A 144,179-nucleotide genomic window follows, 5' to 3' on the forward strand; every position below is an offset into this window, starting at 1 on the left:
TGTGAACATCCAGCAGTTGTGCATTTGTGATGTATCCACTGTGTAAATAGGGAAAGCAAATGTTAGTAACAATATTGTTGTATTTGGTTAAATGTATACAAAATATGTGTAACAAAAATCAATACAATTTCAATACAATTTATTTCTTTGATGAAAGAATGTTCTTTCAACCTTAAAAAATAACTAAACACATCAACAGAAAGATTAAAGTCAAATACTCTTGAATTGAAGAGTTCAGTAGTAAAAACTCCTGTGTTGCTATGTCTTATGTTGCTATATCTACAATTGGGAACATAAAAATATCCAAATCTTTACAAGTGAAATTGCACCTGCAAAACTGCAAATGAAACTGTTTTTCCACACTATTGGCCTCTTCTCCGGCAATTTCGAAGTGTACCTATTTTTTGCACATTAAATGCTATCTTTGTTGTGTCAGGCTAGACACTGGGCCAACCAACATCAGTTGATTCTCTTTTGTTTAGTTTCAACGGGAGTCGTTTAAAGGTAAAACAGCAGAACTGCCATTTTGCATTTTGAATACAGCTTTAATTAACACTCGTGACGTTGCCTGAAATCACATAACGTGCAGTTGTCACTTTTGCAAGGGAATCATAAGTGAGACATCTCACATACCTACTGTCCTAGTAGGACATTCAGCTGGCGTACAGTGCAGTGTAGTTTTTTTCCATCTTCATTGTTTTGTGTTTGCTTTCCAAGACTAACTTTGTTTGAATGAACAAAATTAGTTTTCAAGTAGACTCCCAATATGACCTACAGGGTACTCGATGTACTTGTTGATGTAAGGAGTACAATGAGGTGAAATATATATTTCCTTGTCTCTCTTAGTGAGTTTGTGGCATAAGTGCAGCTGCCAGAAATCGAGACATTGAAAGATCTGACAGATCATCAAAAATAAAAAAAATTTCACCTGCAAAACTGCAAATGAAACTGTTTTTCCAAACTAATATATACCCGAATGAGAAATAGGCGGTAGGGTGTCGCAATAAAGTAATTAATAATATAACAATGCTCTTGTGCTGATGAAAAAATTGCCCTTTGTTACCTTTATTTGAGGAAAATATTCTGGAATGCACTAAAGCAGTGCTTGCAAGTTGATTGTTAACTATGTCGTCTGTTACTATGAACAATGTTTCCTCGGAATAGGTGGTAGGGGTTGCAATAAAATCATTAATAATGTGACAAAGCTCTTGTGCTGACGATAAAGAGTCTGCTGTGATCTGACCCATGTCATTTAATCCTATGTTTACTATACTGAATTGTGGTTGTTTTAATTACCCGAGTATGTATACATTCTATATTTCCTTGTCTCTCTTAACATTTAGCGGCATAGTGCAGCTCCCATAAAAAGAGTCTCTTGGATTAATCGTAAGCATTGAAAGATCTTTTTTCCCATTTTCTAACTTTGTTTGAATGAACAAAATTAGTTTCCAAGTAGACTACCAATTTGACCTACAGGGTACTTGATATACTTGTTGACAAGGGAGGGTACAATGAGGTGAAATATATATTCTATATTTCCTTGTCTCTCTATAGCGGCATAGTGCAGCTGTCAGAAATCGAGAAAGATCTGACAGATCATCAAAAAGGTGAAAACAGTCTACCTCTTTTTTCACATTAAATTAAATGCTATCTTTGTTGTGTCAGCCTAGATTGTATTTCAACAAACCATTCTCTTTTGTTTAGTTATTTTCTGGAGTCGTTTAAAGGTAAAACAGCAGAACTGCCATATTGCATTCTGAATGCAACTCCAACACTTGTGACGTTGCCTGATATCACATAACTTGCAGTTGTCACTTTTGCAAGGTTATCATAAGTGGGACATCTTGCACTACATGGGCTGTTGAAATCCATGTTCTAGTAGGACATTCAGCTGGTGGGTACGTTGTACAGTGCAGTGCAGTTGGGAGTATTCAAAATAAAGATTTATGAAGATTAAGTATGTTTGTAAACCAACCTACCTTTAGCCACATGCCAGATATCAAAGTAATGAGTTATTTGACTTATACTTTTGAATTAAAGCATGCCGGTCCATCAATAAAGTCAACTACAGTAAGCAACAACTTCAAAGAAATCATACAGTAACAATCTTACCTGAACAAGTTCCATAGCCTAGATCTTTTTTTCTTTCCAGGTCTAACAAAGTATAGCTTCCATATTTCCCATTGTGCATCACCACCTAATGTCATGCCTTTCTGTCACATAAATTTGTAATAGACGGTAATAAAAAATTGTTGAAGGAGGGTGTGTCTTTCATATGTTTTCACACCCCAAAAGCATAACCATTTTAATGGTATTGCTCAATACGTTCCTCTTCAAGATCTACAGGGATTGGTGTAATTATTCCATCTGTTTGAAGTTTCAATTCTATTTCCTTCTGGTTAAATGTGTACAAAGTAAACAAAAATCGACATGACGAAAAACTTGCTTGGCTGTGATTTTCAGTTGTACTCTACAGTGCAGTGTAGTTATAGTTTTGTCTGTTTCGTGTTTGCTTTCCAAGAGAGTTTCATAGTCCCCTTCGCACCTCAACCCCTAAGGCTGGTCATCTCTTCATCAAGAGTCAGCCTATCCAGAAAAACTCTGAGCATTCGGACTGCAGCTTCCCTGGTTGTGTGGCTCTGCGTGCATTTAATTCTTTCAGCCAGGCGTGGTTTGCATAATATGCCTCTTGCAGACATTCGGGGGTGTTTGATTTGAAAGACCAACTTCAATATCTTGTTTGAATTTCTCCATGTTTATTTGTTTTAAATTGTGATTTTTTTCTCACAATTTTTTGTAATGCTGGTTTTTTAAGATCCAGATTGCACATTACTGCAAAATGGTCAGAAAAACCTGGATGAACATATATCATAGATATAAATGAATCTACATTATCACGAATAATGGTAAGGTCAAGACAATGACCACTGTGTGTGTAGGCTCACTGACATGTTGCAAAAGGCTGAATGATAATAGAAGAGATTTAAATTTATTATCATGTGAATTATTCGCATTATCCTTATGAATGTTAAAATCTCCACAACAAATTATTTCAGATGAGTAAAAAAGGTACTCGTGTATTACCGCATGGTCAGGAAATGTTAACAATATTGAATATTTTAGACTTTGATGAAATCTGAACATGAATGACTACAAATGAAGAGAATGATATTATCATATTTACAATTATATTAATTTTATAAAGAATTCCAACACCACCTCCAATTTTATCAACTCTAGGGACATTTTTAAAACTATACCCTAATGTTGTTAAATTACTAATCACAAAAACATCAATCGATTTTAACCAGGTTTCTGATACTGCTACACAATATCTATACTGATCCAAAACAAAATCACAGAACTCATCACATTTATTTTTCGTAATGATCGAGCATTTAGTATACACAAGTTTAATTTTGAAGAATGTGAACTTCTGGTGCAGTGTTGTTTTACAAACTGTTTCGAGGTACTTGCTCCGCTCTTGATATATTTGGTTTCTGTGGGTTTTATTGGTTGAAACTGATGTTCCAACGAACGGTTTGCTTCCGTTTGTCAGCGATACAGATTTGCCTGACGAAAAACCGTCCAGGTACACACACAGATTTATCACAATTTATATGCTTCTGGCAAAAGACCCAACTCAAATTTTATTGAGGTGAATTCCGTCAGCAGAAAATGACATAACTGTTGTCAATCTTTTATTATTTGTATCATTAATTCGTTAAAACAGGCTCTTTTTTCCGATGAATTATTGAGGATATTGTCAACTTCTACTATATATATACTAGTTTACTCGATACCATTGGTACAGTATATAAATTATGAACAGATGTAATTTATGTTACGATGTTGCATTTTAATACACCGTTATTATCCATGCCGGGTATCTATTCATAGCACTGGATGCTAGGCATGTTGCGTCCAAGAATACTAAAGATGGAGTAAACCAATTAGGTCAGCTGCTGTTGATTCCTTGTTTTAATGTACGCAGCTCTCACAACATACAGAAATTAAAAGAGTAAAATTAATGTTTTAAAGTACTTCCTTTAATATGCACCATCCACAATGATGTCAACATTTGCAAAGTAATTCCAAAACAAAGTAAAATCCCAGAGATATCCAATAGTAATAAAGTGTAAATAATAAACTGTAGAGCTAGAGCTGGTAAAAGAAAATAATGGCTGCTGTGCACTTGCACAGACCTGTACCCTTGCACAGGCAAACAACAACTGAACAGAACAAAAGAAAATTAGGACAAAGGAAAACAAAGGAGAAACAGCACACTGTGCACACTTGGCAAATAATATGTAAATGAGAATGCAAATAAGAAAGTAACAGAATAAATGAATATTCATAGGGCAGAAACTTCTATTATAATAGGAACTAAAGTAATATAAAATAAATACATGCACTCTGCAGTAACAATAACTATACAATTGTAGTGATTTGATATTTTAATATCTCCAAAAATGGTTAGTTATTATTACAACCCTATACAATAATATCTTCAGAAGGCCCTCACTGATTAGTTGACCATTGTCATCTAGCATCATTTCTTTACATGCGCGCAACATTTCTCTAAAAAATTCTTGTCTCGGGCCCCCCTAAATCTTTAGCTCTCTCGCCCAAAAACTCAACTTCCAGTGGAACTGTTAAGTCAGGGTCAGGCGCCATAAGTTCGACAACTCCGTCAGCGAAAAGCGTGTTCCTAGAGGGAAATGTGTTTTTAAGTATGATTTTCTCAAATAATGAACCTGGTCGGTATGTAGTTTTTATTTGTCGTAATAATGACCGTGCGATAAACATTGGAAATGTGTCGCCTTCCATGGTTTCAGCATCGGTTGTGAGGTCGAGTGGGTGACCACGCATCACATTCTTCTGAAACGTTCTCAGAATTTCTACAAGATTATTTCCTTTAAACAATAAAAAAAAATAAATAATTAGCAGCAAGTCGTTATTTTCATTAAAGAAAAGACTAAAAACTTAAATTATTTTAAGTTAGCTGATATTAAATGTTAGTTTCTCAGTTTTATCCACTTTTCTTAATTGTTATTATTATTATTAAAGGATGGCAAAGTTTAGTAAACTTCTAATTTGACTCCTAATTTAGTTGTGTTCTATTATTGTTTATGCGTACACTATTATTATCTTGTTTGCATTATAAACACTATTATTATCTTGTTTGCATTATAAACACTATTATTTTAATATTTTGCATAAACGTTATTTGAATTGAATTGAAATAACTTGCATTGTATTCAGCGTTTTTCTGACGGCTTTGTGAACATGAGTTTGCAAGGGTTTAAATGTTGGTCTGCCTTTGGAACATCCCTAAATAACAACAGATAGTGTTATATTACAAAAATTGAAATTTAAAATTGTTTGCGCCAAATGGTGAAGATACGTCTGTGAGCCGGGCTAGGCACACTGACAGAGCATAGTGAGTCAACCAGTATCGGATTTCAAATAATAAATACGTTGCGCTGTAGTAACTTCCTTACAATTGAAGTGGGAATGTTATAGGAAAAACCCCTCCAGTCTCTTCTAGCAAGCACAATTTACGCATTATTATTAGTATCATGCGTGTATAGGCTTATTTGTGAAGTACTGTACAAATTTGAACGATGATATAATAACGCATTACCTATTACAATTTCTAAGAATGGTTGTTATCGTCCAAAATAATACCTTGTGGGTCATATTTAAAAACGACAACTACAATATAGGTTACGATTTAGATGGTAAAACAATATTTTAGACTACTGTATTAAAATTATTCCCAGTAACTTTTATGAGAACTCTTCAATACTTCACTAGCTGTTTTAAATTAAATACTATAGGCACATAATCAATAAATCAATAAATACAAATCAACAAAAATTATCTTTACCTTACTCTTCATTCTTTTCTTCTCACTAAGTTCTTTGACACTAGCATAGTGTTTTGTTGAATCAACATTTCCCTGTTGAATCCACTGAAATTCAACAGCGGTAAAAAATGGCTATTGAATCACAGGCAAATTTGTGTTGCAGAAAAAAGGATGTGTCAAAGTTATTACTGGTTTTCATTATGACATCGATACTTTAGGTATTGCTAAATATACTTGAAAAATTGCTTGATAGCGTTTTGTTCTTTTCTTGATAAAAATCTTGAGGATGTGCATTTAATTTAAATTATTAAACCATATTTAGGGATTAAAAATGAAGGAACAACATACCGGTCGATGGTATCAAGGGAACTGTGTGATTAATTGATGTTGATTCATGATCTTCATCAAATTGGCACCATAAAATGCCAGTATCCGGACCACAATCCTGATCACAAGGTGTCAATTTTTCCATTGTAACGCTAATGACAAGAATTACACTTGGAGCATTTCTTAAATCAAAATTAACAATTATTAAATACTTCAATGATGACCATAGTGTTCATAGATTTATATATAAATGTCATTTGATAATGTTTGATTAATAATAGAGAAACATAATCTGTATCTATAATATATATCTATAATATACTCATAGCACTAATAACAAGTTGCCACTATATGTACTACCAATTGGTTGTTGGTCTATGGCCTCTGTTCTTATCTATTGAAGCAACCAGAACATCTTGACAGTATGCTTTTGCAAACTCCAATAATGCCTGATTCACAGACATAGAAGGAAATGCTGAAATGCTGAAATAGAAGAGGCCTCGAACTGGAGGCCACTTCAGGAAATAGCTCTCTGCATATTTCTTTGATTACATTGTACTTTTCTTATGGCACAACAACCCGATTCTTTGCTATCTCGTCTAAAATGTTACAGTAGTGTGACATACAGTATTTCTTTGGCCGTACTCGATTATGTTGGAGGAAATAAGCATAAGAGCAAACAAAGCCTTTACCACAGGGTGTAATTCACTATTTTGAATCAGTATTACGACTGTACTAATGTGTTGACCGGGCCCGGAATTATGGTAGTGCTAGTATACCATGTAGTTTAGCCTCAAAGCGATACCACGTAGCTGGAGTAGTTTGGAGAAATACATTAGAGATTCATGAGACTTGGTGTGTGATGATTTAGCAAAATAATCTCTGTGAAAGACAAAATTGTTGAATTGGGGAATATTATTCCTATACTTAACTACCAATAATGTTATACTGGGAATTGGCGTAGCTGGATTTCTTAACCTTACCCCAGAAACTATTGTAGTCCTTATCGTCAAAAGACTTGGCCATCGAGTCCGCCCTTAGCATTTCTTCGTTGGATTTACACTTTCTGAGGGCATTTTTGAAATTAAATCTAGTGATTTTCATGTGTTCATAGATGTGGCCATATCTGGGTTTACCCAACCCACGCCACTTCAAAAATGCTCCCCGGGCATGTTTATGAAATCCAGCTACTCGGTTATTCCACCCAGGGACAACATTGACTTTTTGATTTTTAGTCGACTTAAAACACCACTTTCAGACACTCAATAATATTGTCATATAAATCACTAATATCATCATGTCAGTTACTATAATATCACCTTTTCGTCTTGGTTTGTGCACATTATTTTCCTTTAATTGGGGACACACGCACATAGTAAATCCTTTGCAGCTTTAATGTCATTTAAAGTGAAATTTGCAACAGTGATAGCGTGAAGACGGGCAAACGTCATTGAACCCATGTTATTAACGAGAAAGCACAACAATTCATTAATTAAAACATCACCTGGTTGGTGAATAGTAGTTTCACTTTAATACAGAAGATAGTAGATCACTGGTACTAGTTGATGGCACGTCAATGTCATTAGTTAATTCCATCTGGCTACCCAAGGTAGTACTTTAACGCCGCAGCTGGATGACGTCATAGCGAGTAGCACACCTGTGAAGCCCTAAGGCAAGCACACTTCAATAAAGTTATCATAAAGTGACCTTGTCAAGTTCATGGAATCCTTGTCTGATTGTTCCAGATACGTTGCCATTTTATCACTCGTCATGCAGCCATATAACTACAAATATTAAAACCATGTTTAAAGCCGGCCAAAATGGATGTGTACATACCTTGTGGGGAACCTGTTAAGTAAGACGTTAGGTTGTTCAGTCTAATTGGGGTTGGTAGCGAGAAAGGATGGTGGTTGCCTAATTTTGTTAGGTTTTTGGAAACAAATTGTTGGGTGGTTTCCCCTGCAAATGTCGCAAGTATGTTTGAGGGTACAGGGTTTCTTTCTACAATCCTTTCCGTCGTTCCAGTTCCAACAGACTCCCCGGTTTCGCGTGTTTCGAAAGGAACTCTGAAATTTACTTTGAAAACGTTTGGTTTGGGACGTGTCAGTACGTAAATAATTATAGCATTTTACGAGGAGTTCCGTATTCAAGAGCCCCCATTCTAGTGGACGAGATTGTCTCGCTTTTCGAAAGTTCAAGTCGTATCTTCGCCAGGCCCCTACCGGACCCGACGTATAAATATCTAGAATGTTAGCTATATACTTAAGCATAGGTTGGCATGCTTCTTTCTCTTTCAATATATATATGGATACATAAATATGCATCGCTTTCACCCAATCTAAAAATTCAAGCGGTTGTTGTTGTTGGGGTGGTTCATGGTGAAGCTGTATGTTGCCATTGCCTACCGACATGCCCGTTACTGTAGCTTGTTCTTTATAACTAGGAAGTAGTGAACGCAGTTCAATAAATGTATCATTCCATATTTTATTTTTGATGGCTGCGCTGATACCTGCCCCAAGGGGGATGGCCTCTGATATATGGATATTGGGTTGAGCCAAAAGCTCCTCACCTGGAATTTGGTGGATAAATTCAGGTACTGGTGTCGTTGACACGATGTCCTTGGATACTGCGTGGCTGTCCTGAGGTTCTTTTTGACTCTCCACTTGTTGTAAGGCGTGCAGTTCTTTTGCCAGTTTGGCATAGTCAAGCGACGTCGCTACCTGCGGTACCTTCTTTTTCTGTGCGTTTTTTTCCGTTTTTGAATTTTTTGACGTTGTTTTTGGCATATTGTTTCTGGACGCCTACTGGACTCCTGTAGCCCCAGCATAAAAGAAAAAGTGTTTAAAATGATAGGTTAATGTGAGGAATTTTCCTGAGCACATCAGATACCTATTACTGGTACCTTACAAAGGCTTGCTTAATTTAAATAGAATCGCCAAGCATTGCATGTGCAATGAAATTAGAAATACGAGGAGACCAAATATAGCTCAGAAATATAGGTCAGATATAGTGTTGGTGTAAACCACCCAACATAAGTAAAAGTCGTGCAATTCTTTAAAAACGAATGCACTGTTATGAGTCATTGAGCTAGCAAAACTGTCCCTCGGGCGTAAAGCAAAGTAGCAGCAAAAGTTTCAAATAGTAAGGTATCTTCCGGTATATGTCCCTGGACCAAAACATAGCCGGAAATAAAAATGTTTCTACTTAGGCCCCTATATGAGAGCAAAACGAATCGTAGAAAATAAAATGCTCAAAATGAGAGCAAAAATAACCTCAAAGGCAGGGTGAAAAACTCTGCCAATAGTAGCTCGATGTAAAAATGGTTGGCCTATATAAGAGAACAGTAATTTTGCCTAAGGCCGCCGTCATGAGCAAAAAGAAATAAAAGTGAGGTTAAAATGATCCAGGTATTAAATGTATAACATTTACGTATTGTAACTTGGCCTATAATTGGCACATAAAACGTAAATAATAGAGTTTTACTTTGACAGTAAAAGAAAAATGTAAGTTGGAGACATGTGTGTTGCACACCATCCCGTCGACTTAGTATAAACGATGATACAAGACAGTCGTCTTAAAGCCTAATCTTAAATAAATTATGTTATACTGGCCATAAAAGTTTTGTTCCATATATTAGGGCGTTCCGCACACTTCTAATGAATCGCTTCATTCCTGATAATTTGTGGACATGATCAGCAGTGCTTAAATGCACACCATCTCTTCCCACGTGAGTAAAGTCCGCCTTAAAACCGCGATGCCTCCAAAAAATCACTTTAGGATGGTCAGCGAAAAGCGATTCTAAAATATTATTCACTTTCTTTATCGTTGTGTTGAACGTGGGTACAGAGTTTTTCGGTAACCTACGGATGAGCTCTCCTATTATCACTAATTTGACATCTGCCCCCAGCAATAAAAAGTCAATGAATGCCTGATAGTGTCGTATGAAGGTTGAAATATTACATGTTCCTATGTCATTTTCTCCTATCTGAATGTATACTATGTCGAACGATGTACGGCCCTTGAATAAAGAGGGTAGGTTCCGTACTCTGGCACCGCCTTTGGATTTAAAGTCCAGTAAATATGAATTATTTAGGCGCAAATGTTTGTCATCAGGAGAATTACTCACGTGTTCAGCCAAACGCCGAATAAAAGAGTGTCCGAGTATGCATACTTCGTGACGAACAGGTATCAGTTCCATGATACTTAAAAATCGCAATTAAACGTTGTAATACATACCCGATAAATACCCTATAAGAGGTAAAACAGCTAGTTCACGATACAATACCACTTCGTTAAAAGAAGTTAAAATTATTAAAATTAAAATTATTTTATACAGCAAACTTAATAAATGCGATGTTTGTCCGGAGACGGTTATGAAGCGAATGTCGTGCTTCAGAATTAAACCACACGCCTAGAATTTAATGAGTTTACCAGTCATACTTTGAATACCATTCTACCCTGAAGATATCATAAATCGGTAGCTTCATGGTCATCCCATCTAAACAGCTTACATAAAGTCATGGGAAACTGACCGATAAACTATACCTAGAGTGAAACCCATTGACACAAACGATTCTTCCTTTGGTATTTTTACTCGGAAGAAATTATTGCTTGCATCAGGTATAGGTGTAGACACAGATTTATCATCACCATTTGTATGATTTATATGCTTCTGGCAAAAGACCCAACTCCAATTTTATTTCCTTGAACCGGAGGCCACTTCTGGAAATAGCTCTCTGCATATTTCTTTGATTATATTGTACTTTTCTTATATTCTGTCAGATTTGGCACAGCAACATGAACTTTCAGCATACAGTATTTCTTTGGCCGTACTCGATTATGTTGGAGGAAATAAGCATAAGAGCAAACAAAGCCTTTACCACAGGGTGTAATTCACTATTTTGAATCAGTATTACGACTGTACTAATGTGTTGACTGGGCCAGGAATGATGGTAGTGCTAGTATACCATGTAGTTTGCCTCAAGGCAATACCACGTAGCTGCAGTAGTTTGGAGACATTAGAGATTTCATGAGACTTGGTGTGTGATGATTCAGCAAAATAATCTGTACTGTGAAAGACAAAATTAGTGAATTGGGGAATAATATGCCTATACTTCAAATAATAGTGGTTCGTCGTCAATAACAACGTCGGCCCTGTCTTCTTCACTGTACTTTTCCATATTACTTTTGTACGCTGATCGGTGGAGTCCATGTAGTTCCTTTCCAGCTCTAAATGGTTCTGGGAATTGTTGTGAAGTCTTGATAATCGATTCAACTGTGGCAACTGCTAACTTGTTTCCGATTCAACTGTGGCGACTGCTAACTTGTTTCCTAGTTTTGTTTTGTTGAGATTTACTGAAATTGAAAATGTCCTTTCAAAAGTTGCAGTACTCTGTGGAAGATTCTTTATAACACTCTTCTTCAGCGATACAGATTTGCCTGACGAAAAACCTTACAGGTACAGGTACACACACAGATTTATCATCACAATTTATATGCTTCTGGCAAAAGACCCAACTCAAATATTTTTGAGGTGAATTCCGTCAGCAGAAAATGACACAACTGTTGTCAATCTTTTATTATTTGTATCATTAATTCGTTAACAGGCTCTTTTTTCCGATGAAGTATTGAGGATATTGTCAACTTCTACTATATATTTACTAGTTTACTCGATACTATTGGTAGAGTTATATATCATAAATACAAAGAATACCTGGTTACTTCATAGTATGCCTACTATTATTACACGACAAATTTGTTTCATATGCTAGCAGAGCATTCGCCCTTTACTACACTCATCAAGTGTTCTCCAAGTAGTGAGGGAGTAGGGCCATTTTGTAAGAGACAGAACCCTACGAAATAATAAAAGAGGATAAAAAATTATGAACAGATGTAATTTATGTTACGATGTTGCATTTTAATACACCGTTATTATCCATGCCGGGTATCTATTCATAGCACTGGATGCTAGGTATATTGCGTCCAAGAATACCAAAGATGGAGTAAACTAATTATAACTATACAATTGTAGTGATTTGATATTTTAATATCTCCAAAAATGGTTAGTTATTATTACAACCCTATAAAATAATAATAATATCTTCGGAAGGCCCTCACTGATTAGTTGACCATTGTCATCTAGCATCATTTCTTTACATGCGCGCAACATTTCTCTCAAAAATTCTTGTCTCTGGCCCCCCTAAATCTTTAGCTCTCTCGCCCAAAAACTCAACTTCCAGTGGAACTGTTAAGTCAGGGTCAGGCGCCATAAGTTCGACAACTCCGTCAGCGAAAAGCGTGTTCCTAGAGGGAAATGTGTTTTTAAGTATGATTTTCTCAAATAATGAACCTTGTCGGTATGTAGTTTTTATTTGTCGTAATTGTAATTACCGTGCGATAAACATTGGAAATGTGTTGCCTTCCATGGTTTCAGCATCGGTTGTGAGGTCGAGTGGGTGACCACGCATCACATTCTTCTGAAACGTTCTCAGAATTTCCACAGGATTATTTCCTTTAAACAATAAAAAAAACTTAAATAATTAGCAGCAAGTCGTTATTTTCATTAAAGAAAAGACTAAAAACTTAAATTATTTTAAGTTAGCTGATATTAAATGTTAGTTTCTCAGTTTTATCCACTTTTCTTAATTGTTATTATTATTATTAAAGGATGGCAAAGTTTAGTAAACTTCTAATTTGACTCCTAATTTAGTTGTGTTCTATTATTGTTTATGCGTACACTATTATTATCTTGTTTGCATTATAAACACTATTATTTTAATATTTTGCATAAACGCTATTTGAATTGAATTGAAATAACTTGCGTTGTATTCAGCGTTTTTCTGACGGCTTTGTGAACATGAGTTTGCAAGGGTTTAAATGTTGGTCTGCCTTTGGAACATCCCTAAATAACAACAGATGGTGTTATATTACAAAAATTGAAATTTAAATTGTTTGCGCCAAATGGTGAAGATACTGTGAGCCGGGCTAGGCACACTGACAGAGCATAGTGAGTCAACCAGTATCGGATTTCAAATAATAAATACGTTGCGCTGTAGTAACTTCCTTACAATTGAAGTGGGAATGTTATAGGAAAAACCCCTCCAGTCTCTTCTAGCAAGCACAATTTACGCATTATTATTAGTATCATGCGTGTATAGGCTTATTTGTGAAGTACTGTACAAATTTGAACGATGATATAATAACGCATTACCTATTACAATTTCTAAGAATGGTTGTTATCGTCCAAAATAATACCTTGTGGGTCATATTTAAAAACGACAACTACAATATAGGTTACGATTTAGATGGTAAAACAATATTTTAGACTACTGTATTAAAATTATTCCCAGTAACTTTTATGAGAACTCTTCAATACTTCACTAGCTGTTTTAAATTAAATACTATAGGCACATAATCAATAAATCAATAAATACAAATCAACAAAAATTATCTTTACCTTACTCTTCATTCTTTTCTTCTCACTAAGTTCTTTGACACTAGCATAGTGTTTTGTTGAATCAACATTTCCCTGTTGAATCCACTGAAATTCAACAGCGGTAAAAAATGGCTATTGAATCACAGGCAAATTTGTGTTGCAGAAAAAAGGATGTGTCAAAGTTATTACTGGTTTTCATTATGACATCGATACTTTAGGTATTGCTAAATATACTTGAAAAATTGCTTGATAGCGTTTTGTTCTTTTCTTGATAAAAATCTTGAGGATGTGCATTTAATTTAAATTATTAAACCATATTTAGGGATTAAAAATGAAGGAACAACATACCGGTCGATGGTATCAAGGGAACTGTGTGATTAATTGATGTTGATTCATGATCTTCATCAAATTGGCACCATAAAATGCCAGTATCCGGACCACAATCCTGATCACAAGGTGTCAATTTTTCCATTGTAACGCTAATGACAAGAATTACACTGGGAGCATTTCTTAAATCAAAATTAACAATTATTAAATACTTCAATGATGACCATAGTGTTCATAGATTATATAAATGTCATTTGATAATGTTTGATTAATAATAGAGAAACATAATCTGTATCTATAATATATATCTATAATATACTCATAGCACTAATAACAAGTTGCCACTATATATGTTGTTGGTCTATGGCCTCTGTTCTTATCTATTGAAGCAACCAGAACATCTTGACGGTATGCTTTTGCAAACTCCAATAATGCCTGATTCACAGACATAGGAGGAAATGCTGAAATGCTGAAATAGAAGAGGCCTCGAACTGGAGGCCACTTCTGGAAATAGCTCTCTGCATATTTCTTTGATTACATTGTACTTTTCTTATGGCACAGCAACTTGATTCTTTGCTATCTCGTCTAAAATGTTACAGTAGTGTGACATACAGTATTTCTTAGGCCGTACTCGATTATGTTGGAGGAAATAAGCATAAGAGCAAACAAAGCCTTTACCACAGGGTGTAATTCACTATTTTGAATCAGTATTACGACTGTACTAATGTGTTGACCGGGCCCGGAATGATGGTAGTGCTAGTATACCATGTAGTTTAGCCTCAAGGCAATACCATGTAGCTGGAGTAGTTTGGAGAAATACATTAGAGATTCATGAGACTTGGTGTGTGATGATTTAGCAAAATAATCTCTACTGTGAAAGACAAAATTGTTGAATTGGGGAATATTATGCCTATACTTCAAATAATGGTGGTTCGTCATCAATAGCAACGTCGGCCCTGTCTTCTTCACTGTACTTTTCCCTATAAATTTTGTACGCTGATCGGTGGAGTCCATGTAGTTCCTTTTCGGCTATAATTGGTTCTGGGAATTGTTGTGAAGTCTTGATAATCGATTCAACTGTGGCAACTGCTAACTTGTTTTCTAGTTTTGTTTTGTTGAGAGTTACCTCAATGTTCTTTCAAAAGTTGCAGTACTCTGTGGAAGAGAAGGCACATAAATGTGCCTAGTTCTTTATAACACTCTTCTCCGGCAACTGCTGCCCACCATTTTGTTATGTTCTAAGGCAATCTTTCGAAAATATTCCTTTCTGCAAGAAAGGGCTGCCACTGTCAATTATTCTCGGATTTGAAAATTCTAGAATCTTTGAGCTAAGGCATTCCCAGTTGCTGATGGGGAATACCTTGTTATAATGCTTTTGAGCAGATCCACTGAAGGTTTACTAGTACAGAATCATCAAATTTGATTCTTTTCAGAATCTGATTGACAGCCTTAATGAAAAACTGCCTACAACGAAAAAGATTCCCGCTCATCGTCCCAACAGTAACCTGAGCATCTTCACCTGTATACCTCAGCGATGTCATTGTAATACTCTTTCAAAAAGTTTAAACATAATGACTTGACAATCCGACGGACCTCTGGCAACAGTCTATGAGATAAAATATATATGTTTTTAGTATAAATCTACTTTTCACATTTTATTTTTTTATCGCAATCACAAATTATGCTAATTTGTTTACTATTTAATCATAATGTACGTGAGCATAGAAGTAATTAATCAATTATTTTGATTTGATTGAAACAGCGTTAAAACAGATTTTGTAATGATAAAATTATACATTAAATGAGAGTGAATTCATGGTTTATTCTTTATTATTGGATCATCAGGAACTTTGTTCAATATTATACAAATAACTTAGTGACATTTAATAACACAAATAAGATTTGTACGCCTACCTGTGTAATTTGAAATCATCAGGCTGGAGCATCCGATTAAGGTTTGTGAAGTCAGGCAAAATATAATCTAAGAATTTCAGAGTACCTCTGATGTATATATTTTTGCTGCAGCTGGAATCCTGATATTAACCGGCAGATGTGCCTACTTATCAAAGTACTCTACCAGGGCAGGCCACTGCTCCATCAACCGCCTCACACACTGTGACAGTGACAACCATGTTGGACTGTGGCAAGAGTCCAAACTCCTTTTGGAATTCTTCAAACTTTTGTTGTCTACAAGAAATACTCATTGTAATCACAATTTTGAATTAATGATTTATGTATTGTTTAATAATTTACAGGGGGAAAACTTTTTTTTTCTTTTTAGATCTTTTCTCTTAGACCTCAAAATAGTTTTATTATCTTTTTCAAATTCATACGTAATGACTTTAGGACAATGTCGACATAATACAGAGTGTCGGACAGGAACTTCACATTTTGAAAATACAGATTTATGATTTCTACTGGTTTCATAAATGTTCAAATTTTATTTTATAGTTATCAATTCTGACCTCTTAGAAGATGTTCTGAAATAATTATATATATCATGAACAAGCTGCTCTGCTGATTTACTTAACAACTGGCAAGCGTGACTTGCCACCAGGTGAAACGTGTGGCAAAAGCATTTTAGGACAACGATTTTTTCTTCACTCTGGTTAGCACCGAGTCAATTCCCCTTTGCATCAAATTTTCACCATCGCTGGCATATCCTACAACAGAACTCCATGATAGATTATCGTCACACAAGGCCTGATTCAAAAAATAGAAAATTCCCTGCACTTTTCCATCTGCCAGACCAACTTTAATCAGTCGGTAAAATGTGGTATTTCTTTCGTAAAATCGAAAATTAACACAATAGGTTTGTTCAGCAGTTATGTCTGTGGCTTTATCGCAAAGTATTGAAAATCCTAAATGGAAAATAACAATAAAAAGTGATCAATACAGTTAATAGGCTTTTTAAATGCATAAGGTACAGTACAAAGAATACAAGTCTACAAGATACAAGATACAAGATAACTTTATTGTCAAAATTGTTAACAATTTCGAGATATGTTTTGTACCTGAGTAGAATAAATAATACGATGTGATAACTATATAAATAAATACAAATGATACAAGACTATCTTGAAAAGTTTTTGTTAAATAAATTGCATGCTATGTAAATTGGTGAAAATCTGAAACGGTTTGTGGATATTTTTTCCTGTGTCAGTCTAACCCTTCCTGATCTACTTATAATGATGTCTGAAATGTAATGGGTGGGATGGGTCTTGCATAATTGTGTCAAATTTCTTAAGTATGAATGTATTAAACATTTCATCTAAAGATTTCACTTCTACACCGATAACTCTGCTGGCCTTGTTTACTAATCTCTGAATTTGACTTTTACTGTTTACATTGATATGAGAAAACCAAACAATAATACAATAAGAAATGATTAATTGAACAACAGAGGAATAAAACATTTGAATGAGATGAGAACTAACATTAAACCGTTTCATTTTGTATATAAAGTACATTCTCTTATTAGCCTTGGTACGGAATTCTTTAGTGTTGCTCTCCCAATTATTATCAATTATTAATCCCAAGTACTTATGACTTTCTACTATTTCAACAATTTCATTATCGATTTCAATATTTACATGATTAGTTTTATTTTTCCTTCTAAAATCGACAATAACCTCTTTAGTTTTTTTGGCATTTAGTTCAAGACAATTTTGTTTACACCAGACTACAAAATGTTCAACATATTCATTAAACAGGGATGTATTATTTGAAATTAAACCAACTAGGCAAGTATCATCTGCAAACTTAACATTAAATGATTTACTTGGGTCAATATCACTATAAAAATCAGAATATAATGAAAAAAGTAAGGGTGAGAGAACGCATCCCTGTGGTGCACTTGTATTACAAGTTAACTGCTTAGATACGCTACCCCTAAACTTAACAATCTGTGTTCTTTCATTTAAGAAATCAGAAATCCAGAGATTTAATCGTGGATTTATTCCTAACTTTAATAATTTATCTGTAAGTAAATGAGGCTGAATTGTATTGAACGCTGCAGAAAAATCTAAAAATAATATTCTAGCATAGTTATTTGGATATTCAAGATGACCATACACCTTTTGCGTGAGCGTCATAACTGCGTCAACTACGCCCCTTTTTTCCCTTAATTTTTTCTTCTCCAAGAGGTTGATACGGAAGTGAGATTTTACTCGGGATAGATAAAGCACTATGTATTGTTTGGCCTTTAATATTATATGCTGCAATCCCTGTAGGAGCTAATTTCAATATTGACAAATCATCAGGATTTTCCATAATTTTTCCAAGAATATGTGTCGCTTCATTATAAATACAATTTACCAAATTACTTTTCCCTGTACCAGCGCCTCCAGTTATGAAAGTGTAAAATAGTTCAGGTTTTTTACCATTAAGTTTGTCTAAACACCATTGTCTTGTCTTATAAAATATATGTTGTAGTTTTTCATTTAAAGATCGAATCATTTTGTTCAATTCTGGCCTTGGAATATTAGATGAATTAGACTCTATTTAATAGATGTATGGCTTTTTTGAAGTCCAAAATCTGGAATAAAAAATTAATTTCACGTCTACATTTGGCTTTAGGTTGTCTAACCTTTCTTTTTCGCTTTCAGGACATAATAGGCTCCATACATCTTCCTGTGGTCCAAATTTTGATAAAAACTCTTTTGCTTCTTCAACATCATCAGCACTTTTTTCATATTGTTTCATGTTTCCATTAACTATGGAATTTACAGTTTGCAATTTACAGCCGCATAATTTCACACATCCTTTCTCATAAAATTGTTCATCTTTTCGAAATGGTAGAAATAACTGAAGTATACTAAAAAAATATTTCTCAGGTGCTGCATCCATTGGAAATCGAGGGTATCTTATTATAGCATTGATATAATTCTTGTTCTTTTTTCGATGAATCCCAACTGTTTTTTTAATTGAAATACATTCTTTTTTTGTTTATTTCCTTTCATTTCTGATGAACTCAATATTCTATATTCTGAAAAAAATTTTGCAAGGCACATTTATTAAATTCAAATCTTATTTGGCAACTATGCGTTTCGAACCACCACCTGATTGTTGTTGTATTCCGTTTGTTACTTTTGTATTTTTCAAAACATCACACATATGCTTACCACTGTCGTCAATTATTGTTTGTGAATTTCCCAATACATACGTTTTATCATTTTCTTTGTTGAATTCTCTGTAAGTATTTGTATTCATATTCAATTCCATTTTGTTATTATTTCATCTTTCATAGAAATCTTTTACACCTTTGCCAATATATTTTACACCTCGTTCTATACTTAAACCATTTAAAACGCGCTTTCTCCTTTTCTTATTTCCTCTATTTTTACTTTTACTTTTTTTCTGTTGTCGGTTCTTTTCTTTGATTTTACCCTTATCCAATCACTACCAAGTAAATCTTCACTTCCTGTTTGTTGACATTTTTTTAATTTGGCATTATTACGTTTTTCCTTATTTTTCGTTAATTCTGGAAAGTCTGCAGTGACAGATTCATCAGGTTCTAGAATCGTATATCTATTGAAATGACAGGGAATACATATTTTACCCAATATGTTATCAACAAAATTACTATACCCACGCATTGAACAAATCCAAATTACTCTGGAATCACATAGTTTGTCTTCAAAAACATCTCTTACACATTTCACTTGAAAATATTGACTACAACAGTCACATGTTATGCAATTGTCGTCTGCTTTCACTTCAATACTATATAAATCGCATGTATCATCAAACTCTGAAGTGACCTCTGTACCATAAGATAATATGTTTATGATATCATCAATTATTTCTTTAAATTCCGTTGTATCTTTGATAACTTCACAATCAACATTACATGTATCATCATTTTCCAGTTTTATAGTGCTCATGTCTTTGACAATCTTAGATAAACAACATTGGTCAAGTAGGTCCAAGATTTCATCAATGACTGTTTCAAATTCTGCCTATCTATAATACCACTATCAACATTACCAGCTGTATTTTGACATTATTGTACTCTTTATTTGTATTTTCTTTATTATTCTTAAAAAAGCACCATAACATTAAGAAGAACATTAAAAACATCATACCAATAATAAAGGTTATTAATTGTGTCCATTATGTATGGACAATCAAATCCAGAAATTGTTTTCAAATTCTATACAATTGATGTATTCTACTTCGTAATTACTTTATACAAATATGTTTTTTTTCCTGCTAAACTTATATTTATCTTTCCAAATTGTGTTTCGAGACAACTAATGTTTATATTCACTATGCCTAACTTTTTTGGTTCTGCAAAAGCCTTGATAAACTTTCTATAGATAATAGATAGATAGATAGATAGATTGATAGATAGATAATAGACTGCTGTCTATAAAAAGGTTTAAGATTTCGTTTTAATTCATCCAGTGGAGATTTTGCTTTAAATTTTGCTTTCGTGGTTGCTGATATGTAATACTTTATTCGGTTAATCCTCATTGGTTCTCTCTTTCTGAGATCATTGGTACTCTCTTTCTGAGAGCAGGATCTCTTTCAGAGAGCAGGATCTCTTTCTGAGAGCAGGATCTCTTTCGGAGAGCAGGATCTCTTTCGGAGAGCAGGATCTCTTTCGGAGATCAGGATCTCTTTCGGAGATCCAGGTCTCTTCTAAAACCCAGCGGATTAATTCTTCAAAACTCTGCAATAAAAGAGAAAGAAAATTTATTAATAATGTTATATATATTTTTTCTCTACCCCATGACTTATAAGAGAAAATTCTTGCATAGTATTAGTAAGCATGCTCAAGCAGCATACTTGTAATACGCATGATATAATCATTCACTTCACAATCTTTATGATTGTTTATGAAATTAATCGCTTAATTAAACTCATTAGTCATTAAAGATGATAGATCAAAGAAATATACTATGTTGTGAGTCATAACTTGAAAATAATGTAGTCCAAACTATATGATTCTAGTTGGTATCTTTTACATAACCCAATTTTTTTTACAGGTTAAAATAAACTACAATAACTATTGTATTTTTTTTAATAAGGCCCTGTCATAGGTATCATGTAAAATGAATAATGATTAATCGGCAGCACACGTGACTCATAATACACAAAATACTGTATAACACATTTCATGGTACCTGTAGTAGATTTTACCAATTTTAAATGATGTAAACTTTATTTTGCATTTTTAACAATTTGTAATGTATTTGTTTTATCACATCTTGATATTAATTGTATTGTAGTTTTCATATCAAGGTGTGTAATTTTGAGGATATATTCCCATTTCACACCAAAAAATTAAACTCCACCTTCAAATAAATGCCTTCCTTGAATAAACGCCTCTCTAAAAGCCTCCTTGAACAATAAACACTACAGAGCATTTATTTGAATAAATAAGATACCTTAATATGGCAAAAAAAAAATCAATATTTATTAATGATTTTCGATTATGTCCATTTAAAATTTGGTGATCTTTGCATTGTACAAATGTTTTCTCTACTTTCATAAATTTTATCTTTTTTCTTTTTCTATTTTCAGACTTCATGCCCAAAATATATATATATATCAAAAAGATCTGGCACTTAAAGACACTAAACATCTAGGTTGAGGAACGAAATTGTTGTCATATTATGTACCAATAAATCTTGATTATCAAGAAAACTAAAATTAAAATATAAATTGGTAAAAATTGCTGTATCACATAATTTGGACAAATGTGATCAACCTTCAGAAAAATTTATAATATAAAAAAAAATTGTTTACAGAGGAGATGGTCATAACTAACCAAATTAGCTTTGTAGCCAAAGGATGCCAACATTTCCCCACAAAATCCAAAACAGAGGCAAATAAAGGATTTACTGTATTTTTGTTACCACTGGTGTTATAATGTTCTAAACAAGAATGTATTCGTAATTGACAAAAATTCTCAATTTGACACTTTGACTAAATTGATGTGTGCAAATTAATTATTCCTTCTTTGTAATGTTTACACTTGATAAATGAAACAATTTCCACAATTCAAACTGTAGGGCCACATTAAATTAGCCTAAATTTCAAGTTGGGTTAAAATAAAATGTAAGATTCGTATGCAACTATTTTAGTACAGTAAACAATTTAGAATATTGTTCAGCAATAATTATATTCACTGTAATGAAAACATTACTAGAATTAACCCTTTTACTGCGTGTATCTAGACAGGCCAGGAGGTATAAACAAATGTCATTTAAATGCACATACCTGGCATTAGTCAAAAACAATGACTAAATCATAATTGCCTATAATATATAATAATATATATTTTTTTTCAACAAACTTTAATAAAATTTGCAATTAATTAAAATGTGTTTCCAGGACTAAATGTTGCACCCTCTTTTGTTTATTACTGTCTTAAAATTTTCATTTCAATGTGCTTTAATTCTAATTAAAAAAAAAAACAATACAAATATTTGATGTTTTTATTTGCCATTAATGTATCCTTATTCATCAATATCCACTAGGAAAACTCTAATTCCATAATAATTTCTTTAAAAAAATAGTTTTTATCATTGATTTAATTAAAAATACAGGGACTCCCAAAATAGCTGTAATGACGTCACTTTTGAAAGACTGATGTATTTAGTTTCTACTTAATATTTGTTTGTATATATTTATTGTATAGATTTTCATTCCAACTTTCTTTTTATTCTACTAAATATTGTTTTGCGGTTAACCCTCGTTGGCACTCACTTTTGAGAGCAGGATTTCTTTTGAAGACCTGGATCTTCTGGAGTTCCAGTGCGTTAATGATTTAAAAGTCAGGCACCTACAGTACAAACAATAAAAGAAAAAGAAGTTAGTAAATTATAAATACTATTCATATTGAAGATAAGGATACACCGTACCAACAATTCCAAACCATAGAATTATAAATTGGTGGTGTAAACAAAATTAGTGCATTTACAAGTAGCTAAATAATATACACATTCCCCTTGTGGAATGGAACATGATCTACTGTATTGGGCCTAGCAAAACAATTAGGGCCAACTCACCACTAAATTTAGGATAGACCCATTTTAGCAATTGCAAGTATATGCCTGGAGAGATTGGTATTCGAGAGATTTAGCACCACATTTATGTTAAAAGGGATAGTTGTCACAGATTTTGAAATAAATTGTGATACATATTTGTGACTTTTGTTTATAATAAATCACTAAAGAATATACCTAAAAATATGTCAACAAACTAATTACATTACACAGTAATGTATCGCAAACAATTGGCACGTATTCACTGTATTTCTATTGCTTTTAATTAAATGATTGTATAAAATTATAATTCACAAAAGTATTATATCAAATAAGGTCATAGTTTAAACATCTGATCTGAAGAAAGATTTAATTGTTTGTATTGTAAATTTATCGAGAACATTAACTAAGGAACACATATTCTTTACATTTTACAGATAACCTACTAAACACTCGCATAAACAATGTAACTGATGACAAGTATTCTTTTGTATAGAACAGCTACAATCTAAAAAATGCAAACATACAAAAACATTATTAATGGTAATGAACAATGTTACCACTTTTTCAAAGTCAACATGCTTCTTGATCAATGTTTGAAGAATTATGGAAATTTCCTCAAAATGACAGTGGCTGTTTGAGCCTACATTTTTTATCAATGACAATTTCATGCAAGGTTTTAATCATAGAACAATAACATTTAAATTATGTAAATGTTTCAAAGAAAAATGACAACAAAGGAACAGACACAAATTCACTTCATGAGTCCATTACTCATCTCTACAAATTATTTACTTTGAAATCAGATTTTCGTTTTTCATGAAGGTGGAAGTAAACGTTGAAACTTACCAACGTTTCGTGCGTTAGCATCTCACTTTTTCAAGGTAGTGGTATCAGCTTGGTTTGCCGACACTGATCATGGCATAGTCACGTGATGTTGTTGTGACATGCGCCCTCTCTGAGTTATTTCTTGAATACCTCTGGGTGAATCCCAGGCTTCACGCCAAAGAAATCACCGGATATTCGCTCTACATTGCAAACGCTTAGACATAACACCACCAAGTCGTATAGAATATCATTCACCGTGATACAATAAACAAACACTTTTAGTACTGTATTTTATACGTCTTGACAAGAAATTAATAAATATAATACAGTACAAATTTATAAATCATCTGCAATCGACAATTTGACTACAACTATAATGTTAAAATACATTATCCTACAATTGTGTGTATAAATGTTATAAAACTCTATTAAAGGACGGCTATCTAAACAATGTTTCATAAAGAACGCAAAGGGGAGGGTATTTATGAAAATAAATACAGTACAGATGTAATCTACATTATTTTTACAAAAAAAGCAATAAACATATTTCACATGACACAATTTAAATATATATTAATTAAACGTTTATTACCATTTTTTTATCGACTCGACATTGTTAGTCGTTTATCAAAACAATTACAAAATTAACACTAATTTACTAAACTAGATGGCACGCTCGCTTCGCTCGCGTACCATCTAGGGGTGCTCACAGATGGTTCTCGAATACAGTAGAATCCACGGACGGGGACTTTTTTGGGACACTAAACAAAAACGGAAGTGTCCCCCTAATTGGGGTATTCAGAAATAGAGACAACAAAACCAATACTGGATTCCATAAAGGACAATTAATTTATGTGGATTAAAGAAATTAGGGAGAAATGGAAATGTATGTACGGGAATTGGGCGGCAGCACGTGGTGGTGGTGATGGAACCGCAGTAATAAAGTTGATTGTATTTATATATTATAAGAACCAAACTAAATAAATAGACCTAGACATTCTGCGAAATGGAAATCGGAAATTCAAGCTCCTATTCAGTGAAAAATTAAACTGTAGTCTACCTAAATATTTAGGGCAAATCATCGGTTGTGGTGTTGAACTTCCTGTAAACATTTGTGTGAACCAAACTGGGTCGAATTTCTGTCATGAGTACTGATTTGTTGGCCTGTGATTTATGACGCCTAAGGGATCTATCTAGACTTATTTTTTAGAATAATGTACGTACCTGTCAGATACAATTGTCTTGTGTCGTATAATAAATAAGTACTGTAATAGTTACTGAAGTTACTATTACAATCTCGTCAATGAAAACACGAAAATGTATATGCACTTACTTATGAAAACGTATACAGTATTATACTCAGTTATTGAAACAGTAGGTTTAAAAAAGTTTCGTTTGTCTGTAAAATGATGTAATCAAGCTGTTTACATGAGTCTTAATTTATAAGCACATCAATAATAAAATAGTTTATCTATCCTGTAATTGCCGAGATTATGGTCGCTGTTGAATGAAATAAAGCCAATCGGTATCATATTTGTACAGAAACGTTTTCGCGGCCGAAGGGTGTAACCTAAATTCGTTGTATTATTATTATCGTCAAGAACTAACTGTAACTACATAGAAAGTAGGGTATCATAAATTTGGCCTTAGCACTCGGGGGAGTGGCTAAGATGAAGTCCGTGGGACTACTAAATATAAATTGTAATGAACCTCGAGGGACATAAATAGGAATATTTCATGTTTCATTATCAATGTATAATAAATGGAAACTGGTTTTTAACATTTTCCGAACCTATTGCAAGTTTATTCTCAAAGGGCCCATATATTTACCTACCGTATGTGTTAAACCAAGGGCTCATAAATTTACCTACAGTACTTGTGTTAAACCAAACTACTGGATGTTCCATTCATCGCAAATCAATACATTTGTATAATCGTATATTAAATCTATCAAAATAGTATTTTTTAAAGAAAATCGGCCTGTCTTCAACATTATGATGGTGTACTCTAGCAATCTATCAAAATAGTATTTTTTTAAAGAAAATCGGCCTGTCTTCAACATTATGATGGTGTACTCTAGCTGTTCAACCGGTTTTCAGCTATTAAAAACAATTATCGTAGGAGGAGATAGGAAAATGCGAAGCCTCCTCGCTATGTAACATTAGTGTTGAGGGATGGGAAAGCGGATAGGTACAAAGAGGAACAATTTTTAAATATATTCTTTATCCACTGAGTAACGAAATATTTTGTTCATGTTTTATAGGCCTATAAATAATATACCTCTAAATACAGTAGGCCTAAAACATTTGCGATTTAATACTTTGTTAAAATTGTCACGGTCATAATCGATTGAAATATTAAAGTACATGTCACGATACACCACTACGACGTTTATATTTTTGGTAATTATTAATTAATACAAACGTTGAGAAGGAACTGTCAGTATAAAGTTTATTTGTATATCTAACAGTAGAGCCTATCCACAGTCTCAGTAATAAAGTTTATTTGTATATATTTTTATATTACATCTAACAGTACGAACATTCACAGTAAGAAATGTTCGATTCAAATGAAAAATAGTTAATAGGTATTTACAGTATTGTCAAAGTATTGCAAGTTTATTCTCAAAGGGCCAATATATTTACCTACCGTATGTGTTAAACCAAGGGCTCATAAATTTACCTACAGTACTTGTGTTAAACCAACTCTGGCAGACTGAGAGATTGGGATGTTCCATTCATCGCAAATCAATACATTTGTATAATCGTATATTAAATCTATCAAAATAGTATTTTTTAAAGAAAATCGGCCTGTCTTCAACATTATGATGGTGTACTCTAGCTGTTCAACCGGTTTTCAGCTATTAAAAACAATTATCGTAGGAGGAGATAGAAAAATGCGAAGCCTCCTCGCATTTTTTTGGCGGGTATTTTTCAAGATGGACATCCATTAGACAGTGTATACCACGATCGGAAAACACCCCTATTTGGGGCAAATCTTTGAACCTAAATTCGTTTTAATCGTCAATAACTAATTATCTAACTCAATTTAATTAGTAAACAGGGTTACATCAGGCGGTTAAAATAAGTACCGAAAGTACGAACCAACTTTACATACCATCGAGTGAAAATTCTAGAAGTAAGGCGCGATTTACCGAATTTTGCCCTTACGTAAATTTATATATAGATATAATCCGTAGGCCTACTCAATTTAGTCCTCAAAATCTAGCATTTTGATTTCTGATATAAGCCCCGAACTGTCAGCCGAAAACTCTACACCGCAGGGCAAAGTGATAAGGTTGATATCAAAATGTGTACTTTCCGGAAGCTTTAAACATTCTTCTGTTTCCAAATAAATATCGACTAGATATCTAAAAGAAAAATAAATTTAAACAGCATTACTACAAAATAGCATTCAAATATGGTTGTGTTATAAATTTAATACTAAAATATTCCATGTCTGTTAAGTGAAGTGAAGTTTAATGAAAAAAGTTTAATGAAAAAAAAATATACAGTTTTTATAACTTGTTAACACAAATATGTTGATTTTCATTTTCAAAGTTATTGTATATTTTTGTGGATTTACATTAAAAAACGATAGTAATAATCTTAAACATGAAACTTCATATTCAAGGGCGGATCCAGCGCGTTTGCGCCAGGGTGGCGCATTCATGTGGATCTATCCTTGAAGCAAAATGTGGGGGTGCATGTCAATTGTTAACTGATAAGATAATGTGAGCGTTTGAGTCCGTCACTGTAACAGAAGTCACTGATTTTATTTATTTTTTTTTACCAGGCTATCGAGGGAGCGCAACTACCACTTAACAAATAACACCCCGGGGCGTTTATTTTAAAAAGTACGGTTATGTCACAATTTCCCTTTTAAAACATTCAATAACACTGCATCAATACAATAATGTAGAATGTTACATACCCAACACTGGTGTCGCCAACAGCGATAATCACACCCTCTACGCTATCCATACCATTTGCCTATAATACAAACCAAATATAAAATATAATTAATATTGATTAGTAATTTAAATGACACTACTAATTGGTTAAACAAATGGACAAATGACAATACAGAGCGATGTCGATTATACAATTCTGTCTACTCAATATTCATTTACAATAGCTGGAAATTAAATCATAATTAATAATTTATCGTTCTTAGTTGTCTGTCCTGCACAACAACTGCACTGATTATCACCTCATTTGCCACTAAGTCAAAGGTGGATGCCGTCGCCTCACCACACAGCACTACTTCCATCTTTGTATCTCCATTTCCTAATGTTATCGATTTTCTCTTTATACGAATTAGTACATACATACTCTCCCATCTAAAATAAAAATGACAGCAATGAAACAACGGTAATAACATTTCATAATTTTACATAACCCAAAACTATCAATCATACTGTCATTTCAACTAGGAATTTTAACAAGTTAAAAAAAATTCCTAATACTTACCCCAGCATTATTATCCGAAATTCTGAATTATTCTCAATTTCAACAATTTTTAATAAAACCTATTCATAAATATGTAAAAAAATAAATAAATGAAATATAAAATTACCTCAACAACACATCCCTGCACCGAAATTCGTTTCTTCTGTGGACTACCCTTCGCCTCCGATAGACACAACTTCTGGTCGGATAAAATTGTTTATTACCCCCATGTCAACATTGAAGTTTGCCACTTTCGTCATGACCTACAATCGCAAATAATAAAAAACGGAAATTAGGCCTAACAAATTCTCATGAAATATTTAAAATCTAAATATCTAATCTAAACTCAACTCAATTAAGTTTTATACTACAGTATAGGCCTATATTGTAACTTCTGTATTATTTCTTCCAGGACTAGGCCTCCTAGACTAGGTCTTCAATTTAAATTTACAAGATTTTCTATATCCATGCGCAGTTAACAAAACTAAACAACGTCATTTTAACAAGTAAATAATAACGAACTAAAAACATTACCTTAGATTTTGCTGTTAACCTCAAACAATCATTTCCCCCAATTACGTCTGTAATTATCACCTTTACACCAGTTTCCAAAGTCATCAATTTGCTCATGCTTGGAGACTCAACATCATTTACATAACAACTGATAACCATTTTATCCCCCTCTTCAATTATCATGCCCACTCCAAAATACCCCACCTTTGTCCTCTTTCGTTTTTCAAATTTCTCCACGATGTACATTTTTTTAAACATTTTAATTGAAAACACTTCTTACTTTTGTGAAAACTTTAAACGAACTAAAAAAAAATATTGTTTGGCCAAAAACGGGGTGGGGTTGGGTTAATCACCAATCACTACTATTGCAAGTTAAAATGAACCAATCAGGTTCTATCACCGTTTTTGTCATTTTACTGTAAACAACCCTTATACTGTAACTTGTTTACAAGCAGATTGTCTTAATAACACTCCCTTAATGACTTGTTTTGATGGTATGTTCATCTGGGTGACTGCCCTGGACGGTGTTTACCTGCGTATTTAAGAGCCAAACAGTGGAAAGTTACTAATAATAGAGTTGTTGACTACACGTTTAAACACAAACCAACTATAAAATGCAACATGACGCTAACTTTAAATTAAACAACAACAATTTCAGTATAACTTAAATGTAAACACCATTTATTACATGATTTTTACAATTAAAAGATCACCTGTTGCTATTGTAAAAGTCGTTGTTAGTCTTCTTTATTTTTTTTCTTTGAATTTAAAGTTATAGTCATGATTAAAACGTATTATAGAAGCTATTGAACTTTAGATATGAATTCATGCTAATGCTAATACACTGTATGTAGTATGTATACAGTTGCACTGTGTATACTGTATAATAGCATATGACACAATATAGACAGAATTCATCACTAATATATTATTTGATTCAGGTTATAATGGCATAATCTTTTTCCGTGCGCAATATTCTAACGTAAGTTACGTATGATTTGCACGTGGCGTTTGTCGTGCGGATAACTAACTCGTCCGAAGTGACGAGTTCAAATCTAGTTTGTATTTTTTTGCTTCTTTGGATAAAACAATCTTGGGCTGGTCGCCCAACATAGTCAGACATTCGGCATAATTTTTGGCATAATATAAGAATAATCTGGCTAACCTACCTCACCTGTCCTGAACACTACAGTAGGCTGAAAACGCGACCAACATTACTGGGAGCCCTACTTAATTTAAAATTAACTCGGCCTAGCCTATAGCTAGTAGTAGTAGGCTAGCACGGCTCTGCGAGGCCATTCGGTAGTACCAAATGTAGGTCTAGGCTTATGCCTTGCTAGGCCAGATTTCTCATTCCCGCTAGGCCTAACCTATGCTCTAGTAGGTCTAGTGGGTGTACCCTGGTCAACCTATACCCATGCCAACTCGTACGTAACGTACCCTAAACGCGTACCCAAATGATTGGTTGATTTCCCGCTAGACTACTAGACCTAGGTCCTAGTAGTAGTTGGGTCATCATACAACAGCAGTATTGTAGAGTGGACTAAAAATATGATAAACCTGCCATTCTGGTTCCCGGTGCATTTGATGAATACACATTTATATAACGTTATACATTGTCTCATAGGAACCTAATGACAGAGATATCGTGTATTTAAAGTACAGTCAGATATGTATCTGGTAGACTGGTAACAGTCTTCCACAGTGAGTCTCGTGACAGCCACAGAATCGGGTGCTAATAAGGGGCTGGAACATCATATTCTATTTGGGATGTCTTTTCTTAAAGTCAAGGGGTGATATTCTAGTCAAAAAATGTGTGAAAAAGGAATCTGCCACAAAGCTATTTTATTTCAACATATGACATAACATTTATTAGCATTATAGTACAACAAGTTCTTATAAAATTATTACATTGAATATTGTCGAAACATTTTTTTTTTCATCACATAATGTTTTAATTGTTAATTTTGAAGCATTATTCTTTTGATCTTGTTCATTTGAATAAAACCTTTGTATTGTTCAATAAAATGTAATTATATATATTTTTTATTCAAATAATCATGTATCTTATAATATTATAATCAAACATTTAAAAAAAATCTTAAGTGTGATTGCAATTTAAATATTATTAATATATAAAAACAAAATTATAATATTTAAATCGCACTTCTTTGTGTTAGTACAATAATACCCTAATACCTAGTAATAACATGAAATATAAATTCAAATTTTATTCATTATTGTACTCTTTTTTTCCTAATTAGTTGTGATAAAACAAATATACAATATTAATGATTTTTGTTCTATTTTTCCACATTACTTTATACAGTACAAATGTGTTGCAATAAATGTATTTCTGTATTTTTAATCATGTTTTACAATACTGTGTAATTTCTTGTAAATAAAAGTTTGATATTTATTTTTTTGCAAATTTTATTTTTGTGTCTACATCATTTCACTCATTTTATGGGACAGTTGGTACGGTGATCCTTCCAATCGCCATCTCTCTCAGCTTTTTACGATCAATCTACAAAAAGAAGATAATAATTAATGCATGACCAGTAGAACTTCTTTTAATGGGAAACTTAATTTTGAGAGCAGTTATCATTCTAATTTTTTTTATTCTAGAAAGGTAAAACAAATTATTTGCTATCAACCATTGTTCTATTAAGTAAAAATGTTTAGGAGTAAAACCCATTCCATTTTAAGATTTTCATGTAAAGTTATATTAATAATGGAAAAATACACCATGATAGGTGATAAAAAAACCTGAATACTTTAAAGAACTTGTTAGTGGTATTTCTGGTTTCTTACCATTATGCCACCTTACAAAAGCTGCATTGAGAGATGACTAGTCTACTAGTGGACATTCATAAGATAAGAATTCAGTCTCTATTTGCCTTTTTCAAACATTTTCCAGCCATAAACGAAATTGTGTAATTTTACCTAGTTAGTAACTACCTAACTGAGTTCTTGCATTGGAGATTCATACTGTATCTCTTGGAATACAATAATATAGAGTTCATAATTTCTAAACCACTGAAAACAACTTAGATGAGTCAAGATATTTTCTTCTAGCTACTAGTTAGCGGTTACAGTGTGTTTCTAAGATGATGGTTGGTCTCCTTTGCAGCCACTGCGTGGGTTTGCTGTATAGCCTAGTATAGTCAACGGTTTATAATTAATGAACTCTTTATTATTATTATTATTACTAAATTGAAATCAAATGAATTTTTTCACATTTCAGAATACAATTTAATTCCTTTGAAGATTATCTCTATTATCACACCAAAATATATCTTGCAGCAGAGCAGACAGACAGCTTTTCTAATAAAAAATAACCTGCTCCACCCTTCTTAAATGTTCAACTTGATACTAGCGACTACTCATTTAACGTATAGTAAATGTTATTAAAGAAGTTTAAAAAAATCTGAATACCTTTCCAGTTGTAACTTTTGGAAATTCATCAAATTCTAAGCAGTATTTTGGTAGGCTCTTCACAAATAACTGTAAGGCATAAGCAACAAATTATGTATTATCCTAATTAAGTCACAACTCCAGTGTGAACAGCCATTTAACCTATTACGTTGGGAAGACAAATTATTGAGCCTCATAAAGATTCAAGTACACTGTACAGTAAAACTTGAAGAGGCCATTTCATGTAGCTTTATGTTGATAACTGGTGAAATGGCCAAACCAGTTTTAATTAGTTTGTTATTTGAAATGCGTCTGTGTTTTGCTTCTAAGAAAATTCATAATCTACTGTTATCCACCATGATTTTAGTACAATGATTTGTGTTTTTATTATTGTATTGCGTCTCATTGAAAGTTGGCTGTTTGGAGCCCTCTGTGCCAAGCATGTATGCAAACATTTGTTTTTATCTGTACTGTTCATATGCCAGTAAAATCCGAAGTAAATTGAATTGAATGTATATAAATGCATACATGTTCATTAGAAAGACATTTACTATGCATGGCAACGTTTTACCCCTACCTTATCAACACAATGCTTTTCTATATCTTCTACTGTAAAAGTACAGCCTGGATTAAGTCTGGAATTTAATGGAAAAATAATATAATTTATGTATATATAATGAAGTTGTACACATCAGCAGACAACCTGATTTTATTTTCTAGATGTCACTAGAGAGATTCTAACCGACTATCGCAAGTCATCTAGATACTAGTCTGACTGTATTAATTACGGCAATTTTATTACATATCTCTCATATATCTACAGACAATGTATGTGATAGGCCTATGTTTATTCAGGAAATCCAATAAATCGGCAGTAGTAAAATTATATAGGTACTAGAGGGTGAGCTCGCTTCGCTCGCTCCCCCTCTAGGAAGTGTAGACGATGGTTCTCGGAATGATAATGTTCTCCTTATACATTTTCTGTCGGTTACCATTATTGAAAATGCTGGACATTCGTAAAACTAAACTATTTTGTTTCACAGTGTTTTAGATGATTAATAACATTTTAAAGTATAGTTTTTATTGTTTGGTAGGGCCCTTTGGGGAGGCGGAGGTCATTTGAGGGAGGTGCTTATTCGAGGGATATATGTTAAATTTTTTAGTTCTAATAATATGGTAACATTTATAATCAAATGAAATCCTCTCATAGATATGAAAAGTGGTAAAAAAGAATAACAAATGCTTGGTAAATTGCAGATAACAGTGCGGTGAATTCTACTACAAATAGTATAATTGTGTTATTATAAATATGTGGATGGACGTTTATTAGATAGTTGGGTTGTGGGGTGGTTATTATTCAAAGTGATGTTTTATTGGAGAGGCGTTTATTCAAATGAATACCATCCTAATAATTATTAATACATTATTTAATTTAATCATCTTTTGAAACTAACTGCCGTGACAGAGTGGGCCCAAGAAAGAAGACATTACGGCTTGCAACATGGGCAGACATCTCGGTCCTAACGGGACACAGGAAGATAGCCTACAGTTATTCCTGCAAGCTTACTCAATAAAACTCAGCTATCGGGATTTCACTCGAAAAATGTCTTATCAAATCTCCCTATGTAATTTTATAATACTATTCCCCACAATATATTCTGATTCTTTATGGCGTATATTTAATTTGATCTTTATTAATTTGCAGTATAATTCCTATTATTTAACTACTGTACCTTCACACACGTGTGGTATGTTTTAAAATAAACAAAAAACTGAAATGGCTATGATTAATGGCCAATTTTTTTTTCGTCTTCCAAAGGGACACTGTATTGATTGATGGAAAGTGCCTGTTTCCAGTCACCTTTAGAGTCAAATCTATTATTTTAACTGCTCCCTTGTGTATAAAAGAGAGAAAATATTTGAAACTATAAGTGAACTTATCTTAAACCCGGAAATTACTTTGACCGGGAAGAATTGAAATTGAGAGGAAAATCCAATGTTGAAATCATAAATGTTGTTAAAAAACTCTTTATAATATCTTCCTAAGATATAAATATGGAATAATAGCGTCGGCGTGCACACTAATGTTATCAAATCTACGTTTCGCGGTACATTTCGGATAGATAAGGTAGGTATCCAAGGCGGAGATTTGTAGAGAAGTTTTTGCATTGTGCTCGCCTATGTCAGAATTAACCATAATTTATATATATAGATACACACAATGCTTTTCTATGTCTTCTGAAATACAGCCGGGATTAAGTCTGGATTTTAATAGAAAATAAGGTAAGGTTGAATAGTACACGTCAGTAGACTACCTGTATTTTCTAGCAAAGGTCACTCGATTCTGCAGCTGTCACTAGATAGAGTCTGACTATTAAATACTTTTAATATACGATATCTCTGTCATTAGGTTTATAATATCTACAGACAATGTATAACGTGATATGTGTATTCAGGATATCCAATACGGTAAACCGAGAACATCGCGTATTACAGGTATCTAGGTATGTATCTAAATGACTTGCAATAGTCAGTTGGACTATCTAGTTACAGCTGCAAAATCGGGTGCAAATAAGTAGACTAGATACTACTTGAGCCGATCGTCCTGCAAATAATATAAACTATAAAATAAATATAAACTATAAAATATTTACATAACACAGGCGCACACGTCCTCTCCATATCTATAATCGGGTATCCCCACAATCTAAAGAAAACAGTAAAATAGAATATATTTATACTGTCATGCAAAATGGTATATAGAACATATATTTTGTTGGTTTTTTCCTGACTTTTTTCTAGGCTGGTCATAATTATTCTCGGATATATATTCATATTTCATTTTGTCTGTAATGTTTCCTATACTTATGTTTCGTTTCCTTAAACATTTTTGACTGGTCTTTGAATCACTATAATAATAATAATAAAACCAATCTAAAGATCTATAAAAATGAATAATGTGAACCTTGGTATTCACTTGCCTTGCATAATAACATAATTCTAACCTGAATGTTTCTAATAGCTGAATGACTCAACAGTGCTTTTTCCATTGGAAAAGGGTATATATTAAGACCACTTCTGATTATACGATCCTACAGTATAAATAAAAATCATATCAATTTAAATTTTAGAAAACGGTTAACACAATAAACGGTTAAAATATTGATCGATACAATTATAATACATAAAAAGATAACATTTTTTTCTGTTTCAAGTTTATTGAAAGAGTTAGTGTTGATAAGAAAGCAGTACAATAATTAGCAATCGGAATATATATTAAGACTCTTCATTAATCAATAATAATTATGGTGATCAGAATAAAAAATAATTTGTAATCCATTCTACCTTCATTCTGCCTGTTATTGTAAGATATCCATCTTGATCAAGTTTGCCAATATCACTGCAATTATAGATATTAAATTTCAAATTATTTATATTTAAAATATTTTGAAAATGTTTTTCCGACAGTAGGCCTATAAATAATATGCATCATAGTTTACCCCGTTCGGAACCATCCATCAGGTGTCATCACATCTTTTGTTTTTCTTGCATCAAAATAACCCTCAAATGCAATGTCGCTTTGTACCAATACTCGTCCTTCTTCTCCAGACTTCACTGGATGGCCACTTTCATCTACAATTTTGATCTGACAAAGTAGCATATTCAATAACTTTAATTTTACAATTGGCGTTGTTAGAGCTCAAATAGTACCGTACTCTACTATACTACACATTGTAAAATGCTGTGATCTACCATAGTTTTGATGACGCATAAAACCGAATGTCTATAATAGAACGCTTCTCATTGCGTAACAAAATAAAGACCTTCCATGGAATATGGAGTGTACAATCATCGCCTGCAATAAATGATTTCACCCAAAGAGAACAAGATAAGAGTCGTAAACTTGCTTAGCCGATTTTGTAGTTCAGACAATCAATTTCAGAACTGAAAAGCAATGAAGCGTGACGGAAAATTGCTATGCAACAGAATAGCTTCCACGCATTTTTTAAAGAACTGGTGCGCAGGAAACTGAAATGATGCACAGAACGAAAGCTTTTAAACATCAACTATAGAATGTTGTGCAGCCATTTAACTGGAAAGCAAAACTATAGTTGTTATGACTGCACTGATTTATGCAACAAAAAAACTCATTGAAGTAAAAATGATACCTTGTTGTTTCCTATAGGTTTGCCGACTGTGTTTGATTTGTGACCTTCTTGCACAATAACGCCTGTTGCGTCAAATATTTCTGTCAATCCATACGAATTCTGAAAACATAATTATTTCACTTTACATAATATACTTGCTCAGTCTACACTGGTGCTGTCATCATGTTTATTATATGTGCACATCAATTTTGTTGTCACATAAAATTTGATAGTGTAGAGTAGCATATAATCAAAGAAATTAATCAATATATGTGTAGAAAATACTCACCATAACATCAATGTTCAATTTCTTTGATAGAAGAATTGCAACTTCTGGCGGAATCGGTGATCCTGTAACAATACCTAGAACAGAAGAGTTTTTTTAAATGAATGATGTACTGGAGAAATTTATATCAATGGAACTCGTTGTTTTACAATTTAGAACGTTTTGACGTATAAACAAAAAATGATTGTGTTCTATTCAAGTTTGACTTTAAACATATGATTTTGTTATGTACTGTCCTAGTATAGTCTCAAGTGCAATAGTAGTTCAAAGTTATATTTGAAAAATAAAAAGGAATAGAAATAAATGGTGTTAATAATTTAGTATTTACCTGCTTTTAGAGACGACAAATCATAGAGACTGAGTGTAGGGTCATAAACCAATTGAATCAACCAATTTAGGACCAACGTAATATGAGTAGCACTGCAAGACAAATAGAGTAAACTTCAAAAGATAATACAACGTTCGACTGTTGCACAAATAATGAATGTTTATAAGTTTAATTGAGGTCTTTATTGCGCACAATCTTCAATCAAGTCATGACAATATTCTGTGCATACAAATACACAAAATTCAGTATTTGATTTTTTTTAAACAAGCATACTGTTTTTAAGAAAACTAATTCAATAACAGTATTTATTAATGTTTTAAATATTTATTTTAACACATCCATCCAAGGTACTCTCTACAGGTTGATTTTTGCTGTCATTTATAGGCCTGTCATAAGCTTGCCGTTGATTAGTCCCATTGAATATTAGTGTAACCGCTGGGATAACCATTGCAACATGGAAGGTACGGAATTAAATGGTTTAAGGTTACCACTGCCACATTGTACTTGAGCTAATTAATTATAATAATCAATGTTTTACCGTTCATCATGGATAGATTGTAACAACTTCTTGCAATCAAAAGCATCTGCTTTCGGGTATATACACGTTGAACCAATAAGAAGTGGACACACCTGCGTTTGAAAAGTTGCATCCAAAAAGGACATACTGCCACAACACACAAATTTGATTTCCTTCAATAAATATAGTACAGTTATAAATAGGAAAAATCACAGAAGGAAAATCAGTTAATTATTATTAGCTTATAATGATGTATACAATCTACTGCTTTTATGCTAAGGATTGAATATTGCTACACTGGTTTATTTATATTATGAATGATTATATATTATTTTAATATGTTAAAGATTATATGATTTGGTCTCTAATAATACTATTGTATATGTATATAGTGTGAATCTTTTGAGGATGCATTATTTTTATTACGGCAGAAATCATGAGGATAATAAATGTTAATATTGAGATCTAAAAAGACCGTACAGCCTTAATAGATTAGGTCTTTAAAAAACGTAGAAAGGGTGTTATTCTTCTGGATTATATTGGGACTCAAGAATAACGCATCATGATCAATGTAGACATGTTTCAGTTAATTTGTACCTAACAAAGCACAGCTATGCCATATGATAATATTTTTTTATTGTATAAAAAATAATTACCTCATTTTCATTACACAATTGGAATAGGCCACAAGTGGGGTTCAACATCCGAAAATGTGAAAATTTTACCAGCTTTGGTGGTCCAGTTGAGCCCTGAAGTAAAATAAAAAGAACGAACTAAACTTCCTGTAAATGTATATGAATTAAGATCACAGAAAATCTGAACACAGAAAAATGGTTGGTATTGAATAATTATATACAGTATAACCCCTTATTTAAGGCAACCTATTCAGGGGACACCCCTACATTTAGACGAAATCCCCGTTCAGGGACATATTTTGTGAAACGAACGAAGGTAATACTATTCGAAATAAATTAAAAAGATATTATTTATCATTGTATTAAAGTGTTCATGAATATAACTATTATTATTTATATTACTATTTCTGTTTTTTGTTTTGTTTTATTGATTTTATTGATCAAATTTTGATTTGTTTAGTCTGTAAATCAACAATGTAATTATTATTACTCTGAAAGGGTCTTACGTGACAAGATTTTTTATCTTCTAGTATTGATCCTATTATGGTTTCTTTATATCAATTCTATTTTTATCTTTTTACTATTTGTTATTGAGCTTTACTGAGCCATTGATGAAATAAATTTTGTTGACATCAATTAAGGGGACATTTTTTGATCCTGAATGTGTCCTCTTAATAGGGGTTCTACACTCTATTTGTTTGTAACCGTACGTTTATTCAGTTCGTTTCTAAATCGAGAAGCATGATACGTTCCGACAATCTATAACTACTAATTAAGTAGAATTTAAGTAGAATTTGGAATAGTACAAACCGATGTCATTAATACACAGTAAATTTCACCAAGAGTGACCAGTTTAGAAGCTTCCTTAACCGTGTCTTCATGCCCAGCAATGTACAAGTCTTCTAAATTAGTTGTACCACTAATAAAGTACGGTAGAAATAGTAAAATGATACTTGTTAATTCTTATAGTAAATGAAAAAGTAATATAGTGTAACTAAACGACTTCAGTAATAATATTGTGCTGTTTCTTTATTTTATTGATTCTTGATGTTTCGTCTTTTTTTTAGTTGTCTCCGGACTGTCTTCGCTTGTATTTTTATATTGGTTTGATTTTGTAATATTTCAGTTTGTGACTTTTTGATGTTCTTTTTTTATTTTTTATATTTATATAAGCAAAAAATAAAAACAAACAAACAAACTGTAGTAGGCCTTCTTTGGTCAGTTAATTGTTGTCATTTCATTATTCAATTGAAGCTAAAATATCATCATTGCCATCTATTTAAATGTTATTAGGCCTATTGGTAAAAGACGAAAGGAACCAAATCTGCCAACTGTCAAGTCAAACCATGTTACATAAGATTTTTTTAATGGAAAATCAGTACCTTATTTGACTGTAGATTTTAAAGAATTTCATCTAACTACCAATATATGACTAGAAGTAGTGTCAATGGTTTTTTAGTTCCTATATCTGAAACTTTTATTTATGCAGGCATGAAATAACTTTAATCAATCTATTCAGCAAATTAAAAAAAAAAGAAGTCATTTTATTTAACTTGTTTTATATTTATATTTGTTGGATTTTTTACAATCTTTATTTTAGATTATAAAGGACCCCATGTAAATAAGCTGCTAAGCTTTTTTTGGGTCATCCTGGAAATCGTCTATAAATGTATTCACTTTGTATGTATTTTTTATAATGATTTTCAATTCAAATAAAATGCTAGTACTGTACATACCTTTGGTGATTGATATCTGTAGCTACAACATACTTTAAGTCAGGAAATCTTAAACCAAACAGATTGTTTTATTAGAATAATTCAGAATAGTAAGAATCATGGTTACAAGAATAATTGTTATTTCCCTGTATACTAAATTAAGTTTCCCCGTCATTCAGTGCTCAATATACTTCCTTAATTCCCAGTGTTAAAAATGTTTCCTTTCTTGGTAACACAATTTTAGATATGATTTCTTATTGCAAATTACCTCCATTCACAAATACCCCAAAAGAATACAATTGACTTTCACACCTAACTACTTTATTCCTGTATACTCTTTCATTCTTCAGAAGCACAATCGTTCATTTCCGATTGTTCAGATAGTGTTATGACACAATCATACACGTTCGTCAAGTCACAGGCATCTAGAGTTAAGCTCTGTCTAAACTATCAAATTTGATGTGACAAAAAGATGTGATGTGCCCTATATGGACATTATGATGATTTCACTACACTATTGGCCATATCATTGTCCTATTTGGCCACATCGCACTTTTATTTGTCAAACTAGTTTTAATAGTGTAGAAAGAATTTGAGGTTCTCGCGTTTTGACCCAGTCTCAACTCGCACACCACGCATATAAAATCTCACAGTTTCCCTCAAGTCTCAACCTTTTTTTTCAAATTACATCGGTTGTTTATTATTCAAATAAGCACTGATCATCGGACAAAACGAACACATTTACAACATAATAGGGAAATCTCAAGCAAGCATCAACCTCAATTTGGCATTTACAGTATGCGATATCCCCTTTCCCTCTACTAAAAACATTTCCATTAATTTCCTAAAAAGTGTTCCTTGCTTTATATGTTACTGACATGTACTTCAGCTCTGTCCATGACTTTATAGTATTACTTCATTGGACAATAGTCAAGACATTTTTCTACACAAGGAAGAATTACTCTTCCCTAGTACACAGTCAATATGTAAATTCCGCATTTTATCAAGGTTTAGGCCTAGGCATACTGTACTTCAAATTTGTCATTCATGCCCCAGTAAATCTAGTGTTCATGAAGTATACATTCATTAATTGTAACTCATTCCAGTGCTTAGTTAGTTACCTTTTATGATTCCCATTGCCTCATCCAAGTATCTAAAATGTTTATTTTTTTTATTTTAACAATATTTGCCATTGTCAGGCCTACAGAACAATAAAGTATGACAAGACAATGACAATCATAAATGTTACTGCCAAAGTAATATTCTATTTACGTTAGGAACCTTTATGTATTTCCAGTGAGCATTAGTTATTGATGTGCTTAAAAAAGTGCTTGATCAAACAGCAAACAGAATTATTTACTTATTAGACATTATGCTACCAGAAGTGCTAGAGCTCAACTCTGGAATCAGTTTACAAATGTCTGTATACAGGTTTACCGGACTTCGAGTGAGAAACAAGGCCTTACATGATGTCTGAATGAAAATAAATTAAATCAATCGAATCTTTAGAGAGTAAAAAACTACTCACTCAAACTTAAGTGAATGTCTGTATTTTCAAAAAGTTAACTGATGGATAATTATTTTGGAGTGAAGTAATGAAAAAAAACTAAATAATCGCATCTGTATAGAGTAAAAACTACTCACTCAAACTTGGAGTGAATAATACTTTCAAATAATTAACTAAGGAATGATTCATTTTTCTCTGTAGAGAGTGAAATCTACTCATTCAAGTGAATGTCTCCACTTTCAAAGAGATATCTGAAGGATAATTCATTTTCGCGTGAAAATAATCCACTTAAAAAAAATGTCTTTTATCATTTAATTGCTTTGTGTGCATAGGCAAGTAAATAGCTTACATTAGGCCTACATTGATCACACTAAATAGTGATGGATTATTAAAGAAATATGCATAATTATTCACCTTTCGTAAAATGTCTCCTATTATGTGCATTGGATAACCTGTTTGCAAAAACACCTGTAAAAAGACAAATGTTATGATTTTATTAATTTGGAGTATAGTAATCATATCAATTGCATATTAATATCATATCTAAAGACCAGAAGTCTATGCCCCGAACAGAAAATATTAACAGTTCTTTATATCATGTTTGCTTCCTTACAGATTCCGGTCTGGAAAAATTGGTATAAAAACAACTATTATAACCCAAGGGTTACAGACTTACTGTGGTTACTCCAATCGCCCGTGTTGCACCCGCGATCAGTGGCCATTCCATGTGATTATGACCAATGATAGCTATGTAATCACCGTTACTAAGACCAATCTCAAGTAATCCAGATGCCAATTGCACCACCTAAAAGCAATTTTTAATCATTTATCAGTTTATTATTATCATAGAAGGCTTGTTTCATCACCACCAGAACTATATGCACCAATTGTATGGATAATGGTGCCATTGTCTTAATAGTAGAGCAGTTAAGGCCATAAAAATAGCCAAGTTGTGCACTTTATTACCAAAGCATGAAACTTGCCACAAAGTTTCTTTGATGTATATAGATTCAAAATATGGGGGGGTGCCAAGTGTCCAACGTCCGGTATGGCGGCCATCTTGATTTCAAAATGGCCACCATAAAAACAAAAAGTGTTCATATCTTGGCAACTATAAACAGTAGAGACTTGATTCTGGTGTTAAATTGTTCAAAAACCACATATTTCTATTTGCTCTAATGAAAGGTTTCGTCAAAAAATGACCGGAAATGACGTTTCTTCCAGTTTGACCTTTGACCTCTTATCTGTATATCTCGGTAACTACTGATCATTTTCAATCGATTTTGGTGTCATTTTGTTCAGAATAGAGACATTTATATTTGTAGTAATGAAACATTTTCACATAAAATGACTGGAAATACAATTTATAACCTTTGACATATATAATTATGTGAAGATACTGTATGTGGTTTACATTGGTATAAATGCACCTAATTTGTTTTACCGAAATAAATGACACTTAATGCAAAAGTGACCAGGAATTTATTATTCTGAATTTTTGACTTTTGATGTGATAGGATAGGCGTAAAGTATGACAGATCACTGAGAAACAGCAATCACTGAGCTCATGCCGACTTGTTTGCTAAACTGTGATGTGTCAATCGTTATATAAAAGTTTTGGTCCTCTCTCCTTCATCTTTTCTTTTTTTTTGTTAATGTATTATACCATATGGACAATTGTCTGAAATAAAAGTTGAATTGAATTGTTAGATGCCATTTGGAAATATTTTTGATGTAAAGTAGCATTCTTTCGTTGGCCTCTTTGATGTTGCATATGAGACAAGTTCGGAAAGTTCTCATTTTCATGAGTTAAGAGAACATCGTCTTTCAAAGTACTTACTACACAGTAGCCCTACTTTCATTAGTCAGAAACTCAGATAATTATTGGTCATTTTCGTTGCATCTAAACAAATGTACTCAATTTTTATGGTAATGAGCCTTTGCTGTAAACCATCTGAATCCTTTTCCTCGATTTTCTCTAGTCATTGATTTTTTAGCAAAATTTGTAAAAGACATCTCAATATAATTATTCAAGTAATCTTCAAATTAGTGACATGGACCTACAATATACTGTTCTGTACAAGACCTTTTTAGACATCCACCTGTGGACTTTCACTTTGAAGGTCTTGATCTCCTAATCATACAAGAAACAATGTCTGATTTAATCAATCAAAGTAGTGGGTCCAGACCATCCACAGACAAAGAAGGGGGTATAAGACCATCCACAGACAAAGAAGGGGGTATAAGACCATCCACAGACAAAGAAGGGGGTATAAGACCATCCACAGACAAAGAAGGGGGTATAAGACCATCAACAGACAAAGAAGGTGGTGTAAGACCATCCACACACAAAGAAGGGGGTATAAGACCATCCACAGACAAAGAAAGGGGAAGGCCATCTACAGACAAAGAAGGGGGTATAGGACCCTCCACAGACAAAGAAGAGGGTGTAAGACCATCCACTGACAAAGAAGGGGTATAGGACCACTTACAGACAAAGAAGGGGGATATAAGACCATCCACAGACAAAGAAGGGGGTGTAAGACCATCCACAGACAAAGAAGGGGGTGTAAGACCATCCACACACAAAGAAGGGGGTATAAGACCATCCACAGACAAAGAAGGGGGTGTAAGACCATCCACACACAAAGAAGGGGGTATAAGACCATCCACAGACAAAGAAAGGGGTGTAAGGCCATCTACAGACAAAGAAGGGGGTATAGGACCATCCACAGACAAAGAAGGGGGTGTAAGACCATCCACAGACAAAGAAGGGGGTGTAAGACCATCCACAGACAAAGAAGGGGGTATAAGACCATCCACTGACAAAGAAGGGGGTATAGGACCACTTACAGACAAAGAAGGGGGTATAAGACCATCCACAGACAGAGAGGGGGTGTAGGACCATCCACAGACAAAGAAGGGGGTGTAGGACCATCCACAGACAAAGAAGGGGATGTAGGACCATCCACAGACAAAGAAGGGGTATAAGACCATCCACAGGCAAAGAAGGGGTATAAGACCATCGACAGAGAAAGAAGGGGGTGTAAGACCATCCACAGACAAAGAAGGGGTGTAAGACCATCCACACACAAAAAAAGGGGTGTAATACCATCCACACACAAAAAAGGGGTGTAATACCATCCACAGACAAAGAAAAGGGTGTAATACCATCAACAGACAAAGAAAAGGGTGTAATACCATCAACAGACAAAGCAAAGGGTGTAATACCATCAACAGGCACAGAAGGGGGTATAATACCGTCCACAGACAAAGAAAGGGGTGTAAGACCATCCACAGACAAGGAAGGGGGTGTAGGACCGTCCACAGACAAAGAAGGGGGTGTAAGACCATCCAATGACAAAGAAAGGGTATAGGACCACTTACAGACAAAGAAGGGGGTATAAGACCATCCACAGAAAAAGAAGGTGGTGTAGGACCATCCACAGACAAAGAAGGAAGTGTAGGACCATCCACAGACAAAGAAGGGGTAGAAGACCATCTACATACAAAGAAAGGGGTGTAAGACCATCCACACACAAAGAAAGGGGTGTAATACCATCAACACGCACAGATTGAGAAGGGGGTGTAAGACCATCCACAGACAAAGAATGGGGTATAAGACCATCCACAGACAAAGAATGGGGTATAAGACCATCTACAGACAAAGAAGGAGGGGTAGGACCATATTAACCGAGGAAGCATACAAAAAGAAGATACAGTACAATCAAAATACCACTTGGAAAACAATAAATTGTAGAATAACTGAGGCTTGATTGTTGAAATATAAAGGGTTCTTTGTAAGGTCATTAATAATATATTGATATAAACACGATCATCATACTTTTCATTTGACATTCAAATACAGTCTATCTCGAAAAGAAGCTCATACTATCACCTTTTCGAGGTTTTACGGTATTCCATAACATGTACAGTATGTTATTTCCTCTGTCAAACTATTAAAACTTTTAGCGAATCAGAAGGTGCCAACATCATTGAACTAATGGTACCACCAAGCACAATGTTTACCAATTTTATGTACTATATACAATTTAAGTCCATTAATCATTTAATATAATTACGCCTATCAGGTCAAAGTTCAAAGACCAACAAAAACCACATACAGTATATTCACCTAATTAAAAATCATTAAATAAATGTCAAAGGTCATAAATTGTATTTCCGGTCATTTTATGTGAAAATGTTTCATTACTACAAATATAAATGTATTTATTCTGAACAAAATGACACCAAAATCGATTGAAAATGACCAGTAGTTACAGAGATATACAAATACGAGGTCAAAGGTCAAACTGAAAGAAACGTCATTTCCGGTCATTTTTGGACGAAAATTTTCATTAGAGCAAATAGAAATATATAGTTTGTGAACAATTTGAGACCATATTTAAGTCTCTAATGTGTATAGTTGCCAAGATATGAAAATTTTTTGTTTTTATGGTGGCCATTTTGAAATCAAGATGGCCGCCATACCGGACGTTGGACACTTGGCACCCCCCGATATTTTGAATCTATATACATTAAAGAAACTTTGTGCCAAGTTTCATGCTTTGGTAATATAATGCACAGCTCATGTCATTAACTGCTCTACTATAACCTCTCGATATTTAATTATATCAACTTTCGACTAATTCGCAATTATGATAAGACATGATACGAATGTATATGGCACAACGGCATTCGAAGGTTGTATAAGTGGCATTACAATTTCGTGTCAACAGGATTACTTTCAACAAGTTGGGATTTTAAACTTCTATAAAATAAATGGTGACAGCTTAGAACTGTTTTTCCAAAACTGCCATTAGCTTCCAATTCACTAAGAGAACAAAGTGTGTATGTCAAGTGCCAATCGCCAACTATGATCGTCTTTAATCACTTGCTTCTTCAAATAAAGTGTGCCTTCTTTAGTTATGAAGAAGCAAATTTATACTCTATGATTTTTAAAAGCAATATAATCAATCCCTGGTGTTCAGTATCCACGTTATAGGATCAAGTCCAATTATCAATATCAATTTTGACCGGTAGCATCGGTAGAGAATGTCATTTCAAAAAGCAGTAATTTAAATCTGCCATACATTATCATAATAGATTTTTTGAAAGAAACAAGATGGCATCACCTAATCTACCCACCCAACATCTTTTAACTCGACTATTTTTATTTTTTCTGTATCAGGTCCGGATGGAATCTTCTACATGTGTAGAGGAATAATTATAATAATACATAATGTGCATAAACATTTTACCTTTTGATGGAAATCCACAAAATTCAATCTCTCATTGTCACTAACAAACACATGCATTTCTCTGTTAGGATGCATTTTAACCCGTTCTTCTAGTAACTCATGCATGGTACTTCTGATAGCATTTTGATTACTAAAATTTTTATCATATTTCTGCATAGAAGTTTCCATTATAGATTCTAAAAAATGAATAAAACTGATTAATTTATTGTTTTTAATAAGCAAAAACCTTATTCATACAGTTCACCAATATATTGACTGAGTGGAGTTAGCTTGGTGGTTAGGATGCTTGGCGGAGTAGACTTGTAGTTGGACCATTGTTAAAAATTATCTAGAAACACCAGAAATGTCTGGTAAGTTACAATACAATATTTATACTATGATGGTAATGTTTCTGCTTGTTATAACAATGTGTTATTGGTAATGTAAAACAATTTTTAAAAACGGAAAATATACGGTTCTTACAGTAATTGTTTAGGCTTATCCTATTATCACTATTTTCTGCTATTGTTATTCTTAAGCACCTTTTCTTCTCGGCAATTTTTCTATTTCTGCAATGATTTTTAGAGCTCGAATAGCATAAAAAGCAGCATGTAGCAGGGTTGCAAACTGAAACATACATAGCTACTAGCAATTTAAGCTGGTGTTTTCTCAAGTTTAAAAAACTGACTATATGCGTATAATACAATTATTTTAAGTAAATAAAACATAATAATTTACATAATTTTTACTGACTCTTTATAGGCCTAGTTCTCTAAGAAATCTATAATATTCAATAACAATTTGATTTGTTTAACCTTTATAGAACCAATTTTATCTCTACAAAATCTAAAGCATTAATAATCAATCTTACTATAAGAAATCTATAAAATAAACTAATTGTTATACAAAACCTTTGATAATGTTCGTGATCTTGCAGCAATAATGATTTCTATTCTGCTCTGCTTTACATCGAATACTTATGCCTACATTAACTGGTTAAAGCTGATAGCATTATAAAGTATAATTATTGAAACTTACCCATTTACCCTTCGAATAAGCCTTAAATAATAAGTTCGTATCACTGTGCAACCTCAGTTTGTATAGCATATTCCCACACAATACTTTTGTCGTTTACAATGCAGACAATAGATATTTGTCCTTCTTGACCAATACAATCAAAAGAAGGTCTTCAGGTAGGAACAATCTTCCATTGCATGACCAGGGAGTTATTTTAACAACTCCCTGGCATAACAATACACAGAATGCTGACCATGGATTAAGACCCGGCCGTGTGAAACTGGAGGTACAACTATCAACATTCCAATGCCTTGCGTTTAAACTCAGTGATCATTAAAGTCTAAGCAGATTGAATTATGACAAACGCATTACAGTTTACATTGTAAAGTAGCTTTTTTTACTATTTTTATTTCTATGATGTTACCTTCAAAATATACTGATTTGGTCTTACTACTTAGGCCTACTATACTCTTGCAAAATTGAATTCTAATTCAAAATAATTATTACACGGACAATTATCTGATTAATGTATTTAATTTATGAAAATATCATATCGCTGACGCCAAGTGTACAGTTATTTAAAACTGAAAACCTGATAATGTGACGTTTAGCTATCTTGCTGTACAGGTCTGCCGTTGGCCTGCTAATCGTGGTCGTGTCTTTTCATTGGTTAAGTTTAAAATCACTGATACGTCACTGGATTAGCATTATCTACCCTCTCCTGCTAGGGTTATTAACGCCACCGGCGCGGCGTAACAGCTCCCTAGCGTTAATCCGCGGCCTAGTTCAGTCAAAGATTTGTAAAATTGTCTTGCAATGCATTTGCATCAGGTTGTTTTCATTCACATCTACATTATCATTTAATTTAATTATTTATGACATTTGTATCAACTATTTTGATTTCCCATTGCAATGGAATAGGATGTTTTACTTTCATGTAATCAGCAAGGTAATTGTTCCAAGACTGACGTAGGCCTAAGCTTAGCTAAGCTTTAATATATTCTTATGATTTAAAACATTTATAATTAATAATATCTTTCAATAATATATCCTGAATCAATCCATGGTTGGTTATACAGAGGTGTGTTTCTTATATAGTTATAAGCTTATTTCCACACAGTGTTTGATATTTTCCACTTTCCTGGATCAGGATAATAAGTTCTTTAACAAATTTCATTATTAAAATTTGTTAAATTGATGCCGCCATTATTTACATTTTGAAACAAAGTATTTTTTTTTATTTTTTCCTTTTACAATTCCATAAATTAAAAAAATTGGTTAATTTCCTTGATTGTATGCATTGGAATATCAATATTGCTGGAATTATATATTAACTTTGACAATGCTAATGTTTTTATTACGGTTAATTTACAAAACAGAGGGTTAGATTTCTATTTACTCAATTTTTTCCAAAGTATTTACCTTTTCAACCCAATTTTTTTCATAAAATTTTCCCTGTTATATCCAACAAAATTGTCTAGAAACTTGACTGGTTCTTTTACCAATTTACATCCCTTTTGTGTTTGCTTAGTTGAGGGACATCCCTGCAACATTGCGAAAAGAATATACCTCATCTAGACAAGCCGTTACACTTTTTTCAGCCAAGATGATTGTGTCATCAGCTAATTGTGCAATTTTGATTTCTTGGTACCTATTGGTATTCACTACATTTAAGAGTTATTTTGCTTTGTTCTTTGAAGTTGTTGACCAGTACAATGATCAATTAAGTTGGGAAGACCATATAGACTTCATCAGCAAAAAATCTAATCCCAGAATGTATTGTATGAGAACTTTATCTAAATCTAACTCCGGTGAACTGATGTTACTTTCGTTCTATAGATCCGTAATATGTAGTGTTTGGACGTACTGCCTCTCCTGTTGGGCTGGTAATGCTACCGGAGGGAATAAAGGACGCCTTGAAACTTTCATCCGTCGGGTTGGTAAAATGACTGGTCTGGAACTACCTTCCATTACCGATGTGCACCTAGAACACCTGAAAGATTTCGAACGCATTGAGTCGGATGCCTCTCATCCTCTCAACAAAGTAATCATAGACCAACTTAATCCAAGTGGTAGATTGAGGCTCCTCAGTGTGAAAACAAATCGATATGCCAAATCCTTTATCTTTTCCGGTATCATCCAGTACAATAGGAAGTCAAGAAGATAATAACTTATTTTGTATTCGGCGTTTCCAAATGGGCATAATTATACTTTTTGATGTTTGTATATGAATGGTTGTTCTATCTTTTTATTGTATTTATATTGTGTATACTTTTTTTATGACGAGCAATAAATTTCCTTTTTGAGGATCAATAAAAGTTATCTTATCTTATCTTTTCCAACAATTTCTTTATGTGATCTCTTGGGTACAATAATTGTATTATCTCAGGTGATATTTTACTCTAATTGTTTTATAAGGAGCGTGGCGGTTACATATATCTATGAAGGAATCTTTCCACTTGTCCATATAGAGTTTAAACTATTTTCTTCCTCATCTATAAATATTTAGGTACTGTATTGGAAGATAAACTTAATTGAACCCCCAATACACTATATCCATATAAAAAAAAGACAAAAACGATTGTACATAATGCACCAATTACGTAAATTTAATATTGATCAACAAATTATTGAATTATATTATAATTCGATGATATCCAGTGTAATTTATTTTTCGTTTATAGTCTGGGGCGGCAGCCTTACAGCTATAACATGGGCTTGTTAGTGAGAAATCGTAAAAAATCTAAATAAATAGCACAGTTAAACGTATGCAACTTTAAGTCTAAATTGTAGTTGCAATCCTTAAAATGGTAGAGCGTATGCTCGCACAACCGTCTCATCCCTTATTTTTAGAATACGAATTTCTCCCATCATTAGTCCGTATTTAGATATCTTTACACTCAAACTGGCAGATGTAAACTGGCAGATGTAAAAAGTCATTTTATTTCTAACTCCATAACTCTTATAACAACAAAACATCTAGATAAGATTAGTTTAACTATAACTGTGTCTTATTGTAGGCATCATGACAATTATTGGAATTTCTCTTTTGCCTGTATGCTCTTTGTATCTTTTGATGTGTTTTTCATTATTTTATTTTTTTAATGTTTTTTTTTAATAATTTTAAGAGCTTTGTGTGTGTACAAACTACACATTTTAAATATTTTATATATTTGATAATAAATGCAAGCAGCGTATTCATTCATCTTTATCTAATTCATTATTTCTTTGTAATTCTCCAATATATGTTCTTCATTAAAGTTTTTGAAATTTCTAAAAGTTGGTCTAATTGTTTTATGTCTATTGTTTTTATTTACATATTCTAGACATGTACAAACTAAGGAGTGGTCACTTATTGTACATGGCATTCTTCCTCCACTCCGGAAATAACATAATTAGAGAAATTATTGCAAAGAGATAGAATTGTTGAAGATAACCTAAAGTATTTTTGGATCCATCATCCTAATTTTCTATGGCTATTCAATTTTACCGCAGAAAGTTTTAACTTTTAATGCTTAACCTTTGTATGCTGTTCTTTAACAGAAAGCTAATTTATATTCTAAGTAATCTAAAACTATTATAATTTTATTTCATCTGATGGTCCTATGCCTATCATAATTAATCTTACCTACAGTATACACCCCAAAACTCTAAATGTGATTATTAGTATCTTGTTAATATTATTTGTGTAAATTCAACAAGAATAAACATAGCTATTTTAAGTTTCATATGGGGAAGTTGGCACGGTGATTCTTCCGATAGCCATCTCTCTGAGCTTTTTACGATCAATCTAGAAAGACAAAAAATAATAATGAATGAAGGAAGCGTTATGTATTAATTTATTAACAATAATACATAACAAATAACATGCTTCAACTTCAATGAAGCATTGAAGGCAGATAAACTGAACTAAAAGGTTAGAAGATTCAGTATTATGTTTATCATTTTGTTGCACGAGCCAATACAATAAACTGTCTGAATACCTTTCCTGTAAAACCTTTTGGAAACTCATCAAATTGTAAGCAGTGTTTTGGTAGGTGATTCACAATGAACTGTAAGACATAATCAACATTATCAAGTTATCTTTATTATGTTCAAACAAAATTTGAAACAATAACAAGTAAAAAAATTTAAGTGCCATATTTAACATAATTAATTGTAGGCCTATTGTAACTAATGGTCATCCATATCAATATAAACAACATCTTACTCCTACCTTATCAACACAATGTTTTTCTATATCTTCTACTGTTAAAGTGCAGCCTGGATTAAGTCTGGAATTTAATTGTAATACTAATGTAATTGTATGTAGCATTTGTAAAAACAAGTCATTTGTTGGGCAGTACACCAGTAAAAGAATGTACACAGGAAAGTTCCTGGAAATGCCTTAACAAAATTAATTTTACTAATTTCTATTCTGATTACAAAGGGATGGTAGAATTGGATCATCCTTTCTAGCAATATTGAAATATCATACATACAATAAAACAACAAATATTTACATAACACAGGCACACACGTCCTCTCCATATCTATAATCTGGTATCCCCACAATCTAAAGAAAACATTATTCATTATTCATGATTTAGATATCATTATGTACTGTATGCAATATTCGGACAAATCTTGCGGCTTTTTTATTTTACAGTATTGTATAGTACACTGATACATTTAATACATATCCGAGATCATACATACAATCATGAATACAATTTTATAACAAACAGTTGATTTTTTGGACTACACTATTAACAAACTTAGCTTAACTTTTTGGTTAATTGTTGTAAAGAAATTAAGGTTAATAACTTAAACACGCACATGTTTCTATTGAGTACAAATCATGGAGTAGATCTTGGTCTGCAAAATGTTCTCCACTTATTTTTTATTTCTTTAAAAACTATTGTGAATATTCTGTGAATCACATTATAATGACCACACAAACCACTTTTTTACAAATTCTTACCTGAATGGTCTTGACAGCTGGATGACTTAAAAGCGCTTTTTCCAATGGAAAAGGGTATATGTTGTAACAACTTCTGATTATAACGTCCTTAAGAAAAAGAAGCACATGGTTTACAATTATTACTTTATACGTTACTTGCTTTGTTTGTTACTTGGCAAAATAGAATCTTAGTTTAAAAACTACGACCAACCAACCTCTACCCAGGGTACGCTGATTAAAAAATACTTTATTTGGTGACAAAGGTATCCTCTAGGTTAGTAGTAGATTAGTAGTTCTTATATTAATTATTAAATAATAATACTTATTGTTTAAATGTACTTTTCCACCTTAATTATATTTGATATTTATTGTAATAGAATTATCTATTGATTTATGTGTGGAAATCAATAAAAACAAACAAACAAACCTTCGTTCTGCCTGTTATTGTAAGGTATCCATCTTGATCAAGTTTCCCAATATCACTGCAATTATGAATTTATATTTTAAAAAATATTTCTGGTAAAAAAATATAATTTATAAAATAACTTTCTGATAGTAAGAGCAATATGTATCGAAACATTTACCCCATTCTAAACCATCCATCAGAGGTCACAGCTTCGTTTGTGTTTCTTTCATCAAAATAACCCTCAAATGCAATGTCGGGTTTTACCAATACTTCTCCCTCTTCCCCAAACATTGCTGGATGTCCACTTTTGTTTACAATCCTTATCTGAAATAGAACATGTTCCGCAATGGGTAACATCAAACTGCATTATGAGTTATTTCAATTCAATTTGATGATTATAACAGATCTCTTTTAAAAAATGCTTCAACAGAAACATATGTTTTGTTTCTCTTTGTATAGTATGATAAATGTTATGATAGTTGTGTAATTAGGCCTACATATTACATTTGGTATACTTAGAATAAGCCAATGTTCTTACTGCACCCTTCATCTTGAAACTCTCACTGTAAAAACCTACAAGTTAGAACCAAATGTCTTCATCTTTTTGCTATTCATGGATTCCTGCGAATTTGGCGAACTCTTCGTACTTCTCTAATGTGTGAATTGTTATGTTCACTTGTGTTTTAATTGCTTATGTCACCTGGGATTATAAGGGTCATTGTCGTTTGTTGTTGTCTCTTTTTTGTATTGTTTATTTATGTTTTTGGGATGATGCTATTAGCAATAAAAGAAAGAGAACAACATGTCATTGTTACCGAGTTTCCGTACTAAAATTTTCAGTGAAGCCCACTCTCTTTCGTTGCATCCCCTCTTCGGAACAAATTCCCACTTCATGTAAAACATTCGCCCACTTTCCATATAGAAACTTACTTTACCTTGTTGTTTCCTATGGGTTTACCGACTGTTGTGCATGATTTGTGACCTTCTTGGACAAACACGCATGAAACGTCAAATATTTCTGTCGATCCATATGTAATCTAATTTCAAAATGTAATTATTTCATATTAATAATTATTTCATATAAATAGTTTACACTATACATATTCAAAACTGGAGAAGAAACTATGAACTGACAGAAAATACTCACCATCATATCAATGTTTAATTTCTTTGATAGAAGAATAGCAACTGACGGTGGAATCGGCGATCCTGTAAGACAACCTGTAACAAATTAAAATCGTTATTGTACGAGTTTTAACTATTAAAATAGGGAGTTTTCGCAACCCTACGAATACGATAACGAAAACGGATACGTAACGCACACGTATTCGTTTTTCGTAAGCCAGTAAAAATCTGTTTCGCATGGCAACAAAATATTAAGGGCGCCGTCCAAAATATGACTGCGGTAAATTTGAGCGAAGCGCAGGTACGTGTTGCTTGGTGCTTGGCTGCCTTGGCCTAGCGTAACATCAAAGCGAGTGAGGACTTTAAAAACTGCTATTTATCAAAATTGACCTTGCATTTTAGTAAATTACTTTAGTAAATTACTTTCAATAAAAGTATAATTATATAATCATGAATCATTCCTGATTCAAATGCAAAATGTGCAAAATAGATCAAAAACTATAGGCCTACTCGTTTTGTAGTTACGAATATGACGGGTGATATTCGTCAACACGAATACGCTTTACGAATATGAAATGGGGATCAGCTCAAAAGTTTCACAAATGTGTGACGTATCCGTTTTTGTTATCGTAATCGTAAGGTTGCGAAAACTCCCTATTGCATTATAGATACGATATACTGCCTACAGTCACTCATTTTAATGTAGCGGATAATATAAGATTCTTTAGGCCTATAATAATTCTAAATTCATGAAAATGGTAGAAGCACTAGAAATCTCTCAATATAAGTTTAAATAATGAAATGTGACGTTCTTTACTAAATTTGAAATTATACATTTATTTTATATAATAATTCATTAACATATCACAAATATAGGCAAATATAATTGGTATCCTGATTCTTAAAATGCTTATTTACAGATAAAACATTCAACACCGCAGAATTCTCATTGCATAGGCCTACACATACAATGCAGATGGAAGGCTAAATGTCACTTCCAAACTCATCATATAATATAGTGTTAGTATAGAGTATCTACCTGCTTTTAGAGACGATAAATCATAGAGATTGAGCGTGGGGTCATAAACCACTTGAATCAACCAATGGAACGTTAGCATAAAATGAGTAACCCTGGAAGACAAATACACTTCTTAAAACATGCAAATGTTATACAAGAAACAAGTATTTTGAAAGACTGTCATTCAACTCCGCTCAGTATCCGCCAATATTTCAACTCATTTTATGTGCATACATGAAACACTAATACTAAAAATAATAATATAAAACACCCATAGGCCTACTGCCCTAAAGCAAACATATTTATTTATTTTGATTTCTATTGAATCAAATCAATATTTATTTCCTGTCAAAGGTACGTACATCAAACTGGTAGAAGCAATAAAACTCTTGAAATGTGTCATTCTTTCCTGTCGCCTTAAAGGCTGGTTGCATGCCTATAAATCTGACCACTGATCTTTAATGCACAGTACCATTGCATATTACTTTAAAGACGTATTGTTACCCCACAAACATGAAAAATGAAGATTAATAAATTCAGACATTGAATAGGCAATTTTGTAGTTTTATTAAAGTTTTCCAAGGGAAAAAACGGAGAAAAAAAATATTTTCACAAAGTAAACGGTTAGACTCAACGGAAATTTTGGGTAGATATTTTTTTTTTCGATCTAACTTTTGTAAATAACAATTGTGTGACATTAACATGGCATGTTAAAAAAACCGTCGTTTTAGACGATTAAGCGTCAGTGATTAAAATAATGTGATAATTCAATAAACAAAGGAAAAACCTTTGCCGATCCTTTGTTTTCTGAGCCCGGACTATATACATTGAATAATCTTCCGAATGGCATTACACATTTTATAATAAGCCAGGTGAAGACAATGTTATTACTGATGTATAGAGCCGCTGATAAATAATCATAAACAAGTGCGCTATAAGATTTAAAAAGGTGCAAGAGAAGGAAATCTACAAAAGTGCCGTATCACTAATTCACAATTAAGTTACCGTTCATCTTTGATAGTTTGTAAGAATTTCTTGCAATCAAAGGCATCTGTATTAGGGTATATACACGTTGAACCAACAAGAAGTGGACAAACATGCGTTTGTACAGCGCAATCCATAAATGCCATAGTGCCACACAACACTAGTTTGGTTACCTTCAATGTAAGTTTTACATTTTATAATATTGGTATCTTGACAACTTATTATTGTTAACATATTATTATTATTATTATTATTATTAACATCATACATGTTGTAGTTTCTCTTAATCAAATCTTGTGTGTTTGAGTAAATAAAGTGTTTTAGATTATTGAATGAATCTTACTTTTTCAAGGCTAAATTTTAATTGAATTTGAAGAAGTGCATATTTTTTGATTGAGGAAGCAACGTATATCGCATTAGTAATCCTTGCTTTTATTCATACCTTAAAATATTGATATGTTAACAAATAATTCATTAATGTTATACAATTTATTTACTGTATCAATAATTATTACCTGACTTTCATTACACAATTGTAATAGGCCATAGGTAGGGTTCAACATTCGAAAATGTGATTTTTTTACTAGTTTTGGTGGTCCGGTTGAGCCCTGAAATAAAATACAAAGAATATATATTTGTTGAAAACGGGTACTTGGACTTACATTACATGGGAGTGCATTGAAACACAAACGTTTGTTTCAGTTACTTAAAAAAATATAAAATGTTCCGCTTTCAGATTTTAATTTAGTAGGAATGTTAAGAGATATCATACTGTAGAAATAGTACAAACCGATGTCATCAATACACAGCAAATGTCATCAATAGTGACCCTTTTGACAGCTTGCATAACTGTGTCTTCATAACCAGCAAGATACAAATCTTCTAACTTGGTTGTACCACTATAATTCAAATATACAAACATAATGACTCAATATAAAGTTTTATAGTTAATACAAATATTAAATAAAAGAGACCATTAGAGACGGTACTGTTTGTATACTGCAGTCAGTTATTCATTGCTAAACATTTTCATTTTATTATTAATGAACATTTTATCATGATCATTTTATTGACATATCTGATCTATTTAAATGTCATACCTTTTATGATTGATGCCTGTAGCTACGATATACCTCAAGTCCGGAAAGCTTAAACAAAAAAGATTGCTGTATTATCCTGCAGTACATTATGAATAATTCAAATCAAATGTAGAAGCCATTGCATTATAATAATAAGCTATAAATAGTTGACATTTATATCGGTTTTAATACAAAGATTTATTTTCGGTAACCGCGCATATGTTTTAATGCATTTACATAATAATTATATATTAATTATGGTAAAATATGGTAATTTCGTAATTACTATGAAATCATCTATTTTTGGCAAAACTTCTTTAGTGACCATATTATTAATTGTTGATAATAATGTTGTAAAAAAAACATAAAATAGAAGTATTTACTTATTAGACATGATGCTACCAGAAGTGCTAGAGCTCAACTCTGGAATCAGTTTACAAATGTCTGTATACAGGTTTTCTGGACTTCGAGTGAGGAATAAAGCCTTACATGATGTCTGAATGAAAAAGAAATTAAATAAATCTCTCTAATCTCTTATTAAATATAAAAGAGTAAAAAGCTCCGAACTGAAACTAAATGAATATTCTCTCTTACCCTCTTATAGCTAGCTAAACAATTTTACCATTTAAAAAAATGTACAAGTTCGTTCCCCTAACGGGGTTTTATTTCCACAATATTTAGGCCTCTGGCCCTTATATCTTACATACAAATCATACAATAATATTTTCTGGTTGGGTTGCAAAATAATATTTTCTATTTTCGTAAGCTAAATAAACAAAATTTGCTAAATCTTGGACTACTCTAGTGTTGCACATTAAAAAATAAAACTTATTTAAACAAGGGAACGTGTGATAAAAATTAGGAATATATAAGTTTCTGCTGAGTTCGGAATAATATGGACAGACTAACATAAAATGAAATTCGTCTTCAATAGAATTCATATTGCATAATTTACATAAACGGTTTTGAAGTGGGATTTTGTTCCATCTTCCCTTTTCTATTTCCAAATCTAACACTCCTAAACGAAATTTTGTGAATATATTTTTACGTTTCCAATCTTTTAAGTGTAACAAATGATAACTTATTTCAATTTTCGTTTTAAAATACTTAAAATATTTTAGTTTTGAATGTAAAGAAAATTGTTCAAAATATTTTTGTTTTCTAAATCAATCAGTCGTAATTTAAATTCTTTAATAAATAATTTCTTGTCTTCAATCATTTGATTGTACCAAACATAACCAAAGCCGGTTGAACAAAGTAAATGTTTTACCTGACTAGCCCAGCAATATTCATTTCTGTTAATATTTCTTAACTGAAAACTGTAACATTTAAAAATAAATCTATTTTTATCCATGTCAATAATATGCAACCAAAAACGAATAATTGAAATTAAACAATCGACATGCAAGGAAACTCTGCCTAATTCTGTAGTTACGGCTGCGCTAGGGGCACTTTTTCCAATGTTCAAAATAAACCTCGCAAAACGCGTGTGGAAATTATTAATAATTATTTGGTTAGAAAACCCCCATATTTCACTGCCGTAAATTAAAATTGGTAATATTTTTGTGTCAAAAATATAATTCCATGTATTTTCTGGTAAATATTTCATATTTCGACTAATAAAAGATTTAACGGAAAATAACGCGTTGTTTGCTTTTTGACAATTATATTCAAGTGCTTTGTTCCACTGGCCATTTGAACTAAATACCACTCCTAAATAATTATAAGTCGTAACAACCTCCATTTGAATATTCCTGTAATACCATTTTTCAAAATATTTTAGTTTCCCACCCTTTTTAAATACCATTATTTTTTATTTATTTATGTTTACACTGAAACCCCATGTGTCACAAAAATGTTCGAGTTTATTTATTAAAATTTGTAAGCCCCTTACCGTATCTCCAAATAATACTAAGTCATCAGCGTATAATAAATGATTGATAAAGCTGTCTTCAACTTGTATTTTGTCGCTATCTCTACTCTGATTTAGATCATAACTTAAATCATTCATAAATATGTTGAAAAGTAAAGTAAAAATGTATCCAACATTTAGATTGAAAGAAATAGCACAAACTTACACATCGTACATGATTCAAACTTTGGTTAATCTTTCCACTTACAAAGTGTGAACTGAGCACCATATTCTCAGTACTAGCTTTTACCAGTATCATATAGGACATTTCCGTAAAACAGCATCACATGTATTGCCTATAGTACAGTATCATAGGCAACCAATCCTTAACTAATGATAACACATGTGATACACACAAGATGCTATATTACCAAATGTTTCCATGATACTGGGCAAATTTTGTCGTACGTGGAGATACGGTCCCGAGAGACATGTATTTTGGATTGAAACAACAAGAATTTTCTCATATTGAAATTTTATTATGACACATTTCGTATTCACCTTTCGTAAAATGTCTCCTATTATGTGCATGGGATAATTCACTTGCAAAAACACCTGTAAAGAAAAATAAAGATGATTTTATTTGGTCTAAATTAAAATTTATAAACGATATCAATTGTAAGACAAGACAAGATGTTTAGGCCTATGTCTATTACCAGTTATTTTAATCATGTTTGTTTTGAGAAATTGTTTTTAAAATATTCAAACACAACATAACCTTCAGTAATCTAACTTACTGATATTAATCCAATTGCCCGTGCTGCACCAGCGATCAGTGGCCATTCCATGTGATTATGCCCAATAATAGCTATGTAATCGCCTTTACTAAGACCAATATCCAGTAGACCAGACGCTAATTCCTCTACCTAAAAAGTCAGTTCAACTTGATATTACCAAATCTCAGAAAATGAATTCGTAGTAGCAAATATATAATTTCTAGAAATGGAATCAATTGTTAGTGCTCGTGCTTTGTATAGGGTTACATTATCATGTGGCCGTGGCTTATTATTCACCACCACGAAGGCTCCATCAAGATTATAGACAATGCGACAAAATAATAATATTTAAATCTGTTAAATATAGAGTAATGACTGATAATAACAGCGTTCCATTGAGCTATCTATTTAACTTCAGCTATTTTCTTCAAATCTCTCATTATATAGGTTAAAAAAAAGATTCTCAATATTTACTTTTGTTCGATTTACAAAAATCATTAAGGATAATTTAACTATTTAAAACATATTGTAATAGCATAAGGCAATTATAATTATCAATAAGTGTGAGGTTAGTTAAACAATCCTAAAAAGAAAAGCATTAGGGCCTATAATATGTAAATTAACCTCTTAGATGAGTGTATACCTTTCGATGGAAATCCAAAAAATTCAATCTCTCATTATCACTAACAAACACATACATTTCTCTGTCAGGATGCATTTTAACCCGTTCTTCTAGCAACTCATGCATAGAACGTCTGATAGCAGTAGAGGTTTCCATCATAGATTCTAAAAAAAATAGAGTTCCATTCCATGTTCGTTAATTTAGAGTTTTATATTTCTCTTTTATATTATTATTCAGAACAAAATACACAATTGTTGCATCCACATGAGTACTGTATTTATTTGACATAGGCTTGCTAATGCGTGACGATAATCTAACGTGACGGTTACAATGTTCCTATATAATTACTTCTTTCTAGGAATTCTCCGCCACGCCCAAGTTCACATATCACGATTAACTGAAATTTTAACAAAACATCTATAAAAGTAAAGACTCAATAGTTACTACAATAGTTTCATTAAGATGATATGCCTGCCTCCTAATCTTATGTATATATAAGTATACGCTTACCGAAAGTAGGCCTAAGCAACCAAAGTAATACACTAGCATCCCACTGATGTCTCCATTAACCACCATTTTCTTGTACTAACTGACTGACCTTGGCCACAGAACACAGTGAGCTAATTTGCATAATAATGCCACCTGCGAGCACTACAAACTAGCCAATCAGCAAGGAGTCACTCAAGTGGAACAATGAGCTAACTTGGCTTCATAGAGCCACACAATAAATAAAGTACAGTAAATTAATAGTAAAACTTCTTAATTTGGCCTTTACAATTATGTTTATCAAGTAAGTTAAGAAATGCTAAGAAATTAATATACAGAAAATGAATACGCTAAAATATGATTATGTTTAGAAAAGAATATGCAAAACTATGATTATGTTAAGAAATGAATTTGTTAAAATTATGTCTTAAGTTAAGAAATGAATACGTTAAGAAAATAGTACAACACAGACTAATATCACCAAACTTGTATAACAGAATGGAAAAACTTACTCTTCATACATATATATATATACATATATATGATAGATTGTACCAGTAAAACAACAATAAATGAATGTATTAAGAAAGAATACGTTAAGAAAAATTAATATGCAAAGACTTGAATACGTTAAGAAATGAACATGTTAATGAATATGTTAAGATATCAATATTATGAAATTTCATTATGAAACGAATATATTTTAGTACTAAAAGACAAAAATAACAAGTAAGTTAAGAACGTAACGCAACGTGATTTGACAAATCACAAATCAGAAGCTAACCAAGTAAGTTAAGAACGTAACGCAACGTGATTTGACAAATCAGAAGCTAACCAAGTAAGTTAAGAACGTAACGCAACGTGATTTGACAAATCAGAAGCTAACCAAGTAAGTTAAGAACGTAAAGCAACGTGATTTGACAAATCAGAAACTAACCAAGTAAGTTAAGAACGTAACGCAACGTGATTTGACAAATCAGAATCTAACCAAATAAGTTAAGAACGTAACGCAACGTGATTTGACAAATCAGAAGCGATGAATGACTGAACTCACGCGTCTACGTCCATGTGCTGTGTATTTAGGGGGGACCAACATTTACACACTAGAATTTAAAATACTAGATGGTACGCTCGCTTCGCTCGCGTACCATCTAGGTCGTGCCCACAGATGGTTCTCGAATACACAGTAATTTCAGGGTAAAACAACTGGCGATTTCAAATGCACGTACCGCAGGACTAATACATTGTCGTTTACAGAAACGAATAAGTAGACACAATGATTTATGTAGTCAACCAAAATTAGCACCCTGGCAATTACTTCCGAAAGAGAAACTTATAGGCCTACCACAAAATGAGTCCAAATTGTTTATTCATTTAAAGAAACCCAATTAGGGTTGAGGGATGGGAAAGAGGATAGGTACAAAGAGGAACAATTTTTAAATATATTCTTTATCCACATCAGTAACGAAATATTGTTTTCATTTTTTATAGGCCTATAAATAATATACCACTAACGGTGACTAAATATAGTAAAACATTTGCGATTTAATACTTTGTTAAAACTGTCACTCATAGTCGATTGAAATAGTAAAGTACATGTAACGATACACCACTACGACGTTTATATTTTTTGTAATTATTAATTAATGCAAACGTTGAGAAGCAACTGTCAGTAATAAAGTTTATTTGTATATTACGTGTTTATATATCTAACAGTAGAGCCTATCCACAATCACAGTAATAAAGTTTATTTGTATATGTTTTTTTACATCTAACAGTATTCACAGTAAGAAATGTTTGTATATATTTTTTTACATCTAACAGTATTCACAGTAAGAAATGTTCGATTCAAATGAAGACCAAAAATGGTTAATAGGTATTTGCAGTACTGTATTGTCGAAGTATTGCAAGTTTATTCTCCAAGGGCTCATAAATTTACCTACTTGTGTTAAACCAAACTGGCAGACTGAGAGATTGGAATGTTCCATTCATCGCAAATCAATACATTTGTAAAAACGTATATTAAATCTATCAAAATAGTATTTTTTAAAGAAAATCGGCCTGTCTTCAACATTATGATTCTGTACTCGAGCTGTTCAACCGGTTTTCAGCTATTAAAAACAATTATCGTAGGAGGAGATAGGAAAATGCGAAGCGTCCTCGTATTATTGTGTGCGGGTATTTTTCAAGTTGGACATCCATTAGACAGTGTATACCACGATCGGAAAACACCCCTATTTGGGGCAAATCGTTGAACCTAAATTCGTTTTAATCGTCAATAACTAATTATCTAACTCAATTTAATTAGTAAACAGGGTTACATCAGGTGGTTAAAATCAGTACCGAAAGTACGAACCAACTTTATATACCATCGAGTAAAAATTTTAGAAGTAAGGCGCGATTTACCGAATTTTGCCCTTACGTAAATTTATATATAGATTCCAACTGACTATTGATACGTTAATGTACTGCTTTTTTAGTAGATTTAGAAATTAATTCCAGTGCTGGATTTACGGATTTAAAAAATAGCGGACGAATTTAATATCAGTTCACGTGAAATTATCACACTATGTTTATGGTAACACACTGAGATAAATATGTCGGTGGGTGTATCGATGGACGATAAATGTAATATTTCTACAGAAAAAAAAATTATAACTATATGATAACAATTCTGTGAATTCGCCTTTGTTAATTTGCCTAAATGTGGAAAAAAGGAAAAAAGACATTTACATTGTTAAAAAAACTCACAATTTGCTCTCAATGAAACCGTGAATGCAAATGTATAGGCCTAACTGTGCAGCATCGATGTCCAAATATCACAACACAGACAATTATCACCAAACTTGTATAACAGAATGGAAAAACTTACTCTTCATACATATATATACATGATACGATTGTACCAGTATAATTTACAGAATATTAAAACATATGGCGTTATTTAAATTATCCCGCCACTTTCCAGTTATTCAAATTCAAATATTCTTTATTCATCCTCTATCATGAAAATATACAACAACAATATATGAGAACATAAAAAAGATGAAAAGGAAACACATAAAAACTCAAAAGAGCTTGATTAGTTGTGTCCCCCTAAGTCCCTAACTAGCCTAAAAAACTAAAACATAAATAATAAAAAAGCTAAATCAGCTAAATAAATAAAATAAGTTATTATATTTATACAATGTATAATTTTTCTTTCATGGCAGCCAACGTTTGCAATTGTTTACAGAGATAAAAAACATTAAACTATATCAAAGAGTTATCAATAGAGAAAGGCCAAATTGAGTAAAGAAAAACACCCCATTCAATTATTTAGGTTGATTTTAGTATTACCATATATCATATGGTGGGCGTGGATGCGACATCTATTTTCATCGCCTTCTCAGGCAGAAATCCTGAATAATTCATGAGATAAATTATGGAAATAAATTAGGACATTAAACTGAACTTTATTGTATCTCTTAAATCAGAGGCACAGTCTCAATGGGACTCATGCAGCGCTTGTAAATTCACTTGCACTGATGAAGGGCTAGTGTTGCTTGGAAGCTCTGCTAACTTTTCCGGCTGTTTTACTTTATCATTTTGACTTAGCTTTTCGTTTTTTTTGTATCTCCATTATATCTAACATTATTTTTATTCACGAAGCAAGATCTCCGAAGAGATACTTTTATATATATAAACACAACAGGCAAAGAACATTAATTCCAAGACATACTAATATTTAATTAATTTAGGTATATATTTGGCCAAATTTTGAAAAAGTACTTTGATATCAGCAGTTGATGAGCTTTGATGTGACATTTAGCCTTCCATCTGTTGTAAATCCACTATCAAAACCACAAAAGACCCGACCCTTATTTTTTAATCAACCTTATTGATCTCGACAATATCCAGGTAGATACACTAGACCTATCTTCATAATAACGTTTCATCTATTTTATTAATAAGGGATTCATCGTTCCTTTGAAATGTAAAATCAACAGATTTAGAAAATCATTTGTATATTCTAAACAGAATTTATTTTTATATTTTAGGTTTTATGTATGCCATGAGAATTTTTATTTATTTTTTTTCTTAAAAATAATGTTTGTATAAAAATTGATTTCCCCAGGAGAGGATCGAACTCTCGACCTCCGCATTACCTACAAGTAAGGGCGAAGCCATGTACTGTCTATAAGTACGGCGCGCTAACCGACTGAGCCACTGGGGAACATATACCTGTGTAAAATCTCAATACAAAAACACTTTTGTTTAGTATTACGTAATATGGACTAAAACAATTATTTACAAAATATATTCATTAGGTAAAATATTAAGTTTTATGCTAAATGACAATGATCAGGTAAATCGCATACTATTATTATAAGGTAGTATGATTCCACTTATCAGGGTTTATTTTTATTTTTTTTTTTTTCTTAAAAATAATGTTTGTATAAAAATTGATTTCCCCAGGAGAGGATCGAACTCTCGACCTCCGCATTACCTACAAGTAAGGGCGAAGCCAGGTACTGTTTATAAGTACGGCGCGCTAACCGACTGAGCCACTGGGGAACATATAGGTATACCTGTGTAAAATCTCAATATAACAAAACGTTTGTTTAGTATTACGTAATATGCCCTAAAACAATTATTTACAGAATATATTAATTAGGTAAGTTATGTTAAGTTTTATGCTAAATGACAATGATCAGATAAACCGCATACTATTATTATAAGGTATTATAAGGTATATTATTATTATATAGGTCCTAATTCCACTTATCAGTGTTTATTTGTATTTTTTTTCTGAAAAATAATTTTTGTATAAAAAAAAATTCCCCAGGAGAGGATCGAAACCTCGACCTCCGCATTACCTACCAGTAAGGGCGAAGCCATGTACTGTTTATAAGTACGGCGCGCTAACCGACTGAGCCACTGGAGAACATATACCCGTGAAGGATCACCAAAAACAAAACCAATTATCTCTTCAACTTGGCAACTCGTTTACATTTGTAAATCATCTGAAACAACTAAACAAGTTTATGGTCTCGTTTGACGTACAAAATCTTTTTAGAAATATATCATTAGAAGAGTCGATTGATCTGGCAGTTAAGTACATGTCAAAAAATGAGGAATGTAATAATAACATCGAAGAAATGATTGATGCTTCCAACTTCAGGAACTCATTTTGTTCACAATAATGCATATTATCAACAAATTGATGGGTTCACCTCTAGCAACCATATTAGCTAATTTATTCATGAGTCACAATGAGGAAAAATGGCTAAGCTTAAAACTGTAACATCAGTATTTAGGATGAAAACTTACACTGGTCTCATATTAGGATATTTTTTTCAATCTCAGGCAACATTTTAAGTGACTATGCCTAAGATTATTACAAAATATATCATAGTTTGCATATCAGACAATGTTTTCCAATAAAGTTGGTTTTTGAATTCACTACTTTCACATTTAATTAATTCAAATAAAAAAATACTAGTCAATGTGTGTTTCCAAACGGAAAGTATAGTTGAGAATGGCTCCACGTTCCGGTTGCAATGCTACAGTCGTCTTCTTCAGAATATTGGCAAGTAGAGATGTGTAGGGTATTAAATTAACAAAGTCTAAGGAAGGTGATTGGTCTACACAAGAAATTAGAACGCGAAACTTCCCAGTTTTAACATATTTTCATACCCACTCTTTGACCCACAAATACACATAAGAACGAGGGGTCCGGTAATAATTAATAATGATAGGAATAAAAGAAATATTGTTCATTTTATTTTTTGATTTGTTGTGCATGAGTATGTTTAAATATTTATATTTCTATATATTATTCTGTATATTTAAAAAGTAAGATGATTTCAAATATGTTTTTTATTATAGACCCTACACGTAAATTTAATACATATATTGAATGGGAATTATCAGACAAACAAAACACTCAATAAACACACCAGATGTGCAAGAAATTATATATTACAAAAGTCAATCTATATGCCTACTTATCAATTGGTAAAAGGTTAATTATTAGTGCTACGTTACTGGTATTCTTCTGACTTTGAATTGGCTTCTATTTAAATAGCAAACACCTCTTAGTAACGAGACTATTGTAAAAACAAATCGAGAATAAACCTTGTTGTCTTCTTGTTTTATGTTTACTTGCTCCTATTGCGTTTTCCATTAAGTCTGTAATTGTCGTGTAATTACATAAACCAATTAGGAACATTTATCTATTTCTTGCATTAAGTATTAACTTCTTAAATGAATAAACACATCGCAATACACTACTATTTTGTCTTAAAGTGCATCAATTGTGCAATCATTTTCGAATTCAATATTTGACAGTTATACAACCAGCATAAGTGTACGCCTAATTATGATAAGGTAATTCAGACAGTGACATTATTGTTAGCACTGGTACCGTACTTTAACAGCTACCAACCAAATGTTCATTTATTTGTGTCAACAGCAATAACATCATGTAAATACTACTTATTATTATAAACAATATAAAATTTCAAAATGAAATATTCTGTTTAAGGTATTTCAAAGCCGAATGTGGCTGTGTAAGATAATATGCTTAAAAAATAACAACGAAAACGTATAGGGTATATACAATATAAAATACTATAAATGAAATATCAAATAAAATGTTATAACAATAAATATATCTACATTCTAATCTAAAATTTAATTCAATTGAATAGTTAGAATGATGAAGAAATATTAAATGATTTAAAATTTTTTAAACGATACAATATTTTATTTTAATTATGGTAATTCAATACATGTAGGCGCCCTATCATTATTCTAGTTATGTTTAAGTTATATTTATTACATTTTTTATGGTGGCATCCAGTCACTTCAATAAAGAACCTGATGATCATTGGGCCCTCGATAAAACATACAAATACACACAATCACATACAATATTGGATATTCAATACAAATGTATAGCATATAAAATATGTATATTAAAATTTGTTGAAAATATAATATTCAAAAAAATCATCTACAAGTAAATTGTTAAAATAGTTCAACAGCTAATAAAAAAAGAAGTACAGATAGAGGGCATCCTTGTCTGATGCCACCATTCATATTAAAACTTTTGATAACCAGCCATTTTTTGTAGTAATAGACTCACTTTGAAAGAAAGAAACATTTGTTAAAGATCGTGATATGTCGTTATTCAAAAAGAGAACAGGATCGAGACCACTTCCTTGTGGTATTTCGATTTCAATGTTTCTTGTTTCTTGTTTCTGATATTATCTGATATACCTTATCATATTTTACAACCTGTTTTCTTTCACTAACGTAATTTTCAAACCATTTAGTTTCATTATTCATAATACCGTAGTTGCGTATTTTTCCCCAATATAAGGAGTGGGGTTGGTGAGCATCATGCCAAAATACGCAAAAAAATTGCCAAAATACGCTATGCTTTGCCAAAATACGCAAATCATGCCAAAATTTTCAAATCTGCTTTGCAAAAATACGCAAATCATGGCAACATACGCAATTTGAGGGCGCTATGCTTTTCCAAAACACGCAAATAATGCCAAAATACGCAAATCTGTTTTGCCAAAATACGCAAATCTTCTTTGCCAAAATACACAAATCATGCCAAAATACGCAAATTGAGGGCGCTATGCTTTGCCAAAAGACACTAGAAACATGACAAACTACCGAAATTGGTCTATAGTTACTTAAAATATTTTTGTCACCCTTACCTTTGTATGTAGGAGTGGTTTTTGAAATATTCCAATATATGTTCTTCGTTTATTTTTTTTTATATTTCTAAAAGTAATTGTTTTTATTGTTTTTATTTACATGTTCCCAAACATGTACAAATTAAGGAGTGGCTTTATGAGCGACTTCAGTTAGTACATGGCATGCTTCCACCACCACCAGACATAACGAAAAAAAGAAATTATGGCAAAGAGAGAAAATTGTTGAAGATAACCTAAAGTATGTTTGGATCCATCATCCTAATTTTCTATGGCTATTCAATTTTACCGCAGAAAGTTTTAACTTTTAATGCTTAACCTTTGTATGCTATTCTTCAACAGAAAGCTAATTTATATTCGAAGTAATCAACTATTCATAATTGTATTTTAACTGATAATCATATGCCTATCATAATTAATATTATCTATAGTATACACCCCAACAGTCTAAATTTGATTATTAGTATCTTGTTAATATTATTTGTGTAAGGTCAACAAGAATAAACATAACTATTTTAAGTTTCATATGGGGAAGTTGGTACGGTGATCCTTTCGATGGCCATCCCTCTAAGCTTCTTACGATCAATCTTGAAAAAGAAAAAATCATAATCAATGAAGACAGCGTTATGTACCGTATTAATTTATTAACAATACATAACAAATAATAATGTTTATCATTTGGTTGCACAAGCCAATACAAATTGTTTGAATACCTTTCCTGTAAAACCTTTTGGAAACTCATCAAATTGTAAGCAGTATTTTGGCAGGTAATTTATAAGGAACTGTAAGACATAATCAACATTATCTTTATTAATGTTCAATACAACATTACATGTATAACAAAAATTGGTTTCTGGATAAAGCAACGCAACATCTTTTAAAAAAAAACATATTTAATGAGGGATCCATCCAGCTATTGCTGATCATTAGGAACCCTCAGAGGTTCACAAGACAAACATATACACAATATCCTCTACATAAACTAAGTCTTATTAAAAGTCTTTGAGAGTGGAGTTGTAATTTGGTCCTTAAAAAATCCTGAAATGTGACGGGTCTTGAACCCAGGACCCTTGGAGTGGTAGCCAAGCACCATAACCACCAAGCCACAACTTAACCTTACAGCTGCAACTTCAGTATGTACATTTATCATATGCTCATTTATGTAATTATAACTGGAATTTTTTTTATAACTGTGACACTAAAATTATTTAATTTAATAAAAGCGTTGCGGAGATATGGACATTTTGTTTTCAATTGGATTTAAATATTCAAATTGAGGTCAAAGGTCAAAGAAAAACTTTATAAATTTGATAACATGAGTTTCTATAACTAGCATGGTTAAAAAAATTATAAAATGCAATGCTTGCACTTTCTGTCTGATTTGCAGACTAAAATACATTAGGAATGGACTATTTGTGACTTTGTATACAATATATGTATTTCAATGTCAATGGCTACCATTTTTATTTTTGGGCGCCATCTTGGAACTCACTTTATATAATATTTCCTGAATCGGTTTTACTGACCTCAGAAATTCTTGATTCAGTACGGTACATTATTATTAGTATAGTATTATTACCTATTTAAACTTTTACAGCCAGAGATATATGATATACCAATTTACTGGCAGCCATTTTGGATTTTGGCCGCCATCTTAGAAAATCGGAAGCTGATCGGGTGGCTTCTAGGCAAAAATCAATTAGTAGGTCCATGGAGGTTATACCTCCATGGCAGGTCTAAAAGAAGCCTCATGCCAAATTTGGTGCTTTTGTCCTGTGTAACGATTTAGTCGCTAAGCCACCTGACTAATACAGTAAAACCACGAAATGGCTGTAAAGGTGTGCAACCATAATTGTATGCTGTCTTTCTGCAGCCAAAAAAAATCGACATTGACCGATAAAGTTCGTGTGGAAACTTATAATTTCATTCAAATCAGATAATTATCGGATAAATGCGATGGCAATATCTGCACATGCGCACTTAAGTTTTAAAATAATTATCTGATTGGTAACCGATAATTGTATTATGACTGCAGAAACACGTCCTTAGAAACTTAACTGACGAAGTCTAGATGGTAGCTAGACAAAACTGTCTTGACTCTAGTCAAGGTTTTTTCCACTTGGTTTATTATTTAAGAACTCTTTCTTCTTCTTATTTATTTGTTATACATTTATTATTCTATTGTAACTAATGGTCATCCTTATCTTTATGTTATAAACAACGTCTTACTCCTACCTTATCAACACAATGTTTTTCTATATCTTCTACTGTAAAAGTACAGCCTGGATTAAGTCTGGAATTTAATGGAAAATTTTAAAGTAATACCATGGATACAACTCCTTGGTAATACTAATGTAATTGTATGTAACATTTTGTAAAAACAAGTCATTTGTTGGGCAGTACACCAGTAATGTACACAGGAAAGTGCCTGGAAAAGCCTTAACAAAATAAATTTTACTAATTTCTATTGATTACTAAGTGATGGTAGAATTGTATCATCCTAGCAATATTAAAATATCATACATACAATAAAACAACAAATATTTACATAACACAGGCGCACACGTCCTCTCCATATCTATAATCTCGTATCCCCACAATCTAAAGAAAACATTATTCATGACTTTAGATATCATTATGTACTATATGCAATATTCGGACTGAGGACAAATTTCCCTTATTTTACAGTATTGTACACTGAATATAAATTTAACACATCTCCGAGATCATACATACAATCATGAATAACATTTTATAACAAACATTGATTTTTTTTGGAATACACTATTAACAAACGTAGACCTTTCAGAGAGTATCCCCTTTTTTGTTCATTGTTGTAAAGAAAGAAATAAAAAGGTTAATAACTAACCACGCAAATGTTTCTATTTAGTACCAATCTTGCAAAATTGTCTTCACTTATTTTTTTATTTCTTTAAAAACTATTTTGACTATTCTGTGAATCACATTATAATGACCACAAACTATGTATTTTTTACAGATTCTAACCTGAATGCTGTTGACAGCTGGATGACTTAAAAGCGCTGTTTCCAATGGAAAAGGGTATATGTTGAAACAACTTCTGATTATAACGTCCTTAAGAAAAAGAATACCGATAAACTGTAAATAAAGAATCTTTAAGTACATGATTTACAATTATTACTTGTATTGTTTTGTTTGTTACAAGTATAGAACTGTACCTGCTTTGTTTAAGCCTGTTTTCCTGTCGACGTTATTCGACGCTATCGTCGTTGATCGTTAATAGTTCAACGACGATCGTTTGAAAACGATCAAGTTGAAATGATAACGATAGCGAGTACCGTTTTTTGTAAATCGTTACCATTTCAATGTTTACGTAGAAGATCGCTGATTATTGTTAACGATAGCGTCGAATAACGTCGACAGGAAACAGGCTTTATATGTTAGCAAATCATACTAATTAGGCAAAGGATTTAAGATACTGTAACACGTTTTGGTTTGTATGTTTATTTATTCTCCAGTACGAAGTCTATACATATAGTATAATCATATTAAGTGGGTACTTCCAAAATATTAGTTTTAGAACTACGGCCGACCAACCTCTATTCAGGGTACCCTTATTAAAAGAGGCTTTGTTTGGTGACAAAGGTATTCTCTAGATTAGTAGTTCTTATATTTATCAAATAAATTATAATAATAATAATTTTAATGTACTTTCCCATCAACCATACATATCTCTTAAATAATTATATGTGATGTTAATTGTTTTTTTTAAATCTTTTGTGGTAGCCACCACCTTTATTCATCATTCAATCTTTCATAAATGTATTACAATTGTTGTATATACTCTCATTTCATAATCATATATAATACATTTCTATTAATATTTTGTGATGTTAATTGTAATAGAATTATCTTATTGATTATGTGTGGAAATAAAAAAACAAAACAAAACCAACCTTCGTTCTGCCTGTTATTGTAAGATATCCATCTTGATTAAGGTTCCCAATATCACTGCAATTATGAATTTATAATGTAAAAAATATTTATTGTTAAAAAATAATATATAAAAAAACTTTCGAATATGTATTATAATATTTACCCCATTCTAAACAATCCATCAGAGGTCATAGCTTCGTTTGTTTTTCTTTCATCAAAATAACCCTCAAATGCAATGTCGGTTTTTACCAATACTTCTCCCTCTTCCCCAAGCTTTACTGGATGTCCACTTTCATTTACAATCCTTATCTGAAATAGAACATGTTCCACAATGGGTAACATCAAACTGCATTATGAGTTATTTCAATTAAACTTGGTGATTATAACAGATCTTTAACAGAAACATATGTTTTGTTTCTCTTTGTATGATAAATGTTATGATAGTTGTGTAATTACATATTATATTTGGTATATTTAGAATAGACCAATGTTCTTACTGCACTCTTCATCTTGAAACTCTCACTGTAAAAACCTACAAGCTAGAACCAAATGCCTTCATCCTTTTGCTATTCATGAATTCCTGCGAATTTGGCGAACCTTTCGTACTTCTCTAATGTGTGAATTGTTATGTTTACTTGTGTTTTTAATTGCTTATGTCATCTGGGATTATAAGGGTCATTGTCGTTTGTTTTTGTCTCTTTTTTTGTATTGTTTATCTATATGTTTTTGTAATGATGCTATTAAGCAATAAAAGAGAGAAAATGTCATTGTTATCTGGTTCCGTACTAAAAGTACAGTGAACGCCCCTTTTCTTTCGTTGCATTCTTCAATTTCGCACTTTGTCAAACATTCTCTCACTTTCCATTATTTTAAAATTCATATAGAAACTTACTTCTTCAGCACAATTTAAGATACAATGCGCATCTTATCTTACATGTTTACCTTGTTGTTTCCTATGGGTTTACCTTGTTGTTTCCTATGGGTTTACCGACTGTTGTGCATGATTTGTGACCTTCTTGGACAAAAACGTCAAATATTTCTGTCGATCCATATGTTATCTAATTACAAACGTTATTATTTCATATTAATAATTATTTCATATAAATAATATATATGTTATATACATATTCAAAGCTAGAGAAGAAATTATTTACTGACCGAAAATACTCACCATTATATCAACTTTTAATTTCTTTGATAGAAGAATAGCAACTGATGGTGGAATCGGCGATCCTGTAATAAAACCTGTAACAAATTAAAATCGTTATTGTATCAGTTATTACATTATAGATACGGTATACTGGTTACAATCATTCATTTTAATGTAGCAGATAATATAAGTTTCTTTAGGCCTATAATAATTCTAAATTCATGAAAAATGGTAGAAGCAATAGAAATTTCTCAATTTAAGTTTAAGAAATGAAAATGTGATGTTCTTTACTGAATTTAAAATTATATAAATTTAGTATATATTATAATTCATTAACACATCACAAACATAGGCAAATATATTCAAACTATATTCTAACACCCTTCCTTCTTCCTTTAGGCCACATGAGTTGTAAGTGGCTTCCTGATTATGATGGTATCTGTAAAATGTGTAAGAATAGTCTAGAAGACATTGAACATTTTCTATTCACATGTAACCAACTCAATGGAATAAGGATTAAAGAATATACCAAATTAGAATATATGTTAATCGATATCAATCATTTAGATGTATGGGAAGATTTTATCTCTGGTGACATGAACACCAAAATCTTGTATTAGGTGGAACTGATAACTACTATTATTATATGCATGACGTCGATTGTATATCAAATGTCTTTGATCGTTACTGTAAGGACTATGTTAAAAGAGCATGGGCACACAGATGTATTGTTCTAGGCGAGTAATGTTCATGTCAATCAAACTAAATGATTGATATCTCATCTCATTATAGTGTTAGGTCTACATTGTTGTTGCCCAATTCATTTTATATTGTACAGCTCCTTACCTATTCTATATGTTGATTTCTTGTTATTTTGTATTCTTAGGTGTCAGTGGGTTTCCTGCTGCTGTTGTGATTATTATCAATGGTATTGTACAGTAGTTACTGTAGTTGAATTGTTTTGACATGTTGACCTACATCAACTTTTTATTGTAATTGTTGTTTTCTATGTATATTTCTTTTGGATGCACCTTCCATTTGGTCGAGTGCCACTGTTGTAAAAGTGCAATCTCCAAATAAATTATTATTATTATTGTCAAGATCCATATTTGAGGTTGATTAAGGGTCGGATCTTTTGTGGTTTTAATAGTGGATTTACAACAGATGGTCACTTCAAAACTCATCAATTGCTGATATCAAAGTACTTTTTCAAAATGTGTTTAGTATAGAGTATCTACCTGCTTTTAGAGACGACAAATCATAAAGATTTAGTGTTGGGTCATAAACCAATTGAATCAACCAATGGAACATTAGCATAAAATGAGTAACCCTGGAAGACAAATACACTTCTTAAATCATGCAACTGTTATTATAAGAAAAAAACAATTTTTTATACGAATCAAACTCGGCTCAGTTTCCGCCAATCTTTCAACTCATAATATGTGCTTTTATTTCGATTCCTGTTGAATCAAATCAATATTTATTTCCTGTCAAAGATACATTAAAAATAATAGAAGCAATAAAAATCTCTTAATATAAGGTTTAAAAATGAAAGGAAGAGTCATCAAAAATATAATCTGTATTCTACAGGTCATCTTTTCTTGTCGCATTACAGGCCTGTTGCATGCATATAAATCTGGTAACTGATTAGTACTGTACCATTGCATATTACTTTAAAGATGTATTGTTCTCTCAAAAACATGAAAAATGAAGATTAATAGAATCAGACTTTAAATAGGCCAATTTGTAGTTGTAATAAAGTTAATCACTTTCAAAGGAAAAACAAAAGAGAACAAAATATAAATTAAATATTTTCACTTATAAAATGACAAAATAAACAGTTAGATTCAACTGAAATTTACATTTTCGGGTAGATATTTTTTTTCCGAACTAACTTTTGTAAATAACTAATATGTGACATTAAAATGGCAAAAACATTAAAAAATATTTAGGAGGACAATATCCTTAACCGTCGTTTGGACGATTAAGCGTCAGTATTGAAAATAATATGATAATTTAATAAACAAAGGAAAAACCTTTGTTAATCCTTTGATTTCTGTGGCCGGACTGAAAACATTGAATAATCTTCCGAATGGCTTTACAAATGTTTTATAATAAGTCAATTGAAGATTGTTTTTTATTATTGTTTTTATTTTATTATTGTTATTACTGATGTATAGCGCCGCTGATAAATAATCATAGAAACAAAGGTGCGTTATAAGATTTAAAAAGGAGCAAGAGAAGTAAATCTACAAAAGTGCCGTATGCCTAATTACAATTCACAATCATGTTACCGTTCATCTTTGATAGTTTGTAAGAATTTCTGACAATCAAAGGCAGCTGCATTAGGGTATATACACGTTGAACCAATAAGAAGTGGACACACCTGCGTTTGTACAGTGCCATCTACAAATGCCATACTGCCACAACACACTAGTTTGGTTACCTTCAATGAATTATAGGACAGTTTTACATTTTATAATATTAGTAGCTTGACTAATTAATATTATTAAAATTTTAGTATTATTATTAACATCATGCATGTTTCTCTTAATCAGATCGTGTGCGTTTGACTCTATTCGTAGAGCAAATAAAGTGCTTTAGATTACTGAATGAATCTTATTCTTTCAAGGCTTAAATTTGTATTCATACCTTACAATAATATGTTAACACATAAACACATTTCAAACTTTCATTAATGTTATATCATTTATTTACAGTATCAGTAATTATTACCTGACTTTCATTACATAATTGGAATAGGCCATAGGCGGGGTTCAACATTCGAAAATGTGAATTTTTTACCAGCTTTGGTGGTCCGGTTGAGCCCTGAAATAAAATACAATATATATATATATATATATATATATATATATATATATATATATATATATATATATATATATATATATATATTCATTCTCACAGATTTCCTCATCTTTATCGTTTCAAATTAATTAATTAAATTTCAGTATATCACCGGGCGGTTTAGAATTAATGTTCTTTGCCTATTGTGTTTATATATATATATATATATATATATATATATATATATATATATATATATATATATATATATATATATATATATAAATCCAAAGGCAAATTACTGAAAAAAATGACAATGCTGTGGGTATCAGTGGCTGGATCTCAATGGAGATACAGAATAAAAGCGAAAAGCTAAATCAAAACGAGAAGTAAAACAGCCAGACAAGTTAGCAGAGCTAATATATATATTTTTTTGAAAACGGGTACTGGAACTTGTACATTAATTGGTGCGTTGAAATACAAAAGTTTGTTACCTTCAGTTTTTAATTTAGTAGGAATGTTAAGAGATATCATACTTTGGAAATAGTACAAAACGATGTCATCAATACACAGCAAATGTCATCAATAGTGACCCTTTTGGCAGCTTGCCTAACTGTGTCTTCATAACCAGCAAGATACAAGTCTTCTAACTTGGTTGTACCACTGTAATTCAAATATACTAATTCATTCCATTTGATCTTAAATCCAATGTCGTCTATAACTTTAATTGTGTGGGCTGTGACGCCTCTTACATCGGGGAAACTTCCCGATATCTAAAGACACGGATTCAAGAACATATGGGTAGGGATAAAAATTCACATTACCAATAATAAGAATTATCTAGATCAGTGCAGTAAAGAAAATTTCAAAATTATCGGCACAGCTACCAATAGTTACAAATTAAAAATAAAAGAAGCCCTACATATAAAATGGAATAACCCATTTATAAACAAACAAATAACTTGTTACAACACCAATCTGAATATTTAAATACTCACCTGTATAAATGTATAACCTACGTCTAAGAAGGTATTTATTTCATTGCACTGAGGAATTGTTTGGCGTAACAACGAAACATGTATGCACAAATGTTTTTTGTCAAACTGTTTATTTCAATTTTGTTATGCTGTCGGAAGTTCGGCAACATTGTTCACGACACTTTTGTCAATCAAGGACTTACGGAAGATGGAAAAGTTCTCGAAAAAAATTGTAAAAGCAGAGGCTGATTAAAGTACTTACAAACATTCGGCGTATTTCCAAAATGTAAAATACTAATATAATGACCCAATATAAAATTTATATATTTAATAAAAATATTAAATAAAAGAGCCCATTAGAGGCGGTACTGTTTGTATACTGCAGTTGGGTCATTGCTAAAACATTTCATTTTTATATTTGAGGAACATTTTATCATGATCATTTTCTATAAATATCTGATCTATTTAAATGCCATACCTTTTATGATTGATGCCTGTAGCTACGATATACCTCAAGTCCGGAAAGCTTAAATAAAAAAGATTGCTGTATTACCCTGCAGTTGCTATTAATTGTTATGATTTATAATCATAATTAAAGGCATAAATACAGTTTACTGAAGAAATAGGAATCACAATCACGATTGCAAAAATAATGATGATACTAATCTGCTGTAGATAAATTAAGATAATTACACTTTATGATAATTAATTAAGGAAATTCCATCATATATGTACGTGATTGTTACCTCACATTTCCAACTGATTGTTTATCTGGATTATATTGATTAATCCACAGATTCAAGTTAGTACCCATTACAGAGTGTTCAGTATGCTTCCTAAATTCCCAGTATTAAAGATGTTTCCTAAACATATTTTAGTTACTGTATATTTCCTAGTGTATTAGACAATTACTTCCATTCATCAGTAACAAAAAAAAACATAATAATAAACAATCATAATGATCAGATGTTTTCTCTACTCTGACGTTTGTAGGCCTATGTACTTTAGGAATAATTCAAGTCAATGTAGAAGCCAAGTTATAGATAGTTGACGTTTATATCGGTTTTAATACAAAGATTTTTGTTCGGTGAACGAATATGTTTTAATGCATTCACATATAATATATTAATTAGGCCTATGGTAAAATATGGTAATTTCGGAATTACTATGAAATCATCTATTTTTGGCAAACCTTCTTTAGGGACATATTGTTAAATAAAAATAATAAAAAATATAAATAATTAAAAAAAAATCATAAAATATAAGTATTTACTTATTAGACATTATGCTACCAGAAGTGCTAGAGCTCAACTCTGGAATCAGTTTACAAATGTCTGTATACAGGTTTTCTGGACTTCGAGTGAGGAATAAAGCCTTACATGATGTCTGAATGAAAAGAAATTAAATAAATGTTATGTCTCTAATCTCCTATTAAATGTAAAAGAATAAAAAGCTCCGAACTGAAACTAAATGAATATTCTCTCTTACCCTCTTATAGCTAGCTGAACAATTTTACCATTTTTAAAAATGTACAAGTAAAAATCAATTCAACTTTTTAATTGAAAGAAATAGCACAAACTTACACATCGTACATGATTCAAACTTTGGTGAATTTTCCCACTTACAAAGAGTGAACTGAGCATTACAACTAGCTTTCATCAGTATCATATAGGACATTTCCGTGAAAAATAGTATATCATAAGCAACCAATTCCTAACTTAATCTTATATAAAGTTATTCATATTTGTCCTCAAGCTTAACTGGAAACTAAGGAAATTCGGATTAGGCCCTCCAGCAGTGCAACGCCTACCAGATCAGCACACCGGGTGACGATCCCCTACTCTTTTCGAATAGTGTACCAAGTTCGGCTTTAAATCCCATCCATCCGAAGGATGGGGCTTGAGAGTAAAGCACCTTGCCTAAGGATGCAATTAGTATGGTACAGATAACCTCGAACCAATGCCTATCACATGCTAGTCCGATATTACCATTACAGTGGGACAGCCAGTCGACAAATCGTGTCAAATTTCGACTCGGAGAGGGCGCCCTACTTTTCTAATTTAGTTGAAAATTGCTAAATTTTAGGGTGTTGGAAAAACACAATATTTGTAAATTTAGCTGATTATCGGAAAAATATTGTTAGTGAAATAAATTCATAAATGGTTTTAATATATTGTCATGTAAAATTAAATGTATTTGAACAAAACGATAATCTGTAATTTAACGGCAAAATCAACCAATGTCTTTTTTCCGAAATTGTACCCTAGAAAATTATTAAAATAAAATGTTTAGAAAAATTGAACAGTCCTGAATTTAAAATCCCTGTTAGAAAAATTAATAATCTACAAAATACGATATTAAGATACAAAATTCGGTGGTTGGGATGCAGCTCCGACTATTCAAACTAAAGGTACCACTATTTGTTCCATCGAAAACTAGCGAAACCGCCATTTTGTAAACTCATCGTCATCGTGTTTATGAATTTATTTATAGCGAACGATATACGCGATGATTATAATTGTCCGCGTATAAGAATTCATATAAATAAATACATTCCAATACAACGTATATTATTACTTGTTTATTTATCACAGTATACATTTTAGTTGAGGAATATTTATCATAACTATTATAATAGCTTTTATACGAGTCCGAGGCCTAGCCCTATTAGCGAGCGATTGTTCCAGGGGCGGAAAGTCACTTAGTGACGTTGTGATCGGGCGCGTCGGGCCTAGCTAATATTAATAATATGACCTGAAATAAGCGGCTAACAAGAACTGTTATATACTTGCTTACAATTGTTTTGCTATTGATGAACAAACAAGCAATTAGATTGAATTTTTTTTTTTTTGGGTAAAAAAACATGTACAAACTAGTACTGTATAATATAAATTAATACATTGTAGTATAAATATTAAACTAATACAGTATTAATAATAATAAAATATAAAATAGGCCTAACATACAATAAATATTCAATTTTTAAGGTCTACCACATGACGACAACATAATTTACAGAGTATAGTGTAGTAGGTTTGCATTCAACATAAATATTTGTATTGTAATATTCATCTAAATCCTCTGCAACATACATTTTTGTAATTCAACATTTTGTTTTAAATAATTAAATTATAGTTTGGGTATGACAATGTCGGTAGGTACCGGTGTCATCTTTTTATCCACTTCACTCTCAGTTTGAAGTCACAAAGAAAAAGAACTCTGCATCATCAACGATTCCTGAAAGTGTCAGAAAAAATAATAAATATTATTTTAAAAAATGTTAATGTCTGGTTGTATATATAATTATAATATTATATGATGACATAAAACTAAGGCAAATGGAAGCTGTATTTTATTAATTAAATTACAGTATTTACTATTATTATTTATAATCTAGGCCTAGGCCTACTAGTAGCCTAGCTAGGCATCTATTGAGCCTAATAAATCAAATAATATATTAATACTGATTGAAAAAAAGTATTTTTTTTGGGGGGGGGGGGATCAGATCACCAGGCTAGGCCGGCCAGGACCAATGATACTCGTAATCAGTACAACTTAACGACTATCGGATCAGCATCAACACAGTACAACACACGTCTCGCTATCGCCTATACTGACACACGTGTCTCGCGTTGCCGAAACCACGCTCACAGCTAGAAAATGTACCTACCTTTCGAGGCCTGAGAATACACCAACAAATTTTGAACAGGATAGAAATATATCATACTCGATTAAACTAATATTATTCTTGATAAAACAATTGATTATAATTGTTTTAATTTGTTGGGATGCACCTCCGACTATTCAGAAAATGGACAACAAAACAGTAGTCAAATCGTACCACATTTATAAATTTCACAAGTCCCGACTTCAGTCGTCGAATGTATTGTATTAGCTTCGGTTTCTTTGAAAGAAACCGATTGGTTATTCAATTATACTTATTAGGAAATGCTTTTACCATAATAGGTAATGTTGGGCGGTTCTTAAATATTCATGAGAGCTTAAAATAAAACAGCACTTATTTGCTAGGCGACGAAAAATCGTGGTTTCAGTTTTCAACGATAGGTGGCGCTTCAAAATCGTCAATGCGGAAGTAAGTCGATTTTACACGATTTAACGGTCAAAACGCGAAGTGGCTTTCCCACTGATTACACCATCACTCTCCAGTATATACAGCACCCGTCGCGATTTCTAGACGGTCTCCCATCCAGAACGCAACCAGGCCCAACGTTGCTTAACTTCGGTGATCTGACGAGAACCAGTGTTTCAACGCAGTATATTACTGAATTTTCCATTGATAATGGGCAAATATGGTCGTACGTGGAGATAGAGTACTGAGAGACAAATTATTTTGGATTGGAACAGTTTCACTACGTTGAAAATTCAAAATCCACGCAAGAATTCTTTCTTATTTTAATTTTATTATAAAACATTTTGTATTCACCTTTCGCAAAATGTCTCCTATTGAGTGCATGGGATAACCTACTTGCAAAAAAACCTGTCAAAGAAAGATAAACATGAATTTATTTTGTCTAAATTGAAATATATTAATGGATATAATTGTAAGACAAGACAAGATGTTAATGTTCTGAACAAGAACTATTACCGGTTATTTTGATCATGTTTGTTTTGAAGATTTTTTAAATAATATATTCAAACACGACATAATGCTTATAGCCTACAGTAATCTAACTTACTGTTGTTAATCCAATTGCCCGTGCTGCACCAGCGATCAGCGGCAATTCCATGTGATTATACCCAATAATAGCTATGTAATCGCCTTTACTAAGACCAATATCCAGTAGACCAGACGCTAATTCCTCTACCTAAAAGCAACGATTCTAAAAGTATTCATGATGTTTAGGTTCAGACTGTAGATTTTTTATTTATTTTGTTTATTTTATTTCTTCATCACCCTACAGTGACCAAACGTCACCATTAACAGGGTTGAAAGTCGTAAAATATAACATATTATATACAAGCAAAAATCAACAGATAACAAGACAACATTTAAATATTACTGACATTAGACAAAACATTGTGACGGAAACAAGCAAGGGAATCAAAAAAAATATCAACAGATCCATAAATTTTACATAGTGAGTGGTATAACTTAGGAAAACGATTAACAAAACAATTTTTAGTAATATTTACCCTCTCTCTTGATATAGAAAATAAAGCAGGATTACGAATAGATATAGATAGGAATTAAAAAATCATATTTAAAATGGTTAAACGTAGGCTACCCAAAATGTATAACAGAAATCATTACGAACAAGGCCATATAGATGGCTGCAGTCGCGTGCTTAGTGTTTACCGACCAACTGACCAACCTACCAACTGACCGAAATTACTGAACATGTTATAAAATGTTGAAATGTTTAAAAACAGTTATATTTTTTTAATTTACACGTGCGTAGCCTGTCACTTTTGACGTGCTCGTATATCATAATTTCGAGTGGAAAAGTAAGTCAAGAAAACAGAAATCGGGTAAAAAGAGTGCGCAATAACATTTAACGCGCAGTACGCGCGCAAACATCTGCGCACTCATGGGAATTTTGTAAACGCTTAAAATTGCCTGAAACGTACTCTTATTTCATCAAAAATAAATTTTGAAAATTTTAAGCGCGCGTACGCATGCGTTACATGCGCTACGCACGTAGTTGTATTGACATATGATGATTTATGCCCTGAAATTTATGAATACCAAATTTTATTTAATTGTGATTCATGGTTGTGAAGATATGATTACAAACGTGATTTCGTTCAATCGTGCGTAGACCGCGTAATTTTTTATTGCGCACCGTGAAAACATAACCACATCGATTCCTGGCCATAAGGAATATACTGTGAAAAATTGACTTAGCTAGATTAAACTGATATCAAGATAAGGTCAGAAAGCGATAAAACGCATAGTGATACCGGACCGACAGACAGACCGACAGACCGACAGACCGACAGACCGACCGACCGACCGACATAGTGAACTATAGAGTCGCTTCCACGCGACTAAAATACATGAATCACAGAACTTAGCAAAATCCTTCTACAGCGTTCCGTTGAGCTATCTATCTAGCTTTATCTATTCTCTTCAGATCTAGTGGCTCATAAGATTGTAGTGAACTATTTCCACTGGTAATTTACCCTTTGATGCAAATCATACAAATTAAATCTCTCACCACTAAATGAATTAAAAAAAACATCTTTCGACTTGACTAGTTGCATCTATCTCTATCTATATTTTTTCTTTTTTTAGATAAGTTTATACCTTTCGATGGAAATCCAAAAAATTCAATCTCTCATTATCACTAACAAACACATGTATTTCTCTGTCAGGATGCATTTTAACCCGTTCTTCCAGCAACTCATGCATAGTAAGTCTGATAGCATTAGAGGTTTCCATCATAGATTCTAAACAATAGAGTTCATTAGTGAATTGCCGTATTCTTAATAAGCAAAAAAATAAATATTTCCATGTTCGTTATTTGAGATTTTATATTTCTTATTCATATTATGTTTAATACGTCCTCTACTGTTAATCAAGTAAGTTAAGAACGTAACTCAACGTGATTTGACAAATCAGAAGCTAACCAAGTAAGTTAAGAACGTAACTCAACGTGATTTGACAAATCAGAAGCTAACCAAGTAAGTTAAGAGCGTAACGCAACGTGATTTGACAAATCAGAAGCTAACCAAGTAAGTTAAGAACGTAACTCAACGTGATTTGACAAATCAGAAGCTAACCAAGTAAGTTAAGAGCGTAACGCAACGCGATTTGACAAATCAGAAGCTAACCAAGTAAGTTAAGAACGTAACTCAACGTGATTTGACAAATCAGAAGCTAACCAAGTAAGTTAAGAGCGTAACGCAACGTGATTTGACAAATCAGAAGATAACAAAGTAAGTTAAGAACTTAACGCAACGTGATTTGACAAATCATAAGCTAACCAAGTAAGTTAAGGACGTAATTTGGAAAAATTAGAAGCAATGGATGATTGAACTCACTTGCGTTGCATCTACGTCCTTGTGTTGTGTATCTAAGGAGAACCAACATTTACACACTGGTATTAGACAGGTTCCATTTCTCAAAAAACGGCCTAGAAAACGAATCAAGAAGCATTTTTGGGTAGAAGCTGGGATCCACTTGATTTAGGATATTTCGACCTCGCTGATTACGAATATGGCGGATCCCAAGCAAAATTCGGCCATCTAAGCCCTTAATTTGCATAATTAAAAATGGCGGCCATTTTTTATAATTACCCTATATCTCGAGAACCACTAGTCACAGATAATTAATTTTGGTCTCAAATTGTTTTAAATATATGTTTTTATATTCACTTTAATGACACATTTTCTCAAAAAATGGATGCAAGTCTTATTTCTGACATTTTGACCTTTGACCTTGATTATCGTATCTCAGTAACCAATAATCTGAGAGACACGAAATAGGGCTCAAATTGTTCAGAAACTATACATTCATATTTATTATAATGAAATGTTTTTACAAAAAATGGCCGATTCTACAACTATTGACCTTTGAACTATTAGTCAAATATAATAATATAACTTTGAAAATTGTGGTCTTATGATTTTTTTTTTCTTTTTAAATTGTTTTAAACATGTGTGTTTCTATCCAGTCTAATGGCACATTTTGTACAAGAATGGCCGATAGTATGGTTATTGACCTTTAAAATACAGCATAGGCCTACTGTATACTAAATACAGTATAATATAATTGCATAACTATGAAATTATTTATACACAATAATAATTAGTAAAATTATAAAATTCACTGCCATCAAATATGATGTATTATGATTTATATAGATTCAAAAAAAAATTTGAGCACGCAAGTTACATTTGGAAATTACCTGCCATCAATATGATGGAGTATGATTATAGATTTAAAAAAGAATTTGAACACGTAAGCTACATTTGAAAATTACCTGCCATCAATATGATGGATTATGATTATAGATTTAAAAAAGAATTGTAACACGTCAGCTACATTTGGAAATTTGGAAATTACCTGCTATCAATATGATGGAGTATGATTATAGATTTAAAAAAGAATTTGAACACGTAAGCTACATTTGAAAATTACCTGCCATCAATATGATGGATTATGATTATAGATTTAAAAAAGAATTGTAACACGTCAGCTACATTTGGAAATTTGGAAATTACCTGCCATCAATATGATGGATTATGATTGTATAGATTTTTAAAGATGTGAACACGTAAGCTACATTTGAAAATTACCTGCCATCAATATGATGGATTATGATTATAGATTAAAAAAAGAATTTGAACACGTCAGCTACATTTGGAAATTTGGAAATTACCTGTCATCAATATGATGGATTATGATTGTATAGGTTTGAAAGAAAATGTGAACACGTAAGCTACATTCGGAATGAACATGTTAAGGGCATCAGTTTTGATCATTCATGCAAAGGTTTCCGTCATCTTTAGCGTTGTTACAGCGGCATAAAGCTGTACATGGTAGTTTTGACTTCTTGCACCTACATCTATTGGTTATGCATCGTGTCTTGCATCCACAATAAATCATCTCTAACGAAGGAGTAGGAATAGCTTCATTTTTCAGAAGCACTGGTTGAAGTTTACCATTAGATAGCTCCCAACCAAAATCTGTTGGTGATGGCAAATGCTGGATTGGCGATACAGCTTTTTTCCATACGAGTGCTTGGAAGTGTGCTCTTTTTATATGTTGGTGCACTGCATCGCTTGTTGGAGGTAATGCCTCTGGTTTTTTTTTTTTAAACATGGCATGCCTAACTTCATTGGTACTTTTAACTTGACCAACACCGTAAACGTAGCAAATGAATCTTTCCGATTTCATAATAACTTGGTCACTGATAGGTTTTCTCCCAGGTCTTTAATTAGTTCATAATTTTTTTGTAATACTTCCCATGCCGATGCCTTTAAGTGACCACTTAGATATGAGCAGGGAAGAGTTAAATTACTGTATGTATGTATTAATGTAATTTAACTCTTCCCTAGATATCAGGTAGTATCGCATCTACTAATAGTGTGGAATGGAATCAGTGCTTTTGCAGAACCATCCGGCAAGGCTTGAAAAATGTCTTTTATAGATACTTTCTTTTTTTGGATGTACCTGTCATCATCCATTTGGATACCATGCTTTGGTAGTGAGACACTAGAATCACTAGTACGCCTGTATCCCTAGAAGCAACTACAACTGTGTCGTATCGGACATTGGCAGCATGACAAGTCGCGTGTCCGCTTCTTCATGATATCCTACCAGAGACAATGTATTCGTGTAGACTTTTGATGATTTAACAACTGATTCTTCCATAAATCCACCAGCTGTGACAATTTCTTTGTCTATAGGAGCTTGACGAATCAACTCCTCTGATAGAAATCGTGCCAGATCTGCTTTATTTTCTTGTAATGCCAAAAAGTTCGACCAGCAATTTGGCTGGCTGTGTTTTGGTTCATCTTTGTCTGGTGGTGTCCTTTATCGACAGTTTTAAGTTAGGCATGCCATGTTTAAAAAAAAAACAAAACCAGAGGCATTACCTCCAACAAGCGATGCAGTGCACCAGCATATAAAAAGAACACACTTCCAATCACTCATATGGAAAAAAGCTGTATCGCCAATCCAGCACTTGCCATTACCAACAGATTTAGGTTGGGAGCTATCTAATGGTAAACTTCAACCAGTGCTTCTGAAAAATGAAGCTATTCCTACTGCTTCGTTAGAGATGATTTATTGTGGATGCAAGACACGATGCATAACCATATAGATGTAGGTGCAAGAAGTCAAAACTATCATGTACAGCTTTATGCTGCTGTAACAACGCTAAAGATGACGGAAACCTTTGCATGAATGATCAAAACTGATGCCCTTAACATGTTCATTCCAAATGTAGCTTACGTGTTCACATTTTCTTTCAAACCTATACAATCATAATCCATCATATTAATGGCAGGAAATTTCCAAATGTAGCTGACGTGTTCAAATTCTTTTTTAAATCTATAATCATAATCCATCATATTGATGGCAGGTAATTTTTAAATGTAGCTTACGTGTTCACATCTTTAAAAATCTATAATCATAATCCATCATATTGATGGCAGGTAATTTTCAAATGTACCTAACGTGTTCACATTTTCTTTCAAACCTATAGGCCTACAATCATAATCCATCATATATAGCAGGTAATTTCCAAATTTCCAAATCTAGCTGACGTGTTCAAATTCTTTTTTAAATCTATAATCATAATCCATAATATTGATGGCAGGTAATTTCCAAATGTTGCTGACATGTTCACATCTTTAAAAATCTATAATCATACTCCATCATATTGATGGCAGGTAATTTCCAAATGTTGCTGACATGTTCACATCTTTAAAAATCTATAATCATACTCCATCATATTGATGGCAGGTAATTTCCAAATGTTGCTGACATGTTCACATCTTTAAAAATCTATAATCATACTCCATCATATTGATGGCAGGTAATTTCCAAATGTAACTTGCATGTTCATTTTTTTATAAATCTATATAAATCATAATACATCATATTTGATGGCAGTGAATTTTATAATTTTACTAATTATTATTGTGTATAAATAATTTCATAGTTATGCAATTATATTATATTTAGTATACAGTAGGCCTATGCTGTAGTTCAAAGGTCAATAACCATACTATCGGCCATTCTTGTACAAAATGTGCCATTAGACAGGATAGAAACACACATGTTTTAAACAATTTAAAAAGAAAAAAAATGTCATAAGACCAACATTTATTTATTTAAAACATGTTGACACCAAAATTAATTATCTGTGACTAGTGGTTCTCGTGATATAGGGTAATTATAAAAAATGGCCGCCATTTTTAATTATGCAAATTAAGGGCTTAGATGGCCGAATTTCGCTTGGGATCCGCCATATTCGTAATCAGCGAGGTCGAAATATCCTAAATCAAGTGGATCCCAGCTTCTACCCAAAAATGCTTCTTACATCGTATTTCAGAGGAAATAGAACTTGTCTAATTTAAAATATGCGTTGATTCCAACTGACTATTGATACTCTATAAATTCCACTTTTTGTTTTTTTTAGAATAGCAAACTTTAAAAAAGATTGTGAATTCGCCTTTGTTAATTTGCCTAAATGTAGAAAAAAAAAGAAAATAAAAACACATAGAAATTTTTAAAAGAAACTCACAATTTGCTCTCAATGAAACCGTGAATGTAAATGTATAACTGTGCAGCCTCAGTGTCCAAATATTTCAACACAATTATCACCAATACAATAACTTATATATATTATACGATTGTACCAGTACAATATAAGTCATTGGCGAGTGAATGAATATTCAATAAAGTTATAAGATATAATTAAATTTGTCTCACATGGCAGTCAAGGTTTGGATAAAGGATAAAAAAAACCAGGCAACTTTAATACGCTTATTTTTTTAAAATAATATTGTGAACACTGTGTAAATTATATATACTCTCAAATTATTGAAACAGTGATCATTCGGAACATTAACGGATTTCGGCAAGCCATTGTCTGGATTTTAGGTTGTGGGAATAGTGAATAAGTTAGTATTTAGGAAGTAGGTCGGCAAATTAGAAAGATCTCATGCATTATTAGGCCTATATCAGTACTTCGACAAAACAGATTATAGATTATATACGGTACTGAATTAAATACTTATAATTGTCATTGATAATAAGAATTCCATAATGGTAATATAGAAATTGTACTGAGTTATCTAAACACTACAATAAAGTGTATTAATATCTTTTAATAAGTACAGTACAGTTGAACCTCCCGTAAGCGGTCACTCTCGGGACCGGTAAAAGTGGCCGCTTACGGGAGGTTCTGTCGATAGAGTGCCAAAATCACGTATTATGGCTATGCACGATATTTTTCGACGTTAACGCAACAGGACTCTACATTCTCCAGCTAATTGTATTTTATTGTTTATGATCAGGTGGCTTAGTATTATTTAGGATTTTAGGCAAATTTTAAAAGTTTTTATCATACGAAAATGGTCAGTCAAAATCATTTGTGTAGTTTTCTCATAACTCATCTTAAAAACACAGGAATGTTCTTATTAATAAAGCTAAAATATAAAACACAAGTACCAAAATTGTATACAAATTTTCCGTTGGCCGCTTGGAGGTAATTTACCATACAAAAAATCTAATTCTCAGAAAAAAAAATATTGCCGCGGCCGCTTACGGCAGGTGGCCGCTTACGGCAGGTGGCCGCTTACGGCAGGTGGCCGCTTACGGGAGGTGGGCCTACCAAATGCACTAATTAGTTAGTTAATTCTTTAAAAACAAACGGGCTTTTGAAAGTGCGGCCGTTAAGGGAGGTGGCCACTCACGGAGGTTCATGATCAACTGTATATAATATTTTAAATAATAATTTTACTTACTTTAACTTACTTACATAACATTGTTGAAGCTGATTGAATATCAATTCACTCTCATAACCCTTCAAACTTCCTATCGACTTTATTTCCCAACAAAATTATTTTCAACTTGGCTGTCTTTCGAAATTCCATCATTTATCAGGATTATATCAGGGACGGCGACGACCAATTGAACGTTTTTCTATTGTCCTTTTATTTAGTGAAAGTAATCTACTTGGACAAAGTAGATAATATAAAAGCAGACAAGCGCTGCCTCTGAGTGGACTAGAATAAAAGAAATGGAGGCACAAGTTGGTGAATAGATATAATCTGCATATCAAGCAGAAGGTTCCGGGTTCGGGCTTGCGAGATATAGAGCTATATTGACTTTCGAAAACCCAGGCATTTTTGTCGAACAAATAAATGAAATTAAATGAAAAATACCATCCAATAACTTAATGCTTTAAAATTACAAAAGGAAGGTAGGTAGGTGTGTATCTTGGTCTTGAGCATTACACATTTCGGTATCACATTCTCACAAATACAAAATTCCAGGCAACCTGCGTATATGGAATTGTGCATACTGTAATACTTTAATTGAGTTTTTAGTGACCAAATACATTCGTTTGTTTATATTCGTTCCCCTAACGGGGTTTTATTTCCACAATATTTAGGCCTCTGGCCCTTATATCTTACATACAAATCATACGATAATATTTTCTGGTTGGGTTACAAAATAATATTTTCTATTTTCGTAAGCTAAATAAACAAAATTTGCTAAATCTTGGACTACTCTAGTGTTGCACATTAAAAAATAAAACTTATTTAAACAAGGGAACGTGTGATAAAAATTAGGAATATATAAGTTTCTGAGTTCGGAATAATATGGACAGACTAACATAAAATGAAATTCGTCTTCAATAGAATTCATATTGCATAATTTATATAAACGGTTTTGAAGTGGGATTTTGTTCCATCTTCCCTTTTCTATTTCCAAATCTAACACTCCTAAACGAAATTTTGTGAATATATTTTTATGTTTCCAATTTTTAAGTGTAACAAATGATAACTTATTTCAATTTTCGTTTTAAAATACTTAAAATATTTTAGTTTTGAATGTAAAGAAAATTGTTCAAAATATTTTTGTTTTTCTAAATCAATCAGTCGTAATTTAAATTCTTTAATAAATAATTTCTTGTCTTCAATCATTTGATTGTACCAAACATAACCAAAGCCGGTAGAACAAAGTAAATGTTTTACCTGACTAGCCCAGCAATATTCATTTCTGTTAATTTTTCTTAACTGAAAACTGTAACATTTAAAAATAAATCTATTTTTATCCATGTCAATAATATGCAACCAAAAACGAATAATTGAAATTAAACAATCGACATGCAAGGAAACTCTGCCTAATTCTGTAGTTACGGCTGCGCTAGGGGCACTTTTTCCAATGTTCAAAATAAACCTCGCAAAACGCGTGTGGAAATTATTAATAATTATTTGGTTAGAAAACCCCCATATTTCACTGCCGTAAATTAAAATTGGTAATATTTTTGTGTCAAAAATATAATTCCATGTATTTTCTGGTAAATATTTCATATTTCGACTAATAAAAGATTTAACGGAAAATAACGCGTTGTTTGCTTTTTGACAATTATATTCAAGTGCTTTGTTCCACTGACCATTTGAACTAAATACCACCCCTAAATAATTATAAGTCGTAACAACCTCCATTTGAATATTCCTGTAATACCATTTTTCAAAATATTTTAGTTTCCCACCCTTTTTAAATACCATTATTTTTGATTTATTTATGTTTACACTGAGACCCCATGTGTCACAAAAATGTTCGAGTTTATTTATTAAAATTTGTAAGCCCCTTACCGTATCTCCAAATAATACTAAGTCATCAGCGTATAATAAATGATTGATAAAGCTGTCTTCAACTTGTATTTTGTCGCTATCTCTACTCTGATTTAGATCATAACTTAAATCATTCATAAATATGTTGAAAAGTAAAGAGGATAAAGGTGAACCTTGTTGTATTCCAATAGAACAGTCAAATGGAAATGTCACTTTGTTACCAATTTTTACATGTGCAGACAAATTGTTATACATAGACTGAATTATATTGTACATATTACCATTTACACCTATTCGTTTTAATTTAAGTAAAAGAAAACTATGATTTATACTATCGAAGGCACGCTTGAGATCAATGAAACAGCAGAATACCCTACCTCGTTTTTTACTTAAATATTTTGCAATGATACTATTTAAAATAAAAATATTGTTGAATGTGCGAAAACCCTTACGAAAACCTGCTTGCTCTTGATAAATAATGTTGTTATTTTCAGTGAAGTGGTCTAATCTTGATTTAAGGATGTGTAACAAAATTTTGCCAAGTATCGGAATAAGAGCAATGCCTCTGTAATTTTCTGGCTTATTCTTTTTGCCCTTTTTGTAAATAGGAATTATCATGCTCGTCGCCCATTGTGTTGGGAATTGGCCCAACTGAAAAATTGAATTAAAAATAAGTTTTAAATTATCAAATAAGAAATTGGGTGCATTTAAGATATATTCTAAAAACATACCATCCATACCAGGAGATTTTCCTGATTTCTGCATTTTCAATGCTTGTTTGATTTCACCCAAGTCAATTTCTGAATTGAGGTTATCGTTTTCGTTAACAATGTTATGTACTATTTCGTCTGTAACTTTGTTAACTGGCTCGGGGGGTTCAAACAGTGATTGGAAATGATCTCGCCATTCGTTAATTGTTATTTCCGAAGTTATTGTTTGTTTATGAGTTTTTAATTTTGATCAAAATTGTTTTGAGCTCCTATTACTGGCTGCTATTAAAATTTCGTCACGTTTTTGTTTTTGATGGTTATATTTCTTTTGTCTTATTGTTTTTTTGTATTCCTTTTTAAGTTTGATATAATTATTAAATGAATTCTGTTGATCGTTATTTCTTAAAGCTAAAGCTTTATTCAATTCTTTTTTTAAATCTTTTTTTTAAAGTAAGGCATTCGCGATCAAACCAGTTATTTGTTCTCTTAACATTTTGAATAGTGGTATTAGCGGTAAATGTAACAAACCGGTTTCCGTTTTTTTATTATTTGTTGTTGTATAGTATATGGAATATTTATTCTGAAATAAAGTGATCAAATCAAATCAAATCAAATGTAATGTAGTGATATAGATTTATAATTGAAGAATCAACATTAGTATCACAATTCAATTGAGTTCACCAATTTGCCCAGAAAGGTCCGTAGAAGAAATTGTCCGAGATGTTTTAATGTCCATTAGGCATAATAAGTAGTTCCCCACAGAAAACAGTTGATTTGACCTATGATCTTCCCCATCGTAAAACTATTAGATATTGTCACTTTTTAAGCACGGATTGGAAAGGGCCAGTTTGTCATTTTAACCCCTCAAATACAATTAATCAACACATCCAAAAGATGCCTGGACAAACTTTAGGACCAATAGTTAAGTCCAGAGATGATGTAATGACATATACTAATGAACAGAAGCCGATATACCCCCAAGTTTCAGAAGAACCCAGACACACCATACCGACACTTCCTCTCCTCAGAAGCACATCTTATACAGCCACACCTCACTTACAGCATTGTTTATACTTTGTTCCTGTTTCTGTAATACCGTATTATCCTGTATCATTCTTGAATTTATATTATATTGTGTAGTAGCCTATACCGTATTTCTGAATAAACAATTGTGATATTTCAACCAAGAGAGTAGAGTCTTTAATACAGTAAAACCTCACACATTATAGTACATGGTGGAATATTATTAAATCGTTATTAATGATTTTGTATTTATTATATTTATTTATTAAGTTTTTTCGTTGTTTTCGTAACATTCTATCCATTAGAGGTAACGTCACAATGAAAATCCGATAGCAAATGGAACTCAATCATTTAGATGTCCTAAGAAAAAGTGTCAATATTATAAAACGTTGAAAGATGACGAAATATGTGAGAAAAAATCGCCTCGTCCGAGATTCGAACCCGGATTATTCTACTTGATATGCAGACAACTGAGGGTTTCGTGGTACTGTATGAATAGTTCACACATTTCTTAATAGCTTTCTTCTTTGTTAACATTCTTTCATAATTAAGGCTATATGAATAGTAGCACACACCACCACCCCATCATCATCAAACACTTTAATCATAAAATGATTATCATATTGGCCATTATGCGGATTTGCGGTATTTCCATGATAACTTTCTTGAAAAATGACCTCTATTGACTATAAGTTGAATGTCATTTAACGTAATTATTTACTCCACTGATCAGGATACGGTTGGTACTTAATTCACAACAATTACTTATTGGTACCAGACCGTTATACAATTGTTAACGTACGGTATAGTATCACAGGTTGCGACTAATGGCATAATTAGGTTCTCTATTCAGAGATAATTGATCTATGGCTTTGTTAACTAGGCGTGATTCTACTTATATACTGAATTAAGTACTTAGATTGTCATTGATGACTGATAAGCATTCCATAATAGTAATATGGAAATTGTACCGTGTTATCTAAACACTACAGTATTGTATTAATATTTATTTTAAGAAGTATATATGCTATTTTAAAAATAATAGTTACTTTTACTTACTTACATAACATTGTTGAAGCTGATTTAATGATCAAATTCACTTTCATAACCCTTTAAACTCCCCATCGACTTTATTTCCCAACGATATTATTTTTAACTTGGCTGTATTGTCCACCGAACTTCCATCATTTACCATTCCGGATTAAATCAGTTAGGGATGGCGGCGACCAACTGCACAATTTTCTATTGCCCTTTTATTCACGCATACTTATTATAATAATATTCCAATAAAATTTAATTTAAACAATTATTTCAACAATTTTTTTACTTATATTTTTATTTCAACAAGTTTAATGTACATATTTTATATGCTATACATTTGTATTGAATATCCAATATTGTTTGTGATTGTGTGTATTTGTATGTTTTATCGAGGGTGTTTTATAATCAGGTTCTTTATTGAAGTGACTGAATGACACCATAACAAATATAATAAATATAACTTAAACATAACTAGAATAATGATAGGGCGCCTACATGTATTGAATTACCTTAATTAAAATAAATATTGTATCGGTTTAAATAATATTAAACCATTTAATATTTCTTCATGATTCTAACTATGCAATTGAATTAAATTTTAGAATAGAATGTAGATATATTTATTGTTATAAAATCGGATATTTCACGTAGTTTATATTGTATATCTATGTTTTTGTTGTTATTGTCAGGACACAACTCACAAAAACTTCATTACTTTCCACGGAGTTTTCAATGAATGGTGAATGATCAGAAACTGAGTTATGATAAGCAAATTGTGAACCCCTTTTGGTTTGTGTTACTGGATGTACTATGATGGCCATAAAAAGACTGATTTGTGGACTATGATATATTTTAGTAACTTGTTTGGTTTGTGTTATACTATGTTTTTTTTTTCTTTGATAAAGTTTTTTTAATATTGATGTCAACTTCATCACTGTTTACTGGATGCAATAAAGGAAATAAATATAATTGTTTAAGAATATTAATTTATTACACAACCATATTCGGCTTTGAATACCTGAAAAAGAATATTATATTGTATAGTAATTAATAATATTTACCTAATGTTATCGCTGTTAACACAAATAAATGACCATCTGGTTGGTAGCTGTTAAAGTACCAGTGCTAACAATAATGTCACTGTCTGAATTACTTTATCATAATTAAGCGTACACTTATGCTGGTTGTATAACTGTCAAATATTGAATTAGAAAATGATTGCACAATTGATGCACTTTAAGACAAAATAGTAGTGTATTGCGATGTGTTTCTTCATTTAAGAAGTTAGTACTTAATGCAAGAAATAGATAAATGTTCCTAATTGGTTTATGTAATTACATGACAATTACAGACTTAAGGGAAAACGCAATAGGAGCAAGTAAACATAAAACAAGAAGACAACAAGGTTATTCTCAATTTGTTTTTACAATAGTCTCGTTAGTAAGAGGTGTTTGCTATTTAAATAGATGCCAATTCAAAGTCAAAAGAATACCAGTAGCACTAATAATTAACCTTTTACCAATTAATAAGTAGGCATATATATTGACTTTTGTAATATAACATAATTTCTTGCACATCTGGTGTGTTTATTGAGTGTTTTGTTTGTCTGATATTTCCCATTCAATAGATGTATTAAATTTGTGTGTAGGGTCTATAATAAAAAAAATAATTTAAAATATCATTTATTCAAATAAAACAGAAAATAAATATAAATATTTGAAAATACACAAAAAATCATTTATACAATATTCTTTTATTCCTATCATTATAAATTATTACCTCAATGTTTTTTAATACTATAATACACAGTACAATGTACAAATCTTCGATTTCTACGCTAATTCCTTGTCAGAATTATGGATTTATTTACCTTCTATATCGTCCATAAAGTGTTCACTAATGCGCATGTGTATTAATATTTTCATCTACTTTTCGTGACGTGAAAAAGTGCGCAACCATTAATAGCTTAGGAATGAAAAGAAGCTTTATTAAGTGTGGTTTAATATTTATAAATTCCAGTTATATAGGAGGTTAGTTCATTGTGAATTTTAAACATATTCGTTAATTGCAATCTGACAGAGTAATGAATAGTACTAGTTTATTTTAGATTATGATTTATTACATCAATAGCATTATTTTCATTAATTCTTCACTTTAATTAAATTAATCTCAACAAACACAGCTTTTTGGACATTAATTATTTTTTGGCTAGATATATGAATATGACAATAAGCGCAACGGGATACCCGTCGTCATTGGCTAACATCTGACGGCACTTATGTCCTACAAGAGCCAAGCCTCTTGCTATAATGGCAAAATCTCTGTTTATTGTCGACCCCCATGTTGCTACTTAACGTATACTGTTAACAAAAAATGCAATGCTTTACTTGGTTTGACTTCTAAGTAGCGCCATAGAAGCCGGATTTTTTCCAGTCTGGTCGTAGTGTTATGCTTCGTTTCGACGAAACTAGGCTTACAGCTACATCTGGTTTAATTGCGCCCACCATTGAACAACACACTAGGCCTAGAGAGAGTCTTACAGTGTCAAGTACCGTGCTTAGTTGGGTGCGAACTCCAGGCCTAGCCTATGATATCATAAATATACACAACACACAATTTTAATAACATATTGACAAAGCTAACTGATAGTGGAAGTTGTTATTAAAAGTGAATTATAAAACTTATTTTTATTGTATTTCTTAGTTGATTTATTCTAAATTGGATTAAATATTGGGAAATATAGGCCAATGTATGTAGATCTATGTAATTGTCGGATTATAGGAGTTTATTTTGTGCATTTAGTTAAGGTAAGTAGTTATTTTAATAACGTTAATTTATTAATTTCAACTTTCTTCTTGTCAATATTTACTGTGATTTATATTCAATACAAAATAACATTTTAAATTTTTATTGCAATGAAGTAGGTCTCTAGTAACCTAATCTAGATCTTTTTCTACATTACGTCTTGTCCATGATTTTTACTATTTTTTTAAATTGGGCAATTAAACATACAACTCATCCGAAAATCTGGCAAATCTACAATCAATGAGGAGAAAGACTAATTAAATGGTTATTTCAATTCAAACATGGAGGAATAAGTAACCTCCATTATTCAAGTAAATACAATTATTGTAGAACCATAACAAATTTAACTACGTTTCGGCTATTTTCAATAGCATTGGTAAATACAATTTGTTGTGTCCTAAAAAAATAAAAAATATGTAATAGATCAGATTTAAAACATTATAAAATAATCAATAAATATATTATGAATTTACACAATCCATTTAGAATCAATGCATTACGTTTAAAATTTGAAATATTAAAAGCCAAAGAGAAATTTTATGTATGTTATTGTCATCAAAAAGTAAAATGAATAATAATTTTACTCTTTCCTGGTTATTGCTGATAATCGGGACAATCGGGAGAATGTCTTCCGGTACATGAAGCATTCAAAATATTACAGTTTTTATAGGTATGTGTGGGTCAAAGAGTGGATATGAAAGACTTTAAGACTGGGAAGTTTCCGCGTATTGACTCGCATTCTGTTTTCTTCAAAACACCTCATCTCTACTTGCCAATATTCTTCAGAAAACGGCTGTGCATAGCAACCGGAAGGTAGAGTCATTTTCAACTATACTTTCCTTTTGGAAACACACGTGTAGTGTTTGCTAGTAAGAATTGTAAACAATATCAAGTGAACAGAAGTAAATTAATTAAATGTGGAAGTAGTGAATTCAGAAACCAACTTTACTGGAAAACATTGTCTGATATGCAAACTATAAATCGTCTTATTGTATATAACATTTTTCATTTATTTAATTAACTAACTATCTCAATGATATACTTAGATTTGTAATAATACATTTAACCTTAGGCATAGTTACTTAATGTTGCTCTGCCTCAACCTGAGTCTATATTTATAAAAGTAGCATTGCATATAATGGTGTACTTTAATGGAACATAATATATAAACACTTTAATTGATGATTATTGGAAATTTCGAAATTGGAAAATGTATACTTATATAGATAAATTCTAAATTAACTAGATTATTGTAACAACTTGATAATGTAAACACAATACAACTACAATTGTATTGTATTCCGCAGTGGCTCAGTCGGTTAGCGCGCGCCGTTATACAGTACATGGCTCCGCCCTCACTAATTATAACATAATAAATATAATAGTCCTAGACTTCAATGAATTCATAAAGCCTCCCGAAGAAACAAGCAACATTTCCAACAAGTTAATTTTCGATTTTTCCTTAAAAAATATATTTATATTTATTCAGTTAAAAAAAATAAATAAATAGTAAAAAAATCTATTTAGATATTTAGTGGTTAGACTTGTTACCCAGTGGCTCAGTCGGTTAAACTTAATATTTTTCCTAATTAATAAATCATGTAAGTAACTTTTTACGTAATATGAAAACAAAAATCTTGTGATGTGAGATAATTTTAAGTTATATGTTCCCCAGTGGCGCAGTCGGTTAGCGCGCCGTACTTATAAACAGTACGTGGCTTCGCCTTTACTGGTAGGTAATGCGGAGGTCGAGAGTTCGATCCTCTCCTGGGGAAAGTACTTTTTAATTAAAAAAATTAATTTTAAAGATAAAAATAAATAAGAAAAACCCTTATAAGTGGATTTATACTACCTTATAATAATAGTAAGCAGTTTATCTGATCATTGTCATTTAGCATAAAACTTAATATTTAACTAATTAATACCTTCTGTAAGAGCAAGTTACGTTATATACTAAACAAACGTTTTGTTGTATTGAGATGTTATATAGGTATATGTTCCCCAGTGGCTCAGTCGGTTAGCGCGCCGTACTTATAAACAGTACCTGGCTTCGCCCTTACTGGTAGGTAATGCGGAGGTCGAGAGTTCGATCCTCTCCTGGGGAAAGTACCTTTTTATAACAAAAATTAATTTTAAAGATAAAAATAAATAAGAACAAGCACGAATGTGCAATACTCGGGGTACAGCGAAAGAAGCTGTAATGACGTCATAAGACCGGATGTAACGTCACATACACATCAATAACCGCGCTACCAAATACGGCTATACGGTACCATCTTCGAGACGTGATATGGCTGCATCCGGTTTGAAATTTTAAAATCCGGCTCTAAATCTTTGAGGAAATGTCACTGTAGTATATTCATGCTAAATCTGAGCTCAATACTATCATGAATAAGGGAGGAGTAGTACTTTATAAATCGCACTTTTTGCTCAATAGTGTCCAGATGGAAGAAGAAGAGGAAAAGATGAGAGAGTCCTAGACTCAGGTACCCCGAGTAATAAAACGAGATATACTCTACACTGTAAAAATAGTGTTTAGATCTTAAACATGTATTTTTCCACACATTTAGCCTTAAACATGTTTAGATGTGAAACATGTTTAGGTTCTAAACACATTCTAAACATGTAGTCTGTACCCAACTCAACACATCAGTGACGTATTAATTGTTAAACATGTGGAGAAATATGAAGACAAGTTTAACTTTTAAACGCCACAGTAAAATCGTATGCACGCAACGCTAAACACATATACCTAAACATTTTGACTGCTAAACATGTGGAGTAATTGAACATAATATTGACATTAGTCAAGTGGAGGAAAACAACATGTAGCTATAAACACGTTTAGCTTTTAAACACGCTAAACATGTAACTCGTGTCTAAAAGCTAAACGTGTGGAAAAGGTGGGTACAAAATAGGTGTTTAAGATCTAAACACTATTTTTACAGTGTATATCATATTACGTATACAGTATATTTCAACATAAAGTTAAAGAAAAATAGGTTTCGCCAGGGCTCGAACCGAACCATTTACATTACAGAATAAATATGGTAATAAGCACAAAGCAAAATAAACATGTGTAAAAGTGATAATTACCGATTACACAAAATAGTTATTTAAAACAAGCACGTATGTGCAATACTCGGGGTACAGCAAAAGTAGCTGTAATGATGTCATAATACCGGATGTAACGTCACATACACATCAATAACCACGCTACCAAATACGGCTATACGGTACCATCTTCGAGACGTGATATGGCTGCATCCGGTTTGAAATTAAAAATCCGGCTCTATAGCTTTGAGGACATGTCCCTGTAGTATATTCATGCTAAATCTGAGCTCAATACTTCTACCACGAATAAGGGAGGAGTAGTACTTTATAAATCGCACTTTTTGCTCAATAGTGTCCAGATGGAAGAAGAAGAGGAAAAGATTAGAGAGTCCTAGACTCAGGTACCCCGAGTAATAAAACGAGATATGTATACTCTATATCATATTACGTATACAGTATATTTCACCATAAAGTTTAAGCAAAATGGTCTCGCCATGAGGGCTCGAACCGGGGACCTTCTGCGCGTTAAGTAGACTTGATAACCACTACACTACGAAACCTCTTACACCAAAAATGTGGGTTACACAAAGTTTTTTAATCCATTTAAATTACAAATAAATTATTATGGTAATAAGCACAAAGCAAGATAAACATGTGTAAAAGTGATAATTACCGATTACACAAAATAAATATTTTAAAAAATAATAAAAATAAGATATACTGTATATCATATTGCGTATACAGTACTTTTCACCATAAAGGTTTCGCCCGGGCTCGAACCGGGGACCTTCTGCGTGTTAAACAGACGTGATAACCACTACGCCAAGAAGCCGCATATAACTAAATAACGCTGTGGTGTGTGTCACACATTGTGGCTTCTTAATTAAACAAATTAATTAAAAAATGAAGCTGTAATGACGTCATAAGACGGGATGTGACGTCACATACACATCAATAACCTACCAAATACGGCTATATGGTACCATCTTCGAGACAACATATGGCTGCATCCGATTTGAAATTTAAAAATCCGGCTCTATAGATTTGAGGACATGTCCCTGTAGTATATTCATGCCAAATCCCAGCTCAATACTACAACTAATAAGGGAGGAGTAGTACTTTAAAAATCGCACTTTTTACTCAATAGTGTCCAGATGGAGAAAATGAGTAAGTCCTAGACTCGGGTACCCCGAGTAAAAACCCTGATAAGTGGATTTATACTACCTTATAATAATAGTAAGCAGTTTATCTGATCATTGTCATTTAGCATAAAACTTAATATTTAACTAATTAATACTTTCTGCAAGAGCAAATTGCGTAATACACTAAACAAAATGTTTTGTTGTATTGAGATGTTACACAGGTACATGTTCCCCAGTGGCTCAGTCGGTTAGCGCGCCGTACTTATAAACAGTACCTGGCTTCGCCCTTACTGGTAGGTAATGCGGAGTTCGAGAGTTCGATCCTCTCCTGGGGAAATTAATTTCTTTATACAAAAAAAATTATTTTAAAGAAAAAAATGAATAACAACAAGCACTAATGTGCGATACTCGGGGTACAGCAAAAGAAGCTGTAATGACGTCATAAGACGGGATGACGTCACATACACATCAAAATCAGCTACCAAATACGGCTATACAGTACCACCTTCGAGACGTGATATGGTTGCATCCTGTTTGAAATTTAAAAATCCGGCTCTATAGCTTTGAAGGCATGTCCTTGTAGTATATTCATGCCAAATCCCAGCTCAATACTACAACGAATAAGGGAGGAGTAGTACTTTATAAATCGCAATTTTTACTCAATAGTGTCCAGATGGAGGAAATGGAAGAGGAGAAGATGAGAGAGTCCTAGACTCGGGTACCCCGAGTAAAAATCCATGATAAGTTGAATTATACTACCTTATAATAATAAACGGTTTACCTGATCATTCTCATTTAGCATAAAACTTAATATTTTACCTAATGAATATAATTCTGTAAATAATTGTTTTAGCCCATATTACGTAATACTAAACAAACGTTTTGTTGTATAGAGATTTTACACAGGTATATGTTCCCCAGTGGCTCAGTCGGTTAGCGCGCCGTACTTATAAACAGTACATGGCTTCGCCCTTACTGGTAGGTAATGCGGAGGTCGAGAGTTCGATCCTCTCCTGGGGAAATCAATTTTATCTATTAATATTGTAATTATTTTCTTTTTGTTATTTCATTTCAACACATACATAATACAAAATTAATAGAATGAATAAAGGTAACGTAACTATTAAACAAATAAAAAGAAACACGATATATTACTTTCTCATGAATGATCTATTCCCGCGAATTTGCTATGAAAAATCACTGTTACCACGTTAAATATCAGTTTTTAAAAACAAATTTTGGCCTATGTATTAAATGTATTCATTTTAATGCGAAGGTCAAGGTGTGTTTTAGCCTGCTCTATTGGAGAAATAATTTCATTAATCAAATGTTTTCGTTAAAACGAGATAAAAAAAAAAAAAGCAGGCCTAGATTTTATTACAGATGTTCAAAATTGTTTTCGATCTACTCAATGTAATCTTAATTTAACCACAATGACAAACTGGACCATTAAACAATTCGAATTAAATGGCGTTTTACAAGGTTTCGCCTGCGCCCTCAATGCAATAACTTTTTATTTGAACTAACATTTTACTAGAAATCCAGCATTTAATAACCGGTTTTAATATCATAGGCTATATGGTTAGGCCTATAATACAATTTCATTAATTGTTTTCTATTTTATAGTAATACACCTTTTTTTAGACCTTACATTTAAATTGTGTAGAAAAGTAAATTCAAGTTTCCAATATAACATTTTGTTTCAATACTAAATAAATTTGTGTCTGAGCAAACCTGTCTGTACATTACTCTACAAGCTCTTGCGCCCTCAAACCAAACATCCCAGTCACAGAGAGTGTAAACTATGATGTGTTTTCAGACTATGGAATATCTTTTATTCCAGAATTAAGTGATAATAGCCAGTATTTGTTGGCAAATCTATAGCTTGTGTTCCACATTTCCTTACTTATAAGTAACAAGAAACAATTTGACTCTGTAATGCTTTAGGTTTATTAGTTATTGTATATAGTTCACTATGTCGGTCGGTCGGTCTGTCGGTCTGTCGGTCTGTCTGTCGGTCCGGTATCACTATGCGTTTTAGCACGCGACTTATGGCTGTTGGCCTTGTTGTAGTTGATTGTAGTATTATGAAAGAAATGGAATTTTATGAAAAAGTATTTTAAAGGCGAAACTGCACTGATATGTAACTGAAAACCATGTAGAATGCAAACAGCAAACATACAATGACTCTTTCTATCTATAAAATTGATTTTTTTTTATTTTGACCATTTTATACACAGTAAATGCAAATGAAGATTAATAAAATAGGTAATTTTGCATTTATTTAATTCGATGGAAAATAAAAAAAAATGATATTAATAAAAATAAAATAAGCATTTACATTTAACAAAAAAAACCTAAAATTTTCTTTAAATTTCAATTGTTAAGTTAAATAGTTTGTTTTTATTCCATCATTTAGTAAATTACTATATGTGACATGAAAATGACATATTCAACAAAGGGGACAATATTTCGTTTACCAGTTTGCCATTGCGTTGTTTGTCAGTTTTCATCTGTCGAAGTTTGTTGTAATGTTATAATGACATTTTCTTATAATATCATTATTTAGTAGTATATTAATTCATGGGACGTGTATATTATCTTTCTGTAATTCTGAGATTGATGTCCAGCAGTTAGGAAAACGTCCAAAGTTAAGTCAAGTTACATTTCTGACCGCCGTAACATTGTCTTAAACGTTAAACTTACCACTGCATCTACAATAATACAATGTACTAAAAGATCTGATTTCTTTGCACAAAGTACTTTCACCCACATGGAACAGTAATACGAACCAATCTCTAAAGAACTTCTTAATGCCGCTTCCATTCGCCGTCTCTTTTTGTCTTTGAATTTCTTCAAGAGTTTCAGGTGTGCCATACACGTTTTTCTTAACTGTCGGCGTTCCTTTTTATGGGATTTTGTTACCTGGCCTGAAGGTCGTAGGAATTGTGATTGACGGGTCGTGATAATTATTAACTAAACTATAACTGAGCAATATTAATGAGCCAATATTCCCACACTCAAATTTGATTTTATTCAAATTGTGTCAAGTCGTATAGCTTACGGCTGGGCATGTTCTAATTCATGTGCGGCTTAGGCCTAGTGTTTCTATAAAACTGAAATAATCAAAAATTAGGTAGTCTAACCAATAATTTCAGTTAAACAATGTAGGCCTACAATAAAAATAAAAATGAGGTAGGCTAGGCTAACCAACCACTCCTGTTTTAGAACGAGCTTCTTCTTTACATTTCACAAAACAAACAAAAACAGGCACACACCCACCACCTGCATATTTTGTATATATATTCAACATCTCTCAACTAGCTTAAAAATTTTTCATTGATATATTTATTTATTTATATATTTACACATTCAGTAAGACCGTAATTATTCTTTAGTTTGTATGTAGTTTCTGAATGAAGATTTGATTTCTTCTTTTTTCTATCAAACTAAAACGGATTGCTAAAGATGATTTATTTAGATCACTCAAACGTTAAAAAAAAGACAAGTTAGTAATAATTTAATTTGTTAAGGAATGTAAGAACCACTATTATTATTTTATTAATTATAGTTTATCAAGTAATATAGTAAAATATAGTAATAGTTTAGCTGTTATGATACGCATTATAGTTTGTCTTGTTATTTGGAAATAAGTAGACAATGTCTACTTATTTCCAAATAACAAGACAACACCGGTAGTGTACAATGTACCAGTAAATTACCAGTATTTTGTGTTTTCCATTTCTTTACTTTCAATAAAGAATTCTCTTCCACTTTTCAACTTCAGTTCGCCTCATTTAGATACTTAGTTTCGGTAACACATATTTTGGTATGTTTTAAAATACCATTTGTTATTTCTTATTTGTTTTTATTGGTTTCTGCAATTTTGTATTCATACGAATCTTCTGTCGTCTTCTTATAAAAGGTGATTCACTTTCAGTTTCAGAGACCGCACTAATGTCCTAAAAATACTTTGGCAAAGGTTGTTAATTTCAAACATTGTATTCTTAGCAAATTACTAAAGGTTATCAAACTTGATTTTAGTCCCACAGTGTTATTACACTAACTTACCTAAACGTGTTTTCTTATTCCTTTCTGTGGGCCTAGGGGGAGTTACAACAAGGTAAACACACGAGCAGGGAGCCGTCAATGTTCACTCGAAACTATGCTTCGAACTTCTTTCAGCTGCTTGTGGAGAGAATACGGTAATTGGTTTAACTAGATGGCACGCTCGCTTCGCTCGCGTACCATCTAGGGGTGCTCACAGATGGTTCTCGAATACAGTAGAATCCACGGACGGGGACTTTTTTGGGACACTAAACAAAAACGGAAGTGTCCCCCTAATTGGGGTATTCAGAAATAGAGACAACAAAACCAATACTGGATTCCATAAAGGACAATTAATTTATGTGGATTAAAGAAATTAGGGAGAAATGGAAATGTATGTACGGGAATTGGGCGGCGGCACGTGGTGGTGGTGATGGAACCGCAGTAATAAAGTTGATTGTATTTAAATATTATAAGAACCAAACTAAATAAATAGACCTAGACATTCTGCGAAATGGAAATCGGAAATTCAAGCTCCTATTCAGTGAAAAATTAAACTGTAGTCTACCTAAATATTTAGGGCAAATCATCGGTTGTGGTGTTGAACTTCCTGTAAACATTTGTGTGAACCAAACTGGGTCGAATTTCTGTCATGAGTACTGATTTGTTGGCCTGTGATTTATGACGCCTAAGGGATCTATCTAGACTTATTTTTTAGAATAATGTACGTACCTGTCAGATACAATTGTCTTGTGTCGTATAATAAATAAGTACTGTAATAGTTACTGAAGTTACTATTACAATCTCGTCAATGAAAACACGAAAATGTATATGCACTTACTTATGAAAACGTATACAGTATTATACTCAGTTATTGAAACAGTAGGTTTAAAAAAGTTTCGTTTGTCTGTAAAATGATGTAATCAAGCTGTTTACATGAGTCTTAATTTATAAGCACATCAATAATAAAATAGTTTATCTATCCTGTAATTGGCGAGATTATGGTCGCTGTTGAATGAAATAAAGCCAATCGGTATCATATTTGTACAGAAACGTTTTCGCGGCCGAAGGGTGTAACCTAAATTCGTTGTATTATCGTCAAGAACTAACTGTAACTAAACTTACATAGAAAGTAGGGTATCCTAAATTTGGCCTTAGCACTCGGGGGAGTGGCTAAGATGAAGTCCGTGGGACTACTAAATATAAATTGTAATGAACCTCGAGGGACATAAATAGGAATATTTCATGTTTCATTATCAATGTATAATAAATGGAAACTGTTTACCGATTCAAATAATAGAAATTGGTTTTTAACATTTTCCGAACCTATTGCAAGTTTATTCTCAAAGGGCCCATATATTTACCTACCGTATGTGTTAACCCAAGGGCTCATAAATTTACCTACAGTACTTGTGTTAAACCAAACTGGATGTTCCATTCATCGCAAATCAATACATTTGTATAATCGTATATTAAATCTATCAAAATAGTATTTTTTAAAGAAAATCGGCCTGTCTTCAACATTATGATGGTGTACTCTAGCAATCTATCGAAATAGTATTTTTTAAAGAAAATCGGCCTGTCTTCAACATTATGATGGTGTACTCTAGCTGTTCAACCGGTTTTCAGCTATTAAAAACAATTATCGTAGGAGGAGATAGGAAAATGCGAAGCCTCCTCGCTATGTAACATTAGGGTTGAGGGATGGGAAAGCGGATAGGTACAAAGAGGAACAATTTTTAAATATATTCTTTATCCACTGAGTAACGAAATATTTTGTTCATGTTTTATAGGCCTATAAATAATATACCTCTAAATACAGTAGGCCTAAAACATTTGCGATTTAATACTTTGTTAAAACTGTCACTGTCATAATCGATTGAAATATTAAAGTACATGTCACGATACACCACTACGACGTTTATATTTTTGGTAATTATTAATTAATACAAACGTTGAGAAGGAACTGTCAGTATAAAGTTTATTTGTATATCTAACAGTAGAGCCTATCCACAGTCTCAGTAATAAAGTTTATTTGTATATATTTTTATATTACATCTAACAGTACGAACATTCACAGTAAGAAATGTTCGATTCAAATGAAAAATAGTTAATAGGTATTTACAGTATTGTCAAAGTATTGCAAGTTTATTCTCAAAGGGCCCATATATTTACCTACCGTATGTGTTAAACCAAGGGCTCATAAATTTACCTACAGTACTTGTGTTAAGCCAAACTCTGGCAGACTGAGAGATTGGGATGTTCCATTCATCGCAAATCAATACATTTGTATAATCGTATATTAAATCTATCAAAATAGTATTTTTTAAAGAAAATCGGCCTGTCTTCAACATTATGATGGTGTACTCTAGCTGTTCAACCGGTTTTCAGCTATTAAAAACAATTATCGTAGGAGGAGATAGAAAAATGCGAAGCCTCCTCGCATTTTTTTGGCGGGTATTTTTCAAGACGGACATCCATTAGACAGTGTATACCACGATCGGAAAACACCCCTATTTGGGGCAAATCTTTGAACCTAAATTCGTTTTAATCGTCAATAACTAATTATCTAACTCAATTTAATTAGTAAACAGGGTTACATCAGGCGGTTAAAATCAGTACCGAAAGTACGAACCAACTTTACATACCATCGAGTGAAAATTCTAGAAGTAAGGCGCGATTTACCGAATTTTGCCCTTACGTAAATTTATATATAGATGTAGGTAATACCACAATTATTCCCGGAAATATAATAATTCAATCTCTTTATTAAATAATTCACTAAATAAATACATCCATCATTTAATCTACATGGTAGATGGATGAAGCTATTGTATTAACCACGTTTTTCCTTTATATTTATAATAATGTAGACACCAATTTGTTCTTGAGCTATGGAGAATTATTTTTTTTCCGAAATAAAAGAAGAATGAATGAATATCAATGTTCAATTTTTTTAAACCTACACCTAAGAACAATACTCGCAAATTGCGGGATCGGTCGTTAGTAGGGAATAGTGGAATTACAATTTTAAATTGTACTTTAAATGATATAAGAAACCGACATTTTTTTGTGGTGGTATAATTTTGTTAAATTAAAACTATTTTCTGTTTATAATGCCTATCTAATGTAGGTCTGCATGTTTAACAGGTCTGTCTTTATTATTTCTGTTATTTTTCCTATGTTTAATGATTTTGAATATCAATAGGCCTACTACTCTACAATTAGAATTGGTAACCTTTGTACATGATATCTGTACTTTCAAACAAGTGTTGAAACTCTCCTTTTTTAATGCCCAATTCTCTAAATGCTCGCCATTTATTCTGCCATTTGTAGTGTTCTTTCCCTAGTATTAATTAAACATGGTCGACCATATATGCTTATGATTAATATATAACCTAATTACCGGCCTAAACTTAAAACCTAAACCTGTTCAATTTGAAATAGGCCTATTACTACTTATCTTTGTTAGGCTTACTGATATAGAGGATCCATGCTTAGAACTACATTGTATAAATCACATTAAGCTAATGTATCTTTGCCTTCTTGATTAATATTTTATATTCATCGTTGTATAGTATAGGAATAGTATTTTGACCTTACATTTGAGAAATTTAAATTCTAAACAAGAGATTAAAGAATAAATCCTGTCATTTTAGGTCTAAGAAATGCAATTAGCTATGAAAGCAACCGAGTTTTAAGGAACATTAGGTTCTCTTGTCCTATGAAATTGAAAGAAAAACATACATATGGTATCTTAAAGACTATGAAATTGAGAATATAATGTAATTCCCGTTGACCTTGACATTACTACAATATTTGATGGTGTCGTATGAAATCTCAGCCAGGCCATGTCCGAATTTGGCTATGAAAACAATATTCTCAGCGTATATGATTAATATGATATGAATCAAAAACAAAAACATGCTGGCAAATTACGACTACGCCTGAGGAGTATAACGTAAAAAGCCCCGACTTCCCGTAGAGTGAGGTAAAATCAACAAAGACGCAATTATCCATTCCATGTAAGATGGCTGAATCAGCCTCCCTTTGGACGGAAGTAATTTTAGTTGTGAGGGTTAGAGGGCGCTGTTTAGATGACCCCCCACCGATCAAACATTTTCGTACCAATCCAACTGCGCCAATTTGTGAACAGGCTAAAGGTTAAGAGTTTGCTCTACCGGTGGCATATGTGGCTAGTTATGAATTTATAATAGGAGTTAATAAGGCCTGGCCTTCTTTACCATTGAAATGTACATTAATTGAAGCTTGGCGCCATTACGATTAGCAATCAAACATCATGTCTAAAATATGACAAGCAAAAACACAGCTTGAAACCAGATGGACTAAACAATAATTTTTAATATGCCGTCGTGATATCCTTACAAATGATTGACCCAAGTATATTAATTTTCACAAACGAATGCACGTGAAATAATGAGAGGGTAGGGGGTGGATCCATAGGCTTACTGTTACTAGTCAGTTTACAAACTGGTAATATATGTATATTTAAATAAATGAAAAATCAAGATTCATGCTAATATAAATACAAAGTTACTGAAAAAAATGACAATGTTCAAATCAAAGAGATAAAGTAAATCAGCCATAAAAGAAAGTACTAATAGGCCTATGTATAATTATACTTTTTTACTTCAGTATGTAGAAAATAGAAGTCCAGCTCAACATTAAGAGAACGTAAGAATTTTTTTTTGAGCTTTCGAATTAAACTTTGATAATCGAGCATATCGTCGACTTTTACTGTACTACCTTTGGTTTATGAAACTCCATATGGATTGATATATCCAAAGTTTAACTTAAATTTATATTTATACTATTAATAGTTTAACAACTAAAACTGTGAAGACAAATGGGTGAAACAGATTCTACAATTAAACAACAATTAATTATCACTGATGATAGTACAGTAATACTGTTATGTAGAGTGTAGTGGCACAAACCAATCGGTAGTGTATTTTAATAATATTAAACCAAAGCAAATACTAGAAGTACACAACGCACTTTAATAACAAAAAAGGCCTAAAGGAGAAAGAGCAGGCAGGAATAAAAACATAAAAAACCAATTTTAATAATATATATTGATAGGTAATGTTTGTTGAAAGTAGGAGTCATTCTCCTGTACATTTGTTTCCTTTTAATCGATAACTATTGGTATACGAATTAACAAATTGTTTTTTTTGTTACTTTCATCTAATACTACAAAAACTCTTCCCCAACATTTCTTTTTTCTCATCCCATTTTTAGTTTACTCTATATTGTATATGAAAGAAATAGGCCTAGATGCATGATTATATCAATATGTTTAGAGTAACACATTTGTGCGAGGAAATGTAAACTTTTTTCTAAACTGATTGTAACTCATTCCATCTAAATCTTTTAGTTAGAATAAACTAAGTGCATCGATCGTAAGTCTGTATTATTATAATTTCATAGAATACTTCAAAATAAATAGTCAGCCACAACCGTACAATTAACATGCATCCAATATAACTGTAGCATTTGCTTTCTGCTAACAAATTAATAACATTTTCTTACAATTGAAGTTTGTAGGCATATTCTTCTGTTAATAATACAATAAAAAAGATGTTGGCCAACACTGGTATACATAAGGAAAATATCTCAAAAGATACACCAAATTATGAATGTAAGCTACTGTTTTGAATCTAGTTCCTAAAAATTGCAAGAAGAACTGATATAGGCCTATCAAGACTGGCTATGAATTTCCCACGGCGTAACTGACCCGACATACGCAACTCTGACCTTGGTGGCGGTATCCTGTTCGACCGTGTCTACCTTAATTAGTGATAGGAAACAACAATTGTATTTTCTTTATAAATTGGAATTCGTCGCTGTACTGCCACTCAGATGAAGCGATATAAACACCATTTTAGAAATAATTATGTAAACAAAGTAAATTATGGTTATTTTTAAACTTAGAAACTCATTGATAGATTATCGATTCTGTTTCGTTCTCTTGCTGCTATGGTTATCAACTAAAATCACACGTATTCGACAAATATACCAGTGTAGTAGTGACGATGGTTATTGTTACAAGACAAATTAGAATGTTAAAATCTGATATTTAAAAAATAATTTAAATTTTCAGTTTTCCATGATTATTTTCCTTTAGGCCTATCTTTTTTTCATCTTACTTAACTACATTTAATGTATCCAATAAACTCCACAACATTCGGAGAAACAAGTAAAAGTGATCAAGCACTATTTTTAATTGATTATCTGATTTAATTCATAATGTTTTATTTTCATTTAATTTACTGAAGAATGTATTGTTTTTATATTCACTTACTTCTGGCCTCTTGCAATTTGTATCCACTTGGAATAAACTTTTGTAATTTAAATGTATTCAATTTTTTTCTTGTTAATAATTCACTTTACGATAATTCAAAGTTAAAAAATAATGAGAAAGAAGAAAGAATAATTAGAAAAACAATATAAATGCATAAGAAAAAATATACTTAATTCTATAGTTAATATACTTAGGCCTAATTCTATTAAAAATAGTTAATAAAATGTTATAAAGACATATTTAAAATATTGAAAAGAAAAGGTAAAAACAACAAATACCCACATTATAAAATGTTGATATATTAAGCATTTTGTAACTTTTATCATTTAGTAACCTGATTGATTAGAGAACAACATATTTATTAAATCTCTCAAATTTCACTCTTCCCTTGTCTTATTATTACATTTATGAAACATATCATTGATTAAGATCGAATTAAAAAAAGTGTAAATGTTTTTGTCGAATATGACATTTGAAGTCACATAATAGTTATTCACTTTGACAAAAAAATGGATTAAAAACAAACATTTACCTGAAATACGGTAATTTAAAGCCAAAAAATAGTAAAATTGACTGGAAATAAATGGATTTCTTGATGAATTTACCATTTAATTCTTTCAATTCAAGAAAGATTTTTCCTACGGAAGTGATTATCTTTATTAAAACTGCGGAATGGCATATCAAAGTCTTAAATTTTCATTTTCATGTTGTTGTCTTTAAACCACTATAGATAAAATAATTAGAATTGTAGAAATAGCAAAGTAGCATATTTTCTTGAAGGTCAAGTTCAACATTTAAGTAAATCAATTTGTAAAGTAAAAATGTATTTTGACAAATCAAATTGCTTAGGTGCGCGTAGTTGCATAGTTGCTTCCTTGAACTACAAAAGGCAATAAGAGTGCCCGCTGTCAGTATACGTAATTTTAATGTTATGCAATCAAAAACCCAAACACAAACTTGAACCCAACACGACAATATCGCACGCTATCTATATTAAACGCCAATTGCATTCTTCGGTGGATAGTAAACGTCCCGTTATCGTATGGGTCGGTTGTCGATTCAGCAGCCTCTATAGGCCTAATCGTTAATCATGGATGAAGAGTAAAAGAATGGAGAATTCTCCATTACATAGGTAATCATGATTATTAGATATAAAAATAGGTAAATAACTTATATCAATAATCAAGAACTATTTATCTGATCCAAAACAAACAAAATTATCATTTTTAAAGAATGTGAAAGGATCAGGGAAACTTCCATTGAGGTTAAACAATGGCCGAAAACATGAAAGACATCTTGTAACAGCAGTCTTTATAATATTATTTATAATAACATTATAAGAATAAAAAAAATCTTATTCAACAAATAAATATTTTTCATTAAATATTATTGATTGATTATTGATTAGAAAAGCATGTTACAGTCTGTGTAAAGTGTTATTGTTTGATTTATTTACATTTTATCCAAAAATAATTTTGTAAAAAAAGTTATGAAATATTAAGATTACCGATCTTTAATGTCATTACTTTATCTATTTAACATCCTACGGTTATGGAAAACATGACTGAAAGAAGGTGTTCTCCTATGGATAATGCATTTGATATTTAACAATAATTGTTTCTCAATTTTGACATTAAGATAAAAGTGATAAACGAAGAGGCATGACAGAAACTGTATTTTAAGGATGTACTGAGATTATGCATGTGTGACTCAAAGTTTTTGCTAATGATCACCTCTGAATTTGACCCTCTTTCTAACGTATTTCGGCTAAGCTATTCCTACTGAGAAGTAAGCACCACATAAGGGGAAGGGCAATCTTAACAAATTTCTACCAGCGGCGGACTCATTATATTGAACATCAAGGTCCACACGCTATCATGTGAGACTTTCTACTTTTTATGCACCAGACGACAGCGTCAGTTCTCGAACAGGTGGCTTAGGGATATTGGCGCCAAAGATAGACCAAGATAAATTTCAATCAAATAGATATCACTCGATTTTAATTTGGAATCATAATTATTTGAAATTAGCGTTGGCGCAACACAGACGGGTTGGTTCAGCATATGCTTTAAACCTTCATGTGTCAGGCGAAAACAAACCACAACTTACATCAATGATTACTAAAGTCCAGAAACATTACTTATTATATATTTATGTCATAACATTAACACGTAAATACGTGAAATATACAAGAAATGACATTTTAATAACATAAATATGAATGTGTCTATACGATCTATGCATATATCTTAAAGATGAGTTCGTCTGATATAATTTGGACTAAATTCTTTAATGAGATAACCATTTTGTATACATTATTTACTAATGTGGTTTACGGTACCGAAATGTGTATACAAAGTTATGTGTGTTAAGCTCTGTCTACACTATCAAACTAGTTTGACAAAAAAGTGTGGAGTACCCAAATATGGTAGTGAAATGCCCAAATATTGTAGTGATACCGTATGACATCAAAAGAGAAAACCGGTAAATATATAAATATATAGAATACAATAATTTAAAATTATAATACAATACTACACAGGATCCCAACGGAAATAAACCTAGGTAATTGGTTTTTTTGACTATCCTGGTCAAAATCAACTTAACTGTTTTATTCTTAATGTTCATAACTTTATTCTGCTGCTTACTTTTTAACTATTCTATTGTCTTTTTAATAACTTGTATTTTTCATGACTTTTTAACTATGGTACTCAGTGGTATTCCGTTTTAATGCTTTTTTTGCCTTTTTAAACCTTTTTAAAGCCATTTTTTTTAATCATCATTTTAGACATTTGCATTGTTTTAGATTGGTTATAACATTTTTTTTTTCTTTTTAATTGTCAGTCTCAAGTTTTAACTTTCTGTATATTGTAACATTGTTATGTAATCATGTATTGTATGTTGATTTTGACCGAATAAATGAATGAATGAATCATTATCCATATAAGGGCACATTACATTCTTTGATAATGTGACACTTTGTGTAAAAGTTTAGTATTAGACAGAAAACAACAATATTTACACGTTTAATATAATATGAAGACATATGATCAAGATACAAGAAATTGTATTGGTCCATTTAAAATTGAAATTCACTCTGCTTGGCATAGGTAAGAATTTCTGTTTGGTTCAAAACTACACAATCATATAATTTTAAAAATTGTTACATTTTTTCTAGTACGTCAAATCACCCATTGTGAACATATTACTTATATTGTGAATCATTTTGAACTTTGCTCACTGTACTGATTAAAGAGCAAAACACATATGACGATCGCAGTGGGCTAAACAAGAGCCAGCGATTCTTCCTGTTTTTACTGTAATGTTTCTTGACGGTAGGCTCTGCACGATTTTGATAACTTAACGTTTCGTGTTAGAAACTCGAGGCTAGGAATCTTTGATCTCTTACTGAGTAGACATCTTCATGGTATGTGTGGTCAAGATATCTGCTAATTTTTTTAACAGGGTTAACTGAAATTGGGTCGAGGCAATAAGTATTATCGCCAAGAAAACAACTGTTGTTTTAATACAAAAAACCTATATTAGTAAAAGACAAGCATGATTTGATTAGCATTATAGGCCTATTATTAAAACATTATACAAAATTGCGTTTATTGTTGTTATTCTGAAACCTTATCATTCAACAGCAAAACAAAACACTATAGAAAAATATGATTTCGTTTTAAAAAACTATACTAAAATTGCGTTTAATTTTAGAAAATCAACTATGCCACATTCTTTTGAACCACAAATTTAGGTGTGCGTCTATTAATTTCTATGTCTCTGTGGTTCAATTAAATTAGGTAGGTGTTTATTGCCCTTTTCTTCCAGTACGTCGACTAAATTAAGCTATTTAATTTAGTAGCCTACTATTATTTTTTTAAAGCAGGGAAACTCTTTCCTGGTACAAGATACAAAGAACGATGTATCAGATTGCCAATAATAATGCTTTGTTCTTTCTGTGGAGTTTTAGAATATACACGATGGAAGAACATGCATTGTAACAATTTGCCTTGACTTTGTTTTCAATGCGAAACATTTATCCATTATTAATATTTATCGTAGTTTATTTTGGTATTCAGTTTTACTGACGTATCATAACATTAACATGCAATCAGAATATAAGCCGCTAGCTTTGACGTGTTACCTGAGCCCTAAGTTTTCAAACTAAGCGGCAGGACTTCAATAAAAACTCGGTTGCATGCCGCCGATAGAGCATCACCTCACAGTGATAGCTTATGTAACCTCATCTCATCTAGGCCTAACATCCATGCACATCCCGACAGCTGTTTCGTGTAAAGGTTTACAGGTAATTTCGTGAACGAGGCTGAGGTGTATTGCGTGACCCTGCTGTGACCTGCCAATCACAAGAGACGACTCTTTGCTATCAATATTTGACAACTTTGGCAGCCAATTTTGTTTGTTCGAACGAGATATCAGTTTCTGAAAAGTTTATTTGCATACCAGTAATAGCCAGGCTCGTTCACTACGATTAAAAAGTTCTGGGCTCCCGTAGTGCAGAAAATAAACAAAAAGCCAATTAAATCAGGTATCAACAAGTGAAAATAAAACCTCTTATAGCAATAAACCGTAACGAAACCCTTATAATCAAATTCGTTTGAGTCCTTGTATTAACATACCATGATATTTTGAGTAATAACATCGTAATGTGGGGCTTCTAAATATTTCAGTCGAATTTCGAATTATCGGGAATCCAATTGCATACAAAATCTACCATAAAAATATACTTAGTTTCTGATCAATATACAAAGTGTTGCTTACTTGTCTCTCTGGTTTAAAACCGGCAACCAACAATAACATACCCCTGTATTGTCACCTCCGTGAAATAATATTTTAAAAAACACATGCAAATTGTATTCCTGAGCTTCAAAATATAGTATATCTTTCTATTTGTAAATATTAATGGTAACATCAATTCCATTATGTCACTGTATTCACTGAATTGTATATATCATTATTGTTTTCTGATAATATGATAGGAAAATCCATATGGTTAAAAGAAATATTTATATTTTTAAATAAAGCATTTAGAAAAACGTTAAAATTTAAAATAATCATGTATTAGACCTGCAATGTTGAATAATACAATAATGTTACTTATTTAACATTATACATAAATGTTTTCCAATATTAAACCAAAGTTGGTCATTCAATTACCAACTTTTGGTTTAACCAAGGAAGCGTGAAATTGTAGTGTTATTTCACTCTTCCGTGGTTTAACACAGGAATTAATGTCGAATAGTAATTACTACTGTATTTCCTGAGCTAGTCAAAAATCAAACAAAATAGTTTTGTAGTAAAAGACATTATCGTATGACGACTCGACATTTGCCAATTATCATTAATGTAATGTTTGACACACGACAAACATCACCAACACTCTTCGGTAGGCATGGAGTTTAAAAAACCCATTATGTCTACTTTCACTGTGAATCGCGCTGTGCATTTGAAGCCCCCAACGGCTTGATGGAATAATGATGCACTGGACAGACAATAATTGGACCACATTATTAGTAAATTACTTAGTTGAGTCTTGAAATTTTTCAATTAAGAGAAAAACTATGACATCTTATGTTCTCTAAAGAGTTAAAAACACAGCTGATACATTTTAACGTAATGTTGATCAATACGTTTATGTCAGATAAGTGGAAATGTTGACATGTATTTAAATCCGTTAAAAGTAAATTGTAAATTGATTAATAGCCTGGATTAATATTAAGCAAAGTTTTCTTTTAGATTAAGGTTTCATAAATGGATCTAACATCTAGTTAAGACTAGCAAGGATTAAACATAGAATCAACATGTGATAGAATTGAAAAATTACCTAAGTGACATTGTCAATTCTGTTGATGTTCCAAGCAAAGTTTTCGCCTGAATAAATACATGAGATCTCTTACAGCTTGAGGTGTTTATCACCTTCCTTAGGCTTCCAATTTCTTCACCAAGTATCAACTCTACTATCAATCTTCATTCCAGCTATACGATACCAATATTCATCTGGTCGATTTACCTACAAATTCTTTAAAAAACCCATTGCTTTTATCACTCGTAAAGAAAATATTCAATTCAGGGTTAGCCTACACTACGTAACTGATCTGACTATCGGTAATAATAAACACTTAGCCAAGAGTATTTTGGCATTTTAATTGACCGTACACACATGTTTTTGATGATAATGTTATAGAAACTTTACCCATTCTGCCTACTGGTAATGTTATTTAGAAGTTATTCCGAATGTCTAGAATTCCTAAGAGTAATATGCTTTGAGAACATCGGCCTATATAGTTGAGTTCGATCAATTCTAGACCTGTTTTTGGGTGATATTTTTGTTTCTAATTATAATGCTTATAAATATAATATTTAATCTGTCACGAAATGAAAAGTACATTTGAAAAGAGGTATATGAACACCAGGGTAGTTATATACAGCGAGTCACATCCGATAATTATTTTTCGAATTGTTTTACATGTATTTTTAAAATTTATGTCAAAGTAGGGCAAATTAACTTAGTTTTCTGACGCAAAGCTACTCCGAAGTAAGTTATTACATTAGCAAAACAATATTTAGTTGGTTTTAATAACTTATATAGGGTATTAGCTTGGCGTACGGCTATATTGTTGCATGAGTCGACTCATGAGTAATTTCCATGTTCGAATCAAGCGACATGAGCCTGTACATCTGGTAGTAAAAACATAATGGTACATTCAACTAATTTTGTCACTAATTGCGTTATTCTAACCCGACATATAAAATGTACCTTACATTAACCAATCTATTTACGTTCTTAACCATTTAATGGAATTATGTTTTCACAATATTTACATAGCTTTGGATACAGCAACATAACTTGATATTAAATGTCAACCACAGAGGACGCTGTCTAGACAAAATTTGACATTTTCAGAAAAATGTTAATTAGAATAAATGGTTTTCTACCATTTTAAATTATATTAAAATAAAATATGTTGATATCTAATCTTACAATCACATCTTGTAATGATTTTTAAAATGGATGTAAAGCATCTGTTTTGTACTTTAACCGTATTACGCCTACATGAGCGTCCAATTGTTAGTTATCTGTCTACATGTATGCAAATGTATTCTTACCTGATCCATCTTTCGTGCATATACTATTTCATCCATGAGCCGTAGTACTGTACTGTTTCTCAAATACATATTCAGTTGTACTCAACAAACTGGCTCCTGTCAAGAACAACAATAGTTAAGTCTATTGTATTGTATTATAAAGAACAGTATTCATTATCTGTTGAATTGTCACCGCCGTCTGGTGACTTCTTTTTTTTTATTTTTGCACAGCTTTTGTTATACTTTTTCATACAGTTTATATTTTTAAACTTTAGGTTAAACCAACTTTATTAGAAACTGTCTTCATCTTTTTTATGTCCCTTTCTTTTTATCGATGATTGGTTTTTAAAAATCTAATGAAAATGTTTTATGAACATTAAACATTATTTGGATAGATTAGTGTTTGTTGGAATATTTTAATATATAACAGCCCCTTGTTAAATTGCAACGTTGTGACTATATAAATAGATAGGCAACGGTACTAATATTATGAATATAAATGTGTTACTAGTCATCTAATTTAAACATGAGCATGTTCATTAAGATGTTTAATAGGAAATTCTTTTCAACAAACGTGTGTTGTCTAGTATTGGTTCTCAGAACTTGTTATCTGATTTCAACTTCATACAAAGATATTTGAGTTATGCAGGTGACGTCATTGAGTTACTATTCGATGACTAAATGAAAATATGCCTATCGTGTTTCATGATAGTATTTATGAATAATGCTCAGTCATTTTTGTTTCATTTTTATATTCACATTTTAAAATAATGGTTAACTGTCTTAAATGTATCATTATGTATAGTGTATTATAGCATGTTGCCGCGCTGAAATACTACTGTTTAGGCCGCCCTCGTAATTTGGCGCTTGGGCGGTTACTCACCATGCGCACACCGGACGCCATAGCCGGAAGGCGCGAACTAGTGCACCATGGCGGGCTATGTTTGCGTAGAGGCTGGTTATGTATACTCTTTTGCGATCTTCACTGTCAGAACAGTCTAAATTTTATAAGAACGTATTGGATCATTCTGTGAGGTTAATCCGTGGTCCCTTATGATATAACTGAATGTAACAATTTACTATAGTAATTGAGAACCACTGTCGTGTCGATTGTTTTTCTTATGTTTCAAGTAAAGTAATTGTTTAAAGATTAAGAGAATATTGATGAGACAATTTATAATCATTTACATATCAGCATGTTTGCATTTTTCATTGTATATAAATATCTAAATTTGCAATACTTGCGGTAAGCTTAACTGTTTCTGATAGATATATTTTCAAATTAAAGTTAAATTAAAATAACATACACTTGATTTTTTAAACTCATAACTGAAAAAAAAAAAAAAAAACAGAAGAGAATCTGGATACCGTGTCATTAGTCAAAGGTATAAAGAGTATCACAACTTTTGAAGAACGTACATCTAACTAGAACATTCATTTAATTTCCATAGCCCGAAGATACATTTCCAATCAACTTATAATGAACATGTCAAGAAAGTATGAAACTGTAAATGAAAGTAATGTAATAGCACAAAGTTCAAATTGCTTTTTTGCTCAATCTTTCGGTATAGGGAATATAAAGAAGAAGATAACGGCGTATCGTGTGAACAAACCAAAAGGTCATCAGAACAGGTCATCCAGTTTCCGTCCAATCAAAATTCCAAACTGTCTTTTTCATGGTATAAGATGAATTCTTGTTTGCAAAAATATTAATTTTCATAATAAGGTAAGGTTTATCCATTTCACGTAAAAGATACATTTGGTAGATAACATAGCATTCTCCTAATGTATTTACATTTACCAATTTAACTCTTCCCTGCATTTACTAATGTATACTAAGTTTTATCATGAAGGTATAAATGGTTTTATCAAGAACAAATCACGAAGGTTAAAGAAACCCCGTTGCCAATTAAAGCTATTTACACAGTACACAATATTGCTTTGAACAACGTATACCTTATCTACTTTGCAGAAAGTACAGTCACTCATACATAGCATACAAATATAGCATATAAGGCATATTAATTTCCACTGGATAAATAACGCTAACATGCCTTGGTAATGGTCTGTGTCCCAGTTGGGAAGTTTTGTGGTTGACATTACCCAGAGTCGGTCGTCACAAAACATCTTCGTGGGCGGCGATTGGCACTTCTTGAAACTCTACACGGTTACTTTCTTCCAAAGATCTTGCTGTAAAATATTAAATCCAGATTATTCTTTATGAAATTGATACGAACAATTCAGTAAAACTCAGAAGTGTTAATCAGTACCTGTTTCTTGAATTATATTTTATATGACGTTGTTTTAGTTTCTAGGAAAGATTGGTAAGTCAAGACGCGATGAATTATAAATACCGAAATACGATACTAAATCATTATTTGTGGGTATTTCTTTGGTGTTTTAAATTATATTTTAATGAAAATTTTACGACTTTCGTCAATCTGTATTTTTTTTGCTAGTAAAATATAATATAGGCCTACCATTTTCATGCTTTCGGTAACAAAAATAGTTTGTAAAAGATCATTGCGGTAAAAAAGGGGAAAAAATGAAAATGTGATAAAAAGATTCTCAATATGTGTCCAGCCTCTTTATTTGGAGTTACATTATTATTTCATTTATTATATTTGAATGTATAAATTTCATAATTTGCATAATATACTTTTTTTCCCCAAATGTTTGCACACAACATTGTTATTTAACGTTCTCAGTGGAGGGTTTTATATTCTTCTTTATATTTAAACTTTTGGAATGGTTGCCAAGATGTAATATGTTGAAGGTGAATGAAAATAATAAACACACAATTGTGTTATTACTAAATATGACTATGTTTGACTGGGTTTATTATTTTTTTTTCAGATAAGCTGGTTTTATCGCCTCTTTTTCTTTCGCCGGCCGTAGTATTTGTTTAACCAGAGGAATGAGTTATTTCAGTTTCATTTCTTTAAAAAAAATATTTAGAGAAATTGCCAAATAATTTATAATCAAATGCAATCATTCGTAAATGTGGTAATCTTGTTCCCAGACAAACATATATAGGCCTACAAGATGCTCTACAAACAAAGTCTTAAATAAAAATCTTATTCTGTCATACGATGGTCTGAATTGATTTGAGTCCAGGACGCCGAAGCCGAATATCTTAACCAACAAGGTATAATTCCATTTTGATGGTGTGTTCAATCAAACTAAAACTTCTCAATATCTAGTCTTATTATTATAAGAAGATTGTTTCAGGAAGGTCATCTTTGCCATAGAGAATTGTGATATAAGATAACACAATTTGCTACAAACATTCTCACTTTAAAGTAATTATGTTCCACCTGTGTTCTTTACGCACCAGCATAGGTGGCACCGGGCCACAGTCTATTATACATATCTGGTCTTAGGATACTTCTATTGATATGGAAAATGATTTTTTCTTTTGTGACACTGAAGGACAGGTGATAACATATGCCCGAATGTCACGCGGAGAAGACTCTAAGGTTAAGATAGAGTATTCAATTGACTTTCTGGATTAGATACTGGCTGTCAAACAGTGAATATAATGGTTAGTATTTATTGCTCTGTTGGAACCCGTACTTCTATCGGTAGAAAACGTCGTCAGACCACAAATGCAGTGCTAATTACTATTGCTATCTTCGTGGTATAAACATTTCACTGCACAGTTACTTAATCTACGTGACATATTATAAAAATACAGATGGATAAGCCCATGAAACCAATTGTCATGTATCACATGTTTTTAAATGGAATTACTTAACAAATTAGTATATCACAACATTAATACTATTACTATATATTTACTAGGCATACTAAGACCTTTACTACTAATATGTGTATAGGCATATGTAGTTTTACAAAGGTATAACATACGTTTATGCCTAGAAAAGATACATATAACATGTATTCAACAATATGTAGGCTATAGGCAGATCTTATAAAGTTATTACATACTGATCGTTTATTCATTAATTTATGTGATCATAAGGTTTTAAAAAATTCAATATCAGTTTCTATGAAAGTTTTCGATAAATATTTTATCACAAATTTCCAGATTATGGACGAATAGATCTTGAATCTTAAAGTTATCATATTTGTAATAATAATTGTTAGTTTAGAAATGTTTTTATTCAGTATTATTTTGTCAATAACAATCTGCTGGATTAGGCCTAATACAAAAACTATTTTGTTCTTTGAACTAACTTTCCTGATTGAAAATATTATTATATTTACATTAGATCACATCATTACTATATTTTCTTACATTACTTTATTAACAAATTTATTCTAATATTGTAGGAGTTATTATGAATTGATTATTATTATTGATCACTAAAAGAGAATGTCTATTAAGAAAGCTGTGTTTTTGGTCTGTATAATACAGTATTAGGAAAAAAGAAACACTAAGAAAATGTGGTAACCTTATTTCTTTGATTTCGGTTACCGCAGACCAGTAAACACGTCCTTCCCTCTGGGTTATACGTCACACAAACTATGAATCGTGTAGACGCTACGTATTTCCACACAACATTTCCGTGATTCACGATTTACAAAAACGTGAGATTTGGTCAAAAAGTACGAAATTGATATAATATTCAAAATTAAAATTTACGAAATATGAACACCTGGGCACCACTGGAGTTCAGATTTCAAAAAAGTTAGTCAAACGATCATAGTTCCAGATCGGCACGTCTTTGATCTTTTATCACGAAACCTTTGTTGAGAAAAATGGACCAGCCTGAAAGCAAAATCGATTTGATTATATGATTATATCTTTACTTAGTATGCATCGAGATAAAAATGTCCAAAAATGGTTCTCGGTCAGTCAATCGGGCCGCCATAATTCCAAACACCTTTCATAATACTGTTAAGTTCAGTTATTCTATCAATTAATAACACTAATACTACTACTACTAATAATAATAATTAGTTTGTCTTAACCATGTAAACCTTTATTTCAATAGAGTTATTGAAATAGATCACACCAGATTGGATAACTATCTTAAAAAGCTGACCTCTGGTAATAATAAATTACTTTACGAAATGTGGACCGGTAATGTCTGAGATCCGGAAACAAACCACGGTTTTTGAATTTCAAAAATGCTTAGGAAAAGCGCTATATATAGGCCTAAATGAAATAATAACAATAATAATAATAATATAGATTGTTTTTAAATAATCACCGGTAGCCTACTAAACTTTGTTATTATCTTTTTAGGCGTACAGTTTTTTGGTCACCGTTTTGGATATATTTCTGTCCAATTTTCTGTTGTTGATAATATTTCTTTTATGTGTTGATATATAACATATAACAACATATTTTTCATACACTGATTGTAATCAGGATATATGATTGATATCAGATTATTTATTTATTTAACGAAAAATGAAACTATTGCCTTAGAACTATCAGCTTTATTTAATTATTTGCGTCAATATAAGTAATGATAAAATGAACTTATTTTTAGTAATTATCTACTGTCATTAACCACAACTTAAGGTCCAGTTTGTTTATAACTGGTTGGTGTACTAGCTGCTGCAGCACTTAAAGTAATTATCCCCTCTGTTGGGCACTAGTTATTGTTTACTGCCTACAGTGTTTAATGGAAATTGATGAACCTTCTAAAAAGCATACTCTAATCATTGTAAAAATTGATAAGCAGTAGCTAAAATTATAAAGTGACTGTTGTAAGGTAATATAGATAATATAATACTGTATAAAGATAAATAATCTATCTGATGTTCAAATTGTTTTTAAATATTATGTTAATGTCACATCTTTTATAAGAAAAACGTAATTTACCTTAAAAACTGTAAAACTAACCAGAATAGTCATCGGAATCTCATTTGCTGTCAGACAACTACTGTTGGTTCTGGTTAAATCAAACTGTTTATTTTGTTTTTTTTTAATTTTTATTCATCTAACTAATAATCCACTTAAACATTTGAAAGTAAAATCACTCTTTTTATGAAGTTGTTTTTCCTGTACAATGGACTATTAAAATATTTCCCCTCTGTATTTGTAATGTTTTGGGAAATACAGTAGGCGTTACACCACAGAAAAAAGAAATAATTATTCAATCAATATATAGTTTATCCGCAAAAACATTGTATTAAACTAGTTAACGTTCATATATATACCTTTATAAAACAAGATTTTGGTTATTAATTTCTCAGCGTTACTAAAATCAAAATATAAAACGTTCGTTCCTTCGTTCCCCTAACGGGGTTTTATTTCCACAATATTTAGGCCTCTGGCCCTTATATCTTACATACAAATCATACAATAATATTTTCTGGTTGGGTTGCAAAATAATATTTTCTATTTTCGTAAGCTAAATAAACAAAATTTGCTAAATCTTGGACTACTCTAGTGTTGCACATTAAAAAATTAAACTTATTAAACAAGTTATACGGCAAGTTTATGCAAATAAAAACAATTAGAAGAGGAAATGTTGTAGTATTTTGATAATATTGAAATCAATAACAATAAAATATGCATATTTTATGATTTTGTATACAATTCAGCTATGAATAGCAAACATTAAAGTAAATGTCCATTTTTGTTGAATCTGCACTGACGTATAGTTTTTGTACTGACAAAAAAAACCTGTTAGTGACAGTTGATAAGTAAAAGGTTATTACATTGATATCTGTTCAATGTTTCCGTACATACTACAATGGACGCACCTTTTCTTTAGTTGCATCCTTCTTGGAACGAACTCCCATTTTTGTCAAACATTAGACCACTCTAAATTCTTCAGACAAATTTACAATACCTTCTTTGATAAATGATTTGGTAAATACTTAGTTAATATTATAAATGATTGGGTGACATATTTGTACTTGTTGTATATTTTTAGATTATCGAGAGTCTTAATGATAACTGAGTCTGTATAATATATATATGTTTTTATCAATTTTTCAATTTGGAAAAGAACTTCTTTTTAGATCTAGAATCGTTTAATTTTAGAAACATTTTTTTAAGATGCTTTGTTTAAAAATGTTTGGCAGACACTTTTCACAACAGCTGTAATTTTCGTCTGTCTGCTGATACGTAATAAGAGATTCATTTTTTAATTCAATAACTCATTTTGGGCAATTGTTATAATACCATTACATCAGATTGCAAGCTCTTATATATTGGGTGGATTTCTATTTTTAAAACATGTTGAATTTTGCCATAAATGGTCACTAACATAATTGGTTGCACGCTGCGATATCACTTCAGTTGGATATACAAAACAAAGGTATAGAATGATTGTAAGTCCAAGTGGCCAGATGTGACCGTCATTTGTTATAATGTAGATAATTCAGGATCAGTTTCATCGGTGTATCGTTGATTAAGGTTGGCTATTTTTCACCTAAATTTAGAAATATAAATTTACAAAGCGGTTTTACGTATTTACATTTAGGTTATTTTGCAAGCAAGTTTGAATCTTTGTCGAAAACAATCACTAGCTTCAATTTACAGACGAAATTAAAGAAAGAATTGTTAAGGAAAAAGTATCTAAAGGCATGAGTAGCCTATTGTAATGCTTGTGTTTAAATCAAAAGAGACATTATATATAATAGGATTTTAATGAAAAAAAATCTGAATCAATCCACAAAAAAAGGCATAGCTGAATAACAATAAAGACATCTTGAAATGACAAAATCGCCCACAAACCCTGCAGATTCGCTAAGGTATCCGGGTTGTTTCATTTTTTAGATGCACTTGTAGGCCTATGACACTTATTATGGAGAAATTAATTTACTTCTTTCTAACAATGCATAGAATATAATAATTATTAATTATAATAATAATAATATTCATTATTAATTTGCATATATAGAGTTTGCACTTTTCTTTGACATTTTTGGAAGAACAACATCATATCCATCATATCTTGAAGTAATACTGGTTCAATATGCTTTCAATAAAGTGACTTTGTTCATAATATGAATAAGGTGTACAAAACAGTAATTTACTGTCGTAAGCAGAATAATTAACAAGATTCTAACAAAAATTCTTACACATTTTATAATTTTCATGACGGATTTTACACAAGAGAACTTGTGTGTCCACCATAATAGCACCTAAAAAAGCGATAAAACCACTCTTTACGCTATTTGTGATCAAACCTATACTTTGATAATACCATTATTGGTCCAAAAAAATACGAACAACCAAGACAGTATCTGGGTCTTTAACCGAATTGTCTAAGTTATAGGCCTAGTATTTCGAATGGATATCAACACTGCCGTCGTCTATTTTTGGCATTTATGAAAAATTGTGTATATTATTTTTAAATGCCTGTGAATGCTATAGAATCCGTTTTTTCTAAACCTGAAGTAAAGTAATACAAGATATGTCACGCATTTATTCAACCAAATATTTGCTGTTTTAAACTTTGGCCCTGTCGGAGATGAGTTACCGAAAAGATGGAGGTTTGAGTACACGTTTCATGTCAACCAATGGCCTTGAACTTGACAACATCAGCAGGTGTCGCCATATTGGCTTTTCAGAACTTGTAAGCTGGACATAATTACACCTTTTCGTGATATTCCACAAACAAAAACAATCGCAGCCGCACATTTTGCGCACGTACTTGATTCATGTAATTTGTTGCAGGGCTGCAGAGAGCAAAGCGTCACGGCGGGGCCCAAAACGTTGTAAATATATTGTTTTTAGTTATTAAAGTTTTTCTGATTCTTATCGTGTATTCAGTGAAATACAAGCCCATATTCATTAGCCCGTCATAATAGTTTTTAGATATCCTATTGGTGACAAGAAACATAGTATAAAGTAAGTAATTAACAAACAGCTGAGCTCTCAAAGATTTGACCTATCGATATGGAAAAGTCTAATAATGATAATGTTTTATATTATTCTATCAAAGACATAATTTTATTTGCTCACTAGTAACATTTTCATTAAAGTTTTTCTGAAATGAAAGTAATTAATTATTTATTAATTAATTCAAACAGTTGATTAGATTACTCACTCAACAACAAATCAATGACATGCAACACAAGAAAATCTGTTTAAAAAAAAAAATCTTAAATTGCTGCCACCAATTTCAAATTAAGTCTGACATGAAAAATTGATGCTATGGACGCTATTAACTATAAATTTGCAAATAATTGATTTAGGCCTACAGCAATGTTTATTTCTTTAAACATACTGTATATTAATTGATTATATAAAAAATAATATGCATTCGTTTTTGCTATTACAATGTGCCAACAACATACTTATTTTATTTGTTGCAAACGATCTTTCAATCATAATACTTGATGATAGAAAGATGATGATGATTAAGCGTCATTGATGTAAAATGTGATAATTCAACGAACTAAAAGAAAAACCGTTGGAGATCGATCATGCATTTTCTGGAATATTTTTTAAATTTAAGATTGATGTAGTGCAGCTGATTATTTTTGTTTGTTTCAATATACACTATACTAAACTTTAAAAAAATATTAAATTTTTAAAATCATGCCTAGATATAGAACAAATTAAAACAGAAATAATACAAATATAAAAGAATTGCTGTGATTTGATGGGCTTTATCTGTATCTTTTTGTAAATGAGTGAAAGTATTAATTCTTGTTTAATGACATTTTGTGTCTTTAAAGTACTCAATGATCGATTTATAAATTATATTGTTGCTTGTAAATAGTTTTTAGTTTAGTAAATAGTATTTATATTTATTTTTGTGATGTTTCTTGGACCGCACCGAATATTGTGACATAGATTAAAAGGTGCATGGTCAACAAATACATAAATAACTTAAATTTATGTACATAATAATTATTTAAGTTATCAATTTAATTTATTTTATTTATTTCGAATACAGATTAAAGTTATATGAATTTATTTATTTTAAAAACAATTATATAAAACGAAACTGAAATTAGGATATTGTTGGTATCTCATCATGATTTTCCAAAAGAATGCGTGAATGTTACAATGTGATATTATTTTAACCCCTTTGCGTTTTAATTAATTAGGCTTAGTACTGGTATTCTTCTACAATGTTGGCAGTGTTTAACTAGGTAAGCCTAAATAAAACTGCTGCTTTACAAAAGAAAAATGGATAGTGCGCCCTCTATTGTACTTGTTTGCGTTGTTAGCCTTCCTACCATTTTTACGAATATTTTACTGAGATAAAACAGTTTCAGAAAAAATCATAGTTGGTTAATTTTTATCTTGGCCTAAAGTATAAAAATTAAAATATGTTGATCACACAAAAATCAAAAAATATCTAACTAATTTTATAGATTTCCCTTTAAGCTATCGTATTTCCCAAATTCAGAAAAGCGGTCTCCGTAATTATTTACAACTGGGGTAAAGGCTCCAAACTTATAATTTACATCTTGTTTCACTTAGCTGGATGCAAATGATCAAATGACATTTAGGTATTTTCAATTATTGTATTGATTAATTTAAGTTATCTTATCATATACCTATCATAATAACTTGCCGTTGCTGTTTGATATATCACAACGGTCATCACGCAATGACGAATCCATCGCTTTTGATGAAAGAATAAAGGAGGAAAATCTATTAATTTACTGTATACTAATTATAGTAGTATACTATTAGTACTATTGTTTTTATTTCATAATCAAATATGAAAAATGTTTAGTTTCAGTTTTTATTTTCCATTGTTTTTGTATTAAATTACGGTATGTAATTTGTATGGACGCACCATCTACGCATGTGTGCCACTGTTAAAAAAGTTGTGTTCCAAATAAATATTATTATTATTATAAGACTGTTGACACAATTTGCCACGTTGTCGGGAGGTGTTTTTAAAATGGGTTTTGTTGTTTCGTATGGCAATGTTCAATATTTTATTCGTTTTGATTTTTTTTTGGTTCACAGTTTTTTAAAATAAAACAAGTAGGCCTATTGTATTGTAAAATAAAATGATTTATCAAATAAAATGATGAATGTGATTTAGATTTTGAAGCAGAAAACCCTGTGTGGGACTATTCTATCAACTCTGTCTCCAAGAAACTGAAATTAAAATTTCGTTATTGAATGAAATAAACAAATATTATGCATAAGCTAAAAAAATTAAGAACTATTATGATCACATTTTAGGGATGTAGAATCTTTAAAACTTCATCTGACACACCAGCTGTATCATGTCTAGCGACAACAAATATCACACGGTATCGCGTCTTCTGACAGCAAAGTGAATACTGCGTAGCCTTTCCTGCGGAGGCAACCGTTCTTGACGTTGGTTTGTACTCCGGCTAGGGCTTTTCCCTAATTCTCTAGCAGTTACGTGGTAAATGGCCGTATGGACATGTGCAATCAGAAATACCGGCGTGTACGAGAATTGGCTGCCACTTTCTAACTCCTGAAGAATACCATTTCTAGCCATCATCATTTATTTTATTGCCATACATTAATATGCATTATTATCTAATTCAAGGTTTCAACAAACTTTTTTTTATAGATAGAAAATTCATGTTTTTTATATCATCAGTTTAAAAGGAAACAATTAACGAATGATAATTAGTTCTAATGCGTTGCAATTAATTGTCAACTACACTGTGAACACCTTTACGAATATAGGAAATGTCAGACTTTATGCGTTTGATAGTACGCTATCACGCCGACATACTAATCATTTGAAACCTGTAAAGTAATTTAAAGAGTGTTACCTATATATCAAATGTGTTAAACTATGGGAATCAGGCGTTGACAAGCGCTGCAAGCCCTGGTTTGAATCATAATGGAAACCATCCTTCACTCAACACATGTCGTCCTTCAACAATCATGTTAAATCGGTCATATTTAAACAAGTTATTTCCCATATTGCACACTGCGGCAAACCTACGAAATTAATTTGTATAAAATAGAATAAAGTAATGAATTATTCGATAGAAGCATAATTCAGAAGTTAGGCCTATATAGGTTATTTAAAATGATATTGTCTGTAAGAATTTGGTATATCCACAAGTGACACTCTCAAACAACCAATACAATCTTTCAATAACTGGCTAGACTGATTTTTTCAGTACATAGCCTACACAACAAAAAAATAAATTGTCATTTCCATTGGAAACAATTGATGAGGACACTGATGACAGATGGAAGTCTCAAATTTTTTTTTATAATTGTCAAAGATTGTAATATTTAGAGATATCCACATAAATAAAGCAGTCTAGATCAAATAACATGTACATCAATTACTGTAGTTTAGTTAAGGAAAAAGAAAAATAGAATGCCGTGATGACCGAACGTTTGTTTATGAAGAAAAGTAAATAAATTACGTTGAATCATTCATATAGGCTTACTTTTTGTACACATATGAGTTGTCAAAATAATTCATGGTTGAATTATTAATAGTATACTGTATTATAACCAAGCAAGTTTACATCTAAACATGATTGATCGATTGAATAAAGCACAAAACGAAATGTTGTAGAAATTGTGTGAACTTTATTAAAAAAATCGTAAATTCATAATGATTACCATAGCAACGTGTATAGTACAGTGATTTTTACCAAAAATATTAATTATAAATATATACAGTGATTATTTAGAGTAATAATAATGATAAAAAATATGGACTATTAATTGAATTATACTGACTGATAAATACATTGTTTCATTAGAGGTCTATACAATCAATGAAAAAGTGGAATATGTATACATTATAATATTGTAAGTATACAAATTAGCAGATAATGTTTAAATAATTATTGGCAAAGGCCGATTATTTCCTTCCTGTCGTATAATTGTCTTAGGCCTAAATCATTATTAATAATTAATGTATCTTCCAAAAAAAATAAAATCTTATCAAGTCTGTTATCTAGCCCGGCCTAATTTGTACCTCTTACCGGAACGAATCAAGATTATGACTCGGTTTTGATTTTTTTTATATAAAATGGATAATCATGATTTTAATAATTAAAATCTACATCCGCAGTATGTTTTTGAGTCAGATGGTAATGTATTCAACATTTTATTTATAAGCTTATCCCAGCTTTCTTAACATACAACTAAAAACCATTTACATAGGCCAATCATCCGTTCTCTGCCTGGCCGTGGGTTTACATTAGTTCACTTTTCCATTGTTTCTATATGATAGGTTATTCTATTTGCCATTAAAAGCTAAAAAATAATTGAAATTGCATAGTAACAGGAAAGAGTTATTATAAACGGTAAAAATATCTTTCACATAATAGCCTATTTAAATTTTTTTATTTATCAGCTACACTATATTTTTGATTGAATAACAATGATTTAACTAAATTGAATTACGGATTAAAATAATATAGAAAAAATTGGATATTTTAAACTTTGACATTGAAGAAATTCCCCATGCTTTGATTGAAACAAATTATAAACGATTAGGTCTAACTGCCCTGAAATTTAATGGCAAGAATAGTCAACCGGAAGCACATTGTCACATGCATGGTTACTTAAACCATTCGTTATATTTTCATAAGCGAAATAAGTATCCTTTTGGCCGAAATTTAATAATTTTATAAAAACTACAAAATCACACATGAAAAGTTTGATTCTATTCATATTTATTTTTCTTGGTGAGAAATATACGCTTTTTTACACACTTATACGGTACGGCATTTAGTTTAGTATCTTGATTACAATACAAAAGAAATTAATTAAAAAAGTTTAAACATTAATTTACCATCGAAAGAGCAGAAACTCTTTGGCCTATAGATAAATTATTTAAGATAATCCATGCCCTAGTGTGTTTTTCTATGAATTTAATAGGCTCAACGGAAAACCTTCGTACTGAGATAGGCCATTTGAATACATTTTTTTTCTCGCCTGAAGTTAACATTATAACAAAGAAAATAATTCATGTAAGGATGACTTTACAAAATTAAATATTATCATATTCTATTGAATTAATATCATGTTTAAATAAAATTCGTTTAAGATTTACCAGAAGTCTTTCCAACTGTGAACTTCAAAAGGTCTGCAGGTGGCGGCGTGCCATAGGCATTTAATGGTAGAATGTTCCTAGGGTGTAAATACTGCGCTTTATAATGTTACTATATCATAAAAACCCACTTCATCGTTACTTGTTTTTGTTTTTATATGTAGAAAGTGTGTTTTGTTGAGCAAAGTCAAGAACACCCAAAATATAAATAATGATTCCCGTGTAATTTGTTAATTTTTACAGTAGCTAAAAACAAATATTGAAATTCAAATTACCGCGTAGATACTGTAGGCCCCATACAAATAAAAACAAACATAAAACGAGAACGGTAAAAAATATAAAAATATACTCCTACAAGTGATCACCAGGTGAAGTGTAAAAAAAAAAAAAACTTGTTTTGTAGGCCTACTTTCCTATAAGCAATAATATGTTGAGGCCAAATTGGTATAAACAAACGTGTTCGTGTTCTCATGAACGAATTTGGGGGAGTTACTAAGATGACGTAGATAGATATATTTTATTTCATTTAATTACTCTTTATTCGAAATTCAAAAGTTACTTAACAATCTAGATTAATTGCAGTTTAACAAAAAATCATTCCATTTTCTCTTGTGTTTCGATTCAGCTAGAACATTTTCGTTTATAGAACTCAATTTAAAAAGTGCACTTGCACTAAGTCTACAATATAAAATAAAGGACATTTTGATATGAAACACAAGGACTTCCTACATTTTGTTCACATTATGTACACCATCTACAGTCAATGACATGATTAAACGTTTATCATAAAGAAGTATTGAAATATTCTACTTCCATGACAGGACGTGCACGCTGCACCTGCTTTTCTAATTAAACATTCAAAGAAAATTTGAGAAAAACATTGTTTTTCTCTTTGCGGTTTCGTGCATTACATTGCAATGATGCTAACACATTTTAATCAACTTAATTGTTTGTAATCTACAATCGTCGATAATTATTTCTTTATTTAAGCTTATATATAATTATATGCATTTATTATTTTCTCCCTTATGTTTGTTTTATTACCTCGTATCTATCATGTTACACTTACCATATCATATGTTTTAATATCGCATTAACCTTTACATTTTACCTTTTCATGTTTACTTTACACAGGTGACTTGATCTTATGTTCTTATGCCTTTTATTATTAATTTGATACGATTCTACGAAGAATTTTCAAAATTAAACTGCGCTCATGTTTGTTGTCCTTTACTTTTTTTACCTTATTAAACCAAGTTGAATTCAAGTCAAAAATTGTAATTTTTATTTTGAATGGCTGAAACTACCTATTCAAAGCATATAGCGTAAAATCAATTGTAATTTGTCCAAGTCAGCAACCTGTTGGATCGTTTTGGTAATTAAGTTATTTACTGAAATTTAATGACTTATAAATATATATCAAGACGGTTAGGCCTATATGTAAATCACCCATCTTGATTTGCATTTAATGATATTAAAATAACACACTTAACACTTGACTTTTCCCGGCGTCGATATTAGTTAAAGTATTCCACAGCTGTTGAATGAGTCTTGACAAAACAACATATTGAAAACCCTTTACCACTGGAGTACCGGTACATATGATATAGACGGAACAATATAGACGTACAACCGATAGTATCGCCAGATTACCAGATTTACCAGATGTTTATATGTCCATCGATTATATCATAAAGATATTATAGTTCACTATAATATATTTACGATTAAGATATGGACGACAAGCTCATGTGATTATCTCCCCTGCAACTATGCCTATATAAGCCCACTGTTAAGGGTATTTAACTAAGTATACGTATCAAATATTGAATAAGAAATTTAGCTATGGGCAATGCAAACACTGTGAACCATGAACCACACACACTGTGACATGTTGGGCCTAACAATCGGCCCGCTGCTTAGTAAGCCGGGCTATGGGTGCCCTAAAGTTACCAATTGTCGTCGTAATGACACCAATGGTGTTACACAACGCCAAACCAGCAGGCCTATTTATATGGGCTTTAATTTTGAATAGAAAGACAATTTAACTAATGTAAAACAACAGTTAATCAGTCATTCTACCTTAGGTACTGCTTGGCGAATGAAAGTCGCATGTATCAACCCAGAGACATCTCTATAATAAGCATTGGCAATTTAATCTCTCCAGCCTACAACCAGTATCGGTGCCATTTTAAAAATGAATATTCTTATGCATCAGTCTTTGTTTTCTTTGTGTTTATTGGGGAAAATATGGTTATATAGGATTATATATTATTCGTTGAGTAGAAAACGTGAAGGCCTAGGCCTATATTTGGAGTTCCATGTTCGACCGATACCGTACGACACGGTATCACCGACAGTGTTTACGGAAAGCGGTCAGCTGATTTTTCATTGACATAGGCCTATAATTAATTTGTTGTTAAACTTCTTACAATACCAATTTGTATATTGTCTGAAACGATATTTATCAAAGTTGTATTATTCAATATTTAATGTAGGCCTAATGTTTGAATTACTTTTTAAAATGTATAACAATATGGTACCGGTATTGATTAGTAGTACTAATACAATTAATATTAATATAATGTTGTAAATATAAGTATGATTTCAATAATGATGATATTTAAGTATATTCTGTATGTTTGATCATGTTGTGAACTGTAATAATATCTTTTGGTTTGATGTACCGTAGTAATTATGTGAATTACAATAATGCAATATACTTTAGGTATAATATTTATTAAGTAGGCCTATGTAGCCTGTATGTCGAGGAAACGACTTTTCATTTGTTTTGAAAAAAAGTTAATTTCAATTAGGCCTAAGTTAGATTCCATTATACAACTATGGATAACAAACTTTATTTCATGTTAGTTTTATTTTTATTCAAAAAATTAAAAAATCATATCTTTCTTATTTCTTGACATGTACCTATTTTTTCCACACTTCCTCCTTTTTAAAATTTATTTATACATTTCATTTTTTTTATTTACCGTATTTATTTATTTATTTATTTATTTATTATTTTTCTTATTTATTTATTAAGGCTCGTCCACCTCAAGATGTTTGTCTTCATCTTTCCGGGCATCTACCTACATTCTCTGACCCGTTATCATTATATTATTTGCATTCTTACCTTTTTTTGTGTCAGAGTTTGTAAATAAATGTTATGAAATGAAAAATTGTTTAATGTTCTTGTATAGGCCTAGGCCAATAAGGTTTATTTAACTTATGACAAAATACAGTTTAAATATATCGTAATTATACAGATAGTTAATCTATTTTAAGATACCTTCGGGACTCAACCCACTGAAAAGTATCCTCTTAAACATAGGGATTGTCCGTAGTGTTAAAAAACATATATACTTTGTTACAGTTGAACTGAGACCTAGCGTTAAAACATATAATCATCCTTTTTGTTACAGTTTCACTGGGAATTATCCCTTTAGAAGTTGGCTGTAACACTAAAACACTATTGCGTCTCGTTCGTTTTATGCGAAAGTGTCCTCTTGATAATAATAGTGTCAACTAAAACCGTATGGTTACTACTGATGACAGACCAGAATGAGAAATTGATTTTAACCCCATACTCTGTTAATGTTTCTAAATGACATTCACATATTCAGTTGCAAATTGCAGAAATTCTCACTGCCAAAGTCTATTTTTTACTAATTAATTAATAGAATAACTTGTTGCACGTTTTTAATTAAGGAATTTGCTTTGTTTAATATGAGTTGACCACGATTCGATTTTTTTACCCAGTGTGACACTAATTAGTAATAAAATACATTTGCACTTTTGAAAAGTCAAGTTTCTCTACCTGACTGTTTTCCGTATTTTTAGACCTATTAATGACTTTCTAAAATGCATTATTTCTTTGTGAAAACCTAGAATTCGACATAATTTACGAGTTTAGGGGGATTCGCTTTAGGCCCAGGACCTCCATCTAATACGCCGTCGAAGGCTAGCCCAAACGGACTTATTGTCCGCGTAAGAAATCCAGCTGAGTCGCTAAGCTTAAGGCTTACTTGGGCCTGTTTAAATCTATTAAAAAATGTAAGAAAGAGATAACGAATTAAGACAATTAATCTTTGGGAGGTATCATATTAAGTCAGAAATGATTGGTAACACAGGTAAACGGCATTACACCTGTACTTGAAGTTTGAAGTAACTTCTCGTATTGTGGTTCTCATCCATTGTGATTGTTCTGAAATAACATTAACTGCAGCCTGAAAATATTGCTGGCGGCCACGTCTGCGTAAAACATGGTGTGTCAAACTTTCTCCAAGGTGCAATATCCGTGAGATTCCACTATGGCATTGATGAATACAATCTGCCTTAAAAACAATAATTTAATTGTATAAATAACTAACTATTTGTTCGTGGAGATACATAATTATGCATGCAATAAAATCAGTTTACTAAATATCAGTTCAAATATCTATCCACGTAAGCCCGATAAATAATACATTTCCTAAATCCTTAAAATAGAAATAAATATTTTACTTCTGTCAAGCACCCAATATTCTCTCCGGGAAACAGCCATGTAGTTTCTTTTCCACGGACTGCAAACTTTCGCTCTCAATACTGGTTATGTCTCGGTTTAAATTCAATCTCATCATGTGTAGGCCATAGTTTTCAAGAAGTTGTTTTCGTCTGTGTACAATGGAAAATATTTAATAACATTAGGGTTAAATGTTGTTGTTTATAGAATCAGAACACGAACTAGTGTTGTATTAGTTAATCATTTCAATTATTAACAAAACATCTGTTGTGTATTCAGAAATTAAAGAAAAAGTAAATAAATAAACTGTTTTATTACTTTTCATAAGAATAAGTTGGACTTCTATTTGTTCAGACGATATTCAAATGTTGTGGGTTCGAGTCCCACCGGAGATATATTTTTTTTTCCTGCCTAAGAGTTGGCCTATTTTTTAAAGTATTTGCATTATGATAAAAAAAACTATTAATGATGAAATATGGTAATACCAAACAATAATTGTCGTGTACGGTAGTTGTCTCCGAGGCGCAATGGATAGCGCGTTGGACTTCTATTGTTCAGACGATATTCAAAGGTTGTGGGTTCGAGTCCTTCCGGAGATGTACACTTCTAAAAATTCCTTCCTAGAGTTAGCCTATTTTCTTAATTATTAATCCTGCTTTATGCTAAAAACAATTAGTCATGAAATATGGTTGTACCAAACAATACTTATCGTGTAGTTGTCTCCGTGGCGCAATGGATAGCGCGTTGGACTTCTATTGTTAAGACGACATTCAAAGGTTGTGGGTTCGAGTCCCACCGGAGATGTACACTTTTTTTTAAATTCTGCCTAAGAGATGGCCTAATTTTTTAATTATTTCCATTATGCTAAAAAACAATTATTAATGAAATATGGTAATACCAAACAATATTCATCCTGTAGTTGTCTCCGTGGCGCAATGGATAGCGCGTTGGACCTCTGTGTGTTCAGACGATATTCAAAGGTTGTGGGTTAGAATCCAACAGGAGATGTATACTTTTTTAATTCCTGCAAAAGAGTTAGAATAATTTTTAATTATTAATCCTGATTTATGCTAAAAACAATTAGTGAGGAAATATAGTTATACCAAACAATAATTATCGTGTAGTTGTCTCCGTGGCGCAATGGATAGCGCGTTGGACTTCTATTGTTCAGATGACATTCAAAGGTTGTGGGTTCGAGTCCCACCGGAGATGTACATTTTTTTTTAATTCTGCCTAAGAGATGGCCTAATTTTTAATTATTTGCTTTATGCTAAAAAAACAATATTAATGATGAAATATGGTAATACCAAACAATATTCACCATGTAGTTGTCTCCGTGGCACAATGGATAGCGCGTTGGACTTCTATGAGTTCAGACGATATTCAAAGGTTGTGGGTTCGAATCCAGCTGGAGATGTATACTTTTTTAATTCCTGCGTAAAAGTTGAAATAATTTTTAATTATTAATCCTGATTTATGCTAAAAACAATTAGTCATGAAATATAGTTATACCAAACAATTATTATTGTGTAGTTGTCTCCGTGGCGCAATGGATAGCGCGTTGGACTTCTATGTGTTCAGACGATATTCAAAGGTTGTGGGTTCGAATCCCACCGGAGATGTATACTTTTTTAATTCCTGCCTAAGAGTTGGAATAATTTTTAATTATTAATCCTGATTTATGCTAAAAACAATTAGTCATGAAATATAGTTATACCAAACAATTATTATCGTGTAGTTGTCTCCGTGGCGCAATGGATAGCGCGTTGGACTTCTATGTGTTCAGACGATATTCAAAGGTTGTTGGTTCGAGTCCCATCGGAGATGTATACTTTTTTAATTCCTGCCTAAGAGTTGGAATAATTTTTAATTATTAATCCTGATTTATGCTGAAAACAATTAGTCATGAAATATAGTTATACCAAACAATTATTATCGTGTATTTGTCTCCGTGGCGCAATGGATAGCGCGTTGGACTTCTATGTGTTCAGACGATATTCAAAGGTTGTGGGTTCGAGTCCCATCGGAGATGTAGCCTACACTTTTTAAAAATTCCTGCCTAAGAGTAAGCCTAATTTTTTAATATTATGCTAAAAAACAATTATTGATGAAATATGGTAATACCAAACAATATTCATCGTGTAGTTGTCTCTGTGGAGCAATGGATAGCGCGTTGGACTTCTATGAGGACATTCAAAGGTTGTGGGTTCGAAACCCACCGGAGATGTATACTTTTTTAATTCCTGCCAAAGAGTTGGAATAATTTTTAATTATTAATCCAGATTTATGCTAAAAACAATTAGTGAGGAAATGTGGTTATACCAAACAATAATTAGCGTGTAGTTGTCTCCGTGGCGCAATGGATAGCGCGTTGGACTTCTATTGTTCAGACGACATTCAAAGGTTGTGGGTTCGAATCCCACCTGAGATGTATAATTTTTTAATTCTTGCCAAAGAGTTGGAATAATTTTTAATTATTTGCTTTATGCTAAAAAACAATATTAATGATGAAATATGGTAATATACCAAACCATATTTACCATGTAGTTGTCTCCGTGGCACAATGGATAGCGCGTTGGACTTCTATGTGTTCAGACGATATTCAAAGGTTGTGGGTTCAAATCCCGCAGGAGATGTATGCTTTTTTAATTCCTGCCAAAGAGTTGGAATAATTTTTAATTATTAACCCTGATTTATGCTAACAATTTTTAGTGAGGAAATATGGGAATAGCCTACACTTTTTAAAAATTCCTGCCTAAGAGTAAGCCTACTTTTTACTCGGGGTACCCGAGTCTAGGACTTACTCATTTTCTCCTCTTCTTCTTCAATCTGGACACTATTGAGTAAAAAGTGCGATTTTTAAAGTACTACTCCTCCCTTATTCGTTGTAGTATTGAGCTGGGATTTGGCATGAACATACTACAGGGACATGTCCTCAAAGCTATAGAGCCGGATTTTTAATTTTTTGTTAATTAATTTGTTTAATTAAGAATCCACAATGTGTGACACACACCACAGCGTTATGTAGTTATATGCGGCTTCTTGGCGTAGTGGTTATCACGTTTGCTTAACACGCAGAAGGTACCTGGTTCGAGCCCGGACGAAACCTTTTTTTTAAACGTTATGGTGAAAAGTACTGTATACGCAATATGATAATTACACACAGTATATCTTATTTTTATAATTTTTCTAAATACTTATTTTGTGTAATCGGTAATTATCACTTTTACACATGTTTATTTTTCTTTGTGCTTATTACCCTATTCATTTGTAATTTAAATGGATTAAAAAACTTTCTGTAACCCACATTTTTAGTGTAAGTGGTTTTCGTAGTGTAGTGGTTGTCAAGTCTGCTTAACACGCAGAAGGTCCCGGTTCGAGCCCTGGCGAAACCTCGGGTTTCTTTTACTTTATGGTGAAATAACTGTATACGTCTGTATACAGCTTCTTTCGCTGTACCCCGAGTATTGCACATTCGTGCTTTTTTGTTAATTAATTTGTTTAATTAAGAAGCCACAATGTGTGACACACACCACAGCGTTATGTAGTTATATGCGGCTTCTTGGCGTAGTGGTTATCACGTTTGCTCAATACGCAGAAGGTACCTGGTTCAAGCCCGGGCTAAACCTTTTTTTTTAAACTTTATGGTGAAAAGTACTGTATACGCAATATGATAATTATACACAGTATATCTTATTATTATTTTTTAAAATACTTATTTTGTGTAATCGGTAATTATCACTTTTACACATGTTTATTTTGCTTTGTGCTTATTACCATTTATTTGTAATTTAAATGGATTAAAAAACTTTCTGTAACCCACAATTTTAATGTAAGAGGTTTCGTAGTGTAGTGGTTGTCAAGTCTGCTTAACACGCAGAAGGTCCCGGTTCGAGCCCTGACGAAACCTATTTTTCTTTAACTTTCTAACTGTATACGTCTGTATACAGCTTCTTTCGCTGTACCCCGAGTATTGCACATTCGTGCTTGTTTAATATTTGCATTATGCTAAAAAACAATTATTGATGAAATATGGTAATACCAAACAATATTCATCGTGTAGTTGTCTCCGTGGCGCAATGGATAGCGCGTTGGACTTCTGTGTGTTCAGACGATATTCAAAGGTTGTGGGTTAGAATCCAACCGGAGAGGTATACTTTTTTAATTCCTGCGTAAAAGTTGAAATAATTTTAAATTATTAATCCTGATTTATGCTAAAAACAATTAGTGAGGAAATATAGTTATACCAAACAATAATTATCGTGTAGTTGTCTCCGTGGCGCAATGGATAGCGCGTTGGACTTCTATTGTTCAGATGACATTCAAAGGTTGTGGGTTCGAGTCCCACCGGAGATGTACATTTTTTTTAAATTCTGCCTAAGAGATGGCCTAATTTTTAATTATTTGTTTTATGCTAAAAAACAATATTAATGATGAAATATGGTAATACCAAACAATATTCACCATGTAGTTGTCTCCGTGGCACAATAGATAGCGCGTTGGACTTCTATGAGTTCAGACGATATTCAAAGGTTGTGGGTTCGAATCCAGCCGGAGAGGTATACTTTTTTAATTCCTGCCTAAAAGTTGAAATAATTTTAAATTAATAATCCTGATTTATGCTAAAAACAATTAGTGAGGAAATATAATTATACCAAATAATAATTATCGTGTAGTTGTCTCCGTGGCGCAATGTATAGCGCGTTGGACTTCTATGTGTTCAGACGATATTCTAAGGTTGTGGGTTCGAATCCCACCGGAGATGTATACTTTTTTAATTCCTGCCTAAAAGTTGGAATAATTTTTAATTATTAATCCTGATTTATGCTGAAAACAATTAGTCATGAAATATAGTTATACCAAACAATTATTATCGTGTAGTTGTCTCCGTGGCGCAATTGATAGCGCGTTGGACTTCTATGTGTTCAGACGATATTCAAATGTTGTTGGTTCGAGTCCCATCGGAGATGCATACTTTTTTAATTCCTGCCTAAGGGTTAAGAGTTGGAATAATTTTTAATTATTAATCCTGATTTATGCTGAAAACAATTAGTCATGAAATATAGTTATACCAAACAATTATTATCGTGTAGTTGTCTCCGTGGCGCAATGGATAGCGCGTTGGACTTCTATGTGTTCAGACGATATTCAAAGGTTGTTGGTTCGAGTCCCATCGGAGATGTATACTTTTTTAATTCCTGCCTAAGAGTTTGAATAATTTTTAATTATTAATCCTGATTTATGCTGAAAACAATTAGTCATGAAATATAGTTATACCAAACAATTATTATCGTGTAGTTGTCTCCGTGCCGCAATGGATAACGCGTTGGACTTCTATGTGTTCAGACGATATTCAAAGGTTGTGGGTTCGAATCTCGCCGGAGATGTATGCTTTTTTAATTCCTGCCAAAGAGTTGGAATAATTTTTAATTATTAACCCTGATTTATGCTAAAAATTTTTAGTGACGAAATATGGGAATACCAAACAATCGTGTAGTTGTCTCCGTGGCGCAATGGATAGCGCGTTGGACTTCTATTTGTTCAGATGATATTCAAAGGTTGTGGGTTCGAGTCCCATCGGAGATGCATACTTTTTTAATTCCTGCCTAAGAGTTGGAATAATTTTTAATTATTAACCCTGATTTATGCTAAAAAATTTTAGTGACGAAATATGGGAATACCAAACAATCGTGTAGTTGTCTCCGTGGCGCAATGGATAGCGCGTTGGACTTCTATTTGTTCAGACGATATTCAAAGGTTGTGGGTTCGAGTCCCACCGGAGATGTAGCCTACACTTTTTAAAAATTCCTGCCTAAGAGTAAGCCTAATTTTTTAATATTTGCGTTATGCTAAAAAACAATTATTGATGAAATATGGTAATACCAAAAAATATTCATCGTGTAGTTGTCTCCGTGGCGCAATGGATAGCGCGTTGGACTTCTATTGTTCAGACGACATTCAAAGGTTGTGGGTTCGAGTCCCACCGGAGATGTACATTTTTTTAAAATTCTGGCTAAGAGATGGCCTAATTTTTAATTATTTGCTTTATGCTAAAAAACAATATTAATGATGAAATATGCTTACCCAACAATATTCATCGTGTAGTTGTCTCCGTGGCGCAATGGATAGCGCGTTGGACTTCTATTTGTTCAGACGATATTCAAAGCTTGTGGGTTCGAATCCCACCGGAGATGTCAACTTTTTTAATTCCTGCCAAAGAGTTGGAATAATTTTTAATTATTAACCCTTATTTATGCTAAAAACAATTAGTGAGGAAATATGGGAATACCAAACAACATTAATCGTGTAGTTGTCTCCGTGGCGCAATGGATAACGAATGAAAATTCTGCCTAAGATTTTAATTAATTAATTTTCATTTTTAATTATTTGCTTTATGTTAAAGAAAATAATTTATGAAATATGGCTATATTAAACAATATTCATTGTGTAGTTGTCTCCGTGGCGCAATGGATAGCGCGTTGGACTATTGTTCAGACGATATTCAAAGGTTGTACCTAAGGATTGACAATTCTAATTATTTGTTTCATTCTACAAGACATTACATTTATTTTGTTTGACTTTTTTTTTGTTAACAGAAAGCCTTAAACACCGATAGTCTTTGAAACGCTGGTATATGTCGTGACGACAGTGATGACGTTTGAGAGTTTAGGCCTATTCATTTCGTTGTTTAAATTATTTGAGCTTTTGTGTTATACTATCAACAATACTGTAGTCAATATTAGGCTTACACTTCTAAAAACATTTTACATCATACCTTTTGCTTACAAATTTCCTACTATACTGTCTGTCC

The 144,179-nt window shown here is 32.0% G+C and overlaps 3 protein-coding genes, 2 long non-coding RNA genes and 18 other non-coding genes across 23 annotated transcripts in view; 17 read left to right on the plus strand and 6 right to left on the minus strand.

The window, feature by feature from the left end:
• Positions 1-30,842: 30,842 nt before the first annotated feature.
• LOC140048879 (medium-chain acyl-CoA ligase ACSF2, mitochondrial-like) lies at positions 30,843-47,584 on the minus strand. The gene is made up of 19 exons (XM_072093684.1): positions 47,581-47,584; positions 46,564-46,739; positions 41,979-42,107; positions 41,717-41,770; positions 41,156-41,268; positions 39,817-39,864; positions 38,891-38,999; positions 38,102-38,194; positions 37,467-37,618; positions 36,929-37,020; positions 36,604-36,677; positions 36,336-36,434; positions 35,667-35,812; positions 35,512-35,566; positions 35,172-35,258; positions 34,821-34,873; positions 32,744-32,801; positions 32,188-32,256; positions 30,843-31,276 (listed from the first exon to the last, which is right to left on the minus strand). The coding sequence occupies exons 1-19, from the start codon at positions 47,582-47,584 to the stop codon at positions 31,214-31,216; spliced, it is 1,674 nt and encodes a 557-aa protein (XP_071949785.1). The 3' UTR covers positions 30,843-31,213.
• A 2,613-nt stretch (positions 47,585-50,197) lies between these two features.
• On the minus strand, positions 50,198-55,217 carry LOC140049145 (medium-chain acyl-CoA ligase ACSF2, mitochondrial-like). Its single transcript, XM_072093963.1, has 10 exons — positions 55,072-55,217; positions 54,055-54,128; positions 53,843-53,944; positions 53,086-53,231; positions 52,929-52,983; positions 52,523-52,609; positions 52,062-52,114; positions 51,776-51,833; positions 51,543-51,611; positions 50,198-51,349 (listed from the first exon to the last, which is right to left on the minus strand). Exons 1-10 carry the CDS (start codon positions 55,148-55,150, stop codon positions 51,278-51,280), a joined length of 795 nt encoding a protein of 264 aa, XP_071950064.1. The 5' UTR covers positions 55,151-55,217; the 3' UTR covers positions 50,198-51,277.
• Positions 55,218-56,033: 816 nt separating this feature from the next.
• On the minus strand, positions 56,034-60,927 carry LOC140050010 (medium-chain acyl-CoA ligase ACSF2, mitochondrial-like). The gene is made up of 9 exons (XM_072094991.1): positions 60,874-60,927; positions 60,385-60,527; positions 59,763-59,891; positions 59,527-59,580; positions 57,497-57,609; positions 57,135-57,182; positions 56,825-56,933; positions 56,550-56,642; positions 56,034-56,207 (listed from the first exon to the last, which is right to left on the minus strand). The coding sequence occupies exons 2-9, from the start codon at positions 60,520-60,522 to the stop codon at positions 56,052-56,054; spliced, it is 840 nt and encodes a 279-aa protein (XP_071951092.1). The 5' UTR covers positions 60,523-60,527; positions 60,874-60,927; the 3' UTR covers positions 56,034-56,051.
• A 4,031-nt stretch (positions 60,928-64,958) lies between these two features.
• On the minus strand, positions 64,959-65,065 carry Trnai-uau (transfer RNA isoleucine (anticodon UAU)). The gene is made up of 2 exons: positions 65,028-65,065; positions 64,959-64,994 (listed from the first exon to the last, which is right to left on the minus strand). It is a non-coding gene; the product is annotated as a tRNA-Ile (tRNA).
• A 234-nt stretch (positions 65,066-65,299) lies between these two features.
• Positions 65,300-65,406, minus strand: Trnai-uau (transfer RNA isoleucine (anticodon UAU)). The gene is made up of 2 exons: positions 65,369-65,406; positions 65,300-65,335 (listed from the first exon to the last, which is right to left on the minus strand). It is a non-coding gene; the product is annotated as a tRNA-Ile (tRNA).
• A 3,700-nt stretch (positions 65,407-69,106) lies between these two features.
• On the minus strand, positions 69,107-71,581 carry LOC140049146 (uncharacterized). The gene is made up of 5 exons (XR_011845198.1): positions 71,571-71,581; positions 71,113-71,165; positions 70,800-70,857; positions 69,278-69,346; positions 69,107-69,151 (listed from the first exon to the last, which is right to left on the minus strand). It is a non-coding gene; the product is annotated as an uncharacterized lncRNA (long non-coding RNA).
• A 25,624-nt stretch (positions 71,582-97,205) lies between these two features.
• The window catches only part of LOC140049358 (uncharacterized), a 49,804-nt gene continuing 2,830 nt past the window's right edge, over positions 97,206-144,179 (plus strand). Inside the window, exons 1-2 of the long non-coding RNA XR_011845234.1 lie at positions 97,206-97,278; positions 120,523-120,677. This is a non-coding gene — a long non-coding RNA (uncharacterized lncRNA). The remainder of the gene's footprint in view (positions 97,279-120,522; positions 120,678-144,179) is intronic.
• On the plus strand, positions 98,945-99,051 carry Trnai-uau (transfer RNA isoleucine (anticodon UAU)). The gene is made up of 2 exons: positions 98,945-98,982; positions 99,016-99,051. It is a non-coding gene; the product is annotated as a tRNA-Ile (tRNA).
• Trnai-uau (transfer RNA isoleucine (anticodon UAU)) lies at positions 99,275-99,381 on the plus strand. The gene is made up of 2 exons: positions 99,275-99,312; positions 99,346-99,381. It is a non-coding gene; the product is annotated as a tRNA-Ile (tRNA).
• On the plus strand, positions 101,702-101,808 carry Trnai-uau (transfer RNA isoleucine (anticodon UAU)). The gene is made up of 2 exons: positions 101,702-101,739; positions 101,773-101,808. It is a non-coding gene; the product is annotated as a tRNA-Ile (tRNA).
• Positions 102,387-102,493, plus strand: Trnai-uau (transfer RNA isoleucine (anticodon UAU)). The gene is made up of 2 exons: positions 102,387-102,424; positions 102,458-102,493. It is a non-coding gene; the product is annotated as a tRNA-Ile (tRNA).
• On the plus strand, positions 138,087-138,172 carry Trnar-ucu (transfer RNA arginine (anticodon UCU)). Its single transcript is given in 2 exon segments — positions 138,087-138,123; positions 138,137-138,172. It is a non-coding gene; the product is annotated as a tRNA-Arg (tRNA).
• Positions 138,495-138,580, plus strand: Trnar-ucu (transfer RNA arginine (anticodon UCU)). Its single transcript is given in 2 exon segments — positions 138,495-138,531; positions 138,545-138,580. It is a non-coding gene; the product is annotated as a tRNA-Arg (tRNA).
• Positions 138,904-138,990, plus strand: Trnar-ucu (transfer RNA arginine (anticodon UCU)). The gene is given in 2 exon segments: positions 138,904-138,940; positions 138,955-138,990. It is a non-coding gene; the product is annotated as a tRNA-Arg (tRNA).
• Positions 139,109-139,195, plus strand: Trnar-ucu (transfer RNA arginine (anticodon UCU)). The gene is given in 2 exon segments: positions 139,109-139,145; positions 139,160-139,195. It is a non-coding gene; the product is annotated as a tRNA-Arg (tRNA).
• Positions 139,314-139,400, plus strand: Trnar-ucu (transfer RNA arginine (anticodon UCU)). The gene is given in 2 exon segments: positions 139,314-139,350; positions 139,365-139,400. It is a non-coding gene; the product is annotated as a tRNA-Arg (tRNA).
• On the plus strand, positions 139,714-139,799 carry Trnar-ucu (transfer RNA arginine (anticodon UCU)). Its single transcript is given in 2 exon segments — positions 139,714-139,750; positions 139,764-139,799. It is a non-coding gene; the product is annotated as a tRNA-Arg (tRNA).
• Positions 141,639-141,724, plus strand: Trnar-ucu (transfer RNA arginine (anticodon UCU)). Its single transcript is given in 2 exon segments — positions 141,639-141,675; positions 141,689-141,724. It is a non-coding gene; the product is annotated as a tRNA-Arg (tRNA).
• On the plus strand, positions 142,464-142,550 carry Trnar-ucu (transfer RNA arginine (anticodon UCU)). The gene is given in 2 exon segments: positions 142,464-142,500; positions 142,515-142,550. It is a non-coding gene; the product is annotated as a tRNA-Arg (tRNA).
• Positions 142,868-142,954, plus strand: Trnar-ucu (transfer RNA arginine (anticodon UCU)). Its single transcript is given in 2 exon segments — positions 142,868-142,904; positions 142,919-142,954. It is a non-coding gene; the product is annotated as a tRNA-Arg (tRNA).
• Trnar-ucu (transfer RNA arginine (anticodon UCU)) lies at positions 143,067-143,153 on the plus strand. The gene is given in 2 exon segments: positions 143,067-143,103; positions 143,118-143,153. It is a non-coding gene; the product is annotated as a tRNA-Arg (tRNA).
• On the plus strand, positions 143,275-143,360 carry Trnar-ucu (transfer RNA arginine (anticodon UCU)). The gene is given in 2 exon segments: positions 143,275-143,311; positions 143,325-143,360. It is a non-coding gene; the product is annotated as a tRNA-Arg (tRNA).
• Positions 143,476-143,562, plus strand: Trnar-ucu (transfer RNA arginine (anticodon UCU)). Its single transcript is given in 2 exon segments — positions 143,476-143,512; positions 143,527-143,562. It is a non-coding gene; the product is annotated as a tRNA-Arg (tRNA).

This window comes from Antedon mediterranea, chromosome 5 (assembly GCF_964355755.1).
Source record: "Antedon mediterranea chromosome 5, ecAntMedi1.1, whole genome shotgun sequence".
NCBI lineage: Eukaryota > Metazoa > Echinodermata > Crinoidea > Comatulida > Antedonidae > Antedon > Antedon mediterranea.

Coding starts and splice junctions, on each gene's coding strand:
- LOC140048879 (XM_072093684.1), bottom strand. Junction 35,259..35,511: donor CAATAACAGGCAGAATGAAG/GTAGAATGGATT, acceptor TTTATACTGTAG/GATCGTATAATCAGAAGTGG. Junction 32,257..32,743: donor AAAAGCATTGTGTTGATAAG/GTAGGGGTAAAA, acceptor TATGCCTTACAG/TTATTTGTGAAGAGCCTACC.
- LOC140049145 (XM_072093963.1), bottom strand. CDS start 55,150: ATGCTAACGTTCCATTGGTTGATTCAAGTGGTTTATGACCCCACGCTC. Junction 53,945..54,054: donor AATTAAACATTGATATGATG/GTGAGTATTTTC, acceptor TTTTGAAATTAG/ATTACATATGGATCGACAGA. Junction 51,612..51,775: donor AAAAACATTGTGTTGATAAG/GTAGGAGTAAGA, acceptor TATGTCTTACAG/TTCATTGTGAATCACCTACC.
- LOC140050010 (XM_072094991.1), bottom strand. CDS start 60,522: ATGATGGAAACCTCTACTGCTATCAGACGTTCTATGCATGAGTTGCTA. Junction 59,581..59,762: donor GGGCAATTGGATTAATATCA/GTAAGTTAGATT, acceptor TTTTCTTTACAG/GTGTTTTTGCAAGTGAATTA. Junction 57,183..57,496: donor GGTAGCATCATGTCTAATAA/GTAAATACTTCT, acceptor TTTTTGTTTAAG/CTTTCCGGACTTGAGGTATA.